Source organism: Arachis hypogaea, chromosome 10 (assembly GCF_003086295.3).
Source record: "Arachis hypogaea cultivar Tifrunner chromosome 10, arahy.Tifrunner.gnm2.J5K5, whole genome shotgun sequence".
Lineage (NCBI taxonomy): Eukaryota > Viridiplantae > Streptophyta > Magnoliopsida > Fabales > Fabaceae > Arachis > Arachis hypogaea.
Genome location: NC_092045.1, coordinates 57,493,181 through 57,637,359, shown reverse-complemented (window position 1 = coordinate 57,637,359; position 144,179 = coordinate 57,493,181).

Here is a 144,179-nt window from a genome sequence, read left to right as displayed (position 1 = left end):
AGTCCAGCAATATCTAATAAACAATAGATCTGTTAATTTATATTTTTATTTTTAAACTAAAAATATTTTTTTTATAATTGTAAAAAATTAAGAAATTCCAAAAATATCCAAAAAAATAAAAATAAAAATTTTAAATTTTTTAAATTAATTTATTCTTAATTTGTGAACAAGTGCAGCAACAAAAAGTCAACTGTCTGGGTGTAGCATTATCCGGTGAATGAAAAAATAAAAAATATTTTTAAAAAAATTAAAAAATTTGAAAAAATAAAATTTTTTATTTTTGAATTTTAAATTATATTATTAAATGTTTTTTATTTAAATAATAAAAATAAAATAAAGTCCAGCAATATCTAACAAATAGCATATTTCTAAATTTATTTTTTTTATTTTTAAACTAAAAATATATTTTTATAATTGTAAAAAATTAATAAATTCCAAAAATATCCAAAAAATAAAATATTTAAATTTAAATTTTTTAAATTAATTTATTCTTAATTTGTGGTCAAGTGCAGCAAAAAAAAAGTCAACCGTCTGGGTGTAGCATTATCCGGTGAATGAAAAAATAAAAAATATTTTTTAAAAAATTAAAAAATTTGAAAAAATAAAATTTTTTATTTTTGAATTTTTAAATCTTATTTTTAAATGTGTTTTATTTAAATAATAAAAATAAAATAAAGTCCAGCAATATCTAATAAATAATAGATCTGTAAATTTATTATTTTTTTATTTTTAAACTAAAAATATATTTTATCTAATTGTAAAAAATTAAGATATTCCAAAAATGTTGAAAAAATAAAAAATTAAAATTTTAAATTTTTTTAAATTAATTTATTCTTAATTTGTGAACAAGTGCAGCAAAAAAAATCAACTGTCCGGGTGTAGCATTATGCGGTGAATAAAAAAATAAAAAATATTTTTGAAAAAATAAAAACTTTTAAAAAAATAAATTTTTTTGTTTTTGAATTTTTAAATTATATTATTAAATGTTTTTGTTTTAAATAATAAAAATAAAATAAAAAGTCCAGTAATATCTAGTAAATAACAGATCTATAAATTTATTATTTTTTTTAATTTTTAAAATAAAATTTTTTTTCTAATTGTAAAAAATTAAAAATTCAAAAAATATCCAAAAAATAAAAAAATTAAAACTCTAAATTTTTTAAATTAGTTTATTCTTAATTTCAAAACAATTACAGCAAAAAAAGTCAACTGTCTGTTTGTAGCATTATCCGATGAATAAAAAAATAAAAAATATTTTTAAAAAATAAAAAATTTTAAAAAACTAAATTTTTATTTTTGAATTTTTAAATTATATTATGAAATATTTTTTATTTGAATAATAAAAATAAGATAAAGTCCAACAATATCTAATAAACAACAGATTTGTAAATTTATTATTTTTTAAATTTTTAAACTTAAAAAATATTTTTTTCTAGTTGTAAAATATTAAAAAATTCCAAAAAAATACAAAAAATTAAAAATTAAAATTTTAAATTTTTTAAATTAATTTATTCTTAATTCATGAACAAGTGCAGCAAAAATAGTCAACTGTCTAGGTGTAGCATTATTCGGTGAATAAAAAATAAAAAAATTTTAAAGATAAAAAATTTTAAAAAGCTAATTTTTTTATTTTTGAATTTTAAAATTATAATATTAAATGTTTTTTATTTAAAAAATAAAGATAAAATAACGTCCAGCAATATCTAATAAACAACAGATCTTTAAATTTATTTTTTTATTTTTAAACTAAAAATATATTTTTTCTAATTATAAAAAATTAATTAATTCCAAAAATATCCAAAAAAATAAAAAATTAAAATTTTAAATTTTTTAAATTAATTTATTCTTAATTTGTGAAGAAGTGAAGCAAAAAAAAAGTGAACCATCTAGGTGTAGCATTATCCGGTGAATGAAAAAATAAAAAATATTTTTAAAAAAATTAAAAAATTTGAAAAAATAAAATTTTTTATTTTTGAATTTTAAATTATATTATTAAATGTTTTTTATTTAAATAATAAAAATAAAATAAAGTCCAGCAATATCTAACAAATAGCATATTTCTAAATTTATTTTTTTTTATTTTTAAACTAAAAATATATTTTTATAATTGTAAAAAATTAATAAATTCCAAAAATATCCAAAAAATAAAATATTTAAATTTAAATTTTTTAAATTAATTTATTCTTAATTTGTGAACAAGTGCAGCAAAAAAAAGTCAACCGTCTGGGTGTAGCATTATACGGTGAATGAAAAAATAAAAAATATTTTTTAAAAAATTAAAAAATTTGAAAAAATAAAATTTTTTATTTTTGAATTTTTAAATTATATTTTTAAATGTGTTTTATTTAAATAATAAAAATAAAATAAAGTCCAGCAATATCTAATAAATAATAGATCTGTAAATTTATTTTTTTTATTTTTAAACTAAAAATATATTTTATCTAATTGTAAAAAATTAAGATATTCCAAAAATGTTGAAAAAATAAAAAATTAAAATTTTAAATTTTTTTAAATTAATTTATTCTTAATTTGTGAACAAGTGTAGCAAAAAAAATCAACTGTCCGGGTGTAGCATTATGCGGTGAATAAAAAATAAAAAATATTTTTGAAAAAATAAAAACTTTTAAAAAAATAATTTTTTTTGTTTTTGAATTTTTAAATTATATTATAAAATGTTTTTGTTTTAAATAATAAAAATAAAATAAAGTCCAGCAATATCTAGTAAATAACAGATCTATAAATTTATTATTTTTTTAATTTTTAAAATAAAATTTTTTTTCTAATGGTAAAAAATTAAAAATTCAAAAAGTATCCAAAAATTAAAAAATTAAAATTCTAAATTTTTTAAATTAATTTATTCTTAATTTCTAAACAATTGCAGCAAAAGGTCAACTGTCTGTTTGTAGCATTATCCGATGAATAAAAAATAAAAAATATTTTTAAAAAATAAAAAATTTTAAAAAACTAAATTTTTATTTTTTAATTTTTAAATTATATTATGAAATATTTTTGATTTGAATAATAAAAATAAAATAAAGTCCAACAATATCTAATAAACAACAGATCTGTAAATTTATTATTTTTTTAAATTTTTAAATTTAAAAAATATTTTTTTCTAGTTGTAAAATATTAAAAAATTCCAAAAAATACAAAAAATTAAAAATTAAAATTTTAAATTTTTTAAATTAATTTATTCTTAATTCAGAAACAAGTGCAGCAAAAAAAGTCAACTGTCTAGGTGTAGCATTATCCGGTGAATAAAAAAAAAAAAATTTTAAAGATAAAAAATTTTAAAAAACTAATTTTTTTATTTTTGAATTTTAAAATTATAATATTAAATGTTTTTTATTTAAAAAATAAAGATAAAATAATGTCCAGCAATATCTAATAAACAACAGATCTTTAAATTTATTTTTTTATTTTTAAACTAAAAATATATTTTTTCTAATTATAAAAAATTAATTAATTCCAAAAATATCCAAAAAAATAAAAAATTAAAATTTTAAATTTTTTAAACTAATTTATTCTTAATTTGTGAAGAAGTGAAGCAAAAAAAAGTAAACCATCTAGGTGTAGCATTATCCGGTGAATGAAAAAATAAAAAATATTTTTAAAAAAATTAAAAAATTTGAAAAAATAAAATTTTTTATTTTTGAATTTTAAATTATATTATTAAATGTTTTTTATTTAAATAATAAAAATAAAATAAAGTCCAGCAATATCTAACAAATAGCATATTTCTAAATTTATTTTTTTTATTTTTAAACTAAAAATATATTTTTATAATTGTAAAAAATTAATAAATTCCAAAAATATCCAAAAAAATAAAATATTTAAATTTAAATTTTTTAAATTAATTTATTCTTAATTTGTGGTCAAGTGCAGCAAAAAAAAGTCAACCGTCTGGGTGTAGCATTATCCGGTGAATGAAAAAATAAAAAATATTTTTTAAAAAATTAAAAAATTTGAAAAAATAAAATTTTTTATTTTTGAATTTTTAAATTTTATTTTTAAATGTGTTTTATTTAAATAATAAAAATAAAATAAAGTCCAGCAATATCTAATAAATAATAGATCTGTAAATTTATTATTTTTTTATTTTTAAACTAAAAATATATTTTATCTAATTGTAAAAAATTAAGATATTCCAAAAATGTTGAAAAAATAAAAAATTAAAATTTTAAATTTTTTAAATTAATTTATTCTTAATTTGTGAACAAGTGTAGCAAAAAAAATCAACTGTCCGGGTGTAGCATTATGCGGTGAATAAAAAAATAAAAAATATTTTTGAAAAAATAAAAACTTTTAAAAAAATAATTTTTTTTGTTTTTGAATTTTTAAATTATATTATAAAATGTTTTTGTTTTAAATAATAAAAATAAAATAAAGTCCAGCAATATCTAGTAAATAACAGATCTATAAATTTATTATTTTTTTAATTTTTAAAATAAAATTTTTTTTCTAATGGTAAAAAATTAAAAAATCAAAAAATATCCAAAAATTAAAAAATTAAAATTCTAAATTTTTTAAATTAATTTATTCTTAATTTCTAAACAATTGCAGCAAAAAGTCAACTGTCTGTTTGTAGCATTATCCGATGAATAAAAAATAAAAAATATTTTTAAAAAATAAAAAATTTTAAAAAACTAAATTTTTATTTTTTAATTTTTAAATTATATTATGAAATATTTTTGATTTGAATAATAAAAATAAAATAAAGTCCAACAATATCTAATAAACAACAGATCTGTAAATTTATTATTTTTTTAAATTTTTAAATTTAAAAAATATTTTTTTCTAGTTGTAAAATATTTAAAAAATTCCAAAAAATACAAAAAATTAAAAATTAAAATTTTAAATTTTTTAAATTAATTTATTCTTAATTCAGAAACAAGTGCAGCAAAAAAAGTCAACTGTCTAGGTGTAGCATTATCCGGTGAATAAAAAATAAAAAAAAATTTAAAAGATAAAAAATTTTAAAAAACTAATTTTTTTATTTTTGAATTTTAAAATTATAATATTAAATGTTTTTTATTTAAAAAATAAAGATAAAATAATGTCCAGCAATATCTAATAAACAACAGATCTTTAAATTTATTTTTTTATTTTTAAACTAAAAAAATATTTTTTCTAATTATAAAAAATTAATTAATTCCAAAAATATCCAAAAAAAGAAAAAATTAAAATTTTAAATTTTTTAAACTAATTTATTCTTAATTTGTGAAGAAGTGAAGCAAAAAAAAGTAAACCATCTAGGTGTAGCATTATCCGGTGAATGAAAAAATAAAAAATATTTTTAAAAAACTTAAAAAATTTGAAAAAATAAAATTTTTTATTTTTGAATTTTAAATTATATTATTAAATGTTTTTTATTTAAATAATAAAAATGAAATAAAGTCCAGCAATATCTAACAAATAGCATATTTCTAAATTTATTTTTTTTATTTTTAAACTAAAAATATATTTTTATAATTGTAAAAAATTAATAAATTCCAAAAATATCCAAAAAAATAAAATATTTAAATTTAAATTTTTTAAATTAATTTATTCTTAATTTGTGGTCAAGTGCAGCAAAAAAAAAGTCAACCGTCTGGGTGTAGCATTATCCGGTGAATGAAAAAATAAAAAATATTTTTTAAAAAATTAAAAAATTTGAAAAAATAAAATTTTTTATTTTTGAATTTTTAAATTTTATTTTTAAATGTGTTTTATTTAAATAATAAAAATAAAATAAAGTCCAGCAATATCTAATAAATAATAGATCTGTAAATTTATTATTTTTTTATTTTTAAACTAAAAATATATTTTATCTAATTGTAAAAAATTAAGATATTCCAAAAATGTTGAAAAAATAAAAAATTAAAATTTTAAATTTTTTTAAATTAATTTATTCTTAATTTGTGAACAAGTGTAGCAAAAAAAATCAACTGTCCGGGTGTAGCATTATGCGGTGAATAAAAAAATAAAAAATATTTTTGAAAAAATAAAAACTTTTAAAAAAATAAAATTTTTTTGTTTTTTAATTTTTAAATTATATTATTAAATGTTTTTGTTTTAAATAATAAAAATAAAATAAAGTCCAGTAATATCTAGTAAATAACAGATCTATAAATTTATTATTTTTTTTAATTTTTAAAATAAAATTTTTTTCTAATTGTAAAAAATTAAAAATTCAAAAAATATCCAAAAAATAAAAAAATTAAAACTCTAAATTTTTTAAATTAGTTTATTCTTAATTTCAAAACAATTACAGCAAAAAAAGTCAACTGTCTATTTGTAGCATTATCCGATGAATAAAAAAATAAAAAATATTTTTAAAAAATAAAAAATTTTAAAAAACTAAATTTTTTTGTTTTTGAATTTTTAAATTATATTATTAAATATTTTTTATTTGAATAATAAAAATAAGATAAAGTCCAACAATATCTAATAAACAACAGATCTGTAAATTTATTTTTTTTAATTTTTAAACTTAAAAAATCTTTTTTTTTCTAGTTGTAAAATATTAAAAAAATTCCAAAAAATACAAAAAATAAAAAAATTAAAATTTATATTTTTTAAATTAATTTATTCTTAATTCATGAACAAGTGCAGCAAAAATAGTCAACTGTCTAGGTGTAGCATTATTCGGTGAATAAAAAAAAAAATTTTAAAGATAAAAAATTTTAAAAAGCTAATTTTTTTATTTTTGAATTTTAAAATTATAATATTAAATGTTTTTTATTTAAAAAATAAAGATAAAATAATGCCCAGCAATATCTAATAAACAACAGATCTTTAAATTTATTTTTTTATTTTTAAACTAAAAAAATATTTTTTCTAATTATAAAAAATTAATTAATTCCAAAAATATCCAAAAAATAAAAAATTAAAATTTTAAATTTTTTAAATTAATTTATTCTTAATTTGTGAAGAAGTGAAGCAAAAAAAAGTGAACCATCTAGGTGTAGCATTATCCGGTGAATGAAAAAATAAAAAATATTTTTAAAAAAATTAAAAAATTTGAAAAAATAAAATTTTTTATTTTTGAATTTTAAATTATATTATTAAATGTTTTTTATTTAAATAATAAAAATAAAATAAAGTCCAGCAATATCTAACAAATAGCATATTTCTAAATTTATTTTTTTTATTTTTAAACTAAAAATATATTTTTATAATTGTAAAAAATTAATAAATTCGAAAAATATCCAAAAAAATAAAATATTTAAATTTAAATTTTTTTAATTAATTTATTCTTAATTTGTGAACAAGTGCAGCAAAAAAAAGTCAACCGTCTGGGTGTAGCATTATACGGTGAATGAAAAAATAAAAAATATTTTTAAAAAATTAAAAAATTTGAAAAAATAAAATTTTTATTTTTGAATTTTAAATTATATTTTTAAATGTGTTTTATTTAAATAATAAAAATAAAATAAAGTCCAGCAATATCTAATAAATAATAGATCTGTAAATTTATTTTTTTTTATTTTTAAACTAAAAATATATTTTATCTAATTGTAAAAAATTAAGATATTCCAAAAATGTTGAAAAAATAAAAAATTAAAATTGTAAATTTTTTAAATTAATTTATTCTTAATTTGCGAACAAGTGTAGCAAAAAAAATCAACTGTCCAGGTGTAGCATTATGCGGTGAATAAAAAAATAAAAAATATTTTTGAAAAAATAAAAACTTTTAAAAAAATAAATTTTTTTTGTTTTTGAATTTTTAAATTATATTATTAAATGTTTTTGTTTTAAATAATAAAAATAAAATAAAGTCCAGCAATATCTAGTAAATAACAGATCTATAAATTTATTATTTTTTTAATTTTTAAAATAAAATTTTTTTTCTAATGGTAAAAAATTAAAAATTCAAAAAATATCCAAAAATAAAAAAATTAAAAGTCTAAATTTTTTAAATTAATTTATTCTTAATTTCTAAACAATTGCAGCAAAAATTCAACTGTCTGTTTGTAGCATTATCCGATGAATAAAAAAATAAAAAATATTTTTAAAAAATAAAAAATTTTAAAAAACTAAATTTTTATTTTTTAATTTTTAAATTATATTATGAAATATTTTTGATTTGAATAATAAAAATAAAATAAAGTCCAACAATATCTAATAAACAACAGATCTGTAAATTTATTATTTTTTTAAATTTTTAAATTTAAAAAATATTTTTTTCTAGTTGTAAAATATTAAAAAATTCCAAAAAATACAAAAAATTAAAAATTAAAATTTTAAATTTTTTAAATTAATTTATTCTTAATTCAGAAACAAGTGCAGCAAAAAAAGTCAACTGTCTAGGTGTAGCATTATCCGGTGAATAAAAAATAAAAAAAATTTAAAAGATAAAAAATTTTAAAAAACTAATTTTTTTATTTTTGAATTTTAAAATTATAATATTAAATGTTTTTTATTTAAAAAATAAAGATAAAATAATGTCCAGCAATATCTAATAAACAACAGATCTTAAATTTATTTTCTTACTTATAAACTAAAAAAATACTTTTTCTAATTATAAAAAATTAATTAATTCCAAAAATATCCAAAAAAAATAAAAAATTAAAATTTTAAATTTTTTAAATTAATTTATTCTTAATTTGTGAAGAAGTGAAGCAAAAAAAAGTGAACCATCTAGGTGTAGCATTATCTGGTGAATGAAAAAATAAAAAATATTTTTAAAAAAATTAAAAAATTTGAAAAAATAAAATTTTTTATTTTTGAATTTTAAATTATATTATTAAATGTTTTTTATTTAAATAATAAAAATAAAATAAAGTCCAGCAATATCTAACAAATAGCATATTTCTAAATTTATTTTTTTTATTTTTAAACTAAAAATATATTTTTATAATTGTAAAAAATTAATAAATTCCAAAAATATCCAAAAAATAAAATATTTAAATTTAAATTTTTTAAATTAATTTATTCTTAATTTGTGGTTAAGTGCAGCAAAAAAAAAAGTCAACCGTCTAGGTGTAGCATTATTCGGTGAATGAAAAAATAAAAAATATTTTTTAAAAAATTAAAAAATTTGAAAAAATAAAATTTTTTATTTTTGAATTTTTAAATTATATTTTTAAATGTGTTTTATTTAAATAATAAAAATAAAATAAAGTCCAGCAATATCTAATAAATAATAGATCTGTAAATTTATTATTTTTTTATTTTTAAACTAAAAATATATTTTATCTAATTGTAAAAAATTAAGATATTCCAAAAATGTTGAAAAAATAAAAAATTAAAATTTTAAGTTTTTTTAAATTAATTTATTCTTAATTTGTGAACAAGTGCAGCAAAAAAATCAACTGTCCGGGTGTAGCATTATGCGGTGAATAAAAAAATAAAAAATATTTTTGAAAAAATAAAAACTTTTAAAAAAATAAAATTTTTTTGTTTTTGAATTTTTAAATTATATTATTAAATGTTTTTGTTTTAAATAATAAAAATAAAATAAAGTCCAGCAATATGTAGTAAATAACAGATCTATAAATTTATTATTTTTTTTAATTTTTAAAATAATTTTTTTTCTAATTGTAAAAAATTAAAAATTCAAAAAATATCCAAAAAATAAAAAAATTAAAATTCTAAATTTTTTAAATTAATTTATTCTGAATTTCTAAACAATTGCAGCAAAAAAAAGTCAACTGTCTGTTTGTAGCATTATCCGATGAATAAAAAAATAAAAAATATTTTTAAAAAATAAAAATTTTAAAAAACTAAATTTTTTATTTTTTAATTTTTAAATTATAATATGAAATATTTTTTATTTGAATAATAAAAATAAGATAAAGTCCAACAATATCTAATAAACAACAGATCTGTAAATTTATTATTTTTTTAAAATTTTAAACTTAAAAAATATTTTTTTCTAGTTGTAAAATATTAAAAAAATTCCAAAAAAATATAAAAAATAAAAATAAAAATTTTAAATTTTTTAAATTAATTTATTCTTAATTCATGAACAAGTGCAGCAAAAAATGTCAACTATCTAGGTGTAACATTATCCGGTGAATAAAAAAATAAAAAAATTTAAAAGATAAAAAATTTTAAAAAACTAATTTTTTTATTTTTGAATTTTAAAATTATAATATTAAATGTTTTTTATTTAAAAAATAAAGATAAAATAATGTCCAGCAATATCTAATAAACAACAGATCTTTAAATTTATTTTTTATTTTTAAACTAAAAAAGTATTTTTTCTAATTATAAAAAATTAATTAATTCCAAAAATATCCAAAAAAGTAAAACATTAAAATTTTTTATTTTTTAAATTAATTTATTCTTAATTTGTGAAGAAGTGAAGCAAAAAAAAGTAAACCATCTAGGTGTAGCATTATCCGGTGAATGAAAAAATAAAAAATATTTTTAAAAAAATTAAAAAATTTGAAAAAATAAAATTTTTTATTTTTGAATTTTAAATTATATTATTAAATTTTTTTTATTTAAATAATAAAAATAAAAAAAAGTCCAGCAATATCTAACAAATAGCATATTTCTAAATTTATTTTTTTATTTTTAAACTAAAATTATATTTTTATAATTGTAAAAAATTAATAAAATCCAAAAATACCCAAAAAAATAAAAAATTTAAATTTAAATTTTTTAAATTAATTTATTCTTAATTTGTGAACAAGTGCAGCAAAAAAAGTCAACCGTCTGGTGTAGCATTATCCGGTGAATGAAAAAATAAAAAATATTTTTTAAAAAATTACAAAATTTGAAAAAATAAATTTTTTTTGAATTTTTAAATTGTATTTTTAAATGTGTTTTATTTAAATAATAAAAATAAAATAAAGTCCAGCAATATCTACTAAATAATAGATCTGTAAATTTATTATTTTTTTATTTTTAAACTAAAAATATATTTTATATAATTATAAAAAATTAAGATATTCCAAAAATGTTGAAAAAAATAAAAAATGAAAACTTTAAATTTTTTAAATTAATTTATTCTTAATTTGTGAACAAGTGCAGCAAAAAAAAATAAACTGTCCGGGTATAGCATTATGCGGTGAATAAGAAAATAAAAAATATTTTTGAAAAAATAAAAACTTTTAAAAAGATAATTTTTTTTTGTTTTTGAATTTTAAAATTATATTATTAAATGTTTTTGTTTTAAATAATAAAAATAAAATAAAGTCCAGCAATATCTAGTAAATACCAGATCTATAAATTTATTATTTTTTTTAATTTTTAAAATAAATTTTTTTCTAATTGTAAAAAAATTAAAAATTCAAAAAATATCCAAAAAATAAAAAAATTAAAATTCTAAATTTTTTAAATTTATTTATTCTTAATTTGTGAACAATTGCAGCAAAAAAAATCAACTGTCTGTGTGTAGCATTATCCGATGAATAAAAAAATAAAAAATATTTTTAAAAAATAAAAAATTTTAAAAAACTAAATTTTTATTTTTGAATTTTTAAATTATATTATTAAATATTTTTTATTTGAATAATAAAAATAAGATAAAGTCCAACAATATCTAATAAACAACAGATCTGTAAATTTATTTTTTTAATTTTTAAACTTAAAAAATCTTTTTTTCTAGTTGTAAAATATTAAAAATATTCCAAAAAAATACAAAAAATAAAAAAAAATTAAAATTTTATATTTTTTAAATTAATTTATTCTTAATTCATGAACAAGTGCAGCAAAAAAAGTCAACTGTCTAGGTGTAGCATTATCCGGTGAATAAAAAAATAAAAAAATTTAAAAGATAAAAAATTTTAAAAAACTAATTTTTTTATTTTTGAATTTTAAAATTATAATATTAAATGCTTTTTATTTAAAAAATAAAGATAAAATAATGTCCAGCAATATCTAATAAACAACAGATCTTTAAATTTATTTTTTTTATTTTTAAACTAAAAAAATATTTTTTCTAATTATAAAAAATTAATTAATTCCAAAAATATCAAAAAAATAAAAAATTAAAATTTTAAATTTTTTAAATTAATTTATTCTTAATTTGTGAACAAGTGAAGCAAAAAAAAAAAGTAAACCATCTAGGTGTAGCATTATCCGGTGAATGAAAAAATTAAAAAATTTGAAAAAATAAATTTTTTTATTTTTGAATTAAAAATTATATTATTAAATGTTTTTTATTTAAATAATAAAAATAAAATAAAGTCCAGCAATATCTAACAAATAGCATATTTCTAAATTTATTTTTTTATTTTTAAACTAAAAATATATTTTTATAGTTGTAAAAAATTAATAAATTCCAAAAATATCCAAAAAAATAAAAAATTAAAATTTAAAATTTTTAAATTAATTTATTCTTAATTTGTGAACAAGTGCAGCAAAAAAAAGTCAACCGTCTGGGTGTAGCATTATCCGGTGAATGAAAAAAAATAAAAAATATTTTTAAAAAACAAAAAAATTTTGAAAAAATAAAATTTTTTATTTTTGAATTTTTAAATTATATTTTTAAATGTGTTTTATTTAAATAATAAAAATAAAATAAAGTCCAGCAATATCTAATAAATAATAGATCTGTAAATTTATTATTTTTTTATTTTTAAACTAAAAATATATTTTATCTAATTGTAAAAAATTAAGAAATTCCAAAAATGATGAAAAAATAAAAAATTAATATTTTAAATTTTTTAAATTAATTTATTCTTAATTTGTGAACAAGTGCAGCAAAAAAAATCAACTGTCCGGGTGTAGCATTATGCGGTGAATAAAAAAATAAAAAAAAATTTTAAAAAAATAAAATTTTTATTTTTGAATTTTTATATTATATTATTAAATGTTTTTGTTTTAAATAATAAAAATAAAATAAAGTCCAGCAATATCTAGTAAATAACAGATCTATAAATTTATTATTTTTTTTAATTTTTAAAATAATTTTTTTTTTCTAATTGTAAAAAATTAAAATTTCAAAAAATATCCAAAAAATAAAAAAATTAAAATTCTAAATTTTTTAAATTAATTTATTCTTAATTTTTGAACAATTGCATCAAAAAAAGTAAACTGTCTGTGTGTAGCATTATCCGATGAATAAAAAAATAAAAAATATTTTTAAAAAATCAAAAATTTGAAAAAACTAAATTTTTTATTTTTTAATTTTTATATTATATTATTAAATATTTTTTATTTGACTAATAAAAATAAGATAAAGTCCAACAATATCTAATAAACAACAGATCTGTAAATGTATTATTTTTTTAATTTTTAAACTTAAAAAATATTTTTTTCTAGTTGTAAAATATTAAAAAAATTCCAAAAAATACAAAAAATTAAAAAATTAAAATTTTAAATTTTTTAAATTAATTTATTCTTAATTCATGAACAAGTGCAGCAAAAAAAGTCAACTGTCTAGGTGTAGCATTATCCAGTGAATAAAAAAATAAAAAAAATTTAAAAGATAAAAAGTTTTAAAAAACGAATTTTTTTATTTTTGAATTTTAAAATTATAATATTAAATGTTTTTTATTTAAAAATAAAGATAAAATAATGTCCAGCAATATCTAATAAACAACAGATCTTTAAATTTATTTTTTTATTTTTAAACTAAAAAAAATTTTTTTCTAATTATAAAAATTAATTAATTCCAAAAATATCCAAAAAAATAAAAAATTAAAATTTTTAATTTTTTAAATTAATTTATTCTTAATTTGTGAACAAGTGAAGCAAAAAAAAAGTAAACCATCTAGGTGTAGCATTATCCGGTGAATGAAAAAATAAAAAAAAATATTTTTAAAAAAATTAAAAAATTTGAAAAAATAAAATTTTTTATTTTTGAATTAAAAATTATATTATTAAATTTTTTATTTAAATAATAAAAATAAAATAAAGTCCAGCAATATCTAACAAATAGCATATTTCTAAATTTATTTTTTTATTTTTAAACTAAAAAATATTTTTATAATTGTAAAAAATTAATAAATTCCAAAAATATCCAAAAAAATAAAAAATTTAAATTTAAATTTTTTAAATTAATTTATTCTTAATTTGTGAACAATGATGACAGGTCATCTTAGCCCAGTTTCACTAGCCTCTTTTCTTTGTTTTCAATAGGTTTTATGCACTATCTTAAGCCATAAGTAAGCCAATTGGGTTGAACTTCATGTTTCCTTTGATTCAATCAATCATGGATAAATTGATGCATTTTCATGAGTTTTTGTGCTATAATTGTCATATATTATGGAAGAGAAACAATCTCATGATTTGAAGCATAGCTTTGATGTTTTTGATTGGTTGATGATAGGTGAAACAAAGCTTGGAAGGAGGTTGCAAGAAGATGAAGAATGCCCTGGAGAAGAACCAACGTTTGAGCCAACGTTTGACCTCAAACGTTGAGGCAAACGTTGGCTGAAGAAGAAACTCTTGGAAGGCAACGTTTGCGCCAACGTTTGACCTCAAACGTTGAGGCAAACGTTGGCGCCAAAAAGAAGAAAAATGGCACTCTTGGAAGGCAACGTTTGTGCCAACGTTTGACCTCAAACGTTGAGGCAAACGTTGGCGCCTAAAAGAAGAAAGATAGAGCTTCTGAGCAGCGACGTTTGACCTCACGTTTGACCGTGAGGTCAAACGTTGGCTACATTTTGGCAAAAAGGAGCATGGAAGAACACCCCTGATTGATGAGCTAATTGAGCCACGTTTGCGCCAACGTTTGACCTCAAACGTTGGGCCAAACGTTGGCCAAAAAGAAGGCATGGGGAGATCCACGTTTGAGCTCACGTTTGACCTCAAACGTTGAGCCAAACGTGGATGACAGCATTTTGGGCGTCTGCATAATTGTTCACACGACAACGTTTGAGTCAACGTTTGACCTCAAACGTTGGCTCAAACGTGAAAGCTACATGGCCCAGTTCACAAGTGGATTTCTTCCCAACACCAAGAGCAATCAACGGAGGCTACTATCAACCCAATTCCATCAAGGCCAAGGCCCAATTCAAGGCTTGAAGATCATTAGAGGAAAGTGTATAAATAGATTAGAATTTAAGTTTTGAGACAGCTTTTTGAATTGGGATTTTTGCTGAGGAGTTTTTGAGAGATTACTTGACATTTGAGAGAGTTTCTGGGAGGAGAATTGAATTCTCTTCCTCTGGGTTGTCTTGTTTACTTTCCTGCAAAGTTTTATTTGAGTCTTGGGCGTTGAGAGTTGAGGAAATTCTGTCTCAATCTCACCTTGAGATCCATCTTTCTGTTTTGATTTACTGCACTCTTGAAATATTGAAATTTGAATTTAGTTCTTCTTCTGTTTGATTTTAAATTCTCTTGCAATTGAATTGTGGTTTTGATCTAGGAAGGCATTGAGATCTAGACTTGGTTATCTAGTCTCTTGGGTCCTGAGATCTAGAATTTTCATTTTAAATATCTCTTCTACTTTTCTGTTTATTGCAATTTACTTCTCCTTGTCTAAATTCTGCAAATCCACTTCCCGATTCCCTTTATAATTCAAGCCATTTACATTTCTTGCACTTTAAGTTTTCGCAATTTACATTACTTGCACTTTAAGATTCATCTCTTTTTCTTTTTATTCCCTTTAATTTCTTGCAAATCACCCACTCCCCTTTACATTGTATGCAATTTATATTCTGTCAACATAAATTCACACAATCAACACTTGTTTGCTTGACTAATTCAACCACTAAACTAAAATTGCTCAATCCTTCAATCCCTGTGGGATCAACCTCACTCATGTGAGTTATTATTACTTGATGCGACCCGGTACACTTGCCGGTGAGTTTTGTGTCGGATTGTTCTCCGTACATCAAGTTTTTGGCGCCGTTGCTGGGGATTGAAATAGATTGACAATGATTAAGTGAGGTGGTAGTTTAGATCAAGCATTTTTTTTATTTTAACTAACCCACTAACTGTTTGAATTTTTGCTTAAGCTAACTAAAACTTCATTCTAGCAATAGAGTGAAGTATCACTGGTTGTGTGTTTCTCCTGTCCTGTTTGTATGTCAGGTACAGGGAGAGCTATTCCTATTCTATCTGAAGCTGATCAGAGGACTCTCAGGAGAATAAAAAGAGCTGAAAGAGGGAAAGGCATCGTTGGAGAGGAAGAATCTGAGGAAGAATACCACGAAATGGAAGGAGATTCATCTAATCCCAATCCACCAGGGGGAGCAGCTAACAACAACAACAATCCGCCACAGAGGAGAGTTTTGGCCTCATACACATTTGCAAATCCAAGACACTGTGGGAGTAGCATCCTCACTCCCAATGTCAATGCAAACAACTTTGAGCTAAAGCCATAACTCATTACACTTGTCCAGAACAATTGTTCTTATGGAGGCAGCCCATTGGAAGATCCTAATCAGCATTTATCTACCTTCCTAAGGATTTGTGACACTGTCAAATCCAATGGCGTGAACCCTGAAACTTACAAGCTCTTGTTATTCCCATTCTCACTAAGGGATAAGGCTGTACAATGGCTTGAGACTTTTCCCAAAGGAAGTATCACTAGTTGGGATGATTTGGTGACTAAATTTTTAGCCAAATTCTACCCACCCCAAAGGATCGTCAGGCTGAAAACTGAGGTGCAGACATTCACCCAATTAGATGCCGAATCCTTGTATGAAGCATGGGAGAGATACAAAGCTCTAATAAGAAAGTGTCCCCTAGAAATGTTCAATGAATGGGATGTGCTGCAGAATTTCTATGAAGGCTTGACGATTGGATTTTTGACGGTTTAGAATTTCACTAATGAAATCTCGTTGTAAAGTATAGTCTCTAAACCAAACAATAATCCTTTCGTACAAAAAGTTGTTTGTCACTAGTACAAACCCCTAAAATTTATAAACCGAAGTATTGGACCTCGGGTCGTTCTCCCTAGGAATTGTAATGAAATGTTTTGTTATTGGTTGTGAGTTATTTTTGGGGTTTTGATAGGAAACATGAAAGATAAATGGCAAGAAAGTAAACTAACAACTATAAAAAGTCTTGGCAAGGGTTGGTGGTCAAGGTTCTCTATCCTAATCACTAACCACAATATGAGAATTGGCAAGGATTAATCTCATTAAATCATCCTCTAACTAGTTAGTAAAGGAAAGTCAAATGAGCTATATCAATCCTAGTCCATAAGTCCTAACTCTCCACTAATTCAATTAGTGAGAACTAGAGTAAATGGCTCCCAATCATCAATCACTTGGACATTAGTAACTCAAGAGGTCCTAAGTTACCTTTCCAAGCCAAGAGTATAAAATTCTACTCTAAAATCCAACCAAGCATTTCATCAAACACTTGGAAGGCATAAAAGGAAAGCATAGTAAAATTGCAAGAAAAGTAAATCTACACTACTCAATTGCAAGGAATTAAACAACAACTAATCAAATGAACGCATTTATTATGAATTACCTTTTATTAAATTGGAAGAAAGTAGAAGGAACAATACTAAATCTACAACAAAGCATAAGAACAACATAAAAGAGATTACAACAAAAGAATAGAAGAAGAATGAATCTAACAACAATGAATTGAGATGTAGAAGTAGAAGAAAGCAAAGATTAAAACCTAGATCTAAGAACTAATCCTAATCCTAATCCTAATTCTAGAGAGAAGTGAGAGCTTCTCTCTCTAGAAACTACTCTAAACTAATCCTAATGAGTGTGTAATGAATTAATGAGTTGGAATCCCCTTTGCTCTTCAATCCTTGGCTTTAAATAGCAGTTTAGGCGCCAAAGTTGGTTGGGATTGGGCCCCATAACCCTTCAGAATTCGTTGGCCACGTTTTCATTAAAAAAAATCATAAAACAGCACCGACGCGTACGCGCACAGCACGCGTACGCGTCCATGGGGTAATTCGCAGGTGCGCGCAAGCGCCAGGTGCGCGCGCGCGCCCATGGGCAAGTTCAACTTCTTTGACTTTTCATGATTTCTCCACTTTGCATACTTTCCTCTTCACTCCTTTGATCCATTCCTAGCCCTTTTCAATCTGAAATCACTAACAAACATATCAAGGCATCTAGTGGAATCAAAGGTGAATTGAATTTAGCTAATTTAAGGTCTAGAAAGCATGTTTTCACATCTAAGCACAAATAAGGAGACAATCACAAAACCATGCTATCTCAATGGATAAATGTGGGTAAAAGGTCATAAAATCCCCTAAATCAAGCACAAGACAAACTCTAAAAATGGGGTTTGTCAACCTCCCCACACTTAAACCAAGCATGTCCTCATGCTAAAACCAAGAATGAAGTAAAGGGTATGGCATTTATTCAATGGAACTAACTAAATGCAATCTACCTATATGCAACTATCTACATGAATGCAATTGCTTGGTCAAAATAAATTAATTCCCAAGAAGCATATATAAGCACAAGGGCAAAAGGTATTAACAACCATGCCAAACCACAATTGAATTGAGCTATTAAATATTTTTACAAACTTGCATGAAAGGAGATGATCATTGGTGGAAACATGTAATTGAGCATCAAACCCTCACCGGATGTATTTGCACTCTATTCACTCAAGTGTTTAGGGTTGATTCACTCAATTCTCTCCTAATCATGCTTTCTAAGATTTGTTTTTCTTCTAACAATCGACATATATTTCATGCATGCATACAAGTATCATGAGGTCTTTTCTTTGGTTGTAATGGGGCTTGGGTCAAGGTAGGATGCATATTTGGTTAAGTGAGCTTGAAATTTGAATCTTTGATAGGCTTAAACTTCCCACCTAACCTATGACATCCTATACAATTAAGTTCTAATCTAACTACCCATTCCTCACTTTTTCACATACTCATGTATTCCTTTTTAATTTCACACACATATGCATTGATTTTATTGAGCTACACTTTGCTTTGGGGCATTTTGTCCCCTTTTTATTTCTTTCTTTTTCTTCTTTTTCTTTCTTTTTCTATTTTTTTTTTCTTTTTTTTTTCTATTCCATATTATTTTTCTTCTCTTTTTTTTTGTTTTTCTCATTTTTTTCTTTCTATATACAAGAACCTCAATGCATAAGGTTTTATATTTGATCAATACATGAGTATGTACCCAATTTCCAATATTTTCAATAACAATACAAAACTACCCTTTTTTTCACCCAATGTCCCAAGGTTCCCACACTTTAATAATACTCACACACACTAGCCTAAGCTAATCAAAGATCCAAATTAAGGACAGTCCAAATTAAGGACAGTTATTGTTTTTCGCTTTAAGGCTTGTAATGTGCTTAATTAAGAACAAGTGGGTTAAGCGTAGGCTCAAATATGGCTAACAAAGGAAGATAAAAGGTAAGGCTATTTGGGTAAGTGAGCTAATGAAATGATGGCCTCAATCATATAAATGCATGAATACACAAAATAATGGACATAAAGAATCAAACAAATCAAAGATTACATTCATAGAAAGAGAATAATGCACACAAGAATGGAAAATAAGTGGTTATAAGATGTAACCACACCATTAGGCTCAAAACTCACTTGCTTGTGTTCTTAGCTCAAAAACATGATCCACAATATATATAATTCAAGCAAGTTTAATGAAAAGTTTTCACTCAAATCAATTGGTGCCCTATAGATAGAATTCTTGAAAAATTTCATTATTTTGACTAAGCTTATTGTGTATATATATGCAAAAATAAGAAAATGCAAGTAAAAATCCTAAAATCCTAGAATGAAATGCAAAAGTGTTGAGATTAGAAATTTGTCACCCAAAATCGCCGAACGGTCGGACGACCTCCCCACACTTAAAAGTTTGCACCGTCCTCGGTGCACTCAAAGATGAGCAAGGGGGTACGGCGACTCTCCGGATTGCTACGTGTTCTTAGTCTTGCTTCCGTTATTACTCGTGGTGCATTCATCATGAAAAACAAAAATATAACACCATAAGAAGAGAAGATATAAAAGCAAGGAAGCATAATTGTTGGAAGGAGGTAAATCACTAGAATTGAGTGAGTGAATTAGTGTGACATGAATGACAAATAAGTGTGTGAATTCTAAATTGCGCGGTTTAGAACACACATTAGCATAAAAGCTATGTCACAAAAGAAGCATGCACTTTACTCATTCTAGTATGCTTGAGATGCTCTAAGTGAACTTGTAAGGTAAGACAAGCATTAAAGAAGCATGGAAGCATTCAAGCTAAAGCCTACGGATGCATATGATCATGAAACACAATGCATTAAGGTAAATGCACAACATCATCTATCAAGAGGTTGCCTAATCACAAAATAAGGCTCAAATCACATGGTGGCCAAATCATGTAATTCAAGAAGAGTTACAAGCTCGAAGGCAATTCTCATCACTTGGTATTTTTCAAAAGATAAGCATGAAAAACTCAAGACCAAGTAGTAAAATGTAACCTCAATCATAGGATCCAACAAAGATTATCTAAGAACATTAATTCTAAATTAGCATTTAGGCAATAAGGAGGCAACAATGTGTAGTAAACAAAGTCAATAATCCAACACGTATGATGAAAAGAGAGAAAATAAAATGAAAACTAAACTAAAACTAACTAACAAACTAACTAACTAACTAATTAACTAACTAATTAACTAACTAAAATACATGGTTATCCATGGTGTTTGGAAGTGTTGGATGAGGGGTAGAAGAAGAGATGAGAAGGAAAGAAATGGAAAGAGGAGAAGAAAAGAAATGTGGTGAAGGAAGGACATCCGCGCGTACGCACGCATGCCGCGCGCGCGCGGATGGTGTATTTCGAGAGTGGCGCGTACGCGTCATGTGCGCGTACGCGCAAGTGGGGTTGTGCCCAAGGCACAACGCGCGCACAGTGCGGGCCTAACTCTCGGGTTAATGCATGGAAGGTGGAACTTCTCAACCCACGCGTACGCGTGCATGGCGCGCTCGCGTGGATTGTCGAAAATGCTCAATGTACGCGTACGCGTGCAGTGCGCGTACGCGTGGATGGTGCTCTGTTTTTCAAAAATTTTTGGTATATTTTTACACCAATCCAAGCATTCCAAACCTCCAAACAGCTACCAAAACACCATAAAACCTTATTTAACATACTAAACTATCAAATGCACTTAACAAACTACCAAAACATGAAATTAAACTAATTCTACCCATATATACAAAAGAGAAGATGAAAAGATTTTACCATGGTGGGGTGTCTCCCACCTAGCACTTTTATTTATTGTCCTTAAGTTGGACTTATGGGGAGCTCCTCTCAAGGTGGCTTGTGCTTGTACTCATCTTGGGACTTCCACCAATGCTTGGACTTCCAATAAGCTCTATTATTCAAGATTAATATCTCCAAGCTTTGATGGAGTTCTTCACAAACCATGGGCTCCCAATGTTGATCCTCATATGTTCCCGGATCCCATATTTTGTCTTCACACCCATCTCCAAGTTGATTATCATTGATCCATGTGGGTGGTGAGCAAGGTGAATTCTCAACAACGTGACCAAACATCCTTCTAGGCCCATGTACTCTAGTTATACACCAACCTTTGCTATCAAGCTTTGGACATGTGACCATAGTGAACCTAGAATGATGTTTCCAACCACTAACCATCTCCTTTTTACTCTTAAAGCCACAAGCATGTCTAAGTTGACCATCCGTTTCAATCAAACCATATTCAAGGGGAATAATAAAACTTGAGTAGAAGGAATTTACCCACTTGAATGAGAGAGTGGATGGTGGTGGCTTGGGGAGAGGTATTTCCAATGTGATAGTAAGCTCCACTCCCTTGTTTGCATCCTTGATTGCCTCCACCTCCTCATAAACTTCTTCATTCTCAATCCTTTGTTCATCAACTTCATCTAACTCTTCTCCATCACTCAAGTCATAAATGGGAGGACGAGAGAAATCTACCTCCATATCACTTTCAAATTCATTGGGAGAAGGTTCTTCAAATTCAAAGGATTCTTCACCAAGAAGATTGGATGCATGATCTCCATCACCAAGGGAACTCAATTCTTGTTTTACTCCTTCCAAGTCTTCATATGGGGTATGCCTTGGAGGTTGTGCACATTCCTCCTCAACATTAACTTCAATCTTCTTGGAGAGGTTTTCTATAACTCTAGGTTCCCATGGAAGTTCCGCATCTCCTAAGTCTTCAACCACTTCTTCCTTTTCTTCAATGGTCATAGGTTCCTCCAATTGTTCTAACACAAAGTAACATTCCTCCTTTTCCACCGAAGTTTCCAATCTCTCCTTTAAGCTATGCTCCTCTTTAGATTCTCCACATGTATCCATGGGAGTTCCTTGAGTGTCCAAAAGTTGGGATGCTAGCCGGTTTACCACCTCATCTAAGGTGGTCATGAATTGTTGCACATCCCTTGTCATCTCCTCTTGTCCTTGAAGAAGAACACCGAGGGTTTCATCCATTAGAGATTGGGGTGGATGGAAGGATTCATCATTTTGGGGGAAGGGTTCATAGTAGGAAGGTGGTTCTTCTTGGTAAGGTGGTGGTGTGTATTGAGGTGGTTCTTGGGAGTAGTAATCTTGGAATTGTGGTTCCATGTATGGCTCATATGGTTCAAAAGGAGGTTGGTATGGTGGGTAAGAATCATGGTCATATGGAGGTGTTTGTTGAAAGTAGGCTTGTGAGTGTGGTTGAGGGTCATGTTGAGGATATGACTCATAAGCATATGGTGGTGGTTCTTGAAAGTCACAAGGAGATTCACCATAGCCATTGGATTGGTATGCATCATAGAATGGCTCTTCTTCATAGTGCATTGGTGGGGGTTGTTGCCATGAGGATTGATCATATGCATATGGCTCTTCCCACCTTTGATTATCCCATTCTTGATACACAACTTCATTATAGTTCTCATCACCTACAACATAATTGTAACTACACTCATAGCCAAAGTGAGAATTCATGATAGCAAGAGAGGGCAAAAACAAAACATAGGAACAAATAAAGAGAACAAACTAAAAACTAACAAAGAAGCAAAAAGCAAACATATTCACAATATTCACATATATACAATAACCAATAACATAACACCATTGCAATTCCCCGGCAACGGCGCCATTTTGACGATTGGATTTTTGACGGTTTAGAATTTCACTAATGAAATCTCGTTGTAAAGTATAGTCTCTAAACCAAACAATAATCCTTTCGTACAAAAAGTTGTTTGTCACTAGTACAAACCCCTAAAATTTATAAACCGAAGTATTGGACCTCGGGTCGTTCTCCCTAGGAATTGTAATGAAATGTTTTGTTATTGGTTGTGAGTTATTTTTGGGGTTTTGATAGGAAACATGAAAGATAAATGGCAAGAAAGTAAACTAACAACTATAAAAAGTCTTGGCAAGGGTTGGTGGTCAAGGTTCTCTATCCTAATCACTAACCACAATATGAGAATTGGCAAGGATTAATCTCATTAAATCATCCTCTAACTAGTTAGTAAAGGAAAGTCAAATGAGCTATATCAATCCTAGTCCATAAGTCCTAACTCTCCACTAATTCAATTAGTGAGAACTAGAGTAAATGGCTCCCAATCATCAATCACTTGGAAATTAGTAACTCAAGAGGTCCTAAGTTACCTTTCCAAGCCAAGAGTATAAAATTCTACTCTAAAATCCAACCAAGCATTTCATTAAACACTTGGAAGGCATAAAAGGAAAGCATAGTAAAATTGCAAGAAAAGTAAATCTACACTACTCAATTGCAAGGAATTAAACAACAACTAATCAAATGAACGCATTTATTATGAATTACCTTTTATTAAATTGGAAGAAAGTAGAAGGAACAATCCTAAATCTACAACAAAGCATAAGAACAACATAAAAGAGATTACAACAAAAGAATAGAAGAAGAATGAATCTAACAACAATGAATTGAGATGTAGAAGTAGAAGAAAGCAAAGATTAAAACCTAGATCTAAGAACTAATCCTAATCCTAATCCTAATTCTAGAGAGAAGTGAGAGCTTCTCTCTCTAGAAACTACTCTAAACTAATCCTAATGAGTGTGTAATGAATTAATGAGTTGGAATCCCCTTTGCTCTTCAATCCTTGGCTTTAAATAGCAGTTTAGGCGCCAAAGTTGGTTGGGATTGGGCCCCATAACCCTTCAGAATTCGTTGGCCACGTTTTCATTAAAAAAAAATCATAAAACGGCACCGACGCGTACGCGCACAGCACGCGTACGCGTCCATGGGGTAATTCGCAGGTGCGCGCAAGCGCCAGGTGCGCGCGCGCGCCCATGGGCAAGTTCAACTTCTTTGACTTTTCATGATTTCTCCACTTTGCATACTTTCCTCTTCACTCCTTTGATCCATTCCTAGCCCTTTTCAATCTGAAATCACTAACAAACATATCAAGGCATCTAGTGGAATCAAAGGTGAATTGAATTTAGCTAATTTAAGGTCTAGAAAGCATGTTTTCACATCTAAGCACAAATAAGGAGACAATCACAAAACCATGCTATCTCAATGGATAAATGTGGGTAAAAGGTCATAAAATCCCCTAAATCAAGCACAAGACAAACTCTAAAAATGGGGTTTGTCAAGGCTTGACGTTGAAATCTCAAGAGGCATTAGATCACTCTGCTGGAGGTTCATTACAACTGATGAAAACTGCTGAAGAAGCCCAGAATCTTGTGGACATGGTGGCCAACAATCAATATTTCTTTGCTCATCAAAGAACCCGCCAACCATCACAGAGAAAGGGGGTACTAGAACTGGAAGGAGTGGACTCCATTTTGGCTCAAAACAAGATAATGCAACAACAAATTCAACAACAGTTTGAACAAATAGCCAAAAGAATTGACAGCCTTCAAGTAGCAGCTGTGAACACAAGCCAACCATCAACTGTATGGGTGCAGAATGAAGAAAGCCAAGAAGAGCAACAACAGGAGCAAGTGCAATACATGCATAACCAAAATTCTGGACAGAATGAAGTTTATGGTGAGACCTACAACCCTTCCTGGAAGAACCACCCCAACCTTAGATGGGGAGATAACCATAACCATAACCAACAGTCATGGCAAAGAAACACAACCCAAAATAACCCAAGGAACAACCAGCAGAACAACAACCAAAATTCATTCAGAAAACCACAAAACACTTACCCCAACTCTAACCATTATCCAACCCATAACCAACCCATCAACCAAAATACCTATCATCAACCACCCACATCTCACAACCAACCACAAGCATCTCCAGAATCTCAAAGAATCACTAACCTGGAAACCTTGATAGACAAGCTGTGGAAACATCAAGAAATGACGGCCAAAAATCAAGAAGCCTCCATCAAGAACATGGTAAGACAAATAGGCCATCTCTCTAAACACTTTGCAACAGAGAGACCATCAAGTTCCCTGCCAAGTGACACAATTCCAAATCCTAAGGAAGAGTGTAAGGCGATACAGTTAAGAAGTGGGAGAACATTGGTGAGCAACAATGACACTACAAGGAAACAAGTGGAGAGCAGCAAAAAGCAAACAAATGCAGAGGAAGCCAATGATCAAGATATGGTGCCAAAAAATAAAAAAATTAAAATTCTAAATTTTTTAAATTAATTTATTCTTAATTTCTGAACAATTGCAGCAAAAAAAGTCAACTGTCTGTGTGTAGCATTATCCGATGAATAAAAAAATAAAAAATATTTTTAAAAAATAAAAAATTTTAAAAAACTAAATTTTCTATTTTTGAATTTTTAAATGATATTATTAAATATTTTTTATTTGAATAATAAAAATAAGATAAAGTCCAACAATATCTAATAAACAACAGATCTGTAAATTTATTATTTTTTTTAGTTTTTAAAGTTAAAAAATCTTTTTTCTAGTTGTAAAATATTAAAAAAATTCCAAAAAATACAAAAAATAAAAAAATTAAAATTTTAAATTTTTTAAATTAATTTATTCTTAATTCATGAACAAGTGCAATAAAAAAAGTCAACTGTCTAGGTGTAGCATTATCCGGTGAACAAAAAATAAAAAAAATTTAAAAGATAAAAAATTTAAAAAAACTAATTTTTTTTATTTTTGAGTTTAAAATTATAATATTAAATTTTTTTATTTAAAAAATAAAGATAAAATAATGTCCAGCAATATCTAATAAACAACAGATCTTTAAATTTATTTTTTTTATTTTTAAACAAAAAAAATATTTTTTCTAATTATAAAAAATAAATTAATTCCAAAAATATCCAAAAAATAAAAAATTAAAATTTTAAATTTTTTAAATTAATTTATTCTTAGTTTGTGAACAAGTGAAGCAAAAAAAAGTCAACCATCCAGGTGTAGCATTATCCGGTGAATAAAAAAATAAAAAATATTTTTTAAAAAAATTAAAAAATTTGAAAAAATAAAATTTTTTATTTTTGAATTTTAAATTATATTATTAAATGTTTTTTATTTAAATAATAAAAATAAAATAAAGTCCAGCAATATCTAACAAATAGCAGATTTCTAAATTTTTTTTTTATATTTAAACTAAAAATATATTTTTTATAATTGTAAAAAATTAATAAATTCCAAAAAATCCAAAAAAATAAAAAAATTAAATTTAAATTTTTTAAATTAATTTATTCTTAATTTGTGAACAAGTGCAGCAAAAAAAGTCAACCGTCTGGGTGTAGCATTATCCGGTGAATGAAAAAATAAAAAATATTTTTAAAAAAATTAAAAATTTGAAAAAATAAAATTTTTTATTTTTGAATTTTTAAATTATATTTTCAAATGTGTTTTATTTAAATAATAAAAATAAAATAAAGTCCAGCAATATCTAATAAATAATAGATCTGTAAATTTATTTTTTTTATTTGTTAAACTAAAAATATATTTTATCTAATTGTAAAAAATTAAGAAATTCCAAAAATGTTGAGAAAAATAAAAAATTAAAATTTTAAATTTTTTAAATTAATTTATTCTTAATTTGTGAACAAGTGCAGCAAAAAAAATCAACTGTTCGGGTGTAGCATTATGCGCTGAATAAAAAATAAAAAATATTTTTGAAAAAATAAAAAATTTTAAAAAAATAAAATTTTTTATTTTTGAATTTTTAAATTATATTATTAAATGTTTTTGTTTTAAATAATAAAAAAATAAAATCGAGCAATATCTAGTAAATAACAGATCTATAAATTTATTATTTTTGTAATTTTTTAAAATGAAAATTTTTTTTCTAATTGTAAAAAATTAAAAATTCCAAAAATATCCAAAAAATAAAAAATTAAAATTCTAAATTTTTAAATTAATTTATTCTTAATTTTTGAACAATTGCAGCAAAAAAAGTAAACTGTAGCATTATCCGATGAATAAAAAAATAAAAAATAGTTTTAAAAAATATAAAATTTTAAAAATCTAAATTTTTTATTTTTGAATTTTTAAATTATATTATTAAATATTTTTTATTTGAATAATAAAAATAAGATAAGGTCCAACAATATCTAATAAACAACAGAACTGTAAATTTATTATTTTTAAAATTTTTAAACTTAAAAAATATTTTTTCTAGTTGTAAAATATTAAAAAAATTCTAAAAAATACCAAAAATAAAAAAATTAAATTTTAAATTTTTTAAATTAATTTATTCTTAATTCATGAACAAGTGCAGCCAAAAAAATCAACTGTCTAGGTGTAGCATTATCCGGTGAATAAAAAAATAAAAACATTTTAAAAGATAAAAAATTTTAAAAAACTAATTTTTTTATTTTTGAATTTTTAAATTATAATATTAAATGTTTTTTATTTAAAGAATAAAGATAAAATAAAGTCCAGCAATATCTAACAAATAGAAGGTTTCTAAATTTATTTTTTTTTTTATTTTTAAACTAAAAATATATTTTTTATAATTGTAAAAAATTAATAAATTCCAAAAATATCCAAAAAATAAAAATTTTAAATTTAAATTTTTTAAATTAATTTATTCTTAATTTGTGAACAAGGGCAGCAAAAAAAAAGTCAACCGTCTGGGTGTAGCATTATCCGGGGAATGAGAAAATAAAAAATATTTTTAAAAAAATTAAAAAATTTGAAAAAATAAAATTTTTTATTTTAGAATTTTTAAATTATATTTTTAAATGTTTTTTATTTAAATAATAAAAATAAAATAAAGTCCAGCAATATCTAATAAATAATAGAACTATAAATTTATTATTTTTTATTTTAAAATAAAAATATATTTTATCTAATTTTAAAAAATTAAGAAATTACAAAAAAATTGAAAAAAATTAAAATTTTAAATTTTTTAAATTAATTTATTCTTAATTTGTGAACAAGTGAAGCGAAAAAAAATCAACTATCTGGGTGTAGTATTATGCGGTGAATAAAAAAAATAAAAAATATTTTTAAAAAATTAAAAAAATTGAAAAAACTAATTTTTTTATTTTTGAATTTTAAAATTATAATATTAAATGTTTTTTATTTAAAGAATAAAGATAAAATAAAGTCCAGCAATATCTAACAAATAGCAGATTTCTAAATTTATTATTTTTTATTTCTGAACTAAAAATATATTTTTTATAATTGTAAAAAATTAAGAAATTCCAAAAATATCTAAAAAATAAAAAATTAAATTTTTAAATTTTTAAATTAATTTATTCATAATTTGTGAACAAGTGCACCAAAAAAAGTCAACTGTCTGGGTGTAGCATTATCCGATGAATGAAAAATAAAAAGTATTTTTAAACAATTAATAAATTTGAAATTTTTTTTTTTATTTTTTAATTTTTAAATTATTATTTTAAATATTTTTTAATTAAATAATAAAAATAAAATAAAGTCCAGCAATATCTAATAAATAATAGATCTGTAAATTTATTTTTTTTATTTTGAAACTAAAAATATAATTTTTATAATTTTAAAAAATTAAGAAATTCCAAAAATATCCAAAAAAATAAAAAATTAAAATTTTAAATTTTTTAAATTAATTTATTCTTAATTTGTGAACAAGTAAAGCAAAAAAAAAGTCAACCATCCAGGTGTAGCATTATCCGGTGAATAAAAAATAAAAAATATTTTTTAAAATAATTAAAAATTTTGAAAAAATAAAATTTTTTATTTTTGAATTTTTAATTATATTATTAAATGTTTTTTATTTAAATAATAAAAATAAAATAAAGTCCAGCAATATCTAACAAATAGCAGATTTCTAAATTTATTTTTTTATATTTAAAATAAAAATATATTTTTTATAATTGTAAAAAATTAATAAATTCCAAAAATATCCAAAAAAAATAAAAAATTTAAATTTAAATTTTTTAAATTAATTTATTCTTAATTTGTGAACAAGTGCAACAAAAAAAAGTCAACCGTTTGGGTGTAGCATTATCCGGTGAATGAAAAAATAAAAAATATTTTTAAAAAAATTAAAAAATTTGAAAAAATAAAATTTTTTATTTTTGAATTTTTAATTATATTATTAAATGTTTTTTATTTAAATAATAAAAATAAAATAAAGTCCAGCAATATCTAACAAATAGCAGATTTCTAAATTTATTTTTTTATATTTAAAATAAAAATATATTTTTTATAATTGTAAAAAATTAATAAATTCCAAAAATATCCAAAAAAAATAAAAAATTTAAATTTAAATTTTTTAAATTAATTTATTCTTAATTTGTGAACAAGTGCAACAAGAAAAAGTCAACCGTCTGGGTGTAGCATTATCCGGTGAATGAAAAAATAAAAAATATTTTTAAAAAAATTAAAAAATTTGAAAAAATAAAATTTTTTATTTTTGAATTTTTAAATTATATATTTAAATGTGTTTTATTTAAATAATAAAAATAAAATAAAGTCCAGCAATATCTAATAAATAATAAATCTATAAATTTATTTTTTATTTTTAAACTAAAAATATATTTTATCTAATTGTAAAAAATTAAGAAATTCCAAAAATGTTGAAAAAAATAAAAAATTAAATTTTTAAATTTTTAAATTAATTTATTCTTAATTTGTGAATAAGTGCAGCAAAAAAAATCAACTGTTCGGGTGTAGCATTATGCGCTGAATAAAAAAATAAAAAATATTTTTGAAAATATAAAAAATTTTAAAAAAATAAAATTTTTTATTTTTGAATTTTTAAATTATATTATTAAATGTTTTTGTTTTAAATAATAAAAAAATAAAATCGAGCAATATCTAGTAAATAACAGATCTATAAATTTATTATTTTTTTAATTTTTAAAATGAAAATTTTTTTTCTAATTGTAAAAAATTAAAAATTCCAAAAAATCCAAAAAATAAAAAAATTAAAATTCTAAATTTTTAAATTAATTTATTCTTAATTTTTGAACAATTGCAGCAAAAAAAAGTAAACTGTCTGTGTGTAGCATTATCCGATGAATAAAAAAATAAAAAATATTTTTCTTTTGTTTTCACTTGAATTATGCACTTTCTTGAGGTCTAAGCAAGCCAATTTGGGTAGATTTTCATGCTTCCTTTGATTGAATTAACCAGAGATGAATTAATGCAATTTCATGAGGTTTTATGCTATATTTGATACATATTGTGAAAGAATGAATATCTCATGATTTTAAGCATAGCTTTGATGTGTTTGGTTGATTAATGATAGGTGAAGAAAGCTTGGAGAAAGGTTGAAGCAAGAAGGAATGGCTAGGAGTAAAGAGAGGACAATGGAATAAGTAAAATTGAACCAGGAAGCAAAAAGCTGGACCTAAAGTTAGCCTCAAACTTTTGCACAAACTTTTGGGTGAAAAGTTAGCCCCAAATTATAAAGAAAGACTATATGCAGGCAGGCAGGGGTATATAAAGAAAACTATACTATGCAGACAGGCAGGACAAATAAGGATACAATCCAACTTTCAATTACAGCAATATTTGATGTAAAACAATCACTTAACAATACAACCTGTTGGAGTTCACTTGCTTTCCTTCTTCTCATCATCATCAATGCTGACTTTCATATTCATCTTTCACCTCTTTGGTTGATGATGCTAAAAATCTCCAAAAGTTTGTATGATATTCTGCAGTGATATTGGAAGTTGCTTGTTCCCCAAGCACTTAGAAACAGTGGTTAGTCTGCATGATTTATTTGTGGGCTTTTTGAACTTACTTTGGTGTGGGAACACCAAACTTAGTACCTTGCCAAAGGTTTTCATTAACCATGTGTGAAATTCTTTTTTTCTTTCTCAAAAGTAATAAGGCTGAAAACTAGAAAACAGCAAAATAGTTAACTAATTCATCCAGTATGCTTGAAGCCCATATTATGCATAAGGTGAGAATGTGTGTTATAATGGAATTTTGGTGGAACACCAAACTTAGAATTCTTCATTCTCCCTTAGATTGTTTTGGTGTGCAACACCAAACTTAGCTTCTTGCAATCTAGATAAAGCTAGTTAACCTTTTTATTGAAATAGATATGACAAGAGAACTACCTCAGGTTGGGTTGCCTCCCAACAAGCGCTCTTTTATTGTCACTAGCTTGACATGTTGTTCTTCACTTTCTTCCTCTTCTTCCAGTTGGTTAAGAGGAATGACCTTAAAGGGGGGAAAGTTTCAGCTGTTGTCCCCTTTCTTAGTCTCTTCTCAGCAAGCCTCCTTGTGAAATTGGCTTGATTGGTCTTGCTTGCTGGATCAGGGGGAGGATTGTTTGCAGTTGACCTTCTCATGAATGTTGTCCTTGGTATCTTGGTCGCAATCCTCTTCTTGGTGCTTTTGTCAATTGCCTTCACTTCTTGGATGTCAAGACATGGTTGATGTGTGATTATTGGAGTGATTTCTTCATTAAGAGCCTCTTGTATTGGTGGTTCCATGAGCCCTTCCTTCATGTGATTTTCTGCTTCACTTGAGTGTGAATTCTCTGGAATGACTTCCTCACTTTCATGCTCCTCCACTCCTTTCTTTGCACCCAACATTTGCTTTAATAGCTCTATCATGGAGGAGGTTTGTTGATCTTCCCAACATTTCTTCATCTCCTCTTCATACCTTTCAATCATGGTTTCAAGTGTTGAGGCGTTTTGGTCCAGGAAAGTTTGTGAGAGTTGTGAGTCTTCATGTTCTCTTGTCATCTCAAGTGCAGTTTCAGGTTCAACCACCTCTACCTCATTTTTCATTGAAATTTCTCTTGACACAGAGGCTTCCTCATCTTGCTTTTCCACTTCCTCACCCACAAATTTGTCTTCATCCGTACTATTTGATGGTTCTAAGTTCCTCTTTGTTTTCTCTAAGGACCCATTTATTTGCTCGAGGATGGTTTCTTCCCAAGATGGGGATTTTGTGTAAAATTCCACTAGTTTTCTCTGTATTTCAATGCCTTCAAGGTATTCCTCATCTGTTAATTCAATGCCTTCAAGGTATTCCTCATCTGTTAATTCAAGAGATGAAGGTTGAGAGTAATTTTGGTGACGTAAATGTGTTGTGGTGAAGTTGTGTTGAGGGGTGTGGAATGAGTTGTGTGATTGATGGGATGACTGGTATGGATTTTGGAGGAAATTTTGTGTTGAGGCATAATCAAGTGATGAAGAACTTTTAATTGAGGAACTGGGACGTGAGGGTGGATGCTCTTTCATTCTGTGGTAATCCTCCCATCTACCATGAGGATAATAATATGAATTATTTTGGAGTGGAGGTTTGTATCCCATATGCTTCTCCTGCTCATCTTGTGTCTCTGAAGCAAATCTCCATGGATTGGAGTGCTCAGAATCTGTTAATTCTTGGTGATATCCCCAGCCACCATTAGAGGTGGTGCTGGTGGGTGATATCCTGAAAAATTTTGTTTGACTGCAAGATGAGTTGAACTCCATTTGTATTTTGGAAAGCACAACACCATTGAAAATTAAAATTACTCATATCACAGATGAGAAGTTCTTAGTGAGGCATAAACTCAAACACCTTGGTTTCAATCTAAAACAGAGAACAAAAATAAAGAAAATGCTTGATCTAGACCACCACCTCACTTAATCATTGTCAATCTATTCAATCCCCGGCAACGGCGCCAAAAACATGATGGATATTTTTGGAAAACGATCCGACACAAAACTCACCGGCAAGTGCACCGGGTCACATCAAGTAATAAAAACTCACGGGAGTGAGGTCGATCCCACAGGGATTGAAGGATTGAGCAATTTTAGTTTAGTGGTTGATTTAGTCAAGCGAATCAAGATTTGGTTGAGTGATTTGTGATTTGCAGAATTTAAATTGCACTGAAAGTAAAGGGAATGTGTAGATTGCATGAAATTAAAGAGAGCAAGAATTAAATCGCTGAATCTTAAAGAACAAGTAATGTAAATTGCAGAAACTTAAAGTGCAAGGAATGTAAATGACTTGAATTGTAAATGGGTCAGGGATGTGGGATTGCAGAAATTAAACAAGGAAAAGTAAAATTGCAACAAACAGAGAAATAGAAGATAACTTGGATTGAATCGGATCTTAGAACAGAAATGTAAATGAGATTGAAAAGCATTAAACAGGGAATGTAAAATTAGAAGTCAGATCTCAGGGCCCAAGAGACTAGATAACCAAGTCTAGATCTCAACGCCTTCCTAGATCCAACAAAAACAATTGCAAAGTAAATGAGGAATTGTAAATTGCAAAGAAAGTAGAAGAAGCAAATAACAGAAACGGAAATTCGATTATGCAGTAAAATGAAACAGAGAGATCTTAGGATGAGATTGAAATAGAATTCCTTCAATTCTCTAACCAAAGATCCAAGACAATTGTAATTGAAATTGAAAGCAATAAAACTGAGAGGAAGGGAATTCAATTCTCCTTCCCCGAGACTTAGAAATTAAAATTCACTCAACACCCAAAAGCTCTCCGTAAAACTACTAAGCAAAACTAAAAGGAAAACTAAAAAGAAGAGCTCCCTCAATAACTTGAATTCTATCCTATTTATACACTTTCTTCAAATGATCTTCAAGCCTTGGGTTGGGCCTTTGCTCTTGGTGGAATTGGGTTGAAAGAGGCCTTGATTGATTGTTCTTGGAGTTTGGAGAGGAACCAAAGTGAACCAATTGAACCGGGTTGGAGTTTTGCAAAAGTTGGAGTAAAAGTTTGAGCAAAAGTTAGGGGTCTAACTTTTGCTCCAACTTTTCATATCAGCTACCATAATCTGCTGATACCAACGTTGGTGCCAAAGTTAGGGGTCTAACTTTTGCTCCAACGTTGGCTTTACCTTGTGCACATATGGCGCCAACGTTAGCCCAAAAGTTAGGGGTCTAACGTTGGCGCAAACTTTTGCTCCCCCTTTTGTATTTCCCATGTGCCAACGTTAGCCCAAAAGTTAGGGGTCTAACGTTGGCGCAAACTTTTGGTGGTCAGGGGTATTTTCATGTGCCAACGTTAGCCCAAAGGTTAGGTGATGGTGTTTTTGTGGAAAAACGAATTTCCAACACACAAATCCAACCGGCAAGTATACCGGGTCGCATCAAGTAGTAATAACTCACAAGAGTGAGGTTGATCCCACATGGATTGATGGATCAAGCAACTTTAGTGGGTGATTAGTTTAGTCAAGCTAACATTGAAGTGAATTTGGATGATGTGTAGCCAACAGAAAGTAAATGGCAGGGAATTAAAAGTGCAGAATAATTAAATTGCTGAAACTTAAATTGCAAGAAACATAAATTGCATCAAAAGTAAAGGGGTTGGGTGCTGGAAATTAAAGAGAGCAATAGATTAAGCAACTAGAAATTTAAATTGCAGAAAATGTAAATGTGCAGGAAATTAAATCAAGCTCAATGTGAACAAAGATGTGAAAGTGGAGAATGCAGGAAAGGAAATTGCAGAAAAGTAAATGTAGCAGAAGAGGAATGAAACAGAAAGTAAAATGCAGCTCAATTTCAATAGCTAAGGGAAAGTTGAAGATCTCAGGGGTGGAGGAGACTAGAAAACAAGTCTAGATCTCAATCCCTTCCTTGATCAAAGTAGAAAGAAAATTGAAGAAGAAAGAAAGATGAAAACCGTAGAGAAAAACTTGGATCCAAAACTCAATTCACTGAATTATGCAGAAAATCAACAAAGAGCAATCTTAGATCAAGAATGAAACAGAATTCCTTCAAATCTCAATCCAAGATTCAAGCAGAAAGGAAAATTAAAAGAGAGAGCTATCAAATCCTAATACTCCTTAGTGGAGCTAGCCTTTTTCTAATGGAGCTCCCCCCCTTCTCTGAAATGAGAGTGATGCCTTTATATAGGCTTTTCAAAGTGAAAAATGAAAATGAAATTAAAACAAATTACAAAAATGAAAATCCTAATTTAATTGATCCATGTGCCTTTGAGTCATGTTGAGTGGGCTTTGCTTGCTTTGGATTTGAGGAGAAATGGGTTTGGTTGGCCTTGATTCAATTTGGTGAGGAATTGAATTAAATTGAATTTTGGTTGATTTTTTTGCCCATGACACTTCCAGGAGGCTGCCCTGCCCTTGTGGAGGGCAGGGCAGGATTTGGTGCGTGCGTCCTTGGTGCGAGCGTGGTGTGGGCTTGGAGTGTGAAGATGCTGCCCTGCCCTTGCGGAGGGCAGGGCAGAAAAATCTGGTGCACCAATTTGGTGCTTGTGCGTGCTGCTGGTGCTGCCGAAGCCTTCCTTGGTGCGCCAATCTGGTGCGTGTGTGTGCATCACAAAATGCTGCCCTGCCCTCGCGGAGGGCAGGGCAGTGTTTCCAAAAGATAAAGTTCCAAGTTCGAAACTTGGTGGATGCACACGCTACTCCTTTTCCTTGGTTTATTTTTGCTTATTTTTGGCCCTTAAAGATGCCTTTCGTTCCTGCCTCAATTGGATGCCAAATATGGATTTCTATATATCGTTGGAAAGCTCTGAATGTCAGCTTTCCAACGCAACTGGAAGCACATCAATCGGACGTCTATAGCTCAAGTTATAGCCCTTTGAAGTAGGCATGGTCATGCTGTGAGCGCCCAGATTTTAACTTAGCCAAAATTTGCTTCATCCTCACTTTGCTTCATTATGATTCTGCCCTGCCCTTGGCAAGGGCAGGGCAGTGTGCGTGCTGGGTGTTTTCCTCTTTGATTTTGTCATGGGCCACGCTTTTAAAAGCGTGGCCTAAGGCTCCAAAGTGTGCTCCAACTTCAAAGTGTGTCCCAAAGCTCCTTTTTTTCTCCTTTTTTGTGCTTCTTTGCTTCTTTTTCTTCTTTTTTTTTCTACAAGATTTATAAAATTAAAAGATCAAGAAAATATATCATTTAAGTACAAAAGCATTTAATATTTAAACACAAATCATCAATTTCTTGTATGAAAAAGCATAGAAAATGGGTATATGATGACTTGTCATCACAACACCAAACTTAAACCTTGCTTGTCCCCAAGCAAGAAAAGAATCATGCAATAGAAATTGACAATCCAAGGTAAGAAGAGTAGCAAGTTAATGTTCATGGCAAGCTAGTTTTCTATGCATGCTACAATTACAAAAGAGATGTAAATGATTGATGCTTCTATCTAGCTTATTTTATGAAATCTTTTTCTTATAATTCTTCCTTGAAACAAGCTTTTGATTTTTTTTTTAGCTTCTCCTTTTGGGTGCTTTGCCCCATGAGTAAATAACAAAGCTACGACTTCTAAATGCTTTGTTTTCAAGTATTACCACTTGATACATAAGCACCACAAGCATTTAATTAGAGGACTTCGTTAAGCTCATTTTTCTTTTCTTTTCTTGACTCTCTAATCATTGATGCTCAGAGCCTTGAGCTTTGAGGGAGTGCTTTTGCACTTGAGCCTAGCCTTGACTTCTAAGTGTTTTGTTTTCAAGTATTTGGCTTGATACATAAACACCACAAGCACTTAACAAATAAATTGCCATTGGTACTCAGAGCCTTCAGCTTTCTCATTCTTTCCCTTTTTCTTTTCTTGCTTTAATTGTATTTGCTTCTTCAAGGTTTTCATGATTTCAAAAGATTTCACAAAATGTACAAGATGAAAAACTTCAATTAAATTAAATCCAATGCAATTGAGCAACAATCAATCATACTAGCTTTCCAATACTTGTATGCACATGCTAAATTCTTCTTTAATTCCTTGTTTGTTTATGATCATGATGCTTTACTGCTTTTGAATTCACAAAACTCAAGTTGGTAGTCATAATGTCACAACAACATATTTCAAATCAAATTCAAGCTATGCTTAGTCATACCACACATGTATACAGAAAATATAAAGACAATCATGCAATTTAAAGTGCTGGAGATAAATGAGAGGAAAAGGAACTTTACAACCTTGTAGTCCATCTTCTCTATTGTTGTCATTTTCCTCCCATTCTTCTCCTTCCCATACCAAATCAGAATGCTTGCTTTTCCTCAAGCAACAATTAGAACAATGGTGGTGGGGTCTAAAATGGATCATGAATGTCTCACACAAAAGGATGTCAGTAGCATATGTGTTTAGGCAAGCAAGATTAAGAGTAACTATCAAGGCACAGAGAAACAGAAACATTGTGATTGCAAACATAGGATGGTGTGCATGATACATTGCATAAAAGAAATAAATGGCACACCAAACTTAGTGTGACACTCTCACTTGGAATTGATGCAAGTATCTAGTAAACATTGAACCAAATTTTGTTGCATAGCAACACCAAACTTAGAATACAACCATATGTCAATTTATTTGAATTAAAACTAAACAAAAGAAACTGTTATATGTTAAATACAATCACCAAGCCAAGAATATCTCATGAATAAGGATCTATTGGTGATATATTAACAAAAACAGTTAAGAAGCAAAATAAGTGGAAGTATTAAAAATAAAGAAATAACTAAAGTAAACAGAATAATAAAGTGTCAAACCAAAAGAAAAACAACACTGCAAAGGCCTTATGATTATGCAGACAAGTGGTGTTGCTTAATGAATTGCATAGAGAATTAATTGGCACACCAAACTTAGAATCTTAGTGTGTCACTTCCATTTTTGATTTGATGCAATCATCCAAAAAGATTGAAAACAAGTTGTTGCAAGACAACACCAAACTTAGAATGTAACCATATGCCCATTTATTGAATTTAAACAAAGTAAAGAACGAAAACAAAGCAGAGAAGAAATTATACCTACGGTTGGGTTACCTCCCAACAAGTGCTCTTTTAGTGTCATTAGCTTGACATGTTGTTCTTCACTTTCTTCCTCTTCTTCCAATTGGTTAAGAGGAATGACTTCAAGAAGGGAGAAGTTTCAGCTTTTGTCCCCTTTCTTGGTTTCCTCTCAGCAAGCTTTCTTTTGAAATTGGCTTGGTTGAGCTTGCTTGCTGACTTAGGGACAGAATTGGTGCTCTTGTTAGTTGCCTTCACTTCTTTGATGTTAAGACATGGTTGCTGTGTGATTTTTGGAGTTTGATCTTCATCCAGAGCCTTTTGAATTGGTGGTTCAATGAGCTTGTCCTTCATGTGCCTCTCTGTTTCCCTTGAGTTTGGACGTTCTTGATTGTCCTCCTCACTAGCTTGTTTTTCCACTTCCTCTTTTACACTCAACATTTGCTTTAATAGCTCTTTCATGGAGGAGGTTTGTTGATCTTCCCAAGCTTTCTTCATCTCCTCTTCATACCTTTCAATCATGGATTCAAGTGTTGAGGTATTTTGGTCTAGGGAAGTTTGTGAAAGTTGTGAGTTGTCATGTGCTCTTGTCATCTCAAGTGCAGTTTCAGGTTCAAATATTTTCACCACCTCTTTTTTCATTGAGATTTTACTTGACACAGAGGCTTCCTCATCTGGCCCTTCCTCTTTCCTTGTTGCACTCACCACTTGAGCTAACATTATTTCCATATTTTTGAATGAATTATCTTGCTCGTTCCAGGCTATCTGTGCCTCTCTCTCATATTTTTCAATCATGGTCTCAAGCTTTGAGAGGCTTTGGTTCATGGAAGTTTGTGTGGGTGGTGAATTTTGATAGAGGCTTTCTGTTGAAGCATGGTCAAGTGATGATATCTTTGGATGAATATCATATGGAGCATTAGAATTTCCTTCCCAGCCACCATTAGAATCATGACTACCATCATTTTGTGGTGGAAGAAAATATACCATATGATTTTCTTGCTCATCTTGTATCTGTGAAGCAAATCTCCATGGATTGGAGTGCTCAGAATCTGTGATTTCTTGGTTATATTCCCAACCACCATTAGAGATTGGTGATGGTGGGTAATATCCCATAAAATTTGTTTGATCACAAGATAAGTTGAACTCCATTTAAATTTTGTAAAACACAACACCAATGAAAATTTGAATTACTCATATCAGAAATGAGTTTTGCTTAGTGAGGCAAAAACACAAACACTTTGGTTTCAACTTAGAACAGAGAACAAAAAAGAAAAAAATGCTTGATCTAGACTTCTCACCCACTTAATCATTGTTGATCTAATCAATCCCCGGCAACGGCGCCAAAAACTTGATGGTGTTTTTGTGGAAAAACGAATTTCCAACACACAAATCCAACCGGCAAGTATACCGGGTCGCATCAAGTAGTAATAACTCACAAGAGTGAGGTCGATCCCACAGGGATTGATGGATCAAGCAACTTTAGTGGGTGATTAGTTTAGTCAAGCTAACATTGAAGTGAATTTGGATGATGTGTAGCCAACAGAAAGTAAATGGCAGGGAATTAAAAGTGCAGAATAATTAAATTGCTGAAACTTAAATTGCAAGAAACGTAAATTGCATCAAAAGTAAAGGGGTTGGGTGCTGGAAATTAAAGAGAGCAATAGATTAAGCAACTAGAAATTTAAATTGCAGAAAATGTAAATGTGCAGGAAATTAAATCAAGCTCAATGTGAACAAAGATGTGAAAGTGGAGAATGCAGGAAAGGAAATTGCAGAAAAGTAAATGTAGCAGAAGAGGAATGAAACAGAAAGTAAAATGCAGCTCAATTTCAATAGCTAAGGGAAAGTTGAAGATCTCAGGGGTGGAGGAGACTAGAAAACAAGTCTAGATCTCAATCCCTTCCTTGATCAAAGTAGAAAGCAAATTGAAGAAGAAAGAAAGATGAAAACCGTAGAGAAAAACTTGGATCCAAAACTCAATTCACTGAATTATGCAGAAAATCAACAAAGAGCAATCTTAGATCAAGAATGAAACAGAATTCCTTCAAATCTCAATCCAAGATTCAAGCAGAAAGGAAAATTAAAAGAGAGAGCTATCAAATCCTAATACTCCTTAGTGGAGCTAGCCTTTTTCTAATGGAGCCCCCCCTCTCTGAAATGAGAGTGATGCCTTTATATAGGCTTTTCAAAGTGAAAAATGAAAATGAAATTAAAACAAATTACAAAAATGAAAATCCTAATTTAATTGATCCATGTGCCTTTGAGTCATGTTGAGTGGGCTTTGCTTGCTTTGGATTTGAGGAGAAATGGGTTTGGTTGGCCTTGATTCAATTTGGTGAGGAATTGAATTAAATTGAATTTTGGTTGATTTTTTTGCCCATGACACTTCCAGGAGGCTGCCCTGCCCTTGTGGAGGGTAGGGCAGGATTTGGTGCGTGCGTCCTTGGTGCGAGCGTGGTGTGGGCTTGGAGTGTGAAGATGCTGCCCTGCCCTTGCGGAGGGCAGGGCAGAAAAATTTGGTGCACCAATTTGGTGCTTGTGCGTGCTGCTGGTGCTGCCGAAGCCTTCCTTGGTGCGCCAATCTGGTGCGTGTGTGTGCATCACAAAATGCTGCTCTGCCCTCGCGGAGGGCAGGGCAGTGTTTCCAAAAGATAAAGTTCCAAGTTCGAAACTTGGTGGATGCACACGCTACTCCTTTTCCTTGGTTTATTTTTGCTTATTTTTAGCCCTTAAAGATGCCTTTCGTTCCTGCCTCAATTGGACTCCAAATATGGATTTCTATATATCGTTGGAAAGCTCTGAATGTCAGCTTTCCAACGCAACTGGAAGCACATCAATCGGACGTCTGTAGCTCAAGTTATAGCCCTTTGAAGTAGGCATGGTCATGCTGTGAGCGCCCAGATTTTAACTTAGCCAAAATTTGCTTCATCCTCACTTTGCTTCATTATGATTCTGCCCTGTCCTTGGCAAGGGCAGGGCAGTGTGCGTGCTGGGTGTTTTCCTCTTTGATTTTGTCATGGGCCACGCTTTTAAAAGCGTGGCCTAAGGCTCCAAAGTGTGCTCCAACTTCAAAGTGTGTCCCAAAGCTCTTTTTTTTCTCCTTTTTTGTGCTTCTTTGCTTCTTTTTCTTCTTTTTTTTTCTACAAGATTTATAAAATTAAAAGATCAAGAAAATATATCATTTAAGCACAAAAGCATTTAATATTTAAACACAAATCATCAATTTCTTGTATGAAAAAGCATAGAAAATGGGTATATGATGACTTGTCATCATTAGGGGTCTAACGTTGGCGCAAACTTTTGGTGTCCAGGGAGTGATTTTCAAGTTCCAACGTTAGCCCAAAAGTTAGGGGTCTAACGTTGGGGCTAACTTTTCACCCAAAAGTTTGTGCAAAAGTTTGAGGCTAACTTTAGGTCCAGCTTTTTGCTTCCTGGTTCAATTTTACTTATTCCATTGTCCTCTCTTTACTCCTAGCCATTCCTTCTTGCTTCAACCTTTCTCCAAGCTTTCTTCACCTATCATTAATCAACCAAACACATCAAAGCTATGCTTAAAATCATGAGATATTCATTCTTTCACAATATGTATCAAATATAGCATAAAACCTCATGAAATTGCATTAATTCATCTCTGGTTAATTCAATCAAAGGAAGCATGAAAATCTACCCAAATTGGCTTGCTTAGACCTCAAGAAAGTGCATAATTCAAGTGAAAACAAAAGAAAAAGACTAGTGAAACTAGGCTAAGATGACTTGTCATCATGTAGCATTATTCGGTGAATGAAAAAATAAAAAATATTTTTAAAAAAATTAAAAAATTTGAAAAAATAAAATTTTTGAATTTTGAATTTTTAAATTATATATTTAAATGTGTTTTATTTAAATAATAAAAATAAAATAAAGTCCAGCAATATCTAATAAATAATAAATCTATAAATTTATTTTTTTATTTTTAAACTAAAAATATATTTTATCTAATTGTAAAAAATTAAGAAATTCCAAAAATGTTGAAAAAAATAAAAAATTAAAATTTTAAATTTTTAAATTAATTTATTCTTAATTTGTGAATAAGTGCAGCAAAAAAATCAACTGTTCGGGTGTAGCATTTTGCGCTGAATAAAAAAATAAAAAATATTTTTGAAAATATACAAAATTTTAAAAAAATAAAATTTTTTATTTTTGAATTTTTAAATTATATTATTAAATGTTTTTGTTTTAAATAATAAAAAAATAAAATCGAGCAATATCTAGTAAATAACAGATCTATAAATTTATTATTTTTTTTAATTTTTAAAATGAAAATTTTTTTTCTAATTGTAAAAAATTAAAAATTCCAAAAATATCCAAAAAATAAAAAAATTAAAATTCTAAATTTTTAAAATAATTTATTCTTAATTTTTGAACAATTGTAGCAAAAAAAAGTAAATTGTTTGTGTGTAGCATTATCCGATGAATAAAAAAATAAAAAATATTTTTAAAAAATAAAAAATTTGAAAAAACTAAATTTTTTATTTTTGAATTTTTAAATTATATTATTAAATATTTTTTATTTTAATAATAAAAATAAGATAAGGTCCAACAATATCTAATAAACAACAGAACTGTAAATTTATTATTTTTTAAATTTTTAAACTTAAAAAATATTTTTTCTAGTTGTAAAATATTAAAAAAATTCAAAAAAATACAAAAAATTAAAAAATAAAAATTTTAACTTTTTTAAATTAATTTATTCTTAATTCATGAACAAGTACAGCAAAAAAAGTCAACTGTCTAGGGGTAGCAATATCCGGTGAATAAAAAAATAAAAAAATTTTAAAAGATAAAAAATTTTAAAAAACCAATTTTTTTATTTTTGAATTTTAAAATTATAATATTAAATGTTTTTTATTTAAAGAATAAAGATAAAATAATGTCCAGCAATATCTAATAAACAACAGATCTTTAAATTTATTTTTTTATTTTTAAACTAAAAAAATATTTTTTCTAATTATAAAAAATTAATTAATTCCAAAAATATCTAAAAAATAAAAAATTAAAATTTTAAATTTTTTAAATTAATTTATTCTTAATTTGTGAATAAGTGATGCAAAAAAAAAGTCAACCATCTAGGTGTAGCATTATCCGGTGAATGAAAAAATAAAAAATATTTTTAAAAAAATTAAAAAATTTGAAAAAATAAAATTTTTTATTTTTGAATTTTTAAATTATATTATTAAATATTTTTTATTTAAATAATAAAAATAAAATAAAGTCCAGCAATATCTAACAAATAGCAGATTTCTAAATTTATTTTTTTATTTTTAAACTAAAAATATATTTTTTATAATTGTAAAAAATTAATAAATTCCAAAAATATCCAAAAAAATAAAAATTTTAAATTTAAATTTTTTAAATTAATTTATTCTTAATTTGTGAACAAGGGCAGCAAAAAAAAGTCAACCGTCTGGGTGTAGCATTATCCGGGGAATGAGAAAATAAAAAATATTTTTAAAAAAATTAAAAAATTGAAAAAATAAAATTTTTTATTTTTGAATTTTTAAATTATATTTTTAAATGTTTTTTATTTAAATAATAAAAATAAAATAAAGTCCAGCAATATCTAATAAATAATAGATCTGTAAATTTATTATTTTTTATTTTAAAATAAAAATATATTTTATCTAATTTTAAAAAATTAAGAAATTACAAAAAAATTGAAAAAAAATTAAAATTTTAAATTTTTTAAATTAATTTATTCTTAATTTGTGAACAAGTGCAGCAAAAAAAATCAACTATCCGGGTGTAGTATTATGCGGTGAATAAAAAAATAAAAAATATTTTTAAAAAATTAAAAAATTTGAAAAAACTAATTTTTTATTTTTGAATTTTAAAATTATAATATTAAATGTTTTTTATTTAAAGAATAAAGATAAAATAAAGTCCAGCAATATCTAACAAATAGCAGATTTCTAAATTTATTATTTTTTATTTATGAACTAAAAATATATTTTTTATAATTGTAAAAAATTAAGAAATTCCAAAAATATCTAAAAAATAAAAAATTAAATTTTTAAATTTTTAAATTAATTTGTTCATAATTTGTGAACAAGTGCACCAAAAAAAGTCAACTGTCTGGGTGTAGCATTATCCGATGAATGAAAAATAAAAAGTATTTTTAAACAATTAAAAAATTTGAAAAAATAAATTTTTTTATTTTTTAATTTTTAAATTATTATTTTAAATATTTTTTAATTAAATAATAAAAATAAAATAAAGTCCAGCAATATCTAATAAATAATAAATCTGTAAATTTATTATTTTTTATTTTTAAACTAAAAATATAATTTTTATAATTTTAAAAAATTAAGAAATTCCAAAAATATCCAAAAAATAAAAAATTAAAGTTTTAAATTTTTTAAATTAATTTATTCTTAATTTGTGAACAAGTGAAGCAAAAAAAAAGTCAACCATCCAGGTGTAGCATTATCCGGTGAATAAAAAAATAAAAAATATTTTTTAAAATAATTAAAAAATTTGAAAAAATAAAATTTTTTATTTTTGAATTTTTAATTATATTATTAAATGTTTTTTATTTAAATAATAAAAATAAAATCAAGTCCAGCAATATCTAACAAATAGCTGATTTCTAAATTTATTTTTTTATATTTAAAATAAAAATATATTTTTTATAATTGTAAAAAATTAATAAATTCCAAAAATATCCAAAAAAATAAAAAATTTAAATTTAAATTTTTTAAATTAATTTATTCTTAATTTGTGAACAAGTGCAACAAAAAAAGTCAACCATCTGGGTGTAGCATTATCCGGTGAATGAAAAAATAAAAAATATTTTTAAAAAAATTAAAAAATTTGAAAAAATAAAATTTTTGAATTTTGAATTTTTAAATTATATATTTAAATGTGTTTTATTTAAATAATAAAAATAAAATAAAGTCCAGCAATATCTAATAAATAATAAATCTATAAATTTATTTTTTTATTTTTAAACTAAAAATATATTTTATCTAATTGTAAAAAATTAAGAAATTCCAAAAATGTTGAAAAAAATAAAAAATTAAAATTTTAAATTTTTAAATTAATTTATTCTTAATTTGTGAATAAGTGCAGCAAAAAAAATCAACTGTTCGGGTGTGGCATTATGCGCTGAATAAAAAATAAAAAATATTTTTGAAAATATAAAAAATTTTTAAAAAATAAAATTTTTTATTTTTGAATTTTTAAATTATATTATTAAATGTTTTTGTTTTAAATAATAAAAAAATAAAATCGAGCAATATCTAGTAAATAACAGATCTATAAATTTATTATTTTTTTTAATTTTTAAAATGAAAAATTTTTTTCTAATTGTAAAAAATTAAAAATTCCAAAAATATCCAAAAAATAAAAAAATTAAAATTCTAAATTTTTAAATTAATTTATTCTTAATTTTTGAACAATTGCAGCAAAAAAAAGTAAACTGTCTGTGTGTAGCATTATCCGATGAATAAAAAAATAAAAAATATTTTTAAAAAATAAAAAATTTGAAATAACTAAATTTTTTATTTTTGAATTTTTAAATTATATTATTAAATATTTTTTATTTGAATAATAAAAATAAGATAAGGTCCAACAATATCTAATAAACAACAGAACTGTAAATTTATTATTTTTTAAATTTTTAAACTTAAAAAATATTTTTTCTAGTTGTAAAATATTAAAAAAATTCAAAAAAATACAAAAAATAAAAAATTAAAATTTTAAATTTTTTAAATTAATTTATTCTTAATTCATGAACAAGTACAGCAAAAAAAGTCAACTGTCTAGGGGTAGCATTATCCGGTGAATAAAAAAATAAAAAAATTTTAAAAGATAAAAAATTTTAAAAAACCAATTTTTTTATTTTTGAATTTTAAAATTATAATATTAAATGTTTTTTATTTAAAGAATAAAGATAAAATAATGTCAAGCAATATCTAATAAACAACAGATCTTTAAATTTATTTTTTTATTTTTAAACTAAAAAAATATTTTTTCTAATTATAAAAAATTAATTAATTCCAAAAATATCTAAAAAAATAAAAAATTAAAATTTTAAATTTTTTAAATTAATTTATTCTTAATTTGTGAATAAGTGATGCAAAAAAAAAGTCAACCATCTAGGTGTAGCATTATCCGGTGAATGAAAAAATAAAAAATATTTTTAAAAAAATTAAAAAACTTGAAAGAATAAAATTTTTTATTTTTGAATTTTTAAATTATATTATTAAATATTTTTTATTTAAATAATAAAAATAAAATAAAATCCAGCAATATCTAACAAATAGCAGATTTCTAAATTTATTTTTTTTATTTTTAAACTAAAAATATATTTTTTATAATTGTAAAAAATTAATAAATTCCAAAAATATCCAAAAAAATAAAAATGTTAAATTTAAATTTTTTAAATTAATTTATTCTTAATTTATGAACAAGTGCAGCAAAAAAAAGTCAACCGTCTGGGTGTAGCATTATCCGGGGAATGAGAAAATAAAAAATATTTTTAAAAAAATTAAAAAATTTGAAAAAATAAAATTTTTTATTTTTGAATTTTTAAATTATATTTTTAAATGTTTTTATTTAATTAATAAAAATAAAATAAAGTCCAGCAATATCTAATAAATAATAGATCTGTAAATTTATTATTTTTTATTTTTAAAATAAAAATATATTTTATCTAATTTTAAAAATTTAAAAAATTCCAAAAAAATTGAAAAAATTAAAAAATTAAGATTTTAAATTTTTTAAATTAATTTATTCTTAATTTGTGAACAGGTGCAGCAAAAAAAATCAACTATCCGGGTGTAGTATTATGCGGTGAATAAAAAAATAAAAATATTTTTAAAAAATTAAAAAATTTGAAAAAACTAATTTTTTATTTTTGAATTTTAAAATTATAATATTAAATGTTTTTTATTTAAAGAATAAAGATAAAATAAAGTCCAGCAATATCTAACAAATAGTAGATTTCTAAATTTATTATTTTTTATTTCTGAACTAAAAATATATTTTTTATAATTGTAAAAAATTAAGAAATTCCAAAAATATCTAAAAAATAAAAAATTAAATTTTTAAATTTTTAAATTAATTTATTCATAATTTGTGAACAAGTGCACCAAAAAAAGTCAACTGTCTGGGTGTAGCATTATCCGATGAATGAAAAAATAAAAAGTATTTTTAAACAATTAAGAAATTTGAAAAAATAAATTTTTTTATTTTTTAATTTTTAAATTATTATTTTAAATATTTTTTAATTAAATAATAAAAATAAAATAAAGTCCAGCAATATCTAATAAATAATAGATCTGTAAATTTATTATTTTTTTATTTTTAAACTAAAAATATAATTTTTATAATTTTAAAAAATTAAGAAATTCCAAAAATATCCAAAAAAATAAAAAATTAAAATTTTTAATTTTTTAAATTAATTTATTCTTAATTTGTGAACAAGTGAAGCAAAAAAAAGTCAACCATCCAGGTGTAGCATTATCCGGTGAATAAAAAAATAAAAAATATTTTTTATTTTTGAATTTTTAATTATATTATTAAATGTTTTTTATTTAAATAATAAAAATAAAATAAAGTCCAGCAATATCTAACAAATAGCAGATTTCTAAATTTATTTTTTTATATTTAAAATAAAAATATATTTTTTATAATTGTAAAAAATTAATAAATTCCAAAAATATCCAAAAAAAATAAAAATTTAAATTTAAATTTTTTAAATTAATTTATTCTTAATTTGTGAACAAGTGCAACAAAAAAAGTCAACCGTCTAGGTGTAGCATTATCCGGTGAATGAAAAAATAAAAAATATTTTTAAAAAAATTAAAAAATTTGAAAAAATAAAATTTTTGAATTTTGAATTTTTAAATTATATATTTAAATGTGTTTTATTTAAATAATAAAAATAAAATAAAGTCCAGCAATATCTAATAAATAATAAATCTATAAATTTATTTTTTTATTTTTAAACTAAAAATATATTTTATCTAATTGTAAAAAATTAAGAAATTCCAAAAATGTTGAAAAAAATAAAAAATTAAAATTTTAAATTTTTAAATTAATTTATTCTTAATTTGTGAATAAGTGCAGCAAAAAAAATCAACTGTTCGGGTGTAGCATTATGCGTTGAATAAAAAATAAAAAATATTTTTGAAAATATAAAAAATTTTAAAAAAATAAAATTTTTTATTTTTGAATTTTTAAATTATATTATTAAATGTTTTGTTTTAAAGAATAAAAAAATAAAATCGAGCAATATCTAGTAAATAACAGATCTATAAATTTATTATTTTTTTAATTTTTAAAATGAAAATTTTTTTTCTAATTGTAAAAAATTAAAAATTCCAAAAATATCCAAAAAATAAAAAATTAAAATTCTAAATTTTTAAAATAATTTATTCTTAATTTTTGAACAATTGCAGCAAAAAAAAGTAAACTGTTTGTGTGTAGCATTATCCGATGAAGAAAAAATAAAAAATATTTTTAAAAAATAAAAAATTTGTAAAAACTAAATTTTTTATTTTGAATTTTTAAATTATATTATTAAATATTTTTTATTTGAATAATAAAAATAAGATAAGGTCCAACAATATCTAATAAACAACAGAACTGTAAATTTATTATTTTTTAAATTTTTAAACTTAAAAAATATTTTTTCTAGTTGTAAAATATTAAAAAAATTCAAAAAAATACAAAAAATTAAAAAATTAAAATTTTAAATTTTTTAAATTAATTTATTCTTAATTCATGAACAAGTACAGCAAAAAAAGTCAACTGTCTAGGGGTAGCATTATCCGGTGAATAAAAAAATAAAAAAATTTTAAAAGATAAAAAATTTTAAAAAACCAATTTTTTTATTTTTGAATTTTAAAATTATAATATTAAATGTTTTTTATTTAAAGAATAAAGATAAAATAATGTCCAGCAATATCTAATAAACAACAGATCTTTAAATTTATTTTTTTTATTTTTAAACTAAAAAATATTTTTTCTAATTATAAAAAATTAATTAATTCCAAAAATATCTAAAAAAATAAAAATTTTAAATTTAAATTTTTTAAATTAATTTATTCTTAATTTGTGAACAAGTGCAGCAAAAAAAAAGTCAACCGTCTGGGTGTAGCATTATCCGGGGAATGAGAAAATAAAAAATATTTTTAAAAAAATTAAAAAATTTGAAAAAATAAAATTTTTTATTTTTGAATTTTTAAATTATATTTTTAAATGTTTTTTATTTAATTAATAAAAATAAAATAAAGTCCAGCAATATCTAATAAATAATAGATCTGTAAATTTATTATTTTTTATTTTTAAAATAAAAATATATTTTATCTAATTTTAAAAATTTAAAAAATTCCAAAAAATTGAAAAAATAAAAAATTAAAATTTTAAATTTTTTGAATTAATTTATTCTTAATTTTTGAACAAGTGCAGCAAAAAAAATCAACTATCCGGGTGTAGTATTATGCGGTGAATAAAAAATAAAAAATATTTTTAAAAAATTAAAAAATTTGAAAAAACTAATTTTTTATTTTTGAATTTTAAAATTATAATATTAAATGTTTTTTATTTAAAGAATAAAGATAAAATAAAGTCCAGCAATATCTAACAAATAGCAGATTTCTAAATTTATTATTTTTTATTTCTGAACTAAAAATATATTTTTTATAATTGTAAAAAATTAAGAAATTCCAAAAATATCTAAAAAATAAAAAATTAAATTTTTAAATTTTTAAATTAATTTATTCATAATTTGTGAACAAGTGCACCAAAAAAAGTCAACTGTCTGGGTGTAGCATTATCCGATGAATGAAAAATAAAAAGTATTTTTAAACAATTAAAAAATTTGAAAAAATAAATTTTTTTTTTTAATTTTTAAATTATTATTTTAAATATTTTTTAATTAAATAATAAAAATAAAATAAAGTGTAGCAATATCTAATAAATAATAGATCTGTAAATTTATTATTTTTTTATTTTTAAACTAAAAATATAATTTTTATAATTTTAAAAAATTAAGAAATTCCAAAAATATCCAAAAAAATAAAAAATTAAAATTTTTAATTTTTGAAATTAATTTATTCTTAATTTGTGAACAAGTGAAGCAAAAAAAAATCAACCATCCAGGTGTAACATTATCCGGTGAATAAAAAAATAAAAAATATTTTTTAAAATAATTAAAAAATTTGAAAAAAATAAAATTTTTTATTTTTGAATTTTTAATTATATTATTAAATGTTTTTTATTTAAATAATAAAAATAAAATAAAGTCCAGCAATATCTAAGAAATAGCAGATTTCTAAATTTATTTTTTTATATTTAAAATAAAAATGTATTTTTTATAATTGTAAAAAATTAATAAATTCCAAAAATATCCAAAAAAATAAAAAATTTAAATTTAAATTTTTTAAATTAATTTATTCTTAATTTGTGAACAAGTGCAACAAAAAAAAGTCAACCGTCTGGGTGTAGCATTATCCGGTGAATGAAAAAATAAAAAATATTTTTAAAAAAATTAAAAAATTTGAAAAAATAAAATTTTTGAGTTTTGAATTTTTAAATTATATATTTAAATGTGTTTTATTTAAATAATAAAAATAAAATAAAGTCCAGCAATATCTAATAAATAATAAATCTATAAATTTATTTTTTATTTTTAAACTAAAAATATATTTTATCTAATTGTAAAAAATTAAGAAATTCCAAAAATTTTGAAAAAAATAAAAAATTAAAATTTTAAATTTTTAAATTAATTTATTCTTAATTTGTGAATAAGTGCAGCAAAAAAAATCAACTGTTCGGGTGTAGCATTATGCGCTGAATAAAAAAATAAAAAATATTTTTGAAAATATAAAAGATTTTAAAAAAATAAAATTTTTTATTTTTGAATTTTAAATTATATTATTAAATTTTTTTGTTTTAAATAATAAAAAAATAAAATCGAGCAATATCTAGTAAATAACAGATCTATAAATTTATTATTTTTTTAATTTTTAAAATGAAAATTTTTTTTCTAATTGTAAAAAATTAAAAATTCCAAAAAATCCAAAAAATTTAAAAATTAAAATTCTAAATTTTTAAATTAATTTATTCTTAATTTTTGAACAATTGCAGCAAAAAAAAAGTAAACTGTCTGTGTGTAGCATTATCCGATGAATAAAAAAATAAAAAATATTTTTAAAAAATAAAAAATTTGAAAAAACTAAATTTTTTATTTTTGAATTTTTAAATTATATTAATAAATATTTTTTATTTGAATAATAAAAATAAGATAAGGTCCAACAATATCTAATAAACAACAGAACTGTAAATTTATTATTTTTTAAATTTTTAAACTTAAAAAATATTTTTTCTAGTTGTAAAATATTAAAAAAATTCAAAAAAATACAAAAAATAAAAAAATTAAAATTTTAAATTTTTTAAATTAATTTATTCTTAATTCATGAACAAGTACGGCAAAAAAAGTCAACTGTCTAGGGGTAGCATTATTCAGTGAATAAAAAAATAAAAAAATTTTAAAATATAAAAAATTTTAAAAAACCAATTTTTTTATTTTTGAATTTTAAAATTATAATATTAAATGTTTTTTATTTAAAGAATAAAGATAAAATAATGTCCAGCAATATCTAATAAACAACAGATCTTTAAATTTATTTTTTTTATTTTTAAACTAAAAAAATATTTTTTCTAATTATAAAAAATTAATTAATTCCAAAAATATCCAAAAAAATAAAAATTTTAAATTTAAATTTTTTAAATTAATTTATTCTTAATTTGTGAACAAGTGCAACAAAAAAAAGTCAACCGTCTGGGTGTAGCATTATCCGGGGAATGAGAAAATAAAAAATATTTTTAAAAAAATTAAAAAATTTGAAAAAATAAAATTTTTTATTTTTGAATTTTTAAATTATATTTTTAAATGTTTTTTATTTAATTAATAAAAATAAAATAAAGTCCAGCAATATCTAATAAATAATAGATCTGTAAATTTATTATTTTTTATTTTTAAAATAAAAATATATTTTATCTAATTTTAAAAATTTAAAAAATTCCAAAAAATTGAAAAAAATAAAAAATTAAAATTTTAAATTTTTTAAATTAATTTATTCTTAGTTTGTGAACAAGTGCAGCAAAAAAAATCAACTATCCGGGTGTAGTATTATGCGGTGATGATGTGCGAAAAACGATTCGACACAAAACTCACCGGCAAGTGTACCGGGTCGCATCAAGTAATAATAACTCACATGAGTGAGGTCGATCCCACAGGGATTGAAGGATTGAGCAATTTTAGTTTAGTGGTTGAATTAGTCAAGCAAACAAGTGTTGATTGTGTGAATTTGTGTTGACAGAATTTAAATTGCAGAAAATGTAAAGGGGAATGGGTGATTTGCAGAAAGTAAAGAGAACTGAAAGTAAAAGAGCTGAATCTTAAAGTGCAAGTAATGTAAATTGCAGAAACTTAAATTGCAAGAAATGTAAATGACTTGAAAATTAAAAGGGGAATGGGATTGGATCTGAAGGAATCACACAAGGAAATTAAAATAGAAACCAATAGATCTCAGGACCCAAGAGACTAGATAACTAAGTCTAGATCTCAATGCCTTCCTAGATCCCAATTCAGAAAACGATTGCAAGAGAAGTTAAGATCAAGCAGTGGAATAAAGGAATTCAAATATCAATTTCTCAAATGTGCAGTAGCTCAAAACAGAGAGAGATCTCAAGGTGAGATTGAGACAGAATTTCCTCAATTCTCAACACCCAAGACTCAAGTGAAGATTTGCAGAAAAGAAAACAAGAAAACCCAGAGGAAGAGAATTCAATTCTCTTCCTAGAAACTCTCTCAAATGTCAAGTGCTCTCTCCAAAAGTTCCTCTCCAGAATTACAAAAAGCAAAAGCTCCCTAAAACTTTAAATCCTAAGCTATTTATACACTTTCTTCTAATGATCTTCAAGCCTTGAATTGGGCCTTGGCCTTGATGGAATTGGGTTGCTAGTTGCCTCCGTTGATTGCTCTAAGTGTTGGGAAGAAAACCACTTGTGAACCGGCCATGCAAGTTTCACGTTTGAGCCAACGTTTGAGGGCAAACGTTGACTCAAACGTTGCTGAGTGAATGATGAAGCAGAGGCCGTTGCTGTCATCCACGTTTGGCTCAACGTTTGAGGTCAAACGTGAGCTCAAACGTGGATCCCCTATGCATTCTTTTTGGCCCAACGTTTGAGGTCAAACGTTGGCGCAAACGTGGCTCAATTAACTCATCAATCAGGGGTGCTCTTCCATGCTCTTATTCGCCAAAATGTCGCCAACGTTTGACCCAACGTTTGAGGTCAAACTTTGGCTCAAACGTTGGTTTTGCCCAGGAGCTCTTTCTTCTTTCTTGGCGCCAACGTTTGCCTCAACGTTTGAGGTCAAACGTTGGCGCAAACTTCATCCTCCCAGGGCACCATTTTCATTCCTTGTGGCGCCAACGTTTGCCTCAATGTTTAAGGTCAAACGTTGGCTCCAACATTGGCTTCCAATACTCTTTCTTCGGCCAACATTTGCCTCAATGTTTGAGGTCAAACGTTGGCCCCAACGTTGGCATCCAGGGGCTCTTTCTTCAGCCAACGTTTGCCTCAAAGTTTGAGGTCAAACGTTGGCTCCAACGTTGCCTCCCAGGGGCTTCTTTTTGAGCTTCCTGCACTCTCCTTCCAAGCCTTGTTTCACCTATCATCAATCAATCAAAATCATCAAAGCTATGCTTCAAATCATGAGAATATTTCCATTCTAAAATGTATGACAATTATAACACAATATCTCATGAAAAGGCATCATTTTATACATGATTGATTGAGTCAAAGATAACATGAATTTCAACCCTATTGGCTTACTTATGGCTTAAGAAAGTGCATAAAACTAATAAAAAACAAAGAAAAATACTAGTAAAACTAGGCTAAGATGACTTGTCATCACAACACCAAACTTAAAACTTGCTTGTCCCCAAGCAAGAAAAGAAATTAAGCTCAAAAATTCTGTCAGATTAGAATGGATTGAAGAATGACATGTATGCTCTGTGAGTGAAGTGATTAATTGACAGTGGAGTGAACTCTGAATCATATGTTTTTGCAAGGGCTTCAGTGTTTACTAGTCCCCACTTCTTAGAAGTCTTAGGTCTTAGGAATTTCACCCAAATGATACTGTGGAGATCTCTTTATAGATAATCACCTTGAAGCAGTTTATGATTTTTGTGTTGTGGCCTCGACTCTAAGTGTCATGTCTCAAAGCGGCTTTTTAGATAAGCTTTCAATCAATACTCCTAAACCAGTTGGTTTTAAGGTATTAGGTTTTAAAGCACCCCAAAGGATTTACTTGCTCAAGCCTCTCTCCTTGACACATCTCGACCACAAGCATTTACTAGGATACTAACTCTTTGAGTTTTCTTCTTTCCTGCCTAGTAATTGATGCTCAGAGCCTTGGGCCATAAGGGAGTGCTCTTGCACTTGAGCCTAGCCTTGACTTCTAAGTATTCTGTTTTCAAGCATTTGGCTCGATACATAAACACCACAAGCACTTAGCAAATAAATTGCCATTGGTACTCAGAGCCTTCAGCTTTCTCATTCTTTCCCTTTTTATTTTATTCAAATATTTTTTTTTGCTTCTTGGATCAAAAAGATGTCTGAAAATCTCCACAATACTTCTTTGAATTCTATTTCCTGCCTATGAGCTCCCATGCAGGTTTTCACAAACATGCAGCCTCAATACACATTCTTACAACCAGAACCACCACTTCCCTTAATCTTTTGCTTACCTCACCATAAATTTTTGATTCCTCAATCCTTCTCTTCAAAGAAATGTTTTTTTATTCATATTTTTCCAAACCATGGGTGCAAGCAAACTTTTAAGAATATGGTGCTATGATATACCAATCATCTTAGTTATTGACTACAAGGAAATTATACTAAACAGGGATACAATATCACTTTCAATCATAACAGTTTTGAATATAAGACAGTCACTTAACAATACAACCTGTTGTTGGAGTTTACTTGCTTCACTCCTTCTCAGCACCATTGTTGATCTTTGCATCCCTCTTTGTCTCTTTGGTTGATGGTGCTTAATCCTTCCTTAGATTCAGGTGACTGCCTATAACAAACTTTGAAAGTTGCTTGTTCCCCAAGCACTTGAAAAATGGTTAGCATGCATGAATTATATGTGGGCTTTTGAACTTACTTTGGTGTGAGAACACCAAACTTAGTACCTTGCCAATGGTTCCCATGCATCAGATTAACCATGTGTGAAACTCTTTTTTTTTCTCTTTTTTTTTTAAAAAAAAGCAATAAAACTGATAACAACAGAATAGTTGATTAGTTTATCTAAATGCTTGAAGCTAGCATAATGCAGAAGGTGGGAATATGTTGTATGATGGAATTTTGGTGGAACACCAAACTTAGAATCCTTCATCCTCCCTTAGATTATTTTGGTGTGTAACACCAAACTTAGCTTCTTGCAATATAGATAAAACTAATTAACCTTTTTATTGAAACAGATATGAAAAGAAAGTTACCTCCGGTTGGGTTGCCTCCCAACAAGCGCTCTTTTATTGTCACTAGCTTGACATCTTGCTCTTTGATTATGGAGGCTGAAAATCATAATGCCTCAGTTTTTCTCCTCTTGCTGTAGGATTCTTTTCCTCCATGATCTGCACAATCACAAACAATCCAAATGAAAATTGGATATTCTCATGCCAGAATGTAGTCAGAGGATTAGTTGACGCAATGTGTCAAACAGTTAATAGGCTTTGAGAGAAAATCAGAAGAAAATTGCTTTTGTTGTACAAAACAACAAGAAACGGTCACAGAACCAGAAAAGCAATGTACTTTACTGAGAGAGCAAAGTGAGTGTTAGTTTAGGCAAAAATTCAAACAGTTAGTGGGTTAGTAAAAAAAATAAAGAGAAAGTTCTTGATCTAAACTACCACCTCACTTAATCATTGTCAATCTATTCAATCCCCGGCAACGGCGCCAAAAACTTGATGTGCGAAAAACGATTCGACACAAAACTCACCGGCAAGTGTACCGGGTCGCATCAAGTAATAATAACTCACATGAGTGAGGTCGATCCCACAGGGATTGAAGGATTGAGCAATTTTAGTTTAGTGGTTGAATTAGTCAAGCAAACAAGTGTTGATTGTGTGAATTTGTGTTGACAGAATTTAAATTGCAGAAAATGTAAAGGGGAATGGGTGATTTGCAGAAAGTAAAGAGAACTGAAAGTAAAAGAGCTGAATCTTAAAGTGCAAGTAATGTAAATTGCAGAAACTTAAATTGCAAGAAATGTAAATGACTTGAAAATTAAAAGGGGAATGGGATTGGATCTGAAGGAATCACACAAGGAAATTAAAATAGAAACCAATAGATCTCAGGACCCAAGAGACTAGATAACTAAGTCTAGATCTCAATGCCTTCCTAGATCCCAATTCAGAAAACGATTGCAAGAGAAATTAAGATCAAGCAGTGGAATAAAGGAATTCAAATATCAATTTCTCAAATGTACAGTAGCTCAAAACAGAGAGAGATCTCAAGGTGAGATTGAGACAGAATTTCCTCAATTCTCAACACCCAAGACTCAAGTGAAGATTTACAGAAAAGAAAACAAGAAAACCCAGAGGAAGAGAATTCAATTCTCTTCCCAGAAACTCTCTCAAATGTCAAGTGCTCTCTCCAAAAGTTCCTCTCCAGAATTACAAAAAGCAAAAGCTCCCTAAAACTTTAAATCCTAAGCTATTTATACACTTTCTTCTAATGATCTTCAAGCCTTGAATTGGGCCTTGGCCTTGATGGAATTGGGTTGCTAGTTGCCTCCGTTGATTGCTCTAAGTGTTGGGAAGAAAACCACTTGTGAACCGGCCATGCAAGTTTCACGTTTGAGCCAACGTTTGAGGGCAAACGTTGACTCAAACGTTGCTGAGTGAATGATGAAGCAGAGGCCGTTGCTGTCATCCACGTTTGGCTCAACGTTTGAGGTCAAACGTGAGCTCAAACGTGGATCCCCTATGCATTCTTTTTGGCCCAACGTTTGAGGTCAAACGTTGGCGCAAACGTGGCTCAATTAACTCATCAATCAGGGGTGCTCTTCCATGCTCTTATTCGCCAAAATGTCGCCAACGTTTGACCCAACGTTTGAGGTCAAACTTTGGCTCAAACGTTGGTTTTGCCCAGGAGCTCTTTCTTCTTTCTTGGCGCCAACGTTTGCCTCAACGTTTGAGGTCAAACGTTGGCGCAAACTTCATCCTCCCAGGGCACCATTTTCATTCCTTGTGGCGCCAACGTTTGCCTCAACGTTTGAGGTCAAACGTTGGCTCCAACGTTGGCTTCCAATACTCTTTCTTCGGCCAACGTTTGCCTCAACGTTTGAGGTCAAACGTTGGCCCCAACGTTGGCATCCAGGGGCTCTTTCTTCAGCCAACGTTTGCCTCAAAGTTTGAGGTCAAACGTTGGCTCCAACGTTGCCTCCCAGGGGCTTCTTTTTGAGCTTCCTGCACCCTCCTTCCAAGCCTTGTTTCACCTATCATCAATCAATCAAAATCATCAAAGCTATGCTTCAAATCATGAGAATATTTCTATTTTAAAATGTATGACAATTATAACACAATATCTCATGAAAAGGCATCATTTTATACATGATTGATTGAGTCAAAGATAACATGAATTTCAACCCTATTGGCTTACTTATGGCTTAAGAAAGTGCATAAAACTAATAAAAAACAAAGAAAAATACTAGTAAAACTAGGCTAAGATGACTTGCCATCAGGTGAATAAAAAAATAAAAAATATTTTTAAAAAATTAAAAAATTTGAAAAAACTAATTTTTTCTTTTTGAATTTTAAAATTATAATATTAAATGTTTTTTATTTAAAGAATAAAGATAAAATAAAGTCCAGCAATATCTAACAAACAACAGATTTCTAAATTTATTATTTTTTATTTCTGAACTAAAAATATATTTTTTATAATTGTAAAAAATTAAGAAATTCCAAAAATATCTAAAAAATAAAAAATTAAATTTTTAAATTTTTAAATTAATTTATTCATAATTTGTGAACAAGCGCACCAAAAAAAGTCAACTGTCTGGGTGTAGCATTATCCGATGAATGAAAAATAAAAAGTATTTTTAAACAATTAAAAAATTTGAAAAAATAAATTTTTTTATTTTTTAATTTTTAAATTATTATTTTAAATATTTTTTAATTAAATAATAAAAATAAAATAAAGTCTAGCAATATCTAATAAATAATAGATCTATAAATTTATTATTTTTTTATTTTTAAACTAAAAATATAATTTTTATAATTTTAAAAAATTAAGAAATTCCAAAAATATCCAAAAAAATAAAAAATTAAAATTTTTAATTTTTGAAATTAATTTATTCTTAATTTGTGAACAAGTGAAGCAAAAAAAAGTCAACCATCCAGGTGTAGCATTATCCGGTGAATAAAAAAATAAAAAATATTTTTTAAAATAATTAAAAAATTTGAAAAAATAAAATTTTTTATTTTTGAATTTTTAATTATATTATTAAATGTTTTTTATTTAAATAATAAAAATAAAATAAAGTCCAGCAATATCTAAGAAATAGCAGATTTCTAAATTTATTTTTTTATATTTAAAATAAAAATGTATTTTTTATAATTGTAAAAAATTAATAAATTCCAAAAATATCCAAAAAAAATAAAAAATTTAAATTTAAATTTTTAAATTAATTTATTCTTAATTTGTGAACAAGTGCAACAAAAAAAAGTCAACCGTCTGGGTGTAGCATTATCCGGTGAATGAAAAAATAAAAAATATTTTTAAAGAAATTAAAAAATTTGAAAACATAAAATTTTTGAATTTTGAATTTTTAAATTATATATTTAAATGTGTTTTATTTAAATAATAAAAATAAAATAAAGTCCAGCAATATCTAATAAATAATAAATCTATAAATTTATTTTTTTATTTTTAAACTAAAAATATATTTTATCTAATTGTAAAAAATTAAGAAATTCCAAAAATGTTGAAAAAAATAAAAAATTAAAATTTTAAATTTTTAAATTAATTTATTCTTAATTTGTGAATAAGTGCAGCAAAAAAAATCAACTGTTCGGGTGTAGCATTATGCGCTGAATAAAAAAATAAAAAATATTTTTGAAAATATAAAAAATTTTAAAAAAATAAAATTTTTTATTTTTGAATTTTTAAATTATATTATTAAATGTTTTTGTTTTAAATAATAAAAAAATAAAATCGAGCAATATCTAGTAAATAACAGATCTATAAATTTATTTTTTTTTTTACTTTTTAAAATGAAAATTTTTTTTCTAATTGTAAAAAATTAAAAATTCCAAAAAATCCAAAAAATAAAAAAATTAAAATTCTAAATTTTTAAATTAATTTATTCTTAATTTTTGAACAATTGCAGCAAAAAAAAAGTAAACTGTCTGTGTGTAGCATTATCCGATGAATAAAAAAATAAAAAATATTTTTAAAAAATAAAAAATTTGAAAAAACTAAATTTTTTATTTTTGAATTTTTAAATTATATTATTAAATATTTTTTATTTGAATAATAAAAATAAGATAAGGTCCAACAATATCTAATAAACAACAGAACTGTAAATTTATTATTTTTTAAATTTTTAAACTTAAAAAATATTTTTTCTAGTTGTAAAATATTAAAAAAATTCAAAAAAATACAAAAAATAAAAAATTTAAAATTTTAAATTTTTTAAATTAATTTATTCTTAATTCATGAACAAGTACAGCAAAAAAAGTCAACTGTCTAGGGGTAGCATTATTCGGTGAATAAAAAAATAAAAAAATTTTAAAAGATAAAAAATTTTAAAAAACCAATTTTTTTATTTTGAATTTTAAAATTATAATATTAAATGTTTTTTATTTAAAGAATAAAGATACAATAATGTCCAGCAATATCTAATAAACAACAGATCTTTAAATTTATTTTTTTTATTTTTAAACTAAAAAAATATTTTTTTAATTATAAAAAATTAATTAATTCCAAAAATATCCAAAAAAATAAAAATTTTAAATTTAAATTTTTTAAATTAATTTATTCTTAATTTGTGAACAAGTGCAGCAAAAAAAAATCAACCGTCTGGGTGTAGCATTATCTGGGGAATGAGAAAATAAAAAATATTTTTAAAAAAATTAAAAAATTTGAAAAAATAAAATTTTTTATTTTTGAATTTTTAAATTATATTTTTAAATGTTTTTTATTTAATTAATAAAAATAAAATAAAGTCCAGCAATATCTAATAAATAATAGATCTGTAAATTTATTATTTTTTATTTTTAAAATAAAAATATATTTTATCTAATTTTAAAAATTTAAAAAATTCCAAAAAATTGAAAAAAATAAAAAATTAAAATTTTAAATTTTTTAAATTAATTTATTCTTAATTTGTGAACAAGTGCAGCAAAAAAAATCAACTATCCGGGTGTAGTATTATGCGGTGAGTAAAAAAATAAAAAATATTTTTAAAAAATTAAAAAATTTGAAAAAACTAATTTTTTATTTTTGAATTTTAAAATTATAATATTAAATGTTTTTTATTTAAAGAATAAAGATAAAATAAAGTCAAGCAATATCTAACAAATAGCAGATTTCTAAATTTATTATTTTTTATTTCTGAACTAAAAATATATTTTTTATAATTGTAAAAAATTAAGAAATTCCAAAAATATCTAAAAAATAAAAAATTAAATTTTAAATTTTTAAATTAATTTATTCATAATTTGTGAACAAGTGCCCCAAAAAAAGTCAACTGTCTGGGTGTAGCATTATCCGATGAATGAAAAAATAAAAAGTATTTTTAAACAATTAAAAAATTTGAAAAAATAAATTTTTTATTTTTTAATTTTTAAATTATTATTTTAAATATTTTTTAATTAAATAATAAAAATAAAATAAAGTCCAGCAATATCTAATAAATAATTGATCTGTAAATTTATTATTTTTTTATTTTTAAACTAAAAATATATTTTTTATAATTTTAAAAAATTAAGAAATTCCAAAAATATCCAAAAAAATAAAAAATTAAAATTTTAAATTTTTTAAATTAATTTATTCTTAATTTGTGAACAAGTGAAGCAAAAAAAAGTCAACAATCCAGGTGTAGCATTATCCGGTGAATAAAAAAATAAAAAATATTTTTTAAAATAATTAAAAAATTTGAAAAAATAAAATTTTTTATTTTAGAATTTTTAATTATATTATTAAATGTTTTTTATTTAAATAATAAAAATAAAATAAAGTCCAGCAATATCTAACAAATAGCAGATTTCTAAATTTATTTTTTTATATTTAAAGTAAAAATATATTTTTTATAATTTTAAAAAATTAATAAATTCCAAAAATATCCAAAAAATAAAAAATTTAAATTTAAATTTTTTAAATTAATTTATTCTTAATTTGTGAACAAGTGCATCAAAAAAAGTCAACCGTCTGGGTGTAGCATTAACCGGTGAATGAAAAAATAAAAAATATTTTTAAAAAAATTAAAAAATTTGAAAAAATAAAATTTTTGAATTTTGAATTTTTAATTATATATTTAAATTTGTTTTATTTAAATAATAAAAATAAAATAAAGTTCAGCAATATCTAATAAATAATAGATCTGTAAATTTATTTTTTTATTTTTAAACTAAAAATATATTTTATCTAATTGTAAAAAATAAAGAAATTCCAAAAATGTTGAAAAAAATAAAAAATTAAAATTTTAAATTTTTAAATTAATTTATTCTTAATTTGTGAATAAGTGCAGCAAAAAAAATCAACTGTTCGGGTGTAGCATTATGCGCTGAATAAAAAAATAAAAAATATTTTTGAAAAAATAAAAAATTTTAAAAAAATAAAATTTTTTATTTTTGAATTTTTAAATTATATTATTAAATGTTTTTGTTTTAAATAATAAAAAAATAAAATCGAGCAATATCTAGTAAATAAAATCGAACAATTGCAGCAAAAAAAAAGTAAACTGTCTGTGTGTAGCATAATAGATCTGTTATTTACTAGATATTGCTCGATTTTATTTTTTTATTATTTAAAACAAAAACATTTAATAATATAATTTAAAAATTCAAAAATAAAATTTTTTTTTTAAAATTTTTTATTTTTTCAAAAATATTTTTTATTTTTTTATTCAGCGCATAATGCTACACCCGAACAGTTGATTTTTTTTGCTGCACTTATTCACAAATTAAGAATAACTTAATTTAAAAATTTAAAATTTTAATTTTTTTATTTTTTTCAACATTTTTGGAATTTCTTAATTTTCTACAATTAGATAAAATATATTTTTAGTTTAAAAATAAAAAAATAAATTTACAAATCTATTATTTATTAGATATTGCTGGACTTTATTTTATCTTTATTATTTAAATAAAAAACATTTAAAAATATAATTTAAAAATTCAAAAATAAAAAATTTTATTTTTTCAAATTTTTTAATTTTTTTAAAAATATTTTTTATTTTTTCATTCACCGGATAATGCTACACCGAGACGGTTGACTTTTTTTAATGCACTTGTTCACAAATTAAGAATAAATTAATTTAAAAAATTTAAATTTAAATTTTTTTTTTGGATATTTTTGGAATTTATTAATTTTTTACAATTATAAAAAATATATTTTTAATTTAAATATAAAAAAATAAATTTAGAAATCTGCTATTTGTTAGATATTGCTGGACTTTATTTTATTTTTATTATTTAAATAAAAAACATTTAATAATATAATTAAAAATTCAAAAATAAAAAATTTTATTTTTTCAAATTTTTTAATTATTTTAAAAAATATTTTTTATTTTTTTATTCACCGGATAATGCTACACCTGGATGGTTGACTTTTTTTTGCTTCACTTGTTCACAAATTAAGAATAAATTAATTTAAAAAATTTAAAATTTTTATTTTTATTTTTTTCAATTTTTTTTGAATTTTTTAAATTTTTAAAATTAGATAAAATATATTTTTATTTTAAAAATAAAAAATAATAAATTTACAGATCTATTATTTATTAGATATTGCTGGACTTTATTTTATTTTTATTAATTAAATAAAAAACATTTAAAAATATAATTTAAAAATTTAAAAATAAAAAATTTTATTTTTTCAAATTTTTTAATTTTTTTAAAAATATTTCTTATTTTCTCATTCCCCGGATAATGCTACACCCAGATGGTTGACTTTTTTTTTGCTGCACTTATTCACAAATTAATAATAAATTAATTTAAAAAATTTAAATTTAAAATTTTTATTTTTTGGATATTTTTGGAATTTATTAATTTTTTACAATTATAAAAAATATATTTTTAGTTTAAAAATAAAAAAAATAAATTTAGAAATCTGCTATTTGTTAGATATTGCTGGACTTTATTTTATTTTTATTATTTAAATAAAAAATATTTAATAATATAATTTAAAAATTAAAAAATAAAAAATTTTATTTTTTCAAATTTTTTAATTTTTTTAAAAATATTTTTTATTTTTTTATTCACCGGATAATGCTACACCTAGATGGTTGACTTTTTTTTTGCATCACTTATTCACAAATTAGGAATAAATTAATTTAAAAAATTTAAAATTTTAATTTTTTATTTTTTGGATATTTTTGGAATTAATTAATTTTTTATAGTTAGAAAAAATATTTTTTTAGTTTAAAAATAAAAAAATAAATTTAAAGATCTGTTGTTTATTAGATATTGCTGGACATTATTTTATCTTTATTCTTTAAATAAAAAACATTTAATATTATAATTTTAAAATTCAAAAATAAAAAAATTGGTTTATTAAAATTTTTTATCTTTTAAAATTTTTTTATTTTTTTATTCACCGGATAATACTACCCCTAGACAGTTGACTTTTTTTGCTGTACTTGTTCATGAATTAAGAATAAATTAATTTAAAAAATTTAAAATTTTAATTTTTTTATTTTTTGTATTTTTTGAATTTTTTTAATATTTTACAACTAGAAAAAATATTTTTTAAGTTTAAAAATTTAAAAAATAATAAATTTACAGTTCTGTTGTTTATTAGATATTGTTGGACCTTATCTTATTTTTATTATTCAAATAAAACATATTTAATAATATAATTTAAAAATTCAAAAATAAAAAATTTAGTTTTTTCAAATTTTTTATTTTTTTATTCATCGGATAATGCTACACACAGACAGTTTACTTTTTTTTGCTGCAATTGTTCAAAAATTAAGAATAAATTAATTTAAAAATTTAGAATTTTAATTTTTTTATTTTTTGGATATTTTTGGAATTTTTAATTTTTTACAATTAGAAAAAAAATTTTCATTTTAAAAATTAAAAAAATAATAAATTTATAGATCTGTTATTTACTATATATTGCTCGATTTTATTCTTTTATTATTTAAAACAAAAACATTTAATAATATAATTTAAAAATTCAAAAATAAAAAATTTTATTTTTTTAAAAATTTTTATTTTCAAAAATATTTTTTATTTTTTTATTCAGCGCATAATGCTACACCCGAACAGTTGATTTTTTTGCTGCACTTATTCACAAATTAAGAATAAATTAATTTAAAAATTTAAAATTTTAATTTTTTATTTTTTTCAACATTTTTGGAATTTCTTAATTTTTTACAATTAGATAAAATATATTTTTAGTTTAAAAATAAAAAAATAAATTTACAGATCTATTATCTTTTAGATATTGCTGGACTTTATTTTATTTTTATTATTTAAATAAAACACATTTAAATATATAATTTAAAAATTCAAAATTCAAAAATTTTATTTTTTCAAATTTTTTAATTTTTTTAAAAATATTTTTTATTTTTTCATTCACCGGATAATGCTACACCCAGACGGTTGACTTTTTTTGCTGCACTTGTTCACAAATTAAGAATAAATTAATTTAAAAAGTTTAAATTTAAATTTTTTATTTTTTTTGGATATTTTTGGAATTTATTAATTTTTTACAATTATAAAAAATATATTTTTAGTTTAAATATAAAAAAATAAATTTAGAAATCTGCTATTTGTTAGATATTGTTGGACTTTATTTTATTTTTATTATTTAAATAAAAAATATTTAATAATATAATTAAAAATTCAAAAATAAAAAATTTTATTTTTTCAAATTTTTTAATTATGTTAAAAAATATTTTTTATTTTTTATTCACTGGATAATGCTACACCTAGATGGTTGACTTTTTTTGCATCACTTATTCAGAAATTAAGAATAAATTAATTTAAAAAATTTAAAATTTTAAGTTTTTTATTTTTTTAGATATTTTTGGAATTAATTAATTTTTTATAATTAGAAAAAATATTTTTTTAGTTTAAAAATAAAAAAAATAAATTTAAAGATCTGTTCTTTATTAGATATTGCTGGACATTATTTTATCTTTATTCTTTAAATAAAAAACATTTAATATTATAATTTTAAAATTCAAAAATAAAAAATTGGTTTTTTAAAATTTTTTATCTTTTAAAATTTTTTTATTTTTTTATTCACCGGATAATGCTACCCCTAGACAGTTGACTTTTTTTGCTGTACTTGTTCATGAATTAAGAATAAATTAATTTAAAAAATTTAAAATTTTAATTTTTTAATTTTTTGTATTTTTTTGAATTTTTTTAATATTTTACAACTAGAAAAAATATTTTTTAAGTTTAAAAATTTAAAAAATAATAAATTTATAGTTCTGTTGTTTATTAGATATTGTTGGACCTTATCTTATTTTTATTATTCAAATAAAAAATATTTAATAATATAATTTAAAAATTCAAAAATAAAAAATTTAGTTTTTTAAATTTTTTATTTTTTAAAAATATTTTTTATTTTTTATTTCTTCGGATAATGCTACACACAGACAGTTTACTTTTTTTTGCTGCAATTGTTCAAAAATTAAGAATAAATTAATTTAAAAATTTAGAATTTTAATTTTTTATTTTTTGGATATTTTTGGAATTTTTAATTTTTTAAAATTAGAAAAAAAATTTCATTTTAAAAATTAAAAAAATAATAAATTTATAGATCTGTTATTTACTAGATATTGCTGGACTTTATTTTATTTTTATTATTTAAAAGAAAAAATTTAATAATATAATTTAAAAACTCAAAAATAAAAAATGTTATTTTTTTAAAAGATTTTATTTTTTCAAAAATATTTTTTATTTTTTTATTCACCGCATAATGCTACACCCGGACAGTTGATTTTTTTTGCTGCACTTGTTCACAAATTAAGAATAAATTAATTTAAAAAATTTAAAATTTTAATTTTTTATTTTTTTCAATTTTTTTGTAATTTTTTAAAATTTTAAAATTAGATAAAATATATTTTTATTTTAAAAATAAAAAATAATAAATTTACAAATCTATTATTTATTAGATATTACTGGACTTTATTTTATTTTTATTAATTAAATAAAAAACATTTAAAAATATAATTTAAAAATTCAAAAATAAAAAATTTTATTTTCTCAAATTTTTTAATTTTTTTAAAAATATTTTTTATTTTCTCATTCCCCGGATAATGCTACACCCAGACGGTTGACTTTTTTTTGCTGCACTTGTTCACAAATTAAGAATAAATTAATTTAAAAAATTTAAATTTAAAATTTTTATTTTTTGGATATTTTTGGAATTTATTAATTTTTTACAGTTATAAAAAATATATTTTTAGTTTAAAAATAAAAAAAATAAATTTAGAAATCTGCTATTTGTTAGATATTGCTGGACTTTATTTTATTTTTATTATTTAAATAAAAAATATTTAATAATATAATTTAAAAATACAAAAATAAAAAATTTTATTTTTTCAAATTTTTTAATTTTTTTAAAAATATTTTTTATTTTTTCATTCACCGGATAATGCTACACCTAGATGGTTGACTTTTTTTGCATCACTTATTCAGAAATTAAGAATAAATTAATTTAAAAAATTTAAAATTTTAATTTTTTATTTTTTTAGATATTTTTGGAATTAATTAATTTTTTATAATTAGAAAAAATATTTTTTTAGTTTAAAAATAAAAAAAATAAATTTAAAGATCTGTTCTTTATTAGATATTGCTGGACATTATTTTATCTTTATTCTTTAAATAAAAAACATTTAATATTATAATTTTAAAATTCAAAAATAAAAAATTGGTTTTTTAAAATTTTTTATCTTTTAAAATTTTTTTATTTTTTTATTCACCGGATAATGCTACCCCTAGACAGTTGACTTTTTTTGCTGTACTTGTTCATGAATTAAGAATAAATTAATTTAAAAAATTTAAAATTTTAATTTTTTAATTTTTTGTATTTTTTTGAATTTTTTTAATATTTTACAACTAGAAAAAATATTTTTTAAGTTTAAAAATTTAAAAAATAATAAATTTACAGTTCTGTTGTTTATTAGATATTGTTGGACCTTATCTTATTTTTATTATTCAAATAAAAAATATTTAATAATATAATTTAAAAATTCAAAAATAAAAAATTTAGTTTTTTAAATTTTTTATTTTTTAAAAATATTTTTTATTTTTTATTTCTTCGGATAATGCTACACACAGACAGTTTACTTTTTTTTGCTGCAATTGTTCAAAAATTAAGAATAAATTAATTTAAAAATTTAGAATTTTAATTTTTTATTTTTTGGATATTTTTGGAATTTTTAATTTTTTACAATTAGAAAAAAATTTTTCATTTTAAAAATTAAAAAAATAATAAATTTATAGATCTGTTATTTACTAGATATTGCTGGACTTTATTTTATTTTTATTATTTAAAAGAAAAAAATTTAATAATATAATTTAAAAACTCAAAAATAAAAAATGTTATTTTTTTAAAAGATTTTATTTTTTCAAAAATATTTTTTATTTTTTTATTCACCGCATAATGCTACACCCGGACAGTTGATTTTTTTTGCTGCACTTTTTCACAAATTAAGAATAAATTAATTTAAAAAATTTAAAATTTTAATTTTTTTCAAAATTTTTAGAATTTCTTAATTTTTTACAATTAGATAAAATATATTTTTAGTTTAAAAATAAAAAATAATAAATTTACAGATATATTATTTATTAGATATTGCTGGACTTTATTTTATTTTTATTATTTAAATAAAAAACATTCAAAGATATAATTTAAAAATTCAAAAATAAAAAATTTTATTTTTTCAAATTTTTTAATTTTTTTAAAAATATTTTTTATTTTTTCATTCACTGGATAATGCTACACCCAGACGGTTGATTTTTTTTGCTGCACTTGTTCACAAATTAAGAATAAATTAATTTAAAAATTTAAATTTAAATTTTTTATTTTTTTAATATTTTTGGAATTTATTAATTTTTTACAATTATAAAAATATATTTTTAGTTTAAAAATAAAAAAATAAATTTAGAAATATGCTATTTATTAGATATTGTTGGACTTTATTTTATTTTTGTTATTTAAATAAAAAACATTTAATAATATAATTTAAAATTCAAAATAAAAAATTTTAGTTTTCGAATTTTTTAATTTTTTTAAAAATATTTTTTATTTTTTCATTCACCGGATAATGCTACACCTAGATGGTTTACTTTTTTTTTGCTTCACTTGTTAACAAATTAAGAATAAATTAATCTAAAAATTTTAAAATTTTAATTTTTTATTTTTTTGATATTTTTGGAATTAATTAATTTTTTATAATTAGAAAAAATATTTTTTAGTTTAAAAATAAAAACATAAATTTAAAGATCTGTTGTTTATTAGATATTGCTGGACATTATTTTATCTTTATTTTTTAAATAAAAAACATTTAATATTATAATTTTAAAATTCAAAATAAAAAAAATTAGTTTTTTAAAATTTTTTATCTTTTAAAATTTTTTTATTTTTTTATTCACCAGATAATTCTACACCTAGACAGTTGACTTTTTTGTTGCACTTGTTCATGAATTAAGAATAAATTAATTTAAAAAATTGAAAATTTTAATATTTTTTTTTTGTATTTTTTTGGAATTTTTTTAATATTTTACAACTAGAAAAAAATAGTTTTTAAGTTTAAAAATTTAAAAATAATAAATTTACAGATCTGTTGTTTATTAGATATTGTTGGACTTTATCTTATTTTTTATTATTCAAATAAAAAATATTTAATAATATAATTTAAAAATTCAAAAATAAAAAAATTTTTTAAAAATATTTTTTATTTTTTTATTCATCGGATAATGCTACACACAGACAGTTGACTTTTTTTTGCTGCAATTGTTCAGAAATTAAGAATAAATTAATTTAAAAAATTTAGAATTTTAATTTTTTTATTTTTTGGATATTTTTTGAATTTTTAATTTTTTAAAGTTAGAAAAAAAAATTATTTTAAAAATTAAAAAAATAATAAATTTATAGATCTGTTATTTACTAGATATTGTTGGACTTTATTTTATTTTTATTATTTAAAACAAAAACATTTAATCATATAATTTAAAAATTCAAAAATAAAAAATTTTATTTTTTTAAAAGTTTTTATTTTTCAAAAATATTTTTTATTTTTTTATTCACCGCATAATGCTACACCCGGACAGTTGATTTTTTTTGCTGCACTTTTTCACAAATTAAGAATAAATTAATTTAAAAAATTTAAAATTTTAATTTTTTATTTTTTTCAACATTTTTGGAATTTCTTAATTTTTTACAATTAGATAAAATATATTTTTAGTTTAAAAATAAATAAATAATAAATTTACAGATCTATTATTTATTAGATATTGCTGGACTTTATTTTATTTTTATTATTTAAATAAAACACATTTGAAAATATAATTTAAAAATTCAAAAATAAAAAACTTTATTTGTTCAAATTTTTTAATTTTTTAAAAAATATTTTTTATTTTTTCATTCACCGAATAATGCTACACCCAGATGGTTGACTTTTTTTGCTGCACTTGTTCACAAATTAAGAATAAATTAATTTAAAAAATTTAAATTTAAATTTTTTATTTTTTGGATATTTTTGGAATTTATTAATTTTTTACAATTATAAAAATATATTTTTAGTTTAAAAATAAAAAAATAAATTTAGAAATATGCTATTTGTTAGATATTGCTGGACTTTATTTTATTTTTATTATTTAAATAAAAAATATTTAATAATATAATTTTTAATTCAAAAATAAAAAATTTTATTTTTCAAATTTTTTAATTTTTTTAAAAATATTTTTTATTTTTTCATTCACCGGATAATGCTACACCTAGATGGTTTACTTTGTTTTTGCTTCACTTGTTCACAAATTAAGAATAAATTAATTTAAAAAATTAAAAATTTTAATTTTTTATTTTTTTGGATATTTTTGGAATTAATTTATTTTTTATAATTAGAAAAAATAATTTTTTAGTTTAAAAATAAAAAAAATAAATTTAAAGATCTGTTGTTTATTAGATATTGCTGGACATTATTTTATCTTTATTTTTTAAATAAAAAAATTTAATATTATAATTTTAAAATTCAAAAATAAAAAAAATTAGTTTTTTTAAATTTTTTATCTTTTAAATTTTTTTTATTTTTTTATTCACCGGATAATGCTACACCTAGACAGTTGACTTTTTTTATTGCACTTGTTCATGAATTAAGAATAAATTAATTTAAAAAATTTAAAATTTTAATTTTTTAATTTTTTGTATTTTTTGGAATTTTTTTAATATTTTACAACTAGAAAAAAAGATTTTTTAAGTTTAAAAACTAAAAAAAATAATAAATTTACAGATCTGTTGTTTATTAGATATTGTTGGACTTTATCTTATTTTTATTATTCAAATAAAAAATATTTAATAATATCATTTAAAAATTCAAAAATAGAAAATTTAGTTTTTTAAAATTTTTTATTTTTTAAAAATATTTTTTATTTTTTTATTCATCGGATAATGCTACACACAGACAGTTGACTTTTTTTGCTGCAATTGTTCAGAAATTAAGAATAAATTAATTTAAAAAATTTAGAATTTTAATTTTTTTATTTTTTGGCACCATATCTTGATCATTGGCTTCCTCTGCATTTGTTTGCTTTTTGCTGCTCTCCACTTGTTTCCTTGTAGTGTCATTGTTGCTCACCAATGTTCTCCCACTTCTTTACTGTATCGCCTTACACTCTTCCTTAGGATTTGGAATTGTGTCACTTGGCAGGGAACTTGATGGTCTCTCTGTTGCAAAGTGTTTAGAGAGATGGCCTATTTGTCTTTCCATGTTCTTGATGGAGGCTTCTTGATTTTTGGCCGTCATTTCTTGATGTTTCCACAGCTTGTCTATCAAGGTTTCCAGGTTAGTGATTCTTTGAGATTCTGGAGATGCTTGTGGTTGGTTGTGAGATGTGGGTGGTTGATGATAGGTATTTTGGTTGATGGGTTGGTTATGGGTTGGATAATGGTTAGAGTTGGGGTAAGTGTTTTGTGGTTTTCTGAATGAATTTTGGTTGTTGTTCTGCTGGTTGTTCCTTGGGTTATTTTGGGTTGTGTTTCTTTGCCATGACTGTTGGTTATGGTTATGGTTATCTCCCCATCTAAGGTTGGGGTGGTTCTTCCAGGAAGGGTTGTAGGTCTCACCATAAACTTTATTCTGTCCATAATTTTGGTTATGCATGTATTGCACTTGCTCCTGTTGTTGCTCTTCTTGGCTTTCTTCATTCTGCACCCATACAGTTGATGGTTGGCTTGTGTTCAGAGCTGCTACTTGAAGGCTGTCAATTCTTTTGGCCATTTGTTCAAACTGTTGTTGAATTTGTTGTTGCATCATCTTGTTTTGAGCCAAAATGGAGTCCACTCCTTCCAGTTCTAGTACCCCCTTTCTCTGTGATGGTTGGCGGGTTCTTTGATGAGCAAAGAAATATTGATTGTTGGCCACCATGTCCACAAGATTCTGGGCTTCTTCAGCAGTTTTCATCAGTTGTAATGAACCTCCAGCAGAGTGATCTAATGCCTCTTGAGATTTCAACGTCAAGCCTTCATAGAAATTCTGCAGCACATCCCATTCATTGAACATTTCTGGGGGACACTTTCTTATTAGAGCTTTGTATCTCTCCCATGCTTCATACAAGGATTCGGCATCTAATTGGGTGAATGTCTGCACCTCAGTTTTCAGCCTGACGATCCTTTGGGGTGGGTAGAATTTGGCTAAAAATTTAGTCACCAAATCATCCCAACTAGTGATACTTCCTTTGGGAAAAGTCTCAAGCCATTGTGCAGCCTTATCCCTTAGTGAGAATGGGAATAACAAGAGCTTGTAAGTTTCAGGGTTCACGCCATTGGATTTGACAGTGTCACAAATCCTTAGGAAGGTAGCTAAATGCTGATTAGGATCTTCCAATGGGCTGCCTCCATAAGAACAATTGTTCTGGACAAGTGTAATGAGTTGTGGCTTTAGCTCAAAGTTGTTTGCATTGACATTGGGAGTGAGGATGCTACTCCCACAGTGTCTTGGATTTGCAAATGTGTATGAGGCCAAAACTCTCCTCTGTGGCGAATTGTTGTTGTTGTTAGCTACTCCTCCTGGTGGATTGAGATTAGATGAATCTCCTTCCATTTCGTGGTATTCTTCCTCAGATTCTTCCTCTCCAACGATGCCTTTCCCTCTTTCAGCTCTTTTTATTCTCCTGAGAGTCCTCTGATCAGCTTCAGATAGAATAGGAATAGCTCTCCCTGTACCTGACATACAAACAGGACAGGAGAAACACACAACTAGTGATACTTCACTCTATTGCTAGAATGAAGTTTTAGTTAGCTTAAGCAAAAATTCAAACAGTTAGTGGGTTAGTTAAAATAAAAAAAATGCTTGATCTAAACTACCACCTCACTTAATCATTGTCAATCTATTTCAATCCCCAGCAACGGCGCCAAAAACTTGATGTGCGGAAAACAATCCGACACAAAACTCACCGGCAAGTGTACCGGGTCGCATCAAGTAATAATAACTCACATGAGTGAGGTCGATCCCACAGGGATTGAAGGATTGAGCAATTTTAGTTTAGTGGTTGAATTAGTCAAGCAAACAAGTGTTGATTGTGTGAATTTGTGTTGACAGAATATAAATTGCATACAATGTAAAGGGGAGTGGGTGATTTGCAGGAAATTAAAGGGAATAAAAAGAAAAAGAGCTGAATCTTAAAGTGCAAGTAATGTAAATTGTGAAAACTTAAAGTGCAAGAAATGTAAATGGCTTGAATTATAAAGGGAATCGGGAAGTGGATTTGCAAAATTTAGACAAGGAGAAGTAAATTGCAATAAACAGAAAAGTAGAAGAGATATTTAAAATGAAAATTCTAGATCTCAGGACCCAAGAGACTAGATAACCAAGTCTAGATCTCAATGCCTTCCTAGATCAAAACCACAATTCAATTGCAAGAGAATTTAAAATCAAACAGAAGAAGAACTAAATTCAAATTTCAATATTTCAAGAGTGCAGTAAATCAAAACAGAAAGATGGATCTCAAGGTGAGATTGAGACAGAATTTCCTCAACTCTCAACACCCAAGACTCAAATAAAACTTTGCAGGAAAGTAAACAAGACAACCCAGAGGAAGAGAATTCAATTCTCCTCCCAGAAACTCTCTCAAATGTCAAGTAATCTCTCAAAAACTCCTCAGCAAAAATCCCAATTCAAAAAGCTGTCTCAAAACTTAAATTCTAATCTATTTATACACTTTCTTCTAATGATCTTCAAGCCTTGAATTGGGCCTTGGCCTTGATGGAATTGGGTTGATAGTAGCCTTCGTTGATTGCTCTTGGTGTTGGGAAGAAATCCACTTGTGAACTGGGCCATGTAGTTTTCACGTTTGAGCCAATGTTTGAGGTCAAACGTTGACTCAAACGTTGCCGTGTGAACAATTATGCAGAGGCCCAAAATGCTGTCATCCACGTTTGGCTCAACGTTTGAGGTCAAACGTGAGCTCAAACGTGGATCTCCCCATGCCTTCTTTTTGGCCAACGTTTGGCCCAACGTTTGAGGTCAAACGTTGGCGCAAACGTGGCTCAATTAGCTCATCAATCAGGGGTGTTCTTCCATGCTCCTTTTTGCCAAAATGTAGCCAACGTTTAACCTCACGGTCAAACGTGAGGTCAAACGTCGCTGCCCAGAAGCTCTATCTTTCTTCTTTTAGGCGCCAACGTTTGCCTCAACGTTTGAGGTCAAACGTTGGCGCAAACGTTGCCTTCCAAGAGTGCCATTTTTCTTCTTTTTGGCGCCAACGTTTGCCTCAACGTTTGAGGTCAAACGTTGGCGCAAACGTTGCCTTCCAAGAGTTTCTTCTTCAGCCAACGTTTGCCTCAACGTTTGAGGTCAAACGTTGGCTCAAACGTTGGTTCTTCTCCAGGGCATTCTTCATCTTCTTGCAACCTCCTTCCAAGCTTTGTTTCACCTATCATCAACCAATCAAAAATATCAAAGCTATGCTTCAAATCATGAGATTGTTTCTCTTCCATAATATATGACAATTATAGCACAAAAACTCATGAAAATGCATCAATTTATCCATGATTGATTGAATCAAAGGAAACATGAAGTTCAACCCAATTGGCTTACTTATGGCTTAAGATAGTGCATAAAACCTATTGAAAACAAAGAAAAGAGGCTAGTGAAACTGGGCTAAGATGACCTGTCATCATTGTTCACAAATTAAGAATAAATTAATTTAAAAAATTTTAATTTTAATTTTTTATTTTTTTGGATATTTTTGGAATTTATTAATTTTTTACAATTATAAAAATATTTTTTAGTTTAAAAATAAAAAAATAAATTTAGAAATATGCTATTTGTTAGATATTGCTGGACTTTATTTTATTTTTATTATTTAAATAAAAAAATTTAATAATATAATTTTTAATTCAAAAATAAAAAATTTTATTTTTTCAAATTTTTTAATTTTTTTAAAAATATTTTTTTTTATTTTTTCATTCACCGGATAAGGCTACACCTAGATGGTTTACTTTTTTTTTGCTTCACTTGTTCACAAATTAAGAATAAATTAATTTAAAAAATTAAAAATTTTAATTTTTAATTTTTTTGGATATTTTTGGAATTAATTAATTTTTATAATTAGAAAAAATATTTTTTTGTTTAAAAGTAAAAAAATAAATTTAAAGATCTGTTGTTTATTAGATATTGCTGGACATTATTTTATCTTTATTTTTTAAATAAAAAACATTTAATATTATAATTTTAAAATTCAAAAATAAAAAAATTAGTTTTTTAAAATTTTTTATCTTTTAAATTTTTTTTTATTTTTTTATTCACCGGATAATGCTACACCTAGACAGTTGACTTTTTTTGCTGCACTTGTTCATGAATTAAGAATAAATTAATTTGCAAAATTTAAAATTTTAATTTTTTATTTTTTGTATTTTTTTGGAATTTTTTTAATATTTTACAACTAGAAAAAAATATTTTTTAAGTTTAAAAATTTAAAAAAATAATAAATTTACAGATCTGTTGTTTATTAGATATTGTTGGACTTTATCTTATTTTTATTATTCAAATAAAAAATATTTCATAATATAATTTAAAAATTCAAAAATAAAAATTTAGTTTTTTAAAATTTTTTATTTTTTAAAAATATTTTTTATTTTTTTATTCATCGGATAATGCTACACACAGACAGTTTACTTTTTTTTGCTGCAATTGTTCAAAAATTAAGAATAAATTAATTTAAAAAATTTAGAATTTTAATTTTTTTATTTTTTGGATATTTTTTGAAATTTTAATTTTTTACAATTAGAAAAAAATTTTATTTTAAAAATTAAAAAAATAATAAATTTATAGATCTGTTATTTACTAGATATTGCTGGACTTTATTTTATTTTTATTATTTAAAACAAAAACATTTAATAATATAATTTAAAAATTCAAAAATAAAAAATTTTATTTTTTTAAAAATTTTTATTTTTAAAAATATTTTTTATTTTTTTATTCACCGCATAATGCTACACCTGGACAGTTGATTTTTTTTGCTGCACTTGTTCACAAATTAAGAATAAATTAATTTAAAAAATTTAAAATATTAATTTTTTATTTTTTCAACATTTTTGGAATTTCTTAATTTTTTACAATTAGATAAAATATATTTATAGTTTAAAAATAAAAAAATAATAAATTTACAGATCTATTATTTATTAGATATTGCTGGACTTTATTTTATTTTTATTATTTAAATAAAACACATTTAAAAATATAATTTAAAAATTCAAAAATAAAAAATTTTATTTTTTCAAAATTTTTTTATTTTTTAAAAAATATTTTTTATTATTTTCATTCACCGGATAATGCTACACCTAGACGGTTGACGTTTTTTTGCTGCACTTGTTCACAAATTAAGAATAATTTAATTTAAAAAATTTAAATTTAAATTTTTTATTTTTTTGGATATTTTAGGAATTTATTAATTTTTTACAACTATAAAAATATATTTTTAGTTTAAAAATAAAAAAATAAATTTAAATAATATAATTTAAGTTTATTATTTAAATAAAAACATTTAATAATATAATTTAAAAATTTAAAAATAAAGAATTTCATTTTTTTAAAATTTTTAATTTTTTTAAAACAATTTTATATTTTTTTATTCACGGGATGATGCTATACCGAGACAGTTGACTTTTTATTGCTGCACTTGTACAGAAATTAAGAATAAATTAATTTAAAAAATTTAGAATTTTAATTTTTTTACTTTTTGGATATGTTTGGAATTTTTTAATTTTTTACAATTAGAAAAAATATTTTTTATTTTAAAAATTAAAAAAAATAATAAATTTATAGATTTGTTGTTTACTAGATATTGCTGAACTTTATTTTATTTTTATTATTTAAATAAAAAATATTTAATAATATAATTTAAAAATTCAAAAATGATAAATTTTAGTTTTTTTAAATTTTTAATTTTTTAAAAATATTTTTTTTTATTCACCAGATGATACTACACCGAGACAGTTGACTTTTTTTTGCTGCACTTGTTCAGAAATTAAAAATAAATTAATTTAAAAAATTTAGAATTTTACTTTTTTTACTTTTTGGAAATGTTTGGAATTTTTTTATTTTTAAAATTAGAAAAAATATTTTTTATTTTAAAAATTTAAAAAAATAATAAATTTATATATTTGTTATTTACTAGATATTGCTGGACTTTATTTTATTTTTGTTATTTAAATAAAAAACATTTAATAGTTTAATTTAAAAATTCAAAAATAAAAATTTTATTTTTTAAATTCTTAATTTTTTTAAAAATATTTTTTATTTTTTTATTCACCGGATGATGCTACACCGAGACAGTTGACTTTTTTTGCTGCACTTGTTCATAAATTAAGAAAAAATTAATTTAAAAAATTTAGAATTTAATTTTTTTACTTTTTGGATATGTTTGGAATTTTTAATTTTTTAAATTAGAAAAATATATTTTATTTTAAAAATATAAAAAAATAATAAATTTATTGATCTGTTGTTTACTAGATATTGCTAGACTTTATTTTATTTTATTATTTAAATAAAAAACATTTAATAATATAATTTAAAAATTCAAAAATAAAAAATTTATTTTTTTTCATTTTTAATTTTTTTAAAACATTTTTTATTTTTTTATTCACCGGATGATGCTACACCGAGACAGTTGACTTTTTTTTTGCTGCACTTGTTGAGAAATTAAGAATAGTTAATTTAATAAACTTTGAATTTTAATTTTTTTACTTTTTGGATATGTTTGGAATTTTTTAATTTTTTACAATTAGCAAAAATATTTTTATTTTAAAAATTTAAATAAATAATAAATTTATAGATCTATTGTTTACTAGATATTGCTGGACTTTATTTTATATTTATTATTTAAATAAAAAACATTTAATAATATAATTTAAAAATTCAAAAATAAAATTTTTTTAAAATATTTTTTATTTTTTTATTCACCGGATGATGCTACACCGGGACAACTGGCTTTTTTTTTGCTGCACTTGTTCAGAAATTAAGAATAAATTAATTTAACAAACTTAGAATTTTAATTTGTTTACTTTTTGGATATGTTTGGAATTTTTTTTTTACAATTAGAAAAAATATTTTTTATTTTAAAAATTTAAAGAAAATTTAAATTTAAATTTTTTATTTTTTTGGATATTTTAGGAATTTATTAATTTTTTACAACTATAAAAATATATTTTTAGTTTAAAAATAAAAAAATAAATTTAGAAATATGCTATTTGTTAGATATTGCTGGACTTTATTTTATTTTTATTATTTAAATAAAACACATTTAATGATATAATTTTTAATTCAAAAATAAAAAATTTTATTTTTTCAAATTTTTAATTTTTTTTAAAATATTTTTTTATTTTTTCATTCACCGGATAATGCTACACCTAGATGGTTTACTTTTTTTTGCTTCACTTGTTCACAAATTAAGAATAAATTAATTTAAAAAATTAAAAATTTTAATTTTTTATTTTTTTGATATTTTTGGAATTAATTAATTTTTTATAATTAGAAAAAATATTTTTTAGTTTAAAAATAAAAAAATAAATTTAAAGATCTGTTGTTTATTAGATATTGCTAGACATTATTTTATCTTTATTTTTTAAATAAAAAACATTTAATATTATAATTTTAAAATTCAAAAATAAAAAAATTAGTTTTTTAAAATTTTTTATCTTTTAAATTTTTTTATATTTTTTATTCACCGGATAATGCTACACCTAGACAGTTGACTTTTTTTGCTGCACTTGTTCATGAATTAAGAATAAATTAATTTGCAAAATTTAAAATTTTAATTTTTTATTTTTTGTATTTTTTTGGAATTTTTTTAATATTTTACAACTAGAAAAAATATTTTTTATGTTTAAAAATTTAAAAAAAATAAATTTATAGATCTGTTGTTTATTAGATATTGTTGGACTTTATGTTATTTTTATTATTCAAATAAAAAATATTTAATAATATAATTTAAAAATTCAAAAATAAAAAATTTAGTTTTTTAAAATTTTTTATTTTTTAAAAATATTTTTTATTTTTTTATTCATCGGACAATGTTACACACAGACAGTTGATTTTTTTTGCTGCAATTGTTCAGAAATTAAGAATAAATTAATTTAAAAAATTTAGAAATTTAATTTTTTTATTTTTTGGATATTTTTTGAATTTTTTATTTTTTACAAATAGAAAAAAAATTTTATTTTAAAAATTAAAAAAATAATAAATTTATAGATCTGTTATTTACTAGATATTGCTGGACTTTATTTTATTTTTATTATTTAAAACAAAACCATTTAATAATATAATTTAAAAATTAAAAAACAAAAGAAATTTATTTTTTTAAAAGTTTTTATTTTTTCAAAAATATTTTTTATTTTTTTATTCACCGCATAATGCTACACCCGGACAGTTGATTTTTTTTTGCTGCACTTGTTCACAAATTAAGAATAAATTAATTTAAAAAAATTTAAAATTTTAATTTTTTATTTTTTTCAACATTTTTGGAATATCTTAATTTTTTACAATTAGATAAAATATATTTTTACTTTAAAAATAAAAAAATAATAAATTTACAGATCTATTATTTATTAGATATTGCTGGACTTTGTTTTATTTTTATTATTTAAATAAAACACATTTAAAAATATAATTTAAAAATTAAAAAATAAAAAATTTTATTTTTTCAAATTTTTTAATTTTTTAAAAATATTTTTTATTTTTTCATTCACCGGATAATGCTTCACCCAGACGGTTGACTTTTTTTTGCTGCACTTGTTCACAAATTAAGAATAAATTAATTTAAAAAATTTAAATTTAAATTTTTTATTTTTTGGATATTTTTGGAATTTATTAATTTTTTACAATTATAAAAATATATTTAGTTTAAAAATAAAAAAATAAATTTAGAAATATGCTATTTGTTAGATATTGCTGGACTTTATTTTATTTTTGTTATTTAAATAAAAAACATTTAATAATATAATTTAAAATTCAAAAATAAAAAATTTTATTTTTTCAAATTTTTTAATTTTTTTAAAAATATTTTTTATTTTTTCATTCACCGGATAATGCTACACCTAGATGGTTCACTTTTTTTTGCTTCACTTCTTCACAAATTAAGAATAAATTAATTTAAAAAATTTAAAATTTTAATTTCTTATTTTTTTAGATATTTTTGGAATTAATTAATTTTTTATAATTAGAAAAAATATTTTTTTTTGTTTAAAAGTAAAAAAATAAATTTAAAGATCTGTTGTTTATTAGATATTGCTGGACATTATTTTATCTTTATTTTTTAAATAAAAAACATTTAATATTATAATTTTAAAATTCAAAAATAAAAAAATTAGTTTTTTAAAATTTTTTATCTTTTAAATTTTTTTATTTTTTTATTCACCGGATAATGCTACACCTAGACAGTTGACTTTTTTTGCTGCACTTGTTCATGAATTAAGAATAAATTAATTTGCAAAATTTAAAATTTTAATTTTTTATTTTTTGTATTTTTTTGGAATTTTTTAATATTTTACAACTAGAAAAAATATTTTTTATGTTTAAAAATTTAAAAAAATAATAAATTTACAGATCTGTTGTTTATTAGATATTGTTGGACTTTATCTTATTTTTATTATTCAAATAAAAAATATTTCATAATATAATTTAAAAATTCAAAAATAAAAATTTAGTTTTTTAAAATTTTTAATTTTTTAAAAATATTTTTTATTTTTTTATTCATCGGATAATGCTACAAACAGACAGTTGACATTTTTTGCTGCAATTGTTTAGAAATTAAGAATAAATTAATTTAAAAAATTTAGAATTTTAATTTTTTATTTTCTGGATATTTTTTGAATTTTTAATTTTTTTCCATTAGAAAAAAAATTTTATTTTAAAAATTAAAAAAAATAATAAATTTATAGATCTGTTATTTACTAGATATTGCTGGACTTTATTTTATTTTTATTATTTAAAACAAAAACATTTAATAATATAATTTAAAAATTCAAAAACAAAAGAAATTTATTTTTTTAAAAGTTTTTATTTTTTCAAAAATATTTTTTATTTTTTTATTCACCGCATAATGCTACACCCGGACAGTTGATTTTTTTTGCTGCACTTGTTCACAAATTAAGAATAAATTAGTTTAAAAAAATTTAAATTTTTTATTTTTTATTTTTTCAACATTTTTGGAATATCTTAATTTTTTACAATTAGATAAAATATATTTTTAGTTTAAAAATAAAAAATAATAAATTTACAGATCTATTATTTATTAGATATTGCTGGAATTTATTTTATTTTTATTATTTAAATAAAACACATTTAAAAATATAATTTAAAAATTGAAAAAAAATTATTTTTTCAAATTTTTTAATTTTTTAAAAAATATTTTTTATTTTTTCATTCATCGTATAATGCTACACCCAGACGGTTGACTTTTTTTTTGCTGCACTTGTTCACAAATTAAGAATAAATTAATTTAAAAAATTTAGATTTAAATTTTTTATTTTTTTGGATATTTTTGAATTTATTAATTTTTTACAATTATAAAAGTATATTTTGAGTTTAAAAATAAAAAAAATAAATTTAGAAATATGCTATTTGTTAGATATTGCTGGACTTTATTTTATTTCAATTATTTAAATAAAAAACATTTAATAATATAATTTAAAATTCAAAAATAAAAAATTTTATTTTTTCAAATTTTTTTATTTTTTTAAAAATATTTTTTATTTTTTCATTCACCGGATAATGCTACACCTAGATGGTTCACTTTTTTTTGCTTCACTTCTTCACAAATTAAGAATAAATTAATTTAAAAAATTTAAAATTTTAATTTTTTATTTTTTTGGATATTTTTGGAATTAATTAATTTTTTATAATTAGAAAAAATATTTTTTTAGTTTAAAAATAAAAAAATAAATTTAAAGATCTGTTGTTTATTAGATATTGCTGGACATTATTTTATGTTTATTTTTTAAATAAAAAAAAATTAATATTATAATTTTAAACTTCAAAAATAAAAAAATTAGCTTTTTAAAATTTTTTATCTTTTAAATTTTTTTATTTTTTTATTCACCGGATAATGCTACACCTAGACAGTTGACTTTTTTTGCTGCACTTGTTCATGAATTAAGAATAAATTAATTTAAAAAATTAAAATTTTAATTTTTAATTTTTTGTATTTTTTTGGAATTTTTTAATATTTTACAACTAGAAAAATATATTTTTTAAGTTTAAAAATTAAAAAAAATAATAAATTTATAGATCTGTTGTTTATTAGATATTGTTGGACTTTATCTTATTTTTATTATTCAAATAAAAAATATTTCATAATATAATTTAAAAATTCAAAAATAAAAAATTTAGTTTTTTAAAATTTTTCATTTTTTAAAAATATTTTTTATTTTTTTATTCATCGGATAATGCTACAAACAGACAGTTGACTTTTTTTGCTGCAATTGTTTAGAAATTAAGAATAAATTAATTAAAAAAATTTAGAGTTTTAATTTTTTTATTTTTTGGATATTTTTTGAATTTTTAATTTTTTACAATTAGAAAAAAATTTTATTTTAAAAATTAAAAAAATTTATAAATTTATAGATCTGTTATTTACTAGATATTTCTGGACTTTATTTTATTTTTATTATTTAAAACAAAAACATTTAATAATATAATTTAAAAATTCAAAAACAAGAAAATTTTATTTTTTTAAAAGTTTTTATTTTTTCAAAAATACTTTTTATTTTTTTATTCACCGCATAATGCTACACCCGGACAGTTGATTTTTTTTTGCTGCACTTGTTCACAAATTAAGAATAAATTAATTTAAAAAATTAAAAATTTAATTTTTTATTTTTTAATATTTTTGGAATTAATTAATTTTTTATAATTAGAAAAAATATTTTTTAGTTTAAAAATAAAAAAATAAATTTAAAGATCTGTTGTTTATTAGATATTGCTGGACATTTTTTTATCTTTATTTTTAAATAAAAAACATTTAATATTATAATTTTAAAATTCAAAAATAAAAAAATTAGTTTTTTAAAATTTTTTATCTTTTAAATTTTTTTATTTTTTTATTCACCGGATAATGCTACACCTAGACAGTTGACTTTTTTTGCTGCACTTGTTCATGAATTAAGAATAAATTAATTTAAAAAATTTAAAATTTTAATTTTTTATTTTTTGTATTTTTGGGAATTTTTTAATATTTTACACCTAGAAAAAAAGATTTTTTAAATTTAAAAATTAAAAAAAATAAATTTATAGATCTGTTGTTTATTAGATATTGTTGGACTTTATGTTATTTTTATTATTCAAATAAAAAATATTTAATAATATAATTTTAAAATTCAAAAATAAAAAATTTAGTTTTTTAAAATTTTTTATTTTTTAAAAATATTTTTTATTTTTTTACTCATCGGATAATGCTACACACAGACAGTTGATTTTTTTTGCTGCAATTGTTCAGAAATTAAGAATAAATTAATTTAAAAAATTTAGAAATTTAATTTTTTTATTTTTTGGATATTTTTTGAATTTTTTATTTTTTACAATTAGAAAAAAATTTATTTTAAAAATTAAAAAAATAATAAATTTATAGATTTGTTATTTACTAGATATTGCTGGACTTTATTTTATTTTTATTATTTCAAAAAAAAGCATTTAATAATATAATCTAAAAATTCAAAAACAAAAAAAAATTTAAAAGTTTTTATTTTTTCAAAAATATTTTTTATTTTTTTATTCACCGCATAATGCTATACCCGGACAATTGATTTTTTTTTGCTGCACTTGTTCACAAATTAAGAATAAATTAATTTAAAAAATTTAAAATTTTAATTTTTTATTTTTTTCAACATTTTTGGAATATCTTAATTTTTTACAATTAGATAAAATATATTTTTAGTTTAAAAATAAAAAAATAATAAATTTACAGATCTATTATTTATTAGATATTGCTGGACTTTATTTTATTTTTATTATTTAAATAAAACACATTTAAAAATATAATTTAAAAATTAAAAATAAAAAATTTTATTTTTTCAAATTTTTTAATTTTTTAAAAATATTTTTTATTTTTTCATTCACCGGATAATGCTTCACCCAGACGGTTGACTTTTTTTTGCTGCACTTGTTCACAAATTAAGAATAAATTAATTTAAAAAATTTAAATTTAAATTTTTTATTTTTTGGATATTTTTGGAATTTATTAATTTTTTACAATTATAAAAATATATTTAGTTTAAAAATAAAAAAAATAAATTTAGAAATATGCTATTTGTTAGATATTGCTGGACTTTATTTTATTTTTGTTATTTAAATAAAAAACATTTAATAATATAATTTAAAATTCAAAAATAAAAAATTTTATTTTTTCAAATTTTTTAATTTTTTAAAAATATTTTTTATTTTTTCATTCACCGGATAATGCTACACCTAGATGGTTCACTTTTTTTTGCTTCACTTCTTCACAAATTAAGAATAAATTAATTTAAAAAATTTAAAATTTTAATTTCTTATTTTTTTGGATATTTTTGGAATTAATTAATTTTTTATAATTAGAAAAAATATTTTTTTGTTTAAAAGAAAAAAATAAATTTAAAGATCTGTTGTTTATTAGATATTGCTGGACATTATTTTATCTTTATTTTTTAAATAAAAAACATTTAATATTATAATTTTAAAATTCAAAAATAAAAAAATTAGTTTTTTAAAATTTTTTATCTTTTAAATTTTTTTATTTTTTTATTCACCGGATAATGCTACACCTAGACAGTTGACTTTTTTTGCTGCACTTGTTCATGAATTAAGAATAAATTAATTTGCAAAATTTAAAATTTTAATTTTTTATTTTTTGTATTTTTTTGGAATTTTTTAATATTTTACAACTAGAAAAAAATATTTTTTATGTTTAAAAATTTAAAAAAATAATAAATTTACAGATCTGTTGTTTATTAGATATTGTTGTACTTTATCTTATTTTTATTATTCAAATAAAAAATATTTCATAATATAATTTAAAAATTCAAAAATAAAAATTTAGTTTTTTAAAATTTTTTATTTTTTAAAAATATTTTTTATTTTTTTATTCATCGGATAATGCTACAAACAGTCAGTTGACTTTTTTTGCTGCAATTGTTTAGAAATTAAGAATAAATTAATTTAAAAAATTTAGAATTTTAATTTTTTTATTTTCTGGATATTTTTTGAATTTTTAATTTTTTTCCATTAGAAAAAAAATTTTATTTTAAAAATTAAAAAAAAATAATAAATTTATAGATCTGTTATTTACTAGATATTGCTGGACTTTATTTTATTTTTTTATTTAAAACAAAAACATTTAATAATATAATTTAAAAATTCAAAAACAAAAGAAATTTATTTTTTTAAAAGTTTTTATTTTTTCAAAAATATTTTTTATTTTTTTATTCACCGCATAATGCTACACCCGGACAGTTGATTTTTTTTGCTGCACTTGTTCACAAATTAAGAATAAATTAATTTAAAAAAATTTAAAATTTTTATTTTTTATTTTTTTCAACATTTTTGGAATATCTTAATTTTTTACAATTAGATAAAATATATTTTTAGTTTAAAAATAAAAAAATAATAAATTTACAGATCTATTATTTATTAGATATTGCTGGAATTTATTTTATTTTTATTATTTAAATAAAACACATTTAAAAATATAATTTAAAAATTGAAAAAAAATTATTTTTTCAAATTTTTTAATTTTTTAAAAAATATTTTTTATTTTTTCATTCATCGTATAATGCTACACCCAGACGGTTGACTTTTTTTTTGCTGCACTTGTTCACAAATTAAGAATAAATTAATTTAAAAAATTTAAATTTAAATTTTTTATTTTTTTGGATATTTTTTGAATTTATTAATTTTTTACAATTATAAAAATATATTTTTAGTTTAAAAATAAAAAAAATAAATTTAGAAATATGCTATTTGTTAGATATTGCTGGACTTTATTTTATTTCAATTATTTAAATAAAAAACATTTAATAATATAATTTAAAATTCAAAAATAAAAAATTTTATTTTTTCAAATTTTTTTATTTTTTTAAAAATATTTTTTATTTTTTCATTCACCGGATAATGCTACACCTAGATGGTTCACTTTTTTTTGCTTCACTTCTTCACAAATTAAGAATAAATTAATTTAAAAAATTTAAAATTTTAATTTTTTATTTTTTTGGATATTTTTGGAATTAATTAATTTTTTATAATTAGAAAAAATATTTTTTAGTTTAAAAATAAAAAAATAAATTTAAAGATCTGTTGTTTATTAGATATTGCTGGACATTATTTTATCTTTATTTTTTAAATAAAAAACATTTAATATTATAATTTTAAAATTCAAAAATAAAAAATTAGCTTTTTAAAATTTTTTATCTTTTAAAGTTTTTTTATTTTTTTATTCACCGGATAATGCTACAACTAGACAGTTGACTTTTTTTGCTGCACTTGTTCATGAATTAAGAATAAATTAATTTAAAAAATTAAAATTTTAATTTTTAATTTTTTGTATTTTTTGGAATTTTTTTAATATTTTACAACTAGAAAAATATATTTTTTAAGTTTAAAAATTAAAAAAAATAATAAATTTATAGATCTGTTGTTTATTAGATATTGTTGGACTTTATCTTATTTTTATTATTCAAATAAAAAATATTTCATAATATAATTTAAAAATTCAAAAATAAAAAATTTAGTTTTTTAAAATTTTTCATTTTTTAAAAATATTTTTTATTTTTTTATTCATCGGATAATGCTACAAACAGACAGTTGACTTTTTTTGCTGCAATTGTTTAGAAATTAAGAATAAATTAATTTAAAAAATTTAGAGTTTTAATTTTTTTATTTTTTGGATATTTTTTGAATTTTTAATTTTTTACAATTAGAAAAAAATTTTATTTTAAAAATTAAAAAAATTTATAAATTTATAGATCTGTTATTTACTAGATATTTCTGGACTTTATTTTATTTTTATTATTTAAAACAAAAACATTTAATAATATAATTTAAAAATTCAAAAACAAGAAAATTTTATTTTTTAAAAGTTTTTATTTTTTCAAAAATACTTTTTATTTTTTTATTCACCGCATAATGCTACACCCGGACAGTTGATTTTTTTTGCTGCACTTGTTCACAAATTAAGAATAAATTAATTTAAAAAATTAAAAAATTTAATTTTTTATTTTTTAATATTTTTGGAATTAATTAATTTTTTATAATTAGAAAAAATATTTTTTAGTTTAAAAATAAAAAAATAAATTTAAAGATCTGTTGTTTATTAGATATTGCTGGACATTTTTTTATCTTTATTTTTAAATAAAAAACATTTAATATTATAATTTTAAAATTCAAAAATAAAAAATTAGTTTTTTAAAATTTTTTATCTTTTAAATTTTTTTATTTTTTTATTCACCGGATAATGCTACACCTAGACAGTTGACTTTTTTTGCTGCACTTGTTCATGAATTAAGAATAAATTAATTTAAAAAATTTAAAATTTTAATTTTTTTATTTTTTGTATTTTTGGGAATTTTTTTAATATTTTACAACTAGAAAAAAAGATTTTTTAAATTTAAAAATTAAAAAAAATAAATTTATAGATCTGTTGTTTATTAGATATTGTTGGATTTTATGTTATTTTTATTATTCAAATAAAAAATATTTAATAATATAATTTTAAAATTCAAAAATAAAAAATTTAGTTTTTTAAAATTTTTTATTTTTTAAAAATATTTTTTATTTTTTTACTCATCGGATAATGCTACACACAGACAGTTGATTTTTTTTGCTGCAATTGTTCAGAAATTAAGAATAAATTAATTTAAAAAATTTAGAAATTTAATTTTTTTATTTTTTGGATATTTTTTGAATTTTTTATTTTTTACAATTAGAAAAAAATTTATTTTAAAAATTAAAAAAATAATAAATTTATAGATTTGTTATTTACTAGATATTGCTGGACTTTATTTTATTTTTATTATTTCAAAAAAAAGCATTTAATAATATAATCTAAAAATGCAAAAACAAAAAAAAAATTTAAAAGTTTTTATTTTTTCAAAAATAGTTTTTATTTTTTTATTCACCGCATAATGCTATACCCGGACAATTGATTTTTTTTTGCTGCACTTGTTCACAAATTAAGAATAAATTAATTTAAAAAATTTAAAATTTTAATTTTTTATTTTTTTCAACATTTTTGGAATATCTTAATTTTTCACAATTAGATAAAATATATTTTTAGTTTAAAAATAAAAAATAATAAATTTACAGATCTATTATTTATTAGATATTGCTGGACTTTATTTTATTTTTATTATTTAAATAAAACACATTTAAAAATATAATATAAAAATTAAAAAATAAAAAATTTTATTTTTTCAAATTTTTTTATTTTTTCATTCACTGGATAATGCTTCACCCAGACGGTTGACTTTTTTTTTGCTGCACTTGTTCACAAATTAAGAACAAATTAATTTAAAAAATTTAAATTTAAATTTTTTATTTTTTGGATATTTTTGGAATTTATTAATTTTTTACAATTATAAAAATATATTTTTAGTTTAAAAATAAAAAAAATAAATTTAGAAATATGCTATTTGTTAGATATTGCTGGACTTTATTTTATTTTTGTTATTTAAATAAAAAACATTTAATAATATAATTTAAAATTCAAAAATAAAAAATTTTATTTTTTCAAATTTTCCAATTTTTTTAAAAATATTTTTTATTTTTTCATTCACCGGATAATGCTACACCTAGATGGTTTACTTTTTTTTGCTTCACTTCTTCACAAATTAAGAATAAATTAATTTAAAAAATTTAAAATTTTAATTTTTTATTTTTTGGATATTTTTGGAATTAATTAATTTTTTATAATTAGAAAAAATATTTTTTTAGTTTATAAGTAAAAAAATAAATTTAAAGATCTGTTGTTTATTAGATATTGCTGGACATTATTTTATCTTTATTTTTTAAATAAAAAACATTTAATATTATAATTTTAAAATTCAAAAATAAAAAAAAATTAGTTTTTTAAATTTTTTTATCTTTTAAATTTTTTTATTTTTTTATTCACGGATAATGCTACACCTAGACAGTTGACTTTTTTTGCTGCACTTGTTCATGAATTAAGAATAAATTAATTTAAAAAATTTAAAATTTTAATTTTTAATTTTTTGTATTTTTTTGGAATTTTTAATATTTTACAACTAGAAAAAAATATTTTTTAAGTTTAAAAATTTAAAAAAATAATAAATTTACAGATCTGTTGTTTATTAGATATTGTTGGACTTTATCTTATTTTTATTATTCAAATAAAAAATATTTCATAATATAATTTAAAAATTCAAAAATAAAAATTTAGTTTTTTAAAATTTTTTATTTTTTAAAAGTATTTTTTATTTTTTATTCATCGGATAATGCTACAAACAGACAGTTGACTTTTTTTGCTGCAATTGTTTAGAAATTAAGAATAAATTAATTTAAAAAATTTAGAATTTTAATTTTTTTATTTTTTGGATATTTTTTGAATTTTTAATTTTTTACCATTAGAAAAAAAAAATTTATTTTAAAAATTAAAAAAAATAATAAATTTATAGATCTGTTATTTACTAGATATTGCTGGACTTTATTTTATTTTTATTATCTAAAACAAAAACATTTAATAATATAATTTAAAAATTCAAAAACAAAAAAATTATTTTTTTAAAAGTTTTTATTTTTTCAAAAATATTTTTTATTTTTTTATTCACCGCATAATGCTACACCCGGACAGTTGATTTTTTTTGCTGCACTTGTTCACAAATTAAGAATAAATTAATTTAAAAAAATTAAAATTTTAATTTTTTATTTTTTTCAACATTTTTGGAATATCTTAATTTTTTACAATTAGATAAAATATATTTTTAGTTTAAAAATAAAAAAATAATAAATTTACAGATCTATTATTTATTAGATATTGCTGGACTTTATTTTATTTTTATTATTTAAATAAAACACATTTAAAAATATAATTTAAAAATTCAAAAAAAAATTATTTTTTCAAATTTTTTAATTTTTTAAAAAATATTTTTTATTTTTTCATTCACCGTATAATGCTACACCCAGACGGTTGACTTTTTTTTGCTGCACTTGTTCACAAATTAAGAATAAATTAATTTAAAAAATTTAAATTTAAATTTTTTATTTTTTGGATATTTTTTGAATTTATTAATTTTTTACAATTATAAAAATATATTTTTAGTTTAAAAATAAAAAAAATAAATTTAGAAATATGCTATTTGTTAGATATTGCTGGACTTTATTTTATTTCTATTATTTAAATAAAAAACATTTAATAATATAATTTAAAATTCAAAAATAAAAAATTTTATTTTTTCAAATTTTTTAATTTTTTTAAAAATATTTTTTATTTTTTCATTCACCGGATAATGCTACACCTAGATGGTTTACTTTTTTTTGCTTCACTTCTTCGCAAACTAAGAATAAATTAATTTAAAAAATTTAAAATTTTAATTTTTTATTTTTTTGGATATTTTTGGAATTAATTAATTTTTTATAATTAGAAAAAATATTTTTTTAGTTTAAAAATAAAAAAATAAATTTAAAGATCTGTTGTTTATTAGATATTGCTGGACATTATTTTATCTTTATTTTTTAAATAAAAAACATTTAATATTATAATTTTAAAATTCAAAAATAAAAAAATTAGCTTTTTAAAATTTTTTATCTTTTAAATTTTTTTTATATTTTTATTCACCGGATAATGCTACACCTAGACAGTTGACTTTTTTTGCTGCACTTGTTCATGAATTAAGAATAAATTAATTTAAAAAAATTAAAATTTTAATTTTTAATTTTTTGTATTTTTTTGGAATTTTTTTAATATTTTACATCTAGAAAAATATATTTTTTAAGTTTAAAAATTAAAAAAAATAATAAATTTACAGATCTGTTGTTTATTAGATATTGTTGGACTTTATCTTATTTTTATTATTCAAATAAAAAATATTTCATAATATAATTTAAAAATTCAAAAATAAAAAATTTAGTTTTTTAAAATTTTTTATTTTTTTATTCATCGGATAATGCTACAAACAGACAGTTGACTTTTTTGCTGCAATTGTTTAGAAATTAAGAATAAATTAATTTAAAAAATTTAGAGTTTTAATTTTTTTATTTTTTGGATATTTTTTGAATTTTTAATTTTTTACAATTAGAAAAAAAATTTTATTTTAAAAATTAAAAAAAATAATAAATTTATAGATCTGTTATTTACTAGATATTGCTGGACTTTATTTTATTTTTATTATTTAAAACAAAAACATTTAATAATATAATTTAAAAATTCAAAAACAAAAAAATTTTATTTTTTTAAAAGTTTTTATTTTTTCATAAATATTTTTTATTTTTTTATTCACCGCATAATACTACACCCGGACAGTTGATTTTTTTTTGCTGCACTTGTTCACAAATTAAGAATAAATTAATTTAAAAAAATTTAAAATTTTAATTTTTTATTTTTTCAACATTTTTGGAATATCTTAATTTTTTACAATTAGATAAAATATATTTTTAGTTTAAAAATAAAAAAATAATAAATTTACAGATCTATTATTTATTAGATATTGCTGGACTTTATTTTATTTTTATTATTTAAATAAAACACATTTAAAAATATAATTTAAAAATTCAAAAATAAAAAATTTTATTTTTTCAAATTTTTTAATTTTTTAAAAAATATTTTTTATTTTTTCATTCAACGGATAATGCTACACCCAGACGGTTGACTTTTTTTTGCTGCACTTGTTCACAAATTAAGAATAAATTAATTTAAAAAATTTAAATTTAAATATTTTTTTTTGGATATTTTTGGAATTTATTAATTTTTTACAATTATAAAAATATATTTTTAGTTTAAAAATAAAAAAAAATAAATTTAGAAATATGCTATTTGTTAGATATTGCTGGACTTTATTTTATTTTTATTATTTAAATAAAAAACATTTAATAATATAATTTAAAATTCAAAAATAAAAAATTTTATTTTTTCAAATTTTTTAATTTTTTTAAAAATATTTTTTATTTTTTCATTCACCGGATAATGCTACACCTAGATGGTTTACTTTTTTTTGCTTCACTTCTTCACAAATTAAGAATATATTAATTTAAAAAATTTAAAATTTTAATTTTTTATTTTTTTGGATATTTTTGGAATTAATTAATTTTTTATAATTAGAAAAAATATTTTTTTAGTTTAAAAATAAAAAAAATAAATTTAAAGATCTGTTGTTTATTAGATATTGCTGGACATTATTTTATCTTTATTTTTTAAATAAAAAACATTTAATATTATAATTTTAAAATTCAAAAATAAAAAAATTAGCTTTTTAAAATTTTTTATCTTTTAAATTTTTTTATTTTTTATTCACCGGATAATGCTACACCTAGACAGTTGACCTTTTTTGCTGCAGTTGTTCATCAATTAAGAATAAATTAATTTAAAAAATTTAAAATTTTAATTTTTTAATTTTTTTGGAATTTTTTTATATTTTACAACTAGAAAAAAAGATTTTTTAAGTTTAAAAATTTTAAAAAATAATAAATTTACAGATCTATTGTTTATTAGATATTGTTGGACTTTATCTTATTTTTATTATTCAAATAAAAAATATTTAATAATATAATTTAAAAATTCAAAAATAAAAAATTTAGTTTTTTAAAATTTTTTTTAAAAATATTTTTTATTTTTTTATTCATCGGATAATGCTACACACAGACAGTTAACTTTTTTTTGCTGTAATTGTTCAGAAATTAAGAATAAATTAATTTAAAAAATTTAGAATTTTAATTTTTTTATTTTTTGGATATTTTTTGAATTTTTAATTTTTTACAATTAGAAAAAAAATATTTTAAAAATTAAAAAAAATAACAAATTTATAGATCTGTTATTTACTTGATATTGCTGGACTTTATTTTATTTTTATTATTTAAAACAAGAACATTTAATAATATAATTTAAAAATTCAAAAACAAAAAAAAATTATTTTTTTAAAAGTTTTTATTTTTTCAAAAATATTTTTTATTTTTTTATTCACCGCATAATGCTACACCCGGACAGTTGATTTTTTTTGCTGCACTTGTTCACAAATGAAGAATAAATTAATTTAAAAAATTTAAAATTCTAATTTTTTATTTTTTCAACATTTTTGGAATATCTTAATTTTTTACAATTAGATAAAATATATTTTTAGTTTAAAAATAAAAAAATAATAAATTTACAGATCTATTATTTATTAGATATTGCTGGACTTTATTTTATTTTTATTATTTAAATAAAACACATTTAAAAATATAATTTAAAAATTCAAAAATAAAAAATTTTATTTTTTCAAATTTTTTAATTTTTTAAAAATATTTTTTATTTTTTCATTCACCGGATAATGCTACTGATGACAAGTCATCTTAGCCTAGTTTTACTAGTCTTTTTCTTTGTTTTCATTTAGTTTTATGCACTTTCTTAAGCCATAAGTAAGCCGATTGGGTTGAAATTCATGTTTTCTTAGATTCAATCAACCATGGATAAATTGATGCATTTTCATGAGTTTTTGTGCAATAATTGCTTATATGTCAAGAAGAAGAAGAACTCTCATGATTATAGCATAGCTTTGATGCAATTGTTGATTGATGATAGGTGACCAAAAGGGCTTGAAGGAAGGTTGAAGCAAGAGGCAACAAGAAGGCCATGAAAGGAAGCAAAGGAAAGCAATGTTGGAGCCAAAGTTGGTGCTCCAATGTTGCTTGAAACGTTGCTCCCCACAGCCTGAAGGGGTATACGTCCAACGAGAATAACTTGAGCTACAGAGCTCCAAATGAGGTGATTTCAAAAGCATTGTAAAATAGGAATCGAGAGCTTTCCAAGAATATATGGCACTACATGGTGGATATAAAAATTGAGGGAGAAAACTGCCCCGAAAAGTGCATAAACAAACATGACACCAACCTGTAGTAAGGCCAGCTGACCTCTGCACCTTCGACGGAGTATAACTCGAGCTGTGGAGCTCCAAATGATGCGCTTTCAATGGCATTGGAAAGTAGACATTCAGGGCTTTCCAACAATGTATAATAGTATGAGGTGGACAGCACGTTCAAGCTTCCGAAACTGGCAATGTTCCCAACGTTTGCGCTAACGTTTGCCTCAAACGTGAGGTCAAACGTTGGCGCCATAAAAGCTAAGAAGATCACCCCTGAGCACAGCAACGTTTGAGCCAAAGTTTGCCTCAAACGTGAGGTCAAACATTGGCTACATTTTGGCAAGGAAGAGCATGGCAAAACACCCCTGATTGATGATTTAGATGAGCCACGTTTGCGCCAACATTTGCCTTAAACATTAGGCCAAACGTTGGCCAAAAAGGGAGCTTGGGAAGATCCACGTTTGAGCTCACGTTTGACCTCAAACGTTGAGCCAAACGTGGATGACAGAAAAGAGAGGCCTGCTGCATAATTTCACACATGGCACGTTTGAGTCAATGTTTGCCTCAAACGTTGGCTCAAACGTGAAAGCTACATGGCCCGGTTCAAGAATTGATTTCTTCCCAACAGCAAGAGCAAGAAACAGAGGCCTGATTCAACCCAATTCCATCAAGGCCAAGGCCCAATTGAAGGCTCTATGATCATTTGAAGAAAGTGTATAAATAGCTTAGAATTTAAGTTTTCTGTGAGCTTTTCCTTTTAGAGTTTTCTTTTGATAATTTTGAGAATAGTTGCAGAGAGCTCACTTTTACATTTTTGGTTATTGCCTTCAGAATTCTGAGTCTTGGGAAGGAGAGTTGAATTCTCCTCCTCTTAGTTTTCTTATTTTCAATTTCATCTACACTTGTCTTGAGTCTTGGGTGTTGAAGAATTGAGGAAATTCTGTCTCAATCTCACCTTGAGATCTCTCTGTTTTTCTTACTGCAACTTCTGGAAATTGAACTTGGATTTACATTTCTACATTGCTATCTTCTTTAATTTGGCATTTGCTCTCTGAATTTGGATCTGGGAAGGCATTGAGATCTAGACTTAGTTATCTAGTCTCTTGGGTCCTGAGATCTATTGGTTTCCATTTTAATTTCCTTGTTTAATTTCTACAGATCCAATTCCCATTCCCCTTTAATTTTTCAAGTCATTTATATTTCTTGCACTTTAAGTTTCTGCAATTTACATTACTTGCACTTTAAGATTCAGCTCTTTTTCTTTTTATTCCCTTTAATTTTCTGCAAATCACCCACTCCCCTTTACATTTTCTGCAATTTAATTCATGTCAATACAATTTCACACAACCAACACTTGTTTGCTTGACTAAATCAATCACTAAACTAAAGTTGCTCAATCCTTCAATCCCTGTAGGATCGACCTCACTCCCGTGAGTTTTATTACTTGATGCGACCCGGTGCACTTGCCGGTGAGTTTTGTGTCGGATCGTTTTCCGCACATCAAGTTTTTGGCGCCGTTGCCGGGGATTGAATAGATTGACAATGATTAAGTGAGGTGGTAGTTTAGATCAAGCGTTTTTTTTTCTTTAGTTTTGACTAACCCACTAACTGTTTGAGGATTTGCTTAAGCTAACTAAAACTTCATTCTAGCAATAGAGTGAAGTATCACTGGTTGTGTGTTTCTCTTGTCCTGTTTGTATGTCAGGTACAGGGAGAGCTATTCCTATTTTATCTGAAGCTGATCAGAGGACTCTCAAGAGAATAAGAAGAGCTGAAAGAGGGAAAGGTATAGTTGGAGAGGAAGAATCGGAGGAAGAATATCACGAAATGGAAGGAGATTCATCTAATCCCAATCCTCTAGGGGGAGCAGCTAACAACAACAACAATCCGCCACAGAGGAGAGTTTTGGCCTCATACACATTTGCAAATCCAAGACACTGTGGGAGTAGCATCCTCACTCCCAATGTCAATGCAAACAACTTTGAGAAGGATTTGTGACACTGTCAAATCCAATGGCGTGAATCCTGAAACATACAAGCTTTTGTTATTCCCATTCTCATTAAGGGATAAGGCTGCACAATGGCTTGAAACTTTTCCCAAGGGAAGTATCACTAGTTGGGACGATTTGGTGACTAAATTTTTAGCCAAATTCTACCCACCCCAAAGGATCGTCAGGCTGAAAACTGAGGTGCAGACATTCACCCAATTAGATGCCGAATCCTTGTATGAAGCATGGGAGAGATACAAAGCTCTAATCAGAAAGTGTCCCCCAGAAATGTTCAATGAATGGGATGTGCTGCAGAATTTCTATGAAGGCCTGACATTGAAATCTCAAGAGGCATTAGATCACTTTGCTGGAGGTTCATTACAACTGATGAAAACTGCTGAAGAAGCCCAGAATCTTGTGGACATGGTGGCCAACAATCAATACTTCTTTGCTCATCAAAGAACCCGCCAACCATCACAGAGAAAGGGGGTACTAGAACTGGAAGGAGTGGACTCCATTTTGGCTCAAAACAAGATGATGCAACAACAAATTCAATAACAGTTTGAACAAATGGCCAAAAGGATTGACAACCTTCAAGTAGCAGCTGTGAACACAAGCCAATCATCAACTGTATGGATGCAGAATGAAGAAAGACAAGAAGAGCAACAACAGGAGCAAGTGCAGTACATGCATAACCAAAACTCTGGACAGAATGAAGTTTATGGTGATACCTACAATCCTTCCTGGAAGAATCACCCCAACCTTAGATGGGGAGATAACCATAACCATAACCAACAGTCATGGCAAAGAAACACAACCCAAAATAACCCAAGGAACAACCAGCAAAACAACAACCAAAATTCATTCAGAAAACCACAAAACACTTACCCCAACTCTAACCATTATCCAACCCATAACCAATCCATCAACCAAAATACCTATCATCAACCACCCACATCTCACAACCAACCACAAGCACCTCCAGAATCTCAAAGAATCACTAATCTGGAAACCTTGATAGACAAGCTGTGGAAACATCAAGAAATGACGGCCAAAAATCAAGAAGCTTCCATCAAGAACATGGAAAGACAAATAGGTCAGCTCTCTAAACACTTTGCAACAGAGAGGCTATCAAGTTCCCTGCCAAGTGACACAATTCCAAATCCTAAGGAAGAGTGTAAGGCGATTCAGTTAAGGAGTGGGAGAACATTCGTGAGCAACAATGACACTACAAGGAAACCAGTGGAGAGCAGCAAAAAGCCAAAAAATGCAGAGGAAGCCAATGATCAAGATATGGTGCCAAACAAGAACATAGAGAACCCCAAAGGAGAAGAAGACCAGCCAATCAATACACATAAGAAAGAAGAAGAAGCGATTCAAGGACAACAGAAAAAGGAGAAGAACCTCACCCCTCCACTGCCATATCCACAGAGGTTCAACAAAGAAACCAAAGATCAACACTTCCACAAATTCCTGGAAACTTTCAAGAAGTTGGAAATCAACATTCCCCTGGCTGAGGCATTGGAACAGATGCCCTATATGCCAAGTTCTTGAAGGAACTCATCAACAAGAAAAGAAGCTGGCTGGAGAAGGAGACTGTACTTCTCACTGAAGAATGTAGTGCACTCATCAGAAAAGGACTCCCTCCCAAGTTGGAAGATCCAGGGAGTTTCTTCTTACCTTGCACCATTGGAAGTCTATTTATCGACAAGGGGATGTGTGATTTAGGAGCAAGCATAAATCTGATTCCATCCTCTTTGGTGAAAAAGCTTGGCATAGAGAAGGTGAAACCAATACAGATGTCATTAGAATTGGTGGATCAGTCAATAGTACATCCCAAAGGAGTAATCGAAAACCTTTTAGTTAAGGTTAACAAGTTCATCTATCCTGCGGATTTTGTAATTTTGGAAACAGAAGAAGAAGGAAACAATTCGATTATCTTGAGAAGGCCATTTCTAGCTACTGCTAGAGCCATCATAGATGTAGAGCAAGGAGAACTAACTCTCAGGATGCATGAGGAAAGCGTTACTCTGAAAGTGTTTCCAGAGCAACAAAATTCTGAAGAAAGAAGCCAAATAATCAATGACTATTTCTCAGAGCAAACAACCATCAACACAGTAGAACAAAAGGATGAGCAGGTGCAAGAAGGAGAAGGAATTCAAAAAGAAGCTGGGATAATAAATAAGAAGGAAAAAGTCACAACTAAAGTCACTGTCAAGGAGGAAAGACTAACAAGAAAAAGGAAGAAAAACAAGAAGAGGGCTCACAAAGGGTGGAAGAATAAAAAAATCCCAACCGAAAGATTCTCCAAAGGCGACAAGGTGCAACTAATATATCAGCAGCTGGGAACTAAGGATCATTACACTGTTAACCAAGTACTCTCTCTTGAGCATGTGGAAATTGAGCACCAAGGGACAAAGAAGAAGCTCACAGTTAAAGGGGACAAGCTGAGGCACTACAGTCATCAACCACCATAAAAGAAGAGTTCAATGTCAAGCTAGTGACAATAAACGAGCGCTCCATGGGAAGCAACCCATGATTTAATTTTCTTATCTTTAATCTTTCAATATAAATAATACTTGTTGCACCAATATGATTTCAGACTTTTTTTAGACAAAATTGACAATTATTCATGACATTGGAGGGTATATGATGGAATTCTAAGTTTGGTGTACCCACGGGGCACACTAAACAAATTGCGGGAACAAGTCATGAAAGTCAATGGTCTTTTAAGTTTTGAATATCATGGAGGTCTAACAATGATTATAATTGTTAGGAGGTAATTTAATAAAACATTCCTTATGAAAGATTTAACCAAAAACAAAGTAGGAATTTCAAAATAACAATGGTTTAAGGAAGTAATATCTTTGACCATAGGACCAAACATTAAGTTTGGTGTCACCCGTGGCAATGCATGAAGAAATCACGGTTAATCTAGCATAAGAAATGGTAGTCTACATTTTCTTTCTTCTCTCTCTTTTGCCATTATTTAAATATGGTTATTCTTGCTATCTTGTAGTGATGGTTAGGTGGTCAAAAGAATATTCAATGAAAGGGACAAGGCAAGGAAGGGCATAGCATGAGGACAAGAATGCATCACATGCTTCAAGAGGTGGTTCTGCACACCCTTGGGAAGAGTACGTTGAAAATCCTTGAAGAAGCAAGCTTTGTCCTTATTCAACTTTGCATGCACACCTTTGATTTACAAGATATCCACTTGCATCCCAGCCCTTCATTGTTCATATAAATGATTACAAAACACCACCAAGCCATGCACATAAACGAAGACGTTGCACACTCCTTGCACTCTAACCATCCAACCTCCATTCCCTTCATCAGTACTCATCATATATTTTTAACTTCACAAATCTCTTCTTCCAAAACCATACAACGTTAACCCCAAAAAGACCGAGCATGGCCTCTTCTTCAAGAACCAAACGGAGGAAAGGAAAAGAACCCATGAATGAAGAAAGTATCCCTGTATTTGATCAATGGAGATTCAACACGTGGTACCATCAAACACAATGGGGATGGATGAGAGACAAAAAGATATATCCGGAAGTTCCACTTCTATTGTCGGATGAAGATTGCCACGAAATGAAAGCCAAGATTAGAAAGAGGAGGTGGGAAGAGCTCATTTCACCAATTACCAAGATCAATGCAAACATCATATGGGAATTCTACACCAACACCCCAAGGATAGAAATGAATCAAGCTTCAACTTACAAGAGTTATGTACGGGGAACTGAAGTAGATTTTAGCCCAAGCACTATCATGAAAGTGTTAAAACTGAGGGCAACCCATTTTGATGAGCCAGGATACCACCAAAGGCTAAATGAAGAGCAAGACTATGATGAGATTGCCAGTGAAATTTGTGTGGTAAACACGGAGTGGGTAGGAACCACTAAAAACAAGTACAAGTACTTGAGAAGAGGAGACCTCACCCCTGAAGCAAAAGGGTGGTATGAGCTATTGAAGAGATCAATCTTGGGCACAGTGAACAACTCTGAGGTCAATAAGAAGAGAGCTATCATGCTATACTGTATAATAATGGGAGGAGAAGTGAAGGTTCATGAGATCATTGCAAATGACATTCAAATGATTGCAGAGAAAAATTCGGCCGAAGGTTGGCTATACTACCCAAGTACCATTATGCGTTTATGCATGAAAGCCAAAGTGCCAATGGAGGATGAAAACCCAACATGGTTGAACCCGGGCATGCCTATAACCATCGAAAGAATGATGATTGTTATTGAAGCACAGCAGAGCCGAAGACCACAAAGAAGAAGGCAAAGAGATGAACTAATGGAGGAAGAAGAGTCACAAGAGGAAGAAGAGACACAAGAGGAAGAGGAACAGTAACATATTCCACCATATAACAATCTGGATATGACTCAGATGCAGGAAGAAATTGGAAGGTTAACACAATAGTACACAAGAATTCAAGAAAGGCAAGAGGAGTACCATCTACAATACATGAAGCACCAACAAGAGCAAGAGGAATGGCAGCTGAAAATGATGAACCAACAAGTGAGTTTGAATCAAAATTCTTTGTGATGCAAGAGGAGCATGCTTTTCAATCTCACGAATCATTTGGGAAGTTGGCACAAATGCAAGCTGAAAGTATGAGGGCTCTCAAGGAATTCACAGCCCTTCAAGATGCAAGATATGAAGTCCAAGCTGACTACAACATAAATAGTCAAATCAAATTAAATTACATTGGAGAGCATCTGCACAACATGGATCCATCATTTCCAACCTACGATGAATTCTTCAACAAGAAAAGTGAAATAGAAGTAAGCAAGGCTATGAGCCTTGAAGATCGAGTAGAAGAAACAATGAATAAAGCTGGGTTCTGGAAGGGTCAACAAACAACAGGCTTGGACACAGAGAACACCACCCCCTAGCGAATGCAAGAAGAAAGAAAAAGCATGACAAATGAAAGGTGGACTCGCTCCTTGTTCATCACTACAAGAAAAAGCATGCATCCTATCTGTTTAAAGTAGTCTCTGCATCTTTAGTGGTTATTTTTAGTAATCGTTGCTTTATGTTTATCTTTTCTGAAATAAGTAAGCTAGTCTAAGTGTGTGCTTGTTTGTTTACTTTCACTTAACTAATGCATGCTTTGTTCCCTAAGCCTTTTCAATTCAATAAAAGAAATGTTTGAAACATGAAGTAAAATGGTTCATTGTTAGCTAGGAGTCAAATAATAGTAAGTGGAGGTATGTATGTGTGATTGTGTGGTGACTCACCTTTAGTGAATAAAAGGAATAGAATGTTTTCTTTTTAAGTAGAGAGTATCTCACTGTCTATGAATCTCAAATAAATAAAAAAGGTCCTTGGCTGAAAAGAAAAGAAAAATGGAATGAGAAAAGCCAAAAATGGCAGCAACAAGAACAAAAGAAATAAGAAATAAAGCTAGACACCAATATCTTGAACTTTAGAGCATATGCCTGTGGTGTCTTTGTACTGGGATCTGCTTGGATTATTAAGTTCTTTGGAGTGCATTAACACTTGGTAACTTGGGTTAACTAACCCGGGATTATCAACTGAAAATCCACCATCAAGAGCAACCTAGCTACAAGACATTTAGTAACCCAAAGAGGTGATGGGCATCAATGTTCTAAGAAGGCATGTGAGCCAAGTGTCTAAAGTGAATAATGTGTCAAGCATAAATAAAGAAAAAAGCATGTTACACATGACACTGAATTAAAGCTTATAAAGAAAATTCTTAATAAACAAGGACAAAAGAATAATGAGAGGTCATAGCAATGTGATGCTTGATGCTTGGAAGAAAATTTCTAGGCCTATAAGTCAATAAGAAGTGAGTAGTCACATATCTGCATGAAACCCTATGAGCTACCAATAATTCTCTACTAACATGAGCATTCTCTTCTTCTTTCACTCTTTCTTCTCAATAATTCTCTTCTTGCTTGGGGACAAGCAAGTTTTAAGTTTGGTGTTGTGATGACAAGTCATCTTAGCCTAGTTTTACTAGTCTTTTTCTTTGTTTTCATTTAGTTTTATGCACTTTCTTAAGCCATAAGTAAGCAAATTGGATTGAAATTCATGTTATCTTTGACTCAATCAATCATGTATAAAATGATGCATTATCATGAGATTTTGAGCTATAATTGTCATATATTATGGAAGAGAAACAATCTCATGATTTGAAGCATAGCTTTGATGTTTTTGATTGATTGATGATAGGTGAAACAAAGCTTGGAAGGAGGTTGCAAGAAGATGAAGAAGCCCCTGGGAGAAGCCAACTTTTGAGCCAACGTTTGCCTCAAACGTTGAGTCAAATGTTGGCAGAAATCAACACCCTGGAGAGGCTAAAGTTTGCGCCAACGTTTGCCTCAAACGTTGAGGCAAACGTTGGTTGAAAGAAAGCAGGGGAGGGAGGCAACGTCTGCGCCAACGTTTGCCTCAAACGTGAGGTCAAACGTTGGCACCAAAATGAAGGAAAATGGCATCCTGGAAGCATGCAACGTTTGCGCCAATGTTTGCCTCAAACGTGAGGTCAAACGTTGGCTATATCTTAGCAAGGAAGAGACCCCTGATTGATGATGATTGTTGAGCCACGTTTGCGCCAACGTTTGCCTCAAACGTTGGGCCAAACATTGGCCAAAAAGGAGCTTGGGAGGATCCACGTTTGAGCTCACGTTTGACCTCAAACGTTGAGCCAAACGTGGATGACAGCAAGAATGGGCTGCTGCATAAGTTCACACATGGCAACGTTTGAGTCAACGTTTGCCTCAAACGTTGGCTCAAACGTGAAAGTTGCACGGCCCGGTTCACAAGTGGATTTCTTCCCAACACCTAGAGCAATCAACGGAGGTGACAAACCCCAATGTGACGGTTTATCTTGTATTGATTTTAGGGGATTTTATGACCTTTTACCCACATTTATTCAATGAAATAGCATGGTTTTGTATATTCTCCTTTAATTGTGCTTAAGAGTGAAAACATGCTTTTTAGGCCTTAAAATAGCTAAATCTAATTCACCTTGATTCCATTAGATGCCTTGATATGTTTGTTAAGTGATTTAAGGTTAGGAGGCAAAGATTGGATCAAGGGAATGAAGAAAGAAGCATGAAAAGTTGGAGAACTCATGAAGAAATGAAAGAACCGGAATGCTGTCAAGCCGACCTCTTCGCACTTAAACGACCATAACTTGAGCTACAGAGGTCCAAATGATGCGGTTCCAGTTGGGTTAGAAAGCTAACATTCGGGGCTTCGCAACGATATAAGATTTGCCCTAGTTGCACTGCAGATAGGGACGCGTACGCGCACTATACGCGCACGCGTCGTCATGCCACCTGGTTCACTTAATGTAATCCATGGGCCAGCGAATTTACAAGCCTTGTGGGCCCAATCCAACTCATTTCTAATGCTATTTAAGCCAAGGATTGAAGGGGGAATGGATATACTTCACACTTTAGAAGTTAGTTACCATTAGTTTAGTTTAGTAGTTAGAACTAGCTTCTAGAGAGAGAAGCTCTCACTTCTCTCTAGAATTAGGATTAGGATTAGGTTTAGTTCTTAGATCTAGATTTAGATTCATCTTCTTCTACTTCTATCTTCTCAATTCCTTGTTGATTAGATTCATCTTCTTCTATTCTTATGTTGTAATTTCCTTTATGTTGTTCTTACATTTTGTTGTAGATCTAGTATTGTTCCTTCCATTTTCTTTCAATTCAATAAGAGGTAATTCACAATAATTGTTCTTCTTTACTTTTCTATTGTTGATCTCTTGTTTTTGTAGTTGTAGATTCCTTTAATTCTTGCATTTAATAATGTTTACTTCCATTGCACCCTATGTGTTTGTTGAAATGTCTCTTTTAGTTTTAGTATATATTTTGTTCCTCTTGGCCTAGGTAGAGTAATTAGTGACAATTAAGTTATCTAATTCCTTTGTTGATTGATAATTGGAGAGATTGCTAATTGGTTTGGAGTGCACTAAAGCTACTCTTTCCTTGGGAGTTGGCTAGGACTTGTGGCTCAAGTCAATTCATCCACTTGACTTTCCTTTATTAGCAAGGGTTAACTAAGTGGTAGCAATGAACAATTCTCATCACAATTGAGAAGGATAACTAGGATAGGACTTCTAGTTCTCACACCTCACCAAGAGCCTTTTATAGTTGTTAGCTAACTTTCTTGCCATTTATCTTCCATGCCTCTTATCAAAACCCCAAAATAACTCACAACCAATAACAAGACACTTTATTACAATTCCTAGGGAGAACGACCCGAGGTTTGAATACTTCGGTTATTAATTTTAGGGGTTTGTTACTTGTGACAAACAATCTTTTGTATGAAAGGATTATTGTTGGTTTAGAAACTATACTTGCAACGAGAATTCATTTGTGAAATTCTAAGCCGTCAAAAATCCATTCGTCAGGAGGTTACTATCAACCCAATTTCATCAAGGCCAAGGCCCAATTCAAGGCTTGAAGATCAGTAGAAGAGAGTGTATAAATAGATTAGAATTTACGTTTTTCAGAAGCTTTTTGAATTGTGATTTTTGCTGAGGAGTTTTTGAGAGCTTATTTGGCATTTTAGAGAGTTTTTGGGAGGAGAATTGAATTCCCTTCCTCTGGGTTTTCTTGTTTACTTTCCTACAAAGCTTTATTTGAGTCTTGGGTGTTGAGAATTGAGAAAATTCTGTCTCAATCTCACCTTGAGATCTCTCTCTGTTTTGAGCTACTGCACAATTGAGAAATTGATATTTGAATCCCTTTATTACACTGCTTGATATTTACATTTCTTGCAATTGAATTCTGAATTTTGATCTAGGAAGGCATTGAGATCTAGACTTGGTTATCTAGTCTCTTGGGTCCTGAGATCTGGAGTTTTCATTTTAATTTCTCTTCTACTCTTCTGTTTATTGCAATTTACTTTTCCTTGTCTAATTTCTGCAAATCCACTTCCCGATTCCCTTTATAATTCAAGCCATTTACATTTCTTGCACTTTAAGTTTCTGCAATTTACATTACTTGCACTTTAAGATTCAGCTCTTTTTCTTTTTATTCCCTTTAATTTCCTGCAAATCACCCACTCCCCTTTACATTCTATGCAATTTAAATTCTGTCAACACAAATTCACACAATCAACACTTGTTTGCTTGACTAATTCAACCACTAAACTAAAGTTGCTCAATCCTTCAATCCCTGTGGGATCGACCTCACTCCCGTGAGTTTTATTACTTGATGCGACCCGGTGCACTTGCCGGTGAGTTTTGTGTCGGATCGTTTTCCGCACATCAAGTTTTTGGCGCCGTTGCCGGGGATTGAATAGATTGACAATGATTAAGTGAGGTGGTAGTTTAGTTCAAGCATTTTTTTCTTTAGTTTTGACTAACCCACTAACTGTTTGAGGATTTGCTTAAGCTAACTAAAACTTCAATCTAGCAATAGAGTGAAGTATCACTGGTTGTGTGTTTCTCTTGTCCTGTTTGTATGTCAGGTACAGGGAGAGCTATTCCTATTTTATCTAAAGCTGATCAGAGGACTCTCAGGAGAATAAGAAGAGCTGAAAGAGGGAAAGGTATAGTTGGAGAGGAAGAATCGGAGGAAGAATATCACGAAATGGAAGGAGATTCATCTAATCCCAATCCTCCAGGGGGAGCAGCTAACAACAACAACAATCCGCCACAGAGGAGAGTTTTGGCCTCATACACATTTGCAAATCCAAGACACTGTGGGAGTAGCATCCTCACTCCCAATGTCAATGCAAAAACTTCGAACTAAAACCGCAACTCATTACACTTGTCCAGAACAATTGTTCCTATGGAAGAAGCCCATTGGAAGATCCTAACCAGCATTTATCCACCTTCTTAAGGATTTGTGACACTGTCAAATCCAATGGCGTGAATCCTGAAACATACAAGCTCTTGTTATTCCCATTCTCATTAAGGGATAAGGCTGCACAATGGCTTGAAACTTTTCCCAAGGGAAGTATCACTAGTTGGGAGGATTTGGTGACTAAATTTTTAACCAAATTCTACCCACCCCAAAGGATCGTCAGGCTGAAAACTGAGGTGCAGACATTCACCCAATTAGATGCCGAATCCTTGTATGAAGCATGGGAGAGATACAAAGCTCTAATCAGAAAGTGTCCTCCAGAAATGTTCAATGAATGGGATGTGCTGCAGAATTTCTATGAAGGCTTGACATTGAAATCTCAAGAGGCATTAGATCACTCTGCTGGAGGTTCATTACAACTGATGAAAACTGCTGAAGAAGCCCAGAATCTTGTGGACATGGTGGCCAACAATCAATACTTCTTTGCTCATCAAAGAACCCGCCAACCATCACAGAGAAAGGGGGTACTAGAACTGGAAGGAGTAGACTCTATTTTGGCTCAAAACAAGATGATGCAACAACAAATTCAACAACAGTTTGAACAAATAGCCAAAAGGATTGACAACCTTCAAGTAGCAGCTGTGAACACAAGCCAATCATCAACTGTATGGATGCAGAATGAAGAAAGCCAAGAAGAGCAACAACAGGAGCAAGTGCAGTACATGCATAACCAAAACTCTGGACAGAATGAAGTTTATGGTGATACCTACAATCCTTCCTAGAAGAATCACCCCAACCTTAGATGGGGAGATAACCATAACCATAACCAACAGTCATGGCAAAGAAACACAACCCAAAATAACCCAAGGAACAACCAGCAAAACAACAACCAAAATTCATTCAGAAAACCACAAAACACTTACCCCAACTCTAACCATTATCCAACCCATAACCAATCCATCAACCAAAATACCTATCATCAACCACCCACATCTCACAACCAACCACAAGCACCTCCAGAGTCTCAAAGAATCACTAATCTGGAAACCTTGATAGACAAGCTGTGGAAACATCAAGAAATGACGGCCAAAAATCAAGAAGCTTCCATCAAGAACATGGAAAGACAAATAGGTCAGCTCTCTAAACACTTTACAACAGAGAGGCCATCAAGTTCCCTGCCAAGTGACACAATTCCAAATCCTAAGGAAGAGTGTAAGGCGATTCAGTTAAGGAGTGGGAGAACATTGGTGAGCAACAATGACACTACAAGAAAACAAGTGGAGAGCAGCAAAAAGCCAACAAATGCAGAGGAAGCCAATGATCAAGATATGGTGCCAAACAAGAACATAGAGAACCCCAAAGGAGAAGAAGACCAGCCAATCAATACACATAAGAAAGAAGAAGCGATTCAAGGACAACAGAAAAAGGAGAAGAACCTCACCCCTCCACTGCCATATCCACAGAGGTTCAACAAAGAAACCAAAGATCAACACTTCCGCAAATTCCTGGAAACTTTCAAGAAGCTGGAAATCAACATTCCCCTGGCTGAGGCATTGGAACAGATGCCCTTATATGCCAAGTTCTTGAAGGAACTCATCAACAAGAAAAGAAGCTGGCTGGAGAAGGAGACTATACTTCTCACTGAAGAATGTAGCGCGGTACTTCAAAAAGGAATCCCACCAAAGCTCAAAGATCCAGGGAGTTTTGTATTTGCCTGCACCATAGGCAAAATGACATTAGACAAGGCCCTTTGTGATCTTGGAGCCAGTATCAACCTGATGCCCTTGTCTATGATGAGGAAGCTTGCTATAGAAGAACTCAAAGCCACCAGGATGTCACTAGTCATGGCCAACAGATCAATCAAGACACCCAACGGAATTGTGGAAAATCTGCTAGTAAAGGTTGGGGAGTTTATTTTCCCAACAGACTTTGTAATTTTGGACACCGAAGAGGAAGGAAACAACTCAATGACAAACCCCAATGTGACGGTTTATCTTGTATTGATTTTAGGGGATTTTATAACCTTTTACCCACATTTATTCAATGAAATAGCATGGTTTTGTAACTTCTCCTTTAATTGTGCTTAAGAGTGAAAACATGCTTTTTAGGTCTTAAAATAGCTAAATGTAATTTACCTTGATTCCATTAGATGCCTTGATATGTTTGCTAAGTGATTTCAGATTTAGGAGGCAAAGATTGGATCAAGGGAATGAAGAAAAAGCATGTAAAGTTGGAGAACTCATGAAGAAATGAAAGAACCGGAAAGCTGTCAAGCCGACCTCTTTGCACTTAAACGACCATAACTTGAGCTACAGAGGTCCAAATGATGCGGTTCCAGTTGGGTTAGAAAGCTAACATCCGGGGCTTCGAAACGATATAAGATTTGCCATAGTTGCTACACGTATGGTGGCGCGCACGTGCAAAGTACGCGCACGCGCCGTTGGTGCACGTGATCACTTCATGCAAACTCGTGGCTAGCGAATTTACAAGCCTTGTGGGCCCAATCCAACTCATTTCTAATGCTATTTAAGCCAAGAATTGAAGGGGGAATGAACATACTTTACCATATGTTAGTTACCATTAGTCATAGTTTAGTTTTAGAACTAGTTTCTAGAGAGAGAAGCTCTCACTTCTCTCTAGAATTAGGATTAGGATTAGGATTAGTTCTTAGATCTAGGTTTTAATCTTTGCTTTCTTCTACTTCTACCTTTCAATTCTTTGTGGTTACATTCATCTTCCTCTATTCTTTTGTTGTAATTTCCTTTATGTTGTTCTTATACTTTGTTGTAGATCTACTATTGTTCCTTCCATTTTCTTTCAATTCAATAAGAGGTAATTCATAATAATTGTTCTTCTTTGCTTTTCTATTGTTGATCTCTTGCCTTTGTAGTTAGATCTCTCTTTAATTCTTGCAATTTATGTTGTTTACTTTTATTGCCTTTTATGTGTTTGTTGAAATGCCTCTTCTAGATATAGTATAGATTTTGTTCCTCTTGGCCTAGGTAGAGTAATTAGTGACACTTGAGTTATCTAATTCCTTTGTTGATTGATAATTGGAGAGATTGCTAATTGGTTTGGAGTGCACTAAAGCTAGTCTTTCCTTGGGAGTTGGCTAGGACTTGTGGCTCAAGTCAATTCATCCACTTGACTTTCCTTTCTTTAGTAAGGGTTAACTAAGTGGTAGCAATGAACAATACTCATCACAATTGAGAAGGATAACTAGGATAGAACTTCTAGTTCTCATATCTTGCCAAGAGCTTTGTTAGTTGTTAGTTTATTTTCCTTGCCATTTACTTTTCATGCTTCTTATCCAAAACCCCAAAACACATCACAACCAATAACAAGACACTTTATTGTAATTCCTAGGGAGAACGACCCGAGGTTTGAATACTTCGGTTTATAAAATTAGGGGTTTGTTACTTGTGACAAACAATCTTTTGTATGAAAGGATTAGTGATTGGTTTAGAAACTATACTTGCAACGAGAATTCATTTGTGAAATTCTAAACCATCAAAAATCCGTTCGTCAAAATGGAGCCGTTGCCGGGGAATTGCAATGGTGTTGTGTTATTGGTTATTGTATATATGTGAATATTGTGAATATGTTTGCTTTTTGCTTCTTTGTTAGTTTTTAGTTTGTTCTCTTTATTTGTTACTATTCTTTGTTTTGCCCTCTCTTGCTATCATGAATTCTTATTTTGGCTATGAGTGTGATTACAATTATGTTGTAGGTGATGAGGACTATAATGAAGATGTGTATCAAGGGTGGGATAACCAAAGGTGGGAGGAGCCATATGCATATGATCAATCCTCATGGCAACAACCTCCACCAATGCACTATGAAGAAGAGCCATTCTATGATGCATACCAATCAAATGGCTATGGTGAATCTCCTTGTGACTTTCAAGAACCACCACCATATGCCTATGATCCATACCCTCAACATAACTCTCAACCATACTCACAAGCCCCTTCTTACCAACCACTTTCATATGACCCTAATCCATATCCATCACACCAACCAACTTTTGAGCCATATGAGCCATACATGGAACCACAATTCCAACATTACTACTCCCAAGAACCACCTCAATACACACCACCACCTAACCAAGAAGAACCACCTTCCTATAATGAACCCTTTCTCCAAAATGATGAACCCTCCCATCAACCCCAATCTCTAATGGATGAAACCCTCGGTGTTCTTCTTCAAGGACAAGAGGAGATGACAAGGGATGTGCAACAATTCATGACCGCCTTGGATGAGGTGGTAAACGGGCTAGCATCCCAACTTTTGGACACTCAAGAAACTCCCATAGCTACATGTGGAGAATCTAAAGAGGAGCATAGCTTAAAGGAGAGATTGGAAACTTCGGTGGAAAAGGAGGAATGCTACTTTGTGTTAGAACAATTGGAGGAACCTATGACCATTGAAGAAAAGGAAGAAGTGGTTGAAGACCTAGGAGATGCGGAACTTCCATGGGAACCTAGAGTTATAGAAAACCCCTCCAAGAAGATTGAAGTTGATGTTGAGGAGGAATGTGCACAACCTCCAAGGCATATCCCATATGAAGACTTGGAAGGAGTAAAACAAGAATTGAGTTCCCTTGGTGATGAAGATCATGCATCCAATCTTCTTGGTGAAGAATCCTTTGAATTTGAAGAACCTTCTCCCAATGAATTTGAAAGTGATGTGGAGGTAGATTTCTCTCAACCTCCCATTTATGACTTGAGTGATGGAGAAGAGTTAGATGAAGTTGATGAACAAAGGATTGAAAGTGAAAAAGTTTTTGAAAAGGTGGAGGCAATCAAGGAAGAAAACAAGGGAGTGGAGCTTACAAGCACATTGGAGATACCTCTCCCCAAGCCACCACCATCCATTCTCTCATTTAAGTGGGTAAATTCCTTATACTCAAGCTTTATTATTCCCCTTGAATATGGTTTGCTTGAAACGGATGGTCAACTTAGATATATTTGTGGCTTTAAGAGTAAAAAGGAGATGGTTAGTGGTTGGAAGCATCATTCTAGGTTCACTATGGTCACATGTCCAAAGCTTGATAGCAAAGGTTGGTGTATAACTAGAGTACATGGGTCTAGAAGGATGTTTGGTCACCTTGTTGAGAATTCACCTTGCTCACCACCCACATGGATTAATGATAATCAACTTGGAGATGGGTGTGAAGACAAAATATGGGATCCGGGAACACATGAGGATCAACATTGGGAGCCCATGGTTTGTGAAGAACTCCATCAAAGCTTGGAGATATTAATCTTGAATGATGGAGCTTATTGGAAGTCCAAGCATTGGTGGAAGTTCCAAGATGAGTACAAGCACAAGCTACCTTGAGAGAAGCTCCCATAAGTCCAACTTACGGACAATAAATAAAAGTGCTAGGTGGGAGACACCCCACCATGGTAAAATCCTTGCATTTTCTCTTTTTGTACATATTGGTAGAATTGGTTTAAATTCTTGTTTTGATTGATTTGATGAGTTTAATTGGTATTTTAGTATGTTAAATAAGGTTTTAGGGTGTTTTGGTAGTTGCTTGGAGGTTTGGAATGCTTGGATTGGTGCAAAAACATAGCAAAAATTTTTGAAAAAAAACAGAGCACCATCCACGCGTACGCGCACTGCATGCGTACGCGCACATCATGCATTTTGGACCATCCACGCACGCGCGCCATGCACGCGTACGCGTGGATTGAGAAGTTCCACCTTCCATACCTTGACCCGAGAGTTAGGCCTGCACTGTGCGGAAATTGGGCCTGAGGCACAAACCTATTTGCGCGCTCGCGCACATGACGCGTACGCGCCACTCTCGAAATAAGCCATCGACGCGCGCGCGTCATGCGTGCGTGCGCGTGGATGCCCTTTCTTCCATCCATTTCTTTTCTTCTCCTCTTTCCATTTCTTTTCCTTCTCCTTTCTTCTCCCTCCTCCAATCCCTCATCCACTACTTCCTAACACCATGGATAACCATTTATTTTAGTAAGTTAATTAGTTAGTTAGTTAGTTAATTAGTTAGTTTTAGTTTAGTTTCCATTTTATTTTCTCTCTTTTCATTACAAGTGTTGGATTATTGATCTTTTTTACTACACATTGTTGCCTCTTATTGCCTAAATGCTAATTTAGCATTAATGTTTTTAGATAATCTTTGTTGGATCCTATGATTGAGGTTATATTTTGCTACTTGGTCTTGAGTTTTTCATGCTTACCTTTTAAGAATACCAAGTGATGAGAATTGCCTTCGAGCTTGTAACTCTTTTTGAATTGCATGATTTGGCCACCATGTGATTTGAGCCTTATTTTGTGATTAGGCAACCTCTTGATGATGGATGATGATGTGCATTTACCTTAATGCATGGTATTTCATGATCATATGCATCCATATGTGTTTGACTTGAATGCTTTCATGCTTCTTTAATGCTTGTTTTACCTTACAAGTTCATTTAAAGCATCTCAAGCATACTAGAATGAGTAAAGTGCATGCTTCTTTGGTGACATAGCTTTTTATGCTAATGTGTGTTCTAAACCGCGCAATTTAGAATTCACACACCTAATATTTCTTAATGTCACACTAATTCACTCACTCAATTCTAGTGATTTACCTCATTCCAACAATTATGCTTCCTTGCTTTTGTATTACCCTATCTTATGGTGTTATATTTTTGTTTTTTTATGATGAATGCACCACAAGCAAACATGGAAGCAAGACCAAGAACACGTAGCAATCCGGAGAGTCGCCGTACCCCCTTGCTCATCTTTGAGTGCACCGAGGACGGTGCAAACTTTTAAGTGTGGGGAGGTCGTCCGACCGTTCGGCGATTTTGGGTGACAAATTTCTAATCTCAACACTTTTGCATTTCATTTTAGGTTTTTAGGATTTTTGTTGCATTTTCTTATTTTTTTTGCATATATATACACAATAAGCTTAGTCAAAATAATGAAATTTTTCAAGGATTTCTATCTCTAGGGCACCGATTGATTTGAGTGAAAACTCTTCATAGAACTTGCTTGAAAAATATATATATATATTGTGGATCATATTTTTGAGCTAAGAACACAAGCAAGTGAGATTTGAGCCTAATGGTGTGGTTACATCTTATAACCACTTATTTTTCCTTCTTGTGTGCATTATTCTCTTTCTATGAATGTAATCTTTGATTTGTTTGATTCTTTATATCCATTATTTTGTGTATTCATGCATTTATATGATTGAGGCCATCATTTCATTTAGCTTACTTACCCAAATGGCCTTACCTTTTATCTTCCATTGTTAGCCAAATTTGAGCCTACGATTAACCTACTTTGTTCTTAATTTAGCACATTACAAGCCTTAAAGCGAAAAACAATAAATGTCTTTAATTTGGATCTTTGATTAGCTTAGACTAGTGTGTGTAAGTATCATTCAAGTGTGGAAACCTTGGGACATTGGGTGAATAAAAGGGTAGTTTTGTATTATTATTGGAAATATGGGGAATTGGGTACATACTCATGTATTGATCAAATGTAAAACCTTACGCATTGAGATTCTTGTATATAGAAAAAAATGATGAGAAAAACAAAAGAAAAAAAGTAAAAAATAATATGGAAAAGAAAAAAATATATATATAGAAAAAGAAAGAAAAAAGAAGAAAAAAAAAGAAAGAAATAAAAAGGGGACAAAATGCCCCAAATCAAAGCATAGTCCAATAAAATCAATGCATAGGTGTTGTGAAATTAAAAAGGAATACATGAGTATGTGAAAAAGTGAGGAATGGGTAGTTAGATTAGAACTTAATTGTATAGGATGTCATAGGTTAGGTGGGAAGTTTAAGCTTATCAAAGATTCAAATTCCAAGCTCACTTAACCAAATATGCATCCTACCTTGACCCTAGCCCCATTACAACCAAAGAAAAGACCTCATGATACTTGTATGCATGCATGAAATATATGTCGATTGTTAGAAGAAAAACAAATCTTAGAAAGCATGATTAGGAGAGAATTGAGAGAATCAACCCAAAACACTTGAGTGAATAGAGCGCAAACACTACCGGTGAGGGTTTGATGCTCAATTACATGTTTCCACCTATGATCATCTTTTCATGCAAGTTTGTAAAAATATTTAATAACTCAATTCAATTGTGGATTAGACTTGCTAGTCCTTAACCCTTGTGCTTATATATGCTTCTTGGGAATTGATTTATTTTGACCAAGCAATTGAATTCATTTAGATAGTTGCATATAGGTAGATTGCATTTAGTTAGTTCCATTGAATAAATGCCATACCCTTACTTTATTCTTGGTTTAGCATGAGGACATGCTAAGGTTTAAGTGTGGGGAGGTTGACAAACCCCAATTTGACGGTTTATCTTGTATTGATTTTAGGGGATTTTATCACCTTTTACCCACATTTATTCAATGAAATAGCATGGTTTTATAACTTCTCCCTTAATTGTGCTTAAGAGTGAAAACATGCTTTTTATGACTTAAAATAGCTAAATCTAATTCACCTTGATTCCATTAGATGCCTTGATATGTTTGTTAAGTGGTTTAAGGTTTAGGAGGCAAAGATTGGATCAAGGGAATGAAGAAAGAAGCATGAAAAGTTGGAGAACTCATGAAGAAATGAAAGAATCGGAAAGCTGTCAAGCCGACCTCTTCGCACTTAAACGACCATAACTTGAGCTACAGAGGTCCAATGATGCGGTTCCAGTTGGGTTAGAAAGCTAACATCCGGGGCTTCGAAACGATATAAGATTTGCCATAGTTGCTACACGTATGGTGGCGCGCACGCGCAAAGTACGTGCACGCACCGTTGTGCCACCTGGTTCACTTAAAGCAACACATGGCCAGCGATTTTAGAAGCCTTGTGGGTCCAATCCAACTCATTTCTAATGCTATTTAAGCCAAGGATTGAAGGGGGAATGAACATACTTTCACACTTTACCACATCTAGTTACCATTAGTCATAGTTTAGTTTAGAAGTAGTTTCTAGAGAGAGAAGCTCTCACTTCTCTCTAGAATTAGGATTAGGATTAGGATTAGTTCTTAGATCTAGGTTTTAATCTTTGCTTTCTTCTACTTCTACATCTCAATTCCTTGTTGTTAGATTCATTCTTCTTCCATTCTTTTATTGTAATTTCCTTTATGTTGTTCTTATGCTTTGTTGTAGATCTACTATTGTTCCTTCCATTTTCTTCCAATTCAATAAGAGGTAATTCATAATAATTGTTCTTCTTTGCTTTTCTATTGTTGATCTCTTGCCTTTATAGTTAGATCTCTCTTTAATTCTTGCAATTTATGTTGTTTACTTTTATTGCCTTTTATGTGTTTGTTGAAATGCCTCTTCTAGATATAGTATAGATTTTGTTCCTCTTGGCCTAGGTAGAGTAATTAGTGACACTTGAGTTATCTAATTCCTTTGTTGATTGGTAATTGGAGAAATTGCTAATTGGTTTGGAGTGCACTAAAGCTAGTCTTTCCTTGGGAGTTGGCTAGGACTTGTGGCTCAAGTCAATTCATCCACTTAACTTTCCTTTATTTAGTAAGGGTTAACTAAGTGGTAGCAATGAACAATTCTTATCACAATTGAGAAGGATAACTAGGATAGAACTTCTAGTTCTCATACCTTACCAAGAGCCTTTTATAGTTGTTAGTTTATTTTCATTGCCATTTACTTTCATGTCTCTTATCCAAAACCCCAAAACAACTCAAACCAATAACAAGACACTTTATTGTAATTCCTAGGGAGAACGACCCGAGGTTTGAATACTTCGGTTTATAAAATTAGGGGTTTGTTACTTGTGACAAACAATCTTTTGTATGAAAGGATTATTGTTGGTTTAGAAACTATACTTTCAACGAGAATTCATTTGTGAAATTCTATACCATCAAAAATCCAATCGTCAAAATGGCGCCGTTGCCGGGGAGTTGCAATGGTGTTGTGTTATTGGTTATTGTATATATGTGAATAGTGTGGATATATTTGCTTTTGTTAGCTCTTACTAGTTTTAGGATTTAATTTTCTTTCTTCTTATTTGATTTTGTTTTCATTTTTCTTCTTGCTAGCATGAATTCTCGTTTTGGCTATGAGTGTGATTACAACTATGTTGTAGGTGATGAGGACTATAATGAAGTTGTGTATCAAGGATGGGACAACCAAAGGTGGGAGGAGCCATATGCATATGATCAATCCTCATGGCAACAACCTCCACCAATGAACTATGAAGAAGAGCCATTATATGATGCATACCAATCAAATGGCTATGGTGAATCTCCTTGTGATTTTCAAGAACCACCACCATATGCCTATGAGTCATATCCTCAACATGAACTTCAACCACACTCACAAGCCTATTTTCAACAAACACATCCATATGACCATGATCCTTACCCACCATACCAACCTCCTTTTGAACCATATGAGCCATACATGGAACCACAATTCCAAGATTACTCCCAAGAACCACCTCAATACACACCACCACCTTACCAAGAAGAACCACCTTCCTATAATGAACCCTTTCTCCAAGACAATGAACCCTCTTATCCACCCCAATCTCTAATGGATGAAACCCTTGATATTCTTCTTCAAGGGCAAGATGAAATGAAAAGGGATGTGCAACAATTTGTAGCTACCATGACCAAGGTAGTAAATCATTTAGCCTCCCAATGCTTGAATATTCAAGGAACTCCTATAGCTACATGTGAAGGATCCAAGGAAGAGCATAGCATGAAGGAGAGATTGGAGACTCCGGTGGAGAAAGAGGAAGGCTACTTTGTGTTAGAACAATTGGAGAAGCCTATGATTATTGAAGAAAAGGAAGAAGTGGTTGAAGACTTAGGAGATGCGGAACCTCCATGGGAAGCTAAAATCAAAGAAAATCCCTCCAAGAAGAGTAAATTTGATGTTGAGGAGGAATGTGCACAACCTCCAAGGCATATTCTATATGAAGACTTGGAGAGAATGAAGCAAGAATTGAGTTCCCTTGGTGATAAAGATCATGCATTCAATCTTCTTGGTGAAGAATCCTTTGAATTTGAAGAACCTTCTCCTAATGAATTTGAAAGTGATGTGGAGGTAGATTTCTCTCAACCTCCCATTTATGACTTGAGTGATAGAGAAGAGTTAGAAGAAGTTGATGAACAAAGGATTGAAAGTGAAGAAGTTTGTGAAAAGGTGGAGGAAATCAAGGAAGCAAACAAGGGAGTAGAGCTTACTAGCACATTGGAAATACCTCTCCCCAAGCCACCACCATCCACTCTCTCATTCAAGTGGGTAAATTCCTTATACTCAAGTTTTATTATTCCCCTTGAATATGGTTTGCTTGAAACGGATGGTCAACTTAGATATATTTGTGGCTTTAAGAGTAAAAAAGAGATGGTTAGTGGTTGGAAGCATCATTCTAGGTTCACTATGGTCACATGTCCAAAGCTTGATAGCAAAGGTTGGTGTATAACTAGAATACATGGGTCTAGAAGGATGTTTGGTCAATTTGTTGAGAATTCACCTTGCTCACCACCCACATGGATTAATGATAATCAACTTGGAGATGGGTGTGAAGACAAAATATGGGATCCGGGAACACATGAGGATCAACATTGGGAGCCCATGGTTTGTGAAGAACTCCATCAAAGCTTGGAGATATTAATCTTGAATGATGGAGCTTATTGGAAGTCCAAGCATTGGTGGAAGTTCCAAGATGAGTACAAGCACAAGCCACCTTGAGAGAAGCTCCCCATAAGTCCAACTCAAGGACAATAAACAAAAGTGCTAGGTGGGAGACACCCCACCATGGTAACATCTTTTCATTTTCTCTTTTGTAAATAGTGTAGAATCTAGTTGATTTCATATTTTGTTTAGTTAGTTGAGTATATTTGATAGTTTAGTATGTTAAATAAGGTTTTATGGTGTTTTGGTAGCTGTTTGGAGGTTTGGAATGCTTGGATTGGTGTAAAAATATACCAAAAATTTTTGAAAAACAGAGCACCATCCACGCGTACGCGCACTGCACGCGTACGCGTACATTGAGCATTTTCGACCATCCACGCGAGCGCGCCATGCACGCGGACGCGTGGGTTGAGAAGTTCCACCTTCCATGCATTAACCCGAGAGTTAGGCCCGCACTATGCGCGCGTTGTGCCTTTGGCACAACCCCACTTGCGCGTACGCGCAAATGACGCGCACGCGCCACTCTCGAAATAAGCCATCGACGCGGGCGCGCAATGCGTGCGTACGCGTGGATGCCCTTCCTTCACTACATTTCTTTTCTTCTCATTTTTCCATTTCTTTCCCTCTCCTTTCTTCTTTCCTTCTTTTACCCCTCATCCAACACTTCCAAACACCATGGATAACCATTTATTTTAGTTTTAGTTTGGTTTTCATTTTATTTTCTCTCTTTTCATTACAAGTGTTGGATTATTGACTTTGTTTACTACACATTGTTGCCTCTTATTGCCTAAATGCTATTTTAGCATTAATGTTTTTAAATAATCTTTGTTGGATTCTATGATTGAGGTTATATTTTGCTACTTGGTCTTGAGTTTTTCATGCTTATCTTTTGAAAAATACCAAGTGATGAGAATTGCCTTCGAGCTTGTTACTCTTCTTGAATTACATGATTTGGCCACCATGTGATTTGAGCCTTATTTTGTGATTAGGCAACCTCTTGATGATGGATGATGTTGTGCATTTACCTTAATGCATTGTGTTTCATGATCATATGCATCCGTAGGCTTTAGCTTGAATGCTTCCATGCTTCTTTAATGCTTGTCTTACCTTACAAGTTCACTTAGAGCATCTCAAGCATACTAGAATGAGTAAAGTGCATGCTTCTTTTGTGACATAGCTTTTATGCTAATGTGTGTTCTAAACCGCGCAGTTTAGAATTCACACACTTATTTGTCATCAATGTCACGCTAATTCACTCACTCATTTCTAGTGATTTACCTCATTCCAACAATGTATGCTTCCTTGCTTTTATATCTTCTCCTCTTATGGTGTTATATTTTTGTCTTTCATGAACAATGCACCACAAGCAAACATGGAAGCAAGACTAAGAACACGTAGCAATCCGGAGAGTCGCCGTACCCCCTTGCTCACCTTTGAGTGCACCGAGGACGGTGCAAACTTTTAAGTGTGGGGAGGTCGTCCGACCGTTCGGCGATTTTGGGTGACAAATTTCTAATCTCAACACTTTTGCATTTCATTCTAGGATTTTAGGATTTTTACTTGCATTCTCTTAATTTTTGCATATGTATACACAATAAGCTTAGTCAAAATAATGAATTTTCAAGATTTCTATCTATAGGGCACACCAATTGATTTGAGTGAAAACTTTTCATAGAACTTGCTTGAATTATATATCTTGTGGATCATGTTTTTGAGCTAAGAACACAAGCCTGTGAGATTTGAGCCTAATGGTGTGGTTACATCTTATAACCACTTATTTTTCCATTCTTGTGTGCATTATTCTCTTTCTATGAATGTAATCTTTGATTTGTTTGATTCTTTATGTCCATTATTTTGTGTATTCATGCATTTATATGATTGAGGCCATCATTTCATTAGCTCACTTACCCAAATGGCCTTACCTTGTATCTTCCTTTGTTAGCCAATTTTGAGCCTACGATTAACCCACTTTGTTCTTAATTTTAGCACATTACAAGCCTAAAACGGAAAACAATAAATGTCCTTATTTGGATCTTTGATTAGCTTAGGCTAGAGTGTGTGAGTATCATTCAAGTGTGGGAACCTTGGGACATTGGATGAATAAAAGGGTAGTTTTGTATTATTATTGAAAATATTGGGAATTGGGTAGATGCTCATGTATTGATCAAATGTATAGACCTTATGCATTGAGGTTCTTGTATATAGAAAGAAAAAAAATGAGAAAAACAAAAGAAAAAGAAAAGAAAAATAATATGGAAAAGAAAAAGAAAAAAATAGAAAAAGAAAGAAAAAGAAAGAAATAAAAAAAGGGACAAAATGCCCCAAAGCAAAGTATAGCTCAATAAAATCAATGCATAAGTGTTGTGAAATGAAAAAGGGATACATGAGTATGTGAAAAAGTGAAAAATGGGTAGTTAGGTTAGAACTTAAATGTATAGGATGTCATAGGTTAGGTGGGAAGTTTAAGCTTATTAAAGATTCAAATTCCAAGCTCACTTAACCAAATATGCATCCTACCTTGACCCTAGCCCCATTACAACCAAAGAAAAGACCTCATGATAGATGTATGCATGCATGAGATATTTGTTGATTGTTAGAAGAAGAACAAATCTTAGAAAACATGATTAGGGGAGAATTGAGAGAATCAACCCTAAACACTTGAGCGAATAGAGTGCAAATACATCCGGTGAGGGTTTGATGCTCAATTACATGTTTCCACCTATGATCATCTCTTTTCATGCAAGTTTGTAAAAATATTTAATAACTCAATTCAATTGTGGATTAGACTTGCTAGTCCTTAGCCCTTGTGCATATATGCTTCTTGGGAATTGATTTATTTTGACCAAGCAATTGCATTCATTTAGATAGTTGCATATAGGTAGATTGCATTTAGTTAGTTTCCATTAAATAAATGCCATACCCTTACTTCATTCTTGGTTCAAGCATGAGGACATGCTTGGTTTAAGTGTGGGGAGGTTGACAAACCCCAATGTGACGGTTTATCTTGTATTGATTTTAGGGGATTTTATAACCTTTTACCCACATTTATTCAATGAAATAGCATGGTTTTGTAACTTCTCCTTTAATTGTGCTTAAGAGTGAAAACATGCTTTTTAGGTCTTAAAATAGCTAAATGTAATTTACCTTGATTCCATTAGATGCCTTGATATGTTTGCTAAGTGATTTCAGATTTAGGAGGCAAAGATTGGATCAAGGGAATGAAGAAAAAGCATGTAAAGTTGGAGAACTCATGAAGAAATGAAAGAACCGGAAAGCTGTCAAGCCGACCTCTTCGCACTTAAACGACCATAACTTGAGCTACAGAGGTCCAAATGATGCGGTTCCAGTTGGGTTAGAAAGCTAACATCCGGGGCTTCGAAACGATATAAGATTTGTCATAGTTGCTACACGTATGGTGGCGCGCACGTGCAAAGTACGCGCACGCGCCGTTGGTGCACGTGATCACTTCATGCAAACTCGTGGCTAGCGAATTTACAAGCCTTGTGGGCCCAATCCAACTCATTTCTAATGCTATTTAAGCCAAGGATTGAAGGGGGAATGAACATACTTTACCATATGTTAGTTACCATTAGTCATAGTTTAGTTTTAGAACTAGTTTCTAGAGAGAGAAGCTCTCACTTCTCTCTAGAATTAGGATTAGGATTAGGATTAGTTCTTAGATCTAGGTTTTAATCTTTGCTTTCTTCTACTTCTACCTTTCAATTCTTTGTGGTTACATTCATCTTCCTCTATTCTTTTGTTGTAATTTCCTTTATGTTGTTCTTATACTTTGTTGTAGATTTACTATTGTTCCTTCCATTTTCTTTCAATTCAATAAGAGGTAATTCATAATAATTGTTCTTCTTTGCTTTTCTATTGTTGATCTCTTGCCTTTGTAGTTAGATCTCTCTTTAATTCTTGCAATTTATGTTGTTTACTTTTATTGCCTTTTATGTGTTTGTTGAAATGCCTCTTCTAGATATAGTATAGATTTTGTTCCTCTTGGCCTAGGTAGAGTAATTAGTGACACTTGAGTTATCTAATTCCTTTGTTGATTGATAATTGGAGAGATTGCTAATTGGTTTGGAGTGCACTAAAGCTAGTCTTTCCTTGGGAGTTGGCTATGACTTGTGGCTCAAGTCAATTCATCCACTTGACTTTCCTTTCTTTAGTAAGGGTTAACTAAGTGGTAGCAATGAACAATACTCATCACAATTGAGAAGGATAACTAGGATAGAACTTCTAGTTCTCATATCTTGCCAAGAGCTTTGTTAGTTGTTAGTTTATTTTCCTTGCCATTTACTTTTCATGCTTCTTATCCAAAACCCCAAAACACATCACAACCAATAACAAGACACTTTATTGTAATTCCTAGGGAGAACGACCCGAGGTTTGAATACTTCGGTTTATAAAATTAGGGGTTTGTTACTTGTGACAAACAATCTTTTGTATGAAAGGATTAGTGATTGGTTTAGAAACTATACTTGCAACGAGAATTCATTTGTGAAATTCTAAACCATCAAAAATCCGTTCGTCACTCAATCATCTTGGGAAGGCCATTTTTAGCAACCGCAAGAGCTATAATTGATGTGGAAAAAGGAGAAATGATCTTCAGAGTACACAATGAGCAAATGGTCATAAATATTTTCAAGTCTATGCGGCACCCCCCTGAACAAGAAGACTACTTAAGGGTGGACATGATAGAAAACATGGTGGAAGAAATGTTGGAAGCAACCCAGCATGAAGAGGAAAGTGATCAAGAGACAACAAAGGAATAGGCAGCTGAAATTTCTACTGACCAAAAGGCAAAACCAGACAAGAAAGAAGTGCAAAAACAAGAACTGAAGCCATTACCCACCCATCTCAAATATGCGTTCCTTGGCACATCAGAGAGTTTTCCTGTGATCATCAATTCATCCCTAACAAAAAGGGAAGAAGAAGAACTCATTGATGTACTCAAGGCCCACAAGGATGCACTAGGATGGACCATTGATGATCTGAAAGGCATTAGCCCAGCAGTGTGTATGCATAAAATCCTCTTGGAGGACAACTTCAAACCAGTGGTTCAACCCCAGAGAAGGTTAAACCCCACTATGAAGGAAGTCATCCAAAAGGAAGTGGTGAAGTTGTGGAATGCAGGGATAATCTATCCCATCTCTGACAGCTCATGGATAAGCCCAGTCCAAGTAGTACCAAAGAAGCGCGGGATGACAGTCATCGTTAATGAGAAGAATGAACTTATTCCCACAAGGACTGTAACAGGATGGAGGATGTGCATTGACTACAGGAGGCTGAATGAGGCCACCCGTAAAGACCATTTCCCTCTTCCCTTCATTGATCAGATGCTTGAAAGATTAGCTGGCCATGCTTACTATTGCTTCCTTGACGGTTACTCCGGGTACAATCAGATAGTGGTGGATCCAAAAGACCAGGAAAAGACCTCTTTTACATGCCCATTTGGAGTTTTTGCCTATAGAAGAATGCCATTCGGGTTGTGCAATGCCCCAGCCACTTTTCAAAGGTGTATGGTGGACGAAATTGTGATCTACGTTCTTTGGATTTTGAATGAAAGCTTTATTATGGCACTGGTTGAATTCACAACTCCGTTCAACTAACCAGCAAGTGTACTGGGTCGTCCAAGTAATAAACCTTACGTGAGTAAGGGTCGATCCCACAAAGATTGTTGGTATGAAGCAAGCTATGGTCACCTTGTAAATCTCAGTCAGGCAGATTAAAATGGTTTATAGGTTTCGAAAATAAAGATAAAAGAATAGATTAAATAAAAGGATAGAACACTTATGCAGATTCATTGGTGGGAATTTCAGATAAGCGAATGGAGATGCTGTAGAGCCCAAGGACGCCTGCTCTCCTACTGCTTCTACTCAATCCTTCTTACTCCTTTCCATGGCAAGCTTTGTATAGGGGTTCACCATCAGCTGTGGCTACTTTCATCCTCTCGGGAAAATGATCCTATGCGGTTGTCAGTCGCACGGCTAATCGTCTGGAGGCATCACCCATGGCTGATGGCTACATCCCATCCTCGCAGTGAAAACTAATGCTCACGCACTCTGTCACAGTACGGCTAATCACCGGTTGGTTCCCGCTCCTACTGGAATAGAATCCCTCTTTTGCGTCTGTCACTAACGCCCAGCAGGTTACAAGTTTGAAGCACGTCACAGTCATTCATTACCGGAATCCTACTCGGAATACCACAGACAAGGTTAGACTTTCCGGATTCCCAGGATCCTACTCGGAATACCACAGACAAGGTGAGACTTTCCGGATCCTCATAAATGCCGCCATCTATCTAGCTTATACCACGAAGATTCTGTTGGGGAATCTAAGAGATACACATTCAAGCGCTATTGCATGTAGAACGGAAGTGGTTGTCAATCACGTACATTCATAGGTGAGAATAATAATGAGGGTTATCTAACTCATCACATTCATCATGTTCTTGGGTACGAATGAATATCTTGGAATAAGAATAAGAGAGATTTGAATAAAAGATAATAGAATTTCATTAATACTTGAGGTACAGCAGAGCTCCACACCCTTAATCTATGGTGTGCAGAAACTCCACCGTTGAAAATACATAAGCAAAAGGTTCAGGCATGGCCGAATGGCCAGCCCCCCCTAACGTGATCAATGATCTCCTAAGATGAAAAATAAAACAAAACTGAGACCAAAGATGAAACGTGGTCAAAAGACATCTAATACAATAGATAAATGTTCTATATATACTTAGACTAGCTCCTAGGGTTTACATGAGTAAGTAATTGATGCATAAATCCACTTCCGGGGCCCACTTGGTGTATGTTTGGGCTGAGCTTGATCAATCCACGAGCTAAGGCTTTTCTTGGCGTCAAACTCCAGGTTGTGACGTGTTTTGGGCGTTCAACTCCGGATCATGACGTTTTTCTGGCGTTTAACTCCAGACAGCAGCATAAACTTGGCGTTTAACGCCAAGTTACGTCGTCATTCTTCGAATAAAGTATGGACTATTATATATTTCTGGAAAGCCCTGGATGTCTACTTTCCAACGCCGTTGAGAGCGCGCCAATTGGAGTTCTGTAGCTCCAGAAAATCCATTTCGAGTGCAGGGAGGTCAGATTCCAACAGCATCAGCAGTCCTTTTGTCAGCCTTCTTCAGAGTTTTTCTCAAATCCCTCAATTTCAGTAAGAATTTACCTGAAATCACAGAAAAATACACAAACTCATAGTAAAGTCCAGAAATGTGAATTTAACATAAAAACTAATGAAAACATCCCTAAAAGTAGCTCAAACTTACTAAAAACTATATAAAAACAATGCCAAAAAGCGTATAAATTATCCGCTCATCACAACACCAAACTTAAATTGTTGCTTGTCCCCAAGCAACTGAAAATCAAATAGGATAAAAAGAAGAGAATATACTATAAATTCCAGAATATCAATGAATATTAATTTAATTAGATGAGCGGGACTTGTAGCTTTTTGCTTCTGAACAGTTTTGGCATCTCACTTTTTCCTTTGTAGTTTAGAGTGATTGGCTTCTCTAGGAACTTAGAATTTCAGATAGTGTTATTGACTTTCCTAGTTAAGCATGTTGATTCTTGAACACAGCTACTTATGAGTCTTGGCTGTGGCCCTAAGCACTTTGTCTTCCAGTATTACCACCGGATACACAAATGCCACAGACACATAACTGGGTGAACCTTTTCAGATTGTGACTCAGCTTTGCTAAAGTCCCCAGTTAGTGGTGTCCAGAGCTCTTAAGCACACTCTTTTGGATCACGACTTTAACCACTCAGTCTCAAGCTTTTCACTTGGACCTTCATGACACAAGCACATGGTTAGGGACAGCTTGATTTAGCCGCTTAGGCCTGGATTTAACTTCCTTGGGCCCTCCTATCCATTGATGCTCAAAGCCTTGGATCCTTGCTACCCTTGCCTTTTGGTTTTAAGGGCTATTGGCTTTTTCTACTGCTCTTTCTTTTTCTTTTCGCCAATTTTTTTTTCGCAAGCTTACTTTTTCACTGCTTTCTCTTGCCTCAAGAATCAATTCATGAATTTTTCAGTTCATCAATAACATTTCTCTTTGTTCATCATTCTTTCAAGAGCCAACAATTTTAACACTCATAAACAACAAGATCAAAAATATGCACTGTTCAAGCATTCATTCAGAAAACAAAGAGTATTGCCACCACATCAATATAATTAAATTAAATTCAATAATAATTTCGAAAATTATGTACTTCTTGTTCTTTTGAATTAAAACATTTTTCATTTAAGAGAGGTGAAAGACTAATGGATTTTATTCATAGCTTTAAGGCATGGTTACACACTAATGATCATGAAGTAGAGACACAAAACATAGATAAACATAATACTTAAAAACCGAAAACAGAAAGAAATAAAGAACAAGGAATAAATCCACCTCTAGTGGCGTCTTCTTCTTGAAGGACCAATGATGTTCTTCAACTCTTCTATGTCCCTTCCTTGCCTTTGTTGCTCCTCTCTCATTGCTCTTTGATCTTCTCTTATTTCTTGGAGAGTGAGGGCGTGTTCATGATGTTCCACCCTTAGTTGTTCAACATTATGACTCAAATCTTCTAAAGAGGTACTGAGTTGCTCCCAATAGTTGTTAGGAGGAAAGTGCATTCCTTGAGGCATTTGTTGATGATGAACTTTGGTGCACGAAATTGCAATAACACTTTTGCAATCCCGCACAACTAACCAGCAAGTGTACTGGGTCGTCCAAGTAATACCTTGCGTGAGCAAGGGTCGATCCCACAGAGATTGTCGGCTTGAAGCAAGCTATGGTTATCTTGTAAATCTTAGTCAGGATATCAGAAACTATCAGGATTGATTGTGAAAAGCGAAAGAACATGAAATGATTACTTGTTTTGCAGTAATGGAGAATAGGTTGAGGTTTGGAGATGCTCTATCTTCTGAATCTCTGCTTTCCTACTGTCTTCTTCTTCAAACACGCCAGTCTCCTTCCATGGCAAGCTGTGTGTAGGGTTTCACCGTTGTCAGTGGCTACCTCCCATCCTCTCAGTGAAAGCGATTGCATATGCTCTGTCACAGCATAGCGGAATTCATCTGTCGGTTCTCAATCAGGCCGGAATAGAATCCAGTGATTCTTTTGCGTCTGTCACTAACGCCCCGCCTTCAGGAGATTGAAGCACGTCACAGTCATTCAATCATTGAATCCTACTCAGAATACCACAGACAAGGTTTAGACCTTCCGGATTCTCTTGAATGCTGCCATCAGTTCTAGCTTATACCACGAAGATTCCGGTTAAAGAATCCAAGAGATAACTACTTAATCTAAGGTAGAACAGAGGTGGTTGTCAGTCACATGTTCATAGTTGAGAATGATGATGATTGTCACGGATCATCACATTCATCCGGATTAAGAACAAGTATTATCTTAGAATGGAAGCAAGCATGATTGAATGAGAAACAGTAGTAATTGCATTAATCCATCAAGACACAGCAGAGCTCCTCACCCCCAACCATGGGGTTTAGAGACTCATGCTGTGGAAAGTACACAAATAAGGGTGTAAAATGTCATGAGGTCATAAGGTCATCAAAAGGTCCTGATACAATTTCAAAAGATCCTATTAATAGTAAACTAGTGTCCTAAGGTTTACAGAAATGAGTAAATGACAGAAAAATCCACTTCCGGGCCCACTTGGTGTGTGCTTGGGCTGAGCAATGAAGGAATTTCGTGTAGAGACCTTTTCTGGAGTTAAACGCCAGTTCTCATGCCAGTTTGGGCGTTTAACTCCAAATTTTATGCCAGTTCCGGCGTTTAACGCTGGAATTTCTGTAGGTGACTTTGAGCGCCGGTTTGGGCCATCAAATCTTGGGCAAAGTATGGACTATTATATATTACTGGAAAGCCCAGGATGTCTACTTTCCAACGCCGTTGAGAGCGCGCTAATTGGGCTTCTGTAGCTCCAGAAAATCCGCTTCGAGTGCAGGGAGGTCAGAATCCAACAGCATCTGCAGTCCTTTTTGGTCTCGGAATCAGATTTTTGCTCAGGACCCTCAATTTCAGCCAGAAAATACCTGAAATCACAGAAAAACACACAAACTCATAGTAAAGTCCAGAAAAGTGAATTTTAGCTAAAAACTAATAAAAATATACTAAAAACTAACTAGATTATACTAAAAACATACTAAAAACAATGCCAAAAAGCATACAAATTATCCGCTCATCACAACACCAAACTTAAATTGTTGCTTGTCCCCAAGCAACTGAAAATCAAAATAGGATAAAAAGAAGAGAATATACTATAGACTCCAAAATATCAAGGAAACATAGCTCCAACTAGATGAGCGGGACTAGTAGCTTTTTGCCTCCGAACAGTTTTGGCATCTCACTCTATCCCTTGAAGATCAGAATGATTGGCATCTATAAGAATTCAGAACTCAGATAGTGTTATTGATTCTCTTAGTTGAGCATAATGATTCTTGAACATAGCTAGTGTATGAGTCTTGGCTGTGGCCCAAAGCACTCTGTCTTCCAGTATTACCACCGGATACATTCATGCCACAGACACATAATTGGGTGAACCTTTTCAGATTGTGACTCAGCTTTGCTAAAGTCCCCAATTAGAGGTGTCCAAGGTTCTTAAGCACACTCTTGTTGCCTTGGATCACAACTTTATTTCTTTTCTTTTTCTTTTTCTTTCTTTCTTTCTCTTTTTTTTTTTCGAAAATTTCTTTTTTTTTTGATTGCTTTTTCTTGCTTCAAGAATCACTCTAATGATTTTTAGATCCTCAATAACAGTTCTTTTTCTCCTCATTCTTTCAAGAGCCAACAATTTTAACATTCTCAAAACAACAAATTCAAGAGACATATGCACTGTTCAAGCATTCATTCAGAAAACAAAAAGTATTGTCACCACATCAAACTAATTCAACTAGTTTCAATGATAAATTTCGAAATCCTGTACTTCTTGTTCTTTTGTGATTAAAGCATTTTTCATTTAAGAGAGGTGATGGATTCATAGGACATTCATATCTTTAAGGCATAAAATTTCAATTTTATTAATTATGAATTAAAATAAGACTAAAAAATAGATATAAAATGAAACTAAAAAAAACGAAAAATAAAAACAAAACAAAGAAAAGAAAAAAAAACGCAAACATAGGCTCTTAATGATAGAGGTTTTCACAGAGTTAGGACTCAACAACCTTGATTTTGAGAAGTGGATGCTCCCTCAGCTTGAGAGGAGAACTTTTGGCGTTTCAACTCTTGGATTTCACGCCCCTGCTTCTCTTGTTCTTTCAGCAATTTGCAGAGCATGCAGTTCTGATTCTGCTGTTCTTCCTTCAGTTGCTCCATAGTCTCTTGCAGCTTGTTAATAGATGCTTCTAGGCTGGTCCAGTAGTCAATTCTTGGGAACTCAGGGAGGAATTCCTGCGCCCTCCTCTTGATAGAGTTGTCTTGCACTTGTCCTTCCATTGACTTCTTGGTGATTGGGTGTTCAATGGGTATGAACTCATCTACTCCCATCTTCACCCCAGCCTCTTTACAGAGCAAGGAAATCAAGCTTGGGTAAGCCAGTTTGGCCTCAGTGGAATTCTTATTTGCAATGGTGTAGATCTCACAGGCAATCACATGATGAACCTCCACTTCTTTTCCAAGCATAATGCAATGAATCATCACTGCTCTCTTGATGGTGACCTCAGAATGGTTGCTAGTAGGCAATATGGAACGCCCAATAAAGTCTAGCCAACCTCTTGCAATTGGCTTGAGGTCTCCCCTCTTGAGTTGGTTTGGGACACCCTTTGAATTGGTTATCCACTTAGTCCCAGGGAGGCATATGTCCTCTAGAACTTGATCCAACCCTTTATCTACTCTCACCATCCTCCTATTGAAGGAATCAGGATCATCTTGCAGTTGAGGTAGTTTGAAGATTTCTCTTATTTTGTCCAGATGGAAGTACATAACTTTCCCTCTGACCATGGTTCTGTAGGTATGGTAAGCAGTTCCAGTCATTCTCTGCTTATCTGTTAACCACAGATTTGAGTAGAATTCCTGAACCATGTTCCTTCCAACCTTTATTTCAGGATTGGTTAGAACTTCCCATCCTCTGTTTCGAATTTGCTCTTGGATCTCCGGATATTCATCTTCTTTCAGATCAAATTTAACTTCCGGGATCACTGACCTCAGACCCATTATTTTGTGATAATGGTCTTCATGTTCTTTGGTTAAGAACTTCTCTTGATTCCAAAGATTCTTTGGATTAGTCTCTTTGTTTCCTCTTGAGTTGGTTTGTTTTCCCTTGGGAGCCATGATCTTGATGATTCTTGGCTTAGTGATCACGGAAAAGCACACCAAACTTAGAGGTTTTGCTTGTCCTCAAGCAAAAAGAAAAGAAAGAAGAGAAGAGATAGAGAGGAAGAGGAAATTCGAATGGTGTGAGGAAGGAGGGGTGAGGAACGTTCATTTATAGAGTGGGGGGAGGAGAATTTCGAAAACAAAAGAGAAATTTGAAAGGAAATTTGAAAAGATATGGAAAGAAATTGAGAAAAGGGTGATTTTTTGAAGAAGATTTGGGATTATTTTGAAATAGATTTGAAGAATGGTTTTGATTTGTGAAGATTTGAAAGTGGATGATGAAGGGTTGAAGTGCATTTATGTGGAAGAGTATGGGTAAAAAGAGGAAATTTTGAAAAAATTTGAGTTTAAAACAAAAATGTGGTCCCCCACCTTTCTGGCGTTAAACGCCCAGAATGGCACCCATTCTGGCGTTTAACGCCCACTTGGCACCCCTTTTGGGCGTTTAACGCCCAGCCAGGTACCCTGGCTAGCGTTAAACGCCAGAAAACCTTCCTCACTGGGCATTTTTCTGAACGCCCAGGATGCTGCACACCTGGCGTTAAACGCCCAGAATGGTGCCCATTCTGGCGTTTAACGCCTAAAATGGCACCATTCCTGGCGTTAAACGCCCAGAATGGTACCCATTCTGGCGTTTAACGCCCAAAATGCACCTTACTGGCGTTTTTTCGCCAGTAAGCTCATTTTCTCTGCTTTTTGAGCTGAATCCTTCTGTAACTCTGTGAATTCCTTCATTTTTGATATTTGCCTCTGTAAGAACCAATCATACAACCTACTAATGACTGGGTTGCCTCCCAGCAAGCGCTTCTTTACTGTCTTTAGCTGGACTTTCACTGAGAATCACTCAAGTCTCAGTTTTGAGCATTCCTGCTCAAAATTTCCTTCAAGATAATGCTTGATTCTCTGTCCATTAACAATGAACTTCTTGTCAGAATCAATATCCTGAAGCTCAACATATCCATATGGTGACACTCCTGTAATCACATACGGACCCCTCCAACGGGATTTGAGTTTTCCTGGAAACAGTCTGAGCCTAGAGTTGAAGAGCAGAACTTTTTGTCCTGGCTCAAAGACTCTGGTTGACAACTTCTTGTCATGCCATTTCTTTGCCTTTTCCTTATAGATTTTTGCATTTTCAAAGGCATTGAGTCTGAACTCCTCTAGCTCATTTAGCTGGAGCAGTCTTTTTTCACCAGCTAACTGTGCATCCATGTTTAGGAATCTGGTTGCCCAGTAGGCTTTATGTTCCAGTTCCACAGGCAAATGACAAGCCTTCCCATACACCAATTGGTATGGAGAGGTTCCTATAGGAGTCTTGAATGCTGTTCTGTATGCCCACAGAGCATCATCCAAGCTCTTTGCCCAATCCTTTCTTCGGGCCATCACAGTCCGTTCCAGGATTCTCTTTAGCTCTCTGTTAGAGACCTCAGCTTGCCCATTTGTCTGTGGATGATACGGAGTTGCCACCTTGTGGCTAATTCCATATCTAACCATAGCAAGGTGTAGCTGTTTATTGCAGAAATGAGTGCCCCCATCACTGATTAGCACTCTGGGAACGCCAAATCTGCTGAAAATGTTTTTTTGGAGGAATTTCAGTACGGTCTTAGTATCATTGGTGGGTGTAGCAATCGCTTCTACCCACTTAGACACATAGTCCACTGCCACCAGAATGTAAGTGTTTGAGTATGATGGTGGGAATGGCCCCATGAAGTCAATTCCCCATACATCAAACAGTTCTATCTCTAATATCCCTTGTTGAGGCATGGCATATCCATGAGGCAGGTTACCAGCTCTTTGGCAACTGTCACAGTTACGCACAAACTCTCGGGAATCTTTATAGAGAGTAGGCCAGTAGAAGCCACATTGGAGGACTTTAGTGGCTGTTCGCTCACTTCCAAAATGTCCTCCATACTGTGATCCATGGCAGTGCCATAGGATCCTTTGTGCTTCTTCTCTGGGTACACACCTGTGGATCACTCCGTCAGCACATCTCTTAAAGAGATATGGTTCATCCCAGAGGTAGTACTTGGCATCTGAAATTAATTTCTTTCTCTGCATGTAACTGTACTCCTTGGGTATGAACCTCACAGCTTTAAAATTTGCAATATCTGCAAACCATGGAGCTTCCTGAATGGCAAATAGTTGCTCATCTGGGAAAGTCTCTGAGATCTCAGTAGAAGGGAGGGACGCCCCAGCTACTGGTTCTATTCGGGACAGATGATCTGCTACTTGGTTCTCTGTCCCTTTTCTGTCTCTTATTTCTATATCAAACTCTTGCAGAAGCAACACCCATCTGATGAGCCTGGGTTTTGAATCCTGCTTTGTGAGTAGATATTTAAGAGCAGCATGGTCAGTGTACACAACCACTTTGGATCCCACTAGATAGGATCTAAACTTGTCAATGGCATAAACCACTGCAAGTAACTCTTTTTCTGTTGTTGTGTAGTTCTTCTGTGCGTCATTTAGAACACGGCTGGCATAGTAAATGACGTGCAGAAGCTTGTTATACCTCTGTTCCAACACTGCACCAATGGCATGGTCACTGGCATCACACATTAGTTCAAATGGCAATGTCCAGTCTGGTGCAGAGATGACTGGTGCTGTGACCAACTTAGCTTTCAGGGTCTCAAATGCCTACAGACATTGTGTGTCAAACACAAATGGTGTGTCAGCAGCTAGCAGGTTACTCAGAGGTTTTGCAATTTTTGAAAAATCCTTTATAAACCTTCTGTAGAACCCTGCATGCCCCAGAAAGCTTCTGATTGCCTTAACATTGGCAGGTGGTGGTAATTTTTCAATTACCTCTACCTTTGCCTTATCCACCTCTATTCCCTTGTTTGAAATTTTGTGCCCAAGGACAATTCCTTCAGTCACCATAAAGTGACATTTCTCCCAGTTTAAAACCAGGTTGGTCTCTTGGCATCTTTTCAAGACAAGTGCTAGGTGATTAAGACAGGAGTTAAATGAGTCTCCATATACTGAAAAGTCATCCATGAAGACTTCCAGAAATTTCTCTACCATATCTGAAAAGATAGAGAGCATGCACCTCTGAAAGGTTGCAGGTGCATTGCACAGACCAAAAGGCATCCTCCTATAGGCAAACACGCCAGAAGGACAAGTGAATGCTGTTTTCTCTTGGTCCTGAGGATCTACTGCAATTTGGTTGTAGCCTGAATAGCCATCCAAAAAGCAGTAGTAGTCATGACCAGCTAGTCTTTCTAGCATTTGGTCTATGAATGGTAAAGGAAAGTGATCCTTTCTGGTGGCTGTATTGAGCCTTCTGTAGTCAATACACATGCGCCACCCTGTGACTGTCCTTGTAGGAACCAGTTCATTTTTTTCATTATGAACCACTGTCATGCCTCCCTTTTTGGGAACAACTTGGACAGGGCTCACCCAGGGGCTATCAGAAATAGGATAAATAATCCCAGCCTCTAGTAATTTAGTGACCTCTTTCTGCACCACCTCCTTCATGGCAGGATTTAGCCTCCTCTGTGGTTGAACCACTGGTTTGGCATTATCCTCCAATAGGATCTTGTGCATGCATCTAGCTGGGCTAATACCCTTAAGATCACTTATGGACCACCCAAGAGCTGTCTTGTGTGTCCTTAGCACTTGAATCAGTGCTTCCTCTTCCTGTGGATTTAAAGCAGAGCTTATAATCACTGGAAAAGTATCACCCTCTCCCAGAAATGCATATTTCAGGGATGGTGGTAGTGGTTTGAGTTCAGGCTTGGGAGGCTTATCCTCCTCTTGAGGAATTTTCAAAAATTCCTTTGCCTCCTCTAGCTCTTCTTGATCAGGCTGAGCATCTTTGAAGATGTCCTCAAGCTCTGATTCTAGGCTTTCAGCCATATTGATCTCTTCTACCAGAGAGTCAATAATGTCAGCGCCCATGCAGTCATTTGGTGTGTCTGGATGCTGCATGGCTTTTACAGCATTCAACTTGAACTCATCCTCATTGACCCTCAAGGTTACTTCCCCTTTTTGTACATCAATGAGAGTTCGTCCAGTTGCTAGGAAGGGTCTTCCTAGAATGAGAGTTGCATTCTTGTGCTCCTCCATTTCCAGCACCACAAAGTCAGTTGGAAAGGCAAATGGCCCAACCTTGACAATCATGTCCTCAATTATGCCTGATGGGTATTTAATGGAACCATCAGCAAGTTGGAGGCATATCCGGGTTGGTTTGACTTCTCCAGTCAATCCAAGCTTTCTGATAGTGGATGCAGGTATTAGATTGATGCTTGCTCCAAGATCACATAGAGCTGTCTTAGTGCAAGCACCTTCTAATGTGCATGGTATCATAAAGCTTCCTGGATCTTGAAGCTTTTCTGGTAAGCTTTTTAATATAACTGCACTGCATTCTTCAGTGAGAAACACTTTTTCAGTTTCTCTCCAATCCTTCTTATGACTTAAGATTTCTTTCATGAATTTAGCATAAGAAGGTATTTGCTCAAGTGCCTCTGCAAACGGAATCTTTATTTCAAGAGTCCTTAGATAGTCTGCAAAGCGGGCAAATTGCTTATCCTGTTCCGCTTGGCGGAGTTTTTGAGGATAAGGCATCTTGGCTTTATATTCTTCAACCTTAGATGCTGCAGGTTTATTCCTTACAGAAGTGGTTGAAGAAGCCTTGTTAGAGGGATTACTGTCAGCACTCTCAGGTGTCTGATCTTCCCTTGGCGTTTGAACGCCAGGATTGGGAGGAAATTGGGCGTTTAACGCCAACTTTTCCCCCTTTTCTGGCGTTTGGACGCCAGAACTGGGCAAGGAATGGGCGTTTAACGCCAGCTTTCCTTCCCTTTCTGGCGTCTGAACGCCAGTGACATTCCTCTCTGGGCTCTTGCTGTCCTCAGAGGGATTTTGAACAGGAGTTTGGTTGTCCTCTGTCAATTGTTCCTTGTTTGGCTTTTTACTCTTTTGAGCAGTGTTATTCAGGGTCTTCCCACTCCTCAATTGAACTACTTGACATTCCTCTGTTATCTGTTTAGATAATTGCTGTTTTGCTTGATTCAACTGCAGCTCTATGCTCTTGTTAGCAACTTTAGTTTCATGGAGCATCTCTTTAAAGTCTGCTAACTGTTCTGTCATCAGGAGCAATTGTTGATTAAGCTCATTTATCTGTTCTTGAGGATTAGGGTCAGTGACTACTGCCATGGCTTCCTCTTTTGGAGAGAACTCATTGCTAGAATACAAATATTGGTTTCTAGCAACAGTGTCTATAAGCTCTTGAGCTTCTTCAATTGTCTTCCTCATGTGTATAGATCCACCAGCTGAGTGGTCTAAAGACATCTGAGCTTTTTCTGTAAGCCCATAGTAGAAAATGTCTAACTGTACCCACTCTGAAAACATTTCAGAGGGACATTTCCTTAACATACCTCTATACCTCTCCCAGGCATTATAAAGGGATTCATCATCCTCTTGTTTAAAGCCTTGGATGTCCAGCCTTAGCTGTGTCATCCTTTTAGGAGGGTAAAAATGATTCAGGAATTTGTCTGACAACTGTTTCCATGTTTTTATGCTAGCTGTAGGTTGGTTATTCAACCACCTTTTAGCTTGATCTTTTACAGCAAATGGAAACAGTAATAGTCTGTAGACATCCTGATCTACCTCTTTATCATGTACTGTGTCAGCAATTTGTAAAAACTGTGCCAGAAACTCAGTAGGTTCTTCCTGTGGAAGACCGGAATACTGGCAATTTTGCTGCACTATGATAATGAGTTGAGGATTTAATTCAAAGCTGCTTGCTTTAATGGGAGGTGTACAGATGCTACTCCCATATGCAGCTGTAATGGGGTTAGCATATGACCCCAGAGTCCTTTTGGACTGATTGATCCCACTTAAGTCCATAATGGACAAAAGGGAAATGATAATGATTGCAAACAGATAAATTTTTTTTTTTTGAAATTAACGAAAAAAAGTAAAATAAAATAAAATAGAATTAAGATAAAATTCGAAAATCAAAAAGAAAATAAGATCAAAGCAAATTGAAAACTGAATCAATTAGTTAATTAAAAAGATTTTGAAAACAGCAATTAAAAAGATATGATTGAAAAATTTTTATGAAAAAGATTTGATTTTTAAAAAGAGGAAAGAGAAAAACACAAAAAGACACCAAACTTAAAATTTTAGAAAATCAAACACACAGTTTTCGAAAATTTTAAAGGAAAAACACAAAGAGGACACCAAACTTAGAAGTTTTGTAAATCAAAAAGGGACTAAAAACATGCAAAATCAAAAATTAAAAGAAAAACAAAAGCATGCAATTGACACCAAACTTAGAATATGAAACTAGACTCAACTAAAAGACTCTAAACCAACAAAAATAAAACAGTCCTAATCTAAGCAACAAGATAAGCCGTCAGTTGTCCAAACTCAACAATCCCCGGCAACGGCGCCAAAAACTTGGTGCACGAAATTGCAATAACACTTTTGCAATCCCGCACAACTAACCAGCAAGTGTACTGGGTCGTCCAAGTAATACCTTGCGTGAGCAAGGGTCGATCCCACAGAGATTGTCGGCTTGAAGCAAGCTATGGTTATCTTGTAAATCTTAGTCAGGATATCAGAAACTATCAGGATTGATTGTGAAAAGCGAAAGAACATGAAATGATTACTTGTTTTGCAGTAATGGAGAATAGGTTGAGGTTTGGAGATGCTCTATCTTCTGAATCTCTGCTTTCCTACTGTCTTCTTCTTCAAACACGCCAGTCTCCTTCCATGGCAAGCTGTGTGTAGGGTTTCACCGTTGTCAGTGGCTACCTCCCATCCTCTCAGTGAAAGCGATTGCATATGCTCTGTCACAGCATAGCGGAATTCATCTGTCGGTTCTCAATCAGGCCGGAATAGAATCCAGTGATTCTTTTGCGTCTGTCACTAACGCCCCGCCTTCAGGAGATTGAAGCACGTCACAGTCATTCAATCATTGAATCCTACTCAGAATACCACAGACAAGGTTTAGACCTTCCGGATTCTCTTGAATGCTGCCATCAGTTCTAGCTTATACCACGAAGATTCCGGTTAAAGAATCCAAGAGATAACTACTTAATCTAAGGTAGAACGGAGGTGGTTGTCAGTCACACGTTCATAGTTGAGAATGATGATGATTGTCACGGATCATCACATTCATCCGGATTAAGAACAAGTATTATCTTAGAATGGAAGCAAGCATGATTGAATGAGAAACAGTAGTAATTGCATTAATCCATCAAGACACAGCAGAGCTCCTCACCCCCAACCATGGGGTTTAGAGACTCATGCTGTGGAAAGTACACAAAGAAGGGTGTAAAATGTCATGAGGTCATAAGGTCATCAAAAGGTCCTGATACAATGTCAAAAGATCCTATTAATAGTAAACTAGTGTCCTAAGGTTTACAGAAATGAGTAAATGACAGAAAAATCCACTTCCGGGCCCACTTGGTGTGTGCTTGGGCTGAGCAATGAAGGAATTTCGTGTAGAGACCTTTTCTGGAGTTAAACGCCAGTTCTCATGCCAGTTTGGGCGTTTAACTCCAAATTTTATGCCAGTTCCGGCGTTTAACGCTGGAATTTCTGTAGGTGACTTTGAGCGCCGGTTTGGGCCATCAAATCTTGGGCAAAGTATGGACTATTATATATTGCTGGAAAGCCCAGGATGTCTACTTTCTAACGCCGTTGAGAGCGCGCCAATTGGGCTTCTGTAGCTCCAGAAAATCCGCTTCGAGTGCAGGGAGGTCAGAATCCAACAGCATCTGCAGTCCTTTTTGGTCTCGGAATCAGATTTTTGCTTAGGACCCTCAATTTCAGCCAGAAAATACCTGAAATCACAGAAAAACACACAAACTCATAGTAAAGTCCAGAAAAGTGAATTTTAGCTAAAAACTAATAAAAATATACTAAAAACTAACTAGATTATACTAAAAACATACTAAAAACAATGCCAAAAAGCATACAAATTATCCGCTCATCACAACACCAAACTTAAATTGTTGCTTGTCCCCAAGCAACTGAAAATCAAAATAGGATAAAAAGAAAAGAATATACTATAGACTCCAAAATATCAAGGAAACATAGCTCCAACTAGATGAGCGGGACTAGTAGCTTTTTGCCTCCGAACAGTTTTGGCATCTCACTCTATCCCTTGAAGATCAGAATGATTGGCATCTATAAGAATTCAGAACTCAGATAGTGTTATTGATTCTCTTAGTTGAGCATAATGATTCTTGAACATAGCTAGTGTATGAGTCTTGGCTGTGGCCCAAAGCACTCTGTCTTCCAGTATTACCACCGGATACATTCATGCCACAGACACATAATTGGGTGAACCTTTTCAGATTGTGACTCAGCTTTGCTAAAGTCCCCAATTAGAGGTGTCCAAGGTTCTTAAGCACACTCTTGTTGCCTTGGATCACAACTTTATTTCTTTTCTTTTTCTTTTTCTTTCTTTCTTTCTCTTTTTTTTTTTCGAAAATTTCTTTTTTTTTTTTTTGATTGCTTTTTCTTGCTTCAAGAATCACTCTAATGATTTTTAGATCCTCAATAACAGTTCTTTTTCTCCTCATTCTTTCAAGAGCCAACAATTTTAACATTCTCAAAACAACAAATTCAAGAGACATATGCACTGTTCAAGCATTCATTCAGAAAACAAAAAGTATTGTCACCACATCAAACTAATTCAACTAGTTTCAATGATAAATTTCGAAATCCTGTACTTCTTGTTCTTTTGTGATTAAAGCATTTTTCATTTAAGAGAGGTGATGGATTCATAGGACATTCATATCTTTAAGGCATAAAATTTCAATTTTATTAATTATGAATTAAAATAAGACTCAAAAATAGATATAAAATGAAACTAAAAAAAAACGAAAAATAAAAACAAAACAAAGAAAAGAAAAAAAAAAACGCAAACATAGGCTCTTAATGATAGAGGTTTTCACAGAGTTAGGACTCAACAACCTTGATTTTGAGAAATGGATGCTCCCTCAGCTTGAGAGGAGAACTTTTGGCGTTTCAACTCTTGGATTTCACGCCCCTGCTTCAAGATGAACCGTCAGTTGTCCATACTCGAACAATCCCCGGCAACGGCGCCAAAAACTTGGTGGACGAAATTGTGATCTACGTTCTTTGGATTTTGAATGAAAGCTTTATTATGGCACTGGTTGAATTCACAACTCCGTTCAACTAACCAGCAAGTGTACTGGGTCGTCCAAGTAATAAACCTTACGTGAGTAAGGGTCGATCCCACAGAGATTGTTGGTATGAAGCAAGCTATGGTCACCTTGTAAATCTCAGTCAGGCAGATTAAAATGGTTTATAGGTTTCGAAAATAAAGATAAAAGAATAGATTAAATAAAAGGATAGAACACTTATGCAGATTCATTGGTGGGAATTTCAGATAAGCGAATGGAGATGCTGTAGAGCCCAAGGACGCCTGCTCTCCTACTGCTTCTACTCAATCCTTCTTACTCCTTTCCATGGCAAGCTTTGTATAGGGGTTCACCATCAGCTGTGGCTACTTTCATCCTCTCGGGAAAATGATCCTATGCGGTTGTCAGTCGCACGGCTAATCGTCTGGAGGCATCACCCATGGCTGATGGCTACATCCCATCCTCGCAGTGAAAACTAATGCTCACGCACTCTGTCACAGTACGGCTAATCACCGGTTGGTTCCCGCTCCTACTGGAATAGAATCCCTCTTTTGCGTCTGTCACTAACGCCCAGCAGGTTACAAGTTTGAAGCACGTCACAGTCATTCATTACCGGAATCCTACTCGGAATACCACAGACAAGGTTAGACTTTCCGGATTCCCAGGATCCTACTCGGAATACCACAGACAAGGTGAGACTTTCCGGATCCTCATAAATGCCGCCATCTATCTAGCTTATACCACGAAGATTCTGTTGGGGAATCTAAGAGATACACATTCAAGCGCTATTGCATGTAGAACGGAAGTGGTTGTCAATCACGTACATTCATAGGTGAGAATAATAATGAGGGTTATCTAACTCATCACATTCATCATGTTCTTGGGTACGAATGAATATCTTGGAATAAGAATAAGAGAGATTTGAATAAAAGATAATAGAATTTCATTAATACTTGAGGTACAGCAGAGCTCCACACCCTTAATCTATGGTGTGCAGAAACTCCACCGTTGAAAATACATAAGCAAAAGGTTCAGGCATGGCCGAATGGCCAGCCCCCCCTAACGTGATCAATGATCTCCTAAGATGAAGAATAAAACAAAACTGAGACCAAAGATGAAACGTGGTCAAAAGACATCTAATACAATAGATAAATGTTCTATATATACTTAGACTAGCTCCTAGGGTTTACATGAGTAAGTAATTGATGCATAAATCCACTTCCGGGGCCCACTTGGTGTATGTTTGGGCTGAGCTTGATCAATCCACGGGCTAAGGCTTTTCTTGGCGTCAAACTCCAGGTTGTGACGTGTTTTGGGCGTTCAACTCCGGATCATGACGTTTTTCTGGCGTTTAACTCCAGACAGCAGCATAAACTTGGCGTTTAACGCCAGGTTACGTCGTCATTCTTCGAATAAAGTATGGACTATTATATATTTCTGGAAAGCCCTTGATGTCTACTTTCCAACGTCGTTGAGAGCGCGCCAATTGGAGTTCTGTAGCTCCAGAAAATCCATTTCGAGTGCAGGGAGGTCAGATTCCAACAGCATCAGCAGTCCTTTTGTCAGCCTTCTTCAGAGTTTTTCTCAAATCCCTCAATTTCAGTAAGAATTTACCTGAAATCACAGAAAAATACACAAACTCATAGTAAAGTCCAGAAATGTGAATTTAACATAAAAACTAATGAAAACATCCCTAAAAGTAGCTCAAACTTACTAAAAACTATATAAAAACAATGCCAAAAAGCGTATAAATTATCCGCTCATCACAACACCAAACTTAAATTGTTGCTTGTCCCCAAGCAACTGAAAATCAAATAGGATAAAAAGAAGAGAATATACTATAAATTCCAGAATATCAATGAATATTAATTTAATTAGATGAGCGGGTGAACCTTTTCAGATTGTGACTCAGCTTTGCTAAAGTCCCCAGTTAGTGGTGTCCAGAGCTCTTAAGCACACTCTTTTAGATCACGACTTTAACCACTCAGTCTCAAGCTTTTCACTTGGACCTTCATGACACAAGCACATGGTTAGGGACAGCTTGATTTAGCCGCTTAGGCCTGGATTTAACTTCCTTGGGCCCTCCTATCCATTGATGCTCAAAGCCTTGGATCCTTGCTACCCTTGCCTTTTGGTTTTAAGGGCTATTGACTTTTTCTACTGCTCTTTCTTTTTCTTTTCGCCATTTTTTTTTTCGCAAGCTTACTTTTTCACTGCTTTCTCTTGCCTCAAGAATCAATTCATGAATTTTTCAGTTCATCAATAACATTTCTCTTTGTTCATCATTCTTTCAAGAGCCAAAAATTTTAACACTCATAAACAACAAGATCAAAAATATGCACTGTTCAAGCATTCATTCAGAAAACAAAGAGTATTGCCACCACATCAATATAATTAAATTAAATTCAATAATAATTTCGAAAATTATGTACTTCTTGTTCTTTTGAATTAAAACATTTTTCATTTAAGAGAGGTGAAAGACTAATGGATTTTATTCATAGCTTTAAGGCATGGTTACACACTAATGATCATGAAGTAGAGACACAAAACATAGATAAACATAATACTTAAAAACCGAAAACAGAAAGAAATAAAGAACAAGGAATAAATCCACCTCTAGTGGCGTCTTCTTCTTGAAGGACCAATGATGTTCTTCAACTCTTCTATGTCCCTTCCTTGCCTTTGTTGCTCCTCTCTCATTGCTCTTTGATCTTCTCTTATTTCTTGGAGAGTGAGGGCGTGTTCATGATGTTCCACCCTTAGTTGTTCAACATTATGACTCAAATCTTCTAAAGAGGTACTGAGTTGCTCCCAATAGTTGTTGGGAGGAAAGTGCATTCCTTGAGGCATTTGTTGATGATAAACTTCCTCATGTTCTTCTTGAGGGCCGTGAGGAACTTCTCTTGTTTGCTCCATCCTCTTCTTTGTGATGGGCTTGTCTTCCTCAATGGAGACATCTCCATCTATGATAACTCCAGCCGAGTAACATAGATGACATATAAGGTGGGGGAAGGCTAGCCGTGCCATGTATGAAGGCTTGTCAGCTATTTTGTAGAGTTCATTGGAGATGACTTCATGAACTTCCACTTCCTCTCCAATCATGATGCTATGGATCATGATGGCCCGATCCACAGTAACTTCAGATCGGTTGCTTGTAGGAATGATGGATCTTTGGATGAACTCCAACCATCCTCTAGCTACAGGCTTGAGGTCCAGTCTTCTTAGTTGGACTGGTTTGCCTTTGGAGTCTATTCTCCATTGGGCACCTTCCACACATATGTCCATTAGGACTCGGTCCAACCTTTGATTAAAGTTGACCCTTCTTGTGTAGGGGCGTTCATCACCTTGCATCATGGGTAAGTGAAACGCCAACCTCACATTTTCCGGACTGAAATCTAAGTATTTCCCCCGAACCATTGTGATATAGTTCTTTGGATTCGGGTTCATACTTTGATCATGGTTCCTAGTGATCCATGCATTGGCATAGAACTCTTGAACCATCAGTATTCCGACTTGTTGCATGGGGTTGGTTATGACTTCCCAACCTCTTCTTTGGATTTCATGTCGGATTTCCGGATACTCATTCTTTTTGAGCTTGAAAGGGACCTCGGGGATCACCTTCTTCTTTGCCACAACATCATAGAAGTGGTCTTGATGGCTTTTGGAAATGAATCTTTCCTTCTCCCATGACTCGGAGGTGGAAGCTTTTGCCTTCCCTTTTCCTTTTCTTGAGGAAATTCCGATCTTAGGTGCCATTGATGGTGATGAAAAATAAAAAGCTTAGGCTTTTTACCACACCAAACTTAAAATTTGCTCGTCCTCGAGCAAGAAAGAAAAGAAGAGTAGAAGAAGAAGAAGAGAATATGGGAGAGAGGGAGAGAAGTGGGTTCGGCTATGTGGGAGAAAAAGGGGTTTGTGTTGTGTGAAAATGAAGAAGAGAGGAGAGGTATTTATAGGGAGAGGGAGGGTGGGAGTTCGGCCATTTTGGGTGGGAAAGGGTGGGAAATTGAATTTGAATTTTATGAGGGTAGGTGGGGTTTATGGGGAAGAGGAGGTTGATGTGAATGGTGCATGGGGAAATTGGGAAGAGGAGTTGAGGTGATTGGTGAAGGGTTTTGGGAAGTGTGACATTGAAAATGAGATTTGGATTAGGAGAGTGTGATTAGGATTAAAAGAAAAGGTAGGTGGGGATCCTGTGGGGTCCACAGATCCTGAGGTGGGGATCCTGTGGGGTCCACAGATCCTGAGGTGAAAAGAAATACCATTCCTTCACCCTATAGGCATGTAAATTGCCTTCATGCATCATTCTGGCGTTCAAACGCCCATTGGTGCATGTTCTGGGCGTTGAACGCCCATGTAATGCTTGTTTCTGGCGTTGAACGCCAGTTTCAAGCTTGTTTCTGGCGTTCAGCGCCAGTTTGTCCTCTGTGTGCACATCCTGGCGTTAAACGCCAGGTTGTTGCTTGTTTTGGGCGTTCAGTGCCAGAAAGATGCTCTGTTCTGGCGTTGAACGCCAGCCAGATGCATCTTACTGGCGTTGAACGCCAGTCTGCGCTGCCTCCAGGGTGAACAATTTTTTTCTGCTGTTTTTGACTCTGTTTTTAATTTTTTTTTATTTTTTCGTGACTCCTCATGATCATGTACCTAATTAAACACAAAAATAACAAAGAAACAAAATAAAACAAAATTAGATAAATAAAATTGGGTTGCCTCCCAACAAGCGCTTCTTTAATGTCAATAGCTTGACAGTGGCTTTCATGGAGCCACAAGATGATCAGATCAATTTTAGTGTGTGGTCTCCACACCAAACTTAGAGTTTGGATATGGAGTTTGAACACCAAACTTAGAGTTTGGTTGTGGCCTCACAACACCAAACTTAGAGTTTGACTGTGTGGGCTCTTCTTGACTCTGAACTGAGAGAAGCTCTTCATGCTTACTCTCTTCTGTCACAGAGGGATGGCCATGTGCCTTAAACACAAGGTAGTCCCCATTCAATTGAAGGACTAACTCACCTCTGTTGACATCTATCACAGCTTCTGCTGTGGCTAGGAAAGGTCTTCCTAGGATGATGGATTCATCATCTTCCTTCCTAGTGTCTAGGATTATGAAATCAGCAGGGATGTAAAGGCCTTCAACCTTTACTAAAACGTCCTCTACTGTCCCATAAGCTTGTCTCAATGACTTATCTGCCAATTGTAATGAGAACAAGGCAGGTTGTACCTCAATGATCCCCAGCTTCTCCATTACAGAGAGTGGCATAAGATTTATCCTGACCCAGATCACATAGAGCTTTTTCAAAGCTCATGGTGCCAATGGTACAAGGTATTAAGAACTTGCCAGGATCTTGTTTCTTTTGAGGTAGAGTTTTCTGAATCCAATTATCCAGTTCATTAATGAGCAAGGAGGTTCACTTTCCAAGTCTCATTACAAATAGCTTGGCATTCAGCTTC